Genomic DNA, 130195 nt, shown 5'->3' on the forward strand with positions numbered 1-130195 from the left:
TGTGAGGGGTAAAGCCTGGGCTGGGCACAGAGGATAAGGACATATGAAGATAGGAATGGCCAAGCTCGATCAGACGTACGGTCCATCTAGCCCAGCATCCTGTCTCCACCAGATGAAGAACAGGTCTCATCTAAGTGCTTTCTGTAGATCTTTAACAGTGTGAAGCCACTTGGCCTCCACCCAATCTCTAATATGTGTGTCCTTATCTTGCAGGAATGCATCCAGATCCCTCTTGACCCCAGCTATGCTGTTTGCTGTGACTACATTTGGCGGTGGCAAATTCCAGAGTTCAGCTGCCCGTTGACTAAAGAAATACTTAGGGGTTTTTTATTTTACGTTTGTCTTGAAAGCGCTAGCACGCCGTTTCACTGAATGCCCCGTATCCCAGTACTTTTGGACAGTGTAAACACCGATCCGCTTGTGGTCTCTTCTTTTCCAGTCATGATTTTCGAGGCCTCTATCATGTCTCAGTCTTCCTTTTCTCCAAGCTGAAAAGCTCCAACCTGCCGATGTAACATAGTGCGCTCAGCCGAGCGCACGGCTTTATATGCGATTGGCGCGAGTGTCCATCAGCCCCGATGCAATATGGCGATTGGCGCGCGCAAACCACCGCGAAGCTAACAGTGCTCATCCCATGTAAAGTACATGTAGGTGCGGCTATCAGCTAATCCCCGTGATTCCAAAAATTCCCCGCACGGCCAATACGCCCATTGCAACGCGGCAAATTTTACGCCAGCCCAGGGCTGGCACAAGGGTACACCGCACCCAAGGGCTCATTGGCAAAACATATTTAAAAATCCTGCTTTCTGTGATTCCTCAGGATCCTGGTAGGAAAAGCCACCGAACGCAGATCCTGGTAAAAAAATAAAATAAAATAAATCTTGAAAAAGAACATTTCCAGGCCGTGTATCGTGTGCGTGTATATTGTGCCGGTGGCGGGAGAAAACCGAGCCTCCGTTTCCCTGCCGGGCGCCCAATTTTCCCTAGCGCCTCCTTTTTAGCGTGACCCGCCTCATTTCAGTATCAACGCAGGCATCCAGGAGAGATGGCCGGGCGCCCGTTTTCCACGCATTGCATCGGCCTGCAAGTGTTTTGGGCCTTCCTTGGTATGAGGGGATGTCCTTCTCCGCACCTTCCCGAGCGCCACCACATCCTTTCTGAAGGGTGCGCAGTACCCCCGGGGGGCGGTTCCGTCACAGCTCTGTACAGAGGCACGATCCTAGGGTCGGGCTTGTCATCGACTACCTTAACACCTGCTTGGCTTCTTTGGCTGCTGCCGCCCACTGCACCGGTCCCTGTCACTTTCCAGCGTGGACTCCAGCCAGCGCCTGCTGCTTGCTTTTTTTTTTTTTTTCCCAACGTGCATTCTTAGCAGTGAGGGAGTGAGGGGGTAAAGCCTGGGACAGGCTTTACCCCCTCACTGCTCGTACCCACACGGCTCGTACCCACGCGGCTCCTCAGCCGCGTGGGTACAAGGGGACACGTCTCCCTCAGAGACACGCACAGGATGTGATGTCGCCCTGGACCACGCAGAAGTAAAGGCCAACACGCAGGGGCATTCAACTATTTCACCCTGGAATGTCACTTCATGGGGGGACCACAAGGTGGCAGAGCAGCTCTGGGCCGGTTAGGGGGGGAAAGATTTGCCGCAGAATGGATGCCCCTGAAGGAGTGGAAGTGATCTAAGAAAGCTAGAGTGGTTGAGGGCTTGCCTTTTAAAATTCCATGCATTTTGGGGTTCAAAGCCCCAGCAGAGCACTACATGACTGGGGGGTGGGAGACCGATGAGCACCCACCAGAAGGGAGACTTTGGTGTGATCGTGCCTGATGATCTCAAGGCAGTGAAACAGGGTGATAACAAGGCGAAGACCAGGGTCAAGGGCCGGCTTCTGAGGTGTGTGACCCGTGTGGCTGCACCGGGCTCCATGCACTAGGGGGGGGGGGTACCAGCACCCCTTCCCAATCTGACCGCTGGGCCAAAGACGAGCTGCAGTCCTGCTAGGCCCCGGGTGGCTGCTGGCCACCCTCTCCGCCCTGGAGTGGGAAAGAAGAGACGCTGCCAAGCACCGCCCGTTCCCCCCCGCAACCCCTGGGGCCAAACTCCTGCTACTGGTGCCATCCCCGCCAACAAGAGAGCTGCGGTAGGGGCCCAGCGCGTCTGAATGCCTTCCACAGCTATGCAGGAGAGAGAGAGAGATGCTGGCAGCAGGAAGAGGCATTCAGACGTGGTGGGGTCCCCAGTGCTGCTCGTCTGTCAGTGGGGCTGGGCCAGAAGGTGAAGGACAAGGAGAGGACAGCTCTTGACGGTGTTGCTGGGGGAGGGAAAGGGGGCAGAGATGGACAATAAGAGATGGACGGGTGGAGGCATGAGTGAAGCTGGTATTTTTCACTAGGGGGTGCCACTTTCAGATTTTCACCCAGGTTGCCGGTTAGCCTAGAGCAGAGCTTTCCAAACTGTGTGTGGGGATACGTTAGTGTGTCGCCTGCAGTGTGCAGGTGTCGCGCAAGCCCGGTCAACTCTGATGAGAGTTTGGGCTTTTTTTTTTCTAGAGATTCACTTTTTTTTTTTCAGTTTATGGGTTGCTTATTATTGGGTGATTTTTGCTGTCAATCGCGTTTTTTGGGGGGGCTTGGTGGGTGGAACGAGCCCAGCCATCCTTGCATTGGCTGCTGCTGCCGATGAGGCCTGGCCATGAGGAGTACTGACTGCAAGCAGCAGTGTCTGGTGATCATGGAAGGGAGTGAAGCACTTAACTGGCAACAATCAAAAAGACGAGGTACATGAGTGTGGGGGCCAGACATGTGCTGGGGGGAGAGAGATGAGTGAGTGGGGGGCAAACGTGCTGGGGGACAGACATGTGCTGGGGGGAGAGATATGAGTGAGTGGGGGGCAAACATGCTGGGGGGACAGACATGTGCTTGAGGGGGAGAGATATGAGTGTGTGGGGGCCAGACATGTGCTGGGGGGAGGAGAGAGATGAGTGTGTGGGGGACAGACAATTTGTTTTATTATTGTTTCTCATAAATTATAACAATAACATGAATCTTGGAATATATATTTTTAATATAAATTTAAGGTTTTCATGAGATAACATGTTTCACGACACAACCTATTTATGTATATATTTAAGGAAACATACATAAATTGTTGAAATATGTTTCGTTCGTTTAACCTTTAACCTCTGGTTTACTAGTAGACTGAATTACTGTGTCCCGAAATTATGTTTGTCTAAAAAGTGTGTCACCAACATGAAAAGTTTGGAAAGCTCTGGGGCTGGGGTGCACAGAGGAGAGGCATAACCAGCAGACCCCAGAAGGTGAGGATGTCTCTGTACAGGTTAGTGGCGAGAGATCCGACCTCCGAACGAGTCTACATAGGCTGGAGAGAGTCCAGAGAAATGCTACTAAAATGGAACAAGGTCCTGAGAAAGGAAATCTGTACAGCCTGGAGGACAAGGGAGAGAGATCCCAGCACCTCCGAGGTATAAATAATGCACATGAAACAACCCGTTTTCAGAGGAAAGAGTAGAGCCCAGAGCAGCGAGCTGGGAACCAGGGTTCAAATCCTGCCACCGCTCCTTGTGACCTTGGGCAAGTCACTTTACCCTCCATTGCCTCAAGTACAAACTTAGATTGTAAGCCCTCTGGGGACACGGAAATACCCACAGTACCTGAATGTAAACCACTTTGAAGCGCTGAAAAGTGGAATATAAATCAAGGTCAAGGTATGTGGCTCCAGGGGGCAGACTCAGGAGCAACATCAGAAAACATTTCTAGGGGCGTGCACAGTCACGGATTTAGGATTTTGTCTCCTCCTATTCTCACATAATAACCATGTGAACAGTTCCACAGGGTCATCACCATTCTACGTTAATGTCGGACGCCATCCCCGTACGCTCAGACCTGTTCCGGTCTCCGACTCTCGCTCAGCAGCTAATCTGATGGGACAGGAACTGTAGCAGAAGTCTTCTAGAGCAAGTGGCTGAGCCTTTTAAAAACTATGCTGACAAGAAATGCCGCTCCGCACCTCAACCGCCCAGGAAGCTTAAGTTTGGCTCAGCACTAAAAATCTAGAATTGAAGATGCCATCTCTGAAGTTTGCACCTCGATTTGTGGATCCGTTCCCCCTTTTGCAACAACTGGGCCCTGTGGCATCTAAATTCGGGTGATGGACCCTCATGAAATGGGGACGTGTCCTAAGGTGGGGGTTACACCCATGCTCTCAGCATTTTGCTGAGGTCTCCTTCGGTATATTAGGCCTCCATTTTGCCAGAGTCTCCCCTGGTATTTTCAGCCCCTATGCGCTCTGCGTTTTGTTTAAAGTTTCCTACAGTCAGGGCTGTCCTGTGGGAGGGTGGGGAGGGGGAGAGGGGAGAGGAGGGCAAGCAGGATGACCAGCCCAAGCCCTGCATTTTCGAGGCCTCAGCAATTTGCAGCTGCAGCAAGCAAGTCTGTCCTTTGACACGGGGCCAGTATGTTGCTAACCCAGAGCACCACCGACTGCATCTCCCAGCAGGACTGCAGCTCTGCTCTACCTGTGGCCCCCATCACTTTGTGGCCCCCACCAGCTCAGGGCTCAGCAGAGGAGGAGTCTGCCGCAGGTAAGAAGCAGCGCTCTCTCTTCCTGCCAGGCGTAGGGGAAAACAGTAGCATAGACATGATGGCAGCAAAGGACCAGTTGGTCCAGTCTGCCCAGTGGGCTTCTTATGGTGGTATCTGCCGCACCGTGCAGGTTACCCCCATGTTTCTCCTAAGGCCGCTCCGTGCACTTATCCCCAAAGCTTTCTGATAAAAAAACAAAAAAAATACCGATGATGATAATGCCCAGGCCGATTGGTACCGGGACCCCTAGGGTCAGCCCCATCGCTCTTTGTATTTGGCTGGAGTCTCCTCCAGTATTTTCAGTCCCTGCCTTCTCTGTTGCACCCTCCTCCTGTACTTTTAAACACCCCCCCCCCCCCCCCCCCCGCCCTCTGCATGTTGCCAGGCTCCTGACACAAGAGCCTTCAGTGATGTTTTCAGAGCCGAAAGCTCAGAGAGGGTTAAAGGGTGAGGGCTCCTCCCATAAGCCATTTTTAATGCCTGGGACTTGCACAATGAAGTGAACAAGGGAAGCCTCGGCTGCTTCTGATGTGCGCGCCCATTGCTGCAGACAAGGTTTGCGCTGCGCCCCCCCCCCCCCCCCAAAAAAGGAAGCGGGATTGTGCTCGCCAACTCTCCAGGACCCGCAGCCCCGGGATCCCGGCGGGCAAGACGAGGCAACCGATTTTCCGGCCAAAATTCCGCGGAAGAAAAGAGGAGGAGGAGGGGGATCTCGCTGACCCATCCGAAGCGGTTGCGGAAAGCCGAAGGGCTCGGACGGACCCTGGAGAAGGCGAGAAGATGCCCGGCAAGTTTGCCAAGGCCAGAGCCGGCATCTGCGAGGCCAGCGGAGATTAAAAGCGGCAGCCCGGGCTGCAAGATTTCAGGAGAGGGCAGGAAGACTGGAAGGTAACCAAAGAAGAAGAATAATAAAAAAAAATAATGCACATGCACTGGAAAAATAAAATGCAAGCGACAGCAGTGCCACCCACGTGCCCAGACCAAAAAATCGCTTTTATTTCCTTTTGCAGACGGATGAGGCATTCAGATCGGCTTTTATTTTTATTTTTTTGCAAGCAAAGTTGTTTGCATTTATTTTTGTTCTCGGCCTTGAAATTTTAACCCAGCTGGAAAGAAAATCAAGCCGAGTCGGACATATTTCGTGTTTTGGAGAGATCCCGGGGAGGATCCAGAGGGGATGCAAGGAAGGAAAAGTCTTGCAGGGAGTTGCAAAGACACCGCCTAAAAAGTGGGGCCTTTCACCGAGCTGGGGGCATGAAGCGGAAATGAACAGAGTAAGGCGCCGGCGCCAATTCGCCGGGACCTGGAAGGTGCTAATTGCAGGCGCTGCCTCCCTCCTGCTTAAATAGTTGGGGCCGCGGGCGGAGGAGCTCGGACCGCGACCTCCTCGCTCGGTGGGTGAAGACTTCTGAAACGTGGACGGGATTTGGCACCAACTTAGTGCGAGAGCGGGGGAAGCTGCCGGGAGAGCTCCCAGGCGACTTGGGGTTTTGCTGGGCGCGCAGTCTGAGGCCGGAGGGAGCAGCAGCCTTGCCCTCCCTCCTCTTCTAGAGGCCGCACCACCACGCCCTCCTCCCCCTCCCGATCGCTCGCCCTGGGCGTGCAGGATGCACTCCAAAGAGGATCCGGTCCCCTCCAGCCGAGGGCGGGGCTGGGGCCAAGCCGCCGGCTGGCGAGCGCCTCCGGGCAGGGCTCCGCCGGGCTCCTTCGCTGATCGCGGGATCGGCCCCCCCTGGCAGATCGCTTTGTTTGGATTAGAGAGGAGGAGGGGGCCTGCTTGTCTCTCCTCCCTCTGCAGGGAGAGGAAGGAGGGCGCAGGTTGGGTCTCCTGCAGGGTTGTGGCTTCTCCCCCCGCCCTTTGACATACAAAAGATCCTCCTGCCTAGAGGAAACCGGGGGAGGGAGGGGAGACTGCGGGCAGGCCCGGCCCGGCGAGCTCGAGCACAGGAACTTGCTTCAACTTTGCTGCTCTGCCATCCCCTGCAAAGGGAGTTCGCGGGGCCTTGGAAGGAAAAGGCGCCTTTCTAGATTTTGGCCTGAAGTTGCTATTCTAATCGTGGCCTCTCCCACCCTTCTTTGTATGCTCTCTAAAAGAGGCAGTGGCTTTTTTTTTTGCCATTAGGAAACTGGAAGCAGTTGGGATGGTTCTCATTTTTGCAGGGAGGAGGGGGTGAGAACAGCTTTTTGGGATGAGCTAACTGTTTAATCTTATACTCTTGACTTTTTTTTTTTTCTCCCCCCCCCCAGATCCCACTTTGCAGAGCATCGGAAGCTGTAGAGACTTGAGCCTGAGAAGAACAGATGTTTCCAGCTGTTGCTTAAAGCAGGAGGACTTGAGTTTGGTTTTTTTTTTTTTTTGGTCCAGCTAAGGAGTTGCTTGTGACCGGTAAACCTGTTGGAAATGGCTAGCATGGGTCCCCTGGGCAAATACACCCATGCTGTGGTGAGGGCTGTCCCATCGTCTTTTGGCACAATGCCGGATTCTTTGCCAGAGAAGGGGTGGAGCCAGTAGAGTTGGCCAAGGCTCAACGGCAGTACGGGGTGCTGGCGGGCATCCTGCGGCAGAAGCTGGGCCTGCAGGTGGTGGAGGTGCCGGCGGAGGAGGGGCTGCCTGCTGGGCCACTAGTGGAGGACGTGGCAGTGGTGCACGGGGACACGGCGCTGATCACACGACCCTGGTCACCAGCACGCAGGAAGGAGGTGAGGGGTGAGACACAAGGTGGGCCGCTGGCTTCTTCCTGGTGCTATACGTCTGTGTGATCGTGAGTAGCACACTAGTCTTTTTCCTTCTGGCATGACCTTAGTCGCTTAACCTAGGCATCTGGCATAGCTGTGCTTAGAAGGGGCTCAGACAGCTTTCACAACTAACCAGGTGCACACTGCTTACCCCTGGAAGTACTGGCTCCCTTGCTGGGTGCTTCTAATAACCTGGATTGACTCCTATTGGAGTCAGGATGCTGGACCCAGTGTGGTACGTCTTAATGTCCTTAACCTCTAGTCCAGCTTCTGGGGTGGGTGCTGTGGTGCAGGAGTGTGTGTGAGAGCTGGGGGATCTTGGTACTAGAAAAAGGTGGGTGCAGTATGCTGTGCTCAGCTGGTTAGAGCTCTTTCAAGCTTGTCAAACACCAGACAAGCAGGACAATGAATATGTAATAGAGAACCATTGACTACCAAGAGCATGGCATAAGTCTGTCAAACTTAGCAACCCCAGAGCCAAAAGCTGTACTTGTGGGAACGGCTGCTTGCAGCATGCCATGCCCTGCTTCTGCACTGGTTAATGAGTTAATTCGAGCACTTTTCCAGTTTGCTCTCGTGTTCTGCTATATTATGCACAACTTCATGCTGAATGGCTTCTCTTTGGATGTGTGCAAGAGTATTTGATGCCTTAGGTGAATCTTCAGTCCTGCAAGTCACCTCCTTTCCTATTAATGGTAGCTCCAGCACCCCCTCTATACCTCACACTGACAAGATTTGGAGGTCTCCTCCCTCTCCCAAATTCTGGAACTAGAGGTGACTACCCAGTCTGCCTAATGACAGCACTATCCATGCTTAATGCCAATATACAACATTTCTGGGCTGTGAGTTTCCTGTGACTGCCCAGGTACTGAATACGGTTTCCATTGGTCAAGGGCATTATCAGGCTTCATGTCTGCTGCATGGATCTGAACAAAATGTTGCTTTCTTGCTGTGCTAGGCCATAACTCTTCCTTCAAGGTTGCCCAAGCAGTCCCCCGTATTGTCGAGAGCTGTGACTCCAGACTGCACAGTGCTTGTTTGGCTGTCCTTTTTTTTTTTTTTGCTGGCTGCCATGTGTGAGGGGTGTGGCCTTGACTTCTAGTGCCAGCTTTTCGTTGCCTGACATGGAGCAACAAACTTCCAGATGTGTTGTCTGCCATGGAAGTCCCCTCTGCAGGTTAAAGCACCCTGGCACTGGTGCCACGGTCCCTGCTGGCTCGTGGGATGGGATGCAGGGGCCCTGTTCTATAAGGTAAGACATGTGCAAGGGTCTAGTTTTACAGCCTTACAGAAGGCAGCTAATCGGCATTGCTTGCCCGTCTGTAGAACAGGTGGCATTTTGTAGGCTTTTTCAGCTGCCGTTGGTGTCTTGGCAGAAGCCGCATGGCTTCCTAAGTCCCTCCTATGCTGGGGGAGGGATGAGGTCCTCCATTCAGGAAATCTCCTGCTGCCCCTCCCCTACCAAACGTAAATTGCACCGCCAGGCTTTTTATCTGATTTTTCTCCCCCCTTTGGGGCTTTGAGTTGAAGGAAAACCTGCAATAGTCCCAGGCTGCTACAGAGCACGGTCTTCAACTACTTGTCTGTGGAAACAACTTTTTTCCACATTCATTGTTCATTTTTAAAGCCAAGTCTGTCAGCTGTGTCCTGGTGCTTGTTGGGCTCTGTACTGCATCCCCCAGATGTGTCCCTGATGCTGTACTTACCATCGCCTTGGACTTATTACCACTTCCTACCTATTTGATCTAATCCTTCAGTGCATTACTCTGACCAGACGTGCAAGGTCATCTGAGGCGTCTGCAGAGGGGTCCTGGGCGTCTTGGTGCCTCCCCTCACTTCTAGTAAGTGCTGTGGGGATGACTTGGCACGGGTGTGGAGCGGTAAAGCGAATCCAGTCGTGTCGCTTTCTTCTAATCTCTCTCGTGCCACGAGCTGATAGGGGAGAGCAGGGCGCGTGTGGCAGCTGCCTCCCTGTGGGAAGGCGTCCAAACTCCTTCCTCTGTCTTATGAAGGGGGAGGGGGTGCACTGCACTCCTGTGTGGCTTTTAAAGCAGAACAAAGCTGGTGGTCTCCTGCCGCACCTCCAGCAGTGACCTCTTCAAAGGCTGCCTCAAACAGTGCATCCTTCGAGCCAGCCTCTCTTGGGTCCCCTGGGGGAGGGGGGAATAGTTGCTGCAACTTTGTCCTCGCCAATATCCTGGTGAGAAATGAGTGGAGGACCCTGGAGAGGAAGGGTGACTTCTGTCCTACAAAGCAGTTGGGGAGAGCTGTGTTGATCGTGGCCATGCCAGTCATATGTCTCCCTTGTCCCCAGGGCCTGGGAGTAGCAGGAAGTGAGTGCCTTCTCGTATCTGCTGACACGGGGTGGATCAGCTGCAGGCTTCAGTGCAGGCCTCGCCCTCCTGCCGCTCGGCACCGAACGCCCCACACAGCTCTGCCAGTGCAGCTCGCTCTTTCCCTGCACCACTGCCCTGCTATACCAGACCCTTGATGGCACAAGTTTTTGTCTGCAGAGTAACATACAGAACAATTGGAGGGGTAAGAAATGAACTACAAAAAGGGGTAGATGTTGCAGAAAGTGTAGCCTCAGGGCTGTGTTTGGGTCTGTACCATCCTGGTCAGATCTTTCTGGCCTGGTGATGAGATGCTATGGCTGCTGACTCCTCCTCTCTTGAATTCACAGATTTTTTTTTCCTGCTCATTTAAGACAATTGGGTTTGTGGAGGAAGGGGAGGGCAGTTACTCATGCAAATAGCTGAATATAATAATGGTGGGATAAGTTGCAAATTGCATGGGTGACTTGCCCTATTGTAGGAAAGGGTCTGGAGAGGGGGTTTGATCAATTTCCTCACTGAACCTGGAAAAGCTGCTTTTTCCGGGCAGGGGATGGGCAGAGTTGGCAGCTTTCCAGACTGGTAGCTGTTGCAATGCCAGGAGAGGGCTTTCAATCTGGCAGGGTGCAGCCGGGAGGGGAAGAGGGTGGCTGAGGGTTAACTGTATAAAGATCTCTCCTACTGGGTCACTGCCTGGAAGCAGAACTAGTGCTTCTGTGTGGCTCTGGCTTCATCCCACCTCATGCAGCTTCTTGGTATCTTGACATTTTTAAGTTGAGTACACTTTGGCCTATTTAAGGCAGGGAACTAGACAAAAATCCCCATGCACGCTAGCAGACTACCCTTTTGATCTTTCACTTGTAAGTCAGTGGAAGTGACAGCACAGGCTGATCCCTGCTCATGGGCCCTCTCCTGTCTGTGGCCAGTCGGATACAGAGCTGGAGGGTGGCCAACATGATGCTGTCTTTAAGGGCTCCAGAGTGATCCAGTGAGCCTGATGTGCATGGTAGAAGCTATTACAAACGCTTGCTCGCCCTATATAGACCTGGCTTAATGGGGGACAGTTAGTATGGCTTTAGCAAAGCAGTTTTTAGGATAAAGATTTTAAGGCAAGTTGCTGTGATGCATTTGACAGTCTTTTGAGACTTTGGAAACTAATCCACTAGGACAACTTTTATCCCAGGATTAAACAGGTTAAGACAGGAAATAGGATCGATTAAATGAGGGAGTGCTCCCATGATTGTTTCATAGTCGGGAGGATCTGGAAAAGGGAGCAACAAGTGAGGTGATCAAACTTTGCAGATGACCACTGTGATTGTGAGGATGGGACCAATGGAAGAGTATCTGGTGCCCTAGGTGAATTATCAGTTGTGCAGTTCCAGCACAGTGCTGCCCACCCTCCACCCCCAAAAAAGTCTCCGAGCTCTAGGCAACTGCCTTCATGGCCTGATGGAAGCCCAGGCCCCGTGAAACTGCATGTGAAGAAATGCAGAGCTGATGCACAGGCAGAGACTGCTCCTTAACTACAGGTACACGATGCTGGGTCCCTTCCTAGGAATCGCCACCCAGGAAAAAGCTTGGGAGTCCCTGTGGAAAATGCATAGCCTTAGCTCCGTATACAGCAGTGGCCAGAAGCAAACAGGATGCTAAGCATGATATTAGATAAGGAATGGAGCTAAAATGCTTCACTCCTGGCTGGCCCACTTCATAGAAGGGCAGCCAGTGACACCCTCCTCCCATTAACTGGGGGAGGTGGCTGTGAACCTAAGCTTCCCCAAAACTGTGTGTGGCTATTACACCTAGCGCCTCTCAAACAGCAATGCCTCTTCTGCCCTGTGACAGGTTGATGGGGTGAAGAGTGTCCTGGAGGAGCTCCGGCTGCGGGTGACACAGCTAACAGATGAGGAAGCCACGCTGGACGGGAGCGATGTGTTCTTCACTGGTACGTGGCTCTGTCATTGCTTGTAGGGTGGGAAGGGGCATTGGGACTAGGATTGCCAACTGGCTTTAGACTTTAAGCCAGGTTGATCCTGTCCTGGTTTGACTCCCTTATGGCATCTGGTTTCCTGAGTGAATGCAATGGGATAAAGACAGGACTGGATCAAGCAGTCTCAAATCTGGAGCCAGTTGCTGACTCTGTTGGACCCTTGCTGTATGAATTAATTTTTTTTTAAGAGCTTTAGCAGACCCTGCTGTGCTCTGCATGCATGACGTTGCAGTGTTTACATATCGGGGTGGTGGGACACCTTAGATGCCAGCTATGGTGTGTATAGTCCAATGACTGTCAAACTGGTTTGACTTCATAGCACTGATCTCCAGCTCCCCTGCAGATCAGAGCCCTGAATGCTCACGAGTGTTGCACTAACTTTTTTTCTTTTCTTTTTCTTTCTCATGTGCTTTCCCCTGTCTGCTGCAGGCCGGGAGTTCTTTGTTGGGATCTCAAAGTGGACTAACCACAGAGGGGCAGAGATGGTGGCAGACTCCTTCCGGGTGCGTTAACATTTTAATCGCTTTTGAGTTGGGTGCAGGCCATAAAGAGGGTCTTTTGAAAACCTTTCTTTAAAAGGGCACGAACTACAGCAGGTTGAACATCGCTGTTTTGCAGGTACCCTTTCACTTCAGGGCTTAGGACCAGCTAATGTTTTGCTATGTACAACACTTAGAAGTGACGGCTTCACTTTGTACATCCTGAGAACTAATGTATGTTAAAATGTAAAAGCTCCAGAGGTGCAGTCTCTACCCAGAAATCAGCTGTGGTTGACTGGCTAAAAGCTACTCTACCCAGATAATGCAGAGTGGCAATGACCCCCCAAAGCCTAGGATGTGTCAAATTGTAGCATTGCTACTGACTATTGTGGGGGGGAAGGGCTCTGACCGACCTGCCGATTGGTTACCAGGCTGGAAATATGTGGGGGGGACACCACCCTAAGACAATGTTTGGGTGGTGTCAAACAGATGTTGTAAGGCATCTCCTGGCACCAGAGAGACTGAGGATGCACAGTCGTCCCCCCCCCCCCATCGTCCTCTCCCCAGATGTGGGGGGAGCAGCCGGGCTGGGTAAACTGGTCCTCCTAACTTGCTTTCTCTTTTTTCCAGTCACACACACCTAAGGGGGGGAGGGGGGTGGCTCTCTTCCCATGACTCATCCCTTGAGAGCTCAGCACAGCAGAATAAGGCAGCTGGAAAGAAGAAAGCCCAAGAGCATTCTGGAAAATGGATTAGCGTAATGACTCTGCATGGAAAAGCCGCATGATAGGGTTTTGGTTTTTTTTTTTTTTTTTCCTTTGCTAATCGCAGCATCAGCAGTTCGTGGCATGAGGGCTTGTGATTATCCTAGCATCACCTGGGAACAGAGCACTCTATGTGGAGAAACGGCACCCCTGGCACTCAGTCCTAAAAGGCCCCCTCGCTCACACAACTCTGCCAAGGCACCTCGCTGCTGCCACTGTGCACCCTAGCACAAACTGTCTGCTTGGACTTCTCCAAGACCTCAGCAGGTTCCCACTCCCCTGTGTACTGGTGTCTCGTGGGCGCAGCTTGCCACCCTGCATGATCTCCATCCAGAACATTCACCAAGGGAACCTGGTGCTTCTGACTCTTCTCTCTCTGTGCTGCAAGAACACAGCACGACTTCAGCTGCCGCCCCAGCACCTGTTCTGTGGGTAGCTGCTGTATCTTGTGATGTATTTTTAGTACTGGTTTAAGGTGCCAGACTGACAGAATGGGAAAGAAGTGAGACCCTGGTGCCCCCTTGTCTGTGCCATCTGCTGAAAAACAAGAATTTTGCTTTGCTGCTGCTGCCATCTGCTGGACCAGAATAGAAATGGCATGTTAACTTGGCATCCAGCAGGAAACCCTCAGTCCTGTTTCTACCTGGTTCTCCAGATCAGATCTGAAGCACTAACTGGAATGAGAGCCTGGATCCAGTCAGCCCCATTAGGATATTGTAAATCAGTGCATTAAATACTTGTGTTAATGTAACCTGCAATTCCTAGTGAGCACAACTCTTAATACAGACCAGGGAGGAAGTAAATAGGGGTAACTCCCCCCCTCCCCCCCTTGGCTTAATCTGTCCTTCCTAAGATTGCACCCATTGGGAATGCAGCCCATAAAGTGACTGCTCACTAGGCCTTTACTTGCTGTAGCTCCTGTCCCAGGTCTAGCATGGGAAGAACACCAGTGGCTGAAAGATTCTCAGATTTAATTAGGAAACCTCTTGGCATAACTTGCATGTGTTGCCAAAGCAATACATAATGCAGAACTGTGCTTAACAGGGAAGAAAATACAGCCCTAGCAACCATAACTCTAAAACTGCAGTACAGAATGGCTAATAGCATGGACAATTAGCATGTTTTGTGCTAGGGCCGATGCCCTGTGAACAGCTACTCTGCTTCCCTCCTGGGGGTAGGGGGAAGGAATAGGTGCTTAGCTCTTTGTATTGCTCACTGTATTCCTAAGATTTGTCTATACCTGGTTTCAAAGGGCTCTCTAACTCTACCATCCTATGCAACCACAACACTCCAGGATGGAGTACAGAAATATATAATATATCTTTCACAGCCAGGCCTTGGCTCTGGCACTGAGCATTCACATAACCCAGCCCTTGCAGTGCACTAGGGCTCCTTCGGACCTGATAGCATACTGAAGCTCGCACTCGTGCAACGGGTCTGAAGCTACTTGGAGTGCTTGCATGCAGGACGTCTTAAAGCTATGAGCTGCTTCTAAAATGCTTTCTCGTCTGGCAGGATTTTGCTGTCTCCATTGTGCCAGTGTCTGGCAATGCACACCTGAAGAGCTTTTGCAGCATGGCTGGCCCGGACACCATTGTCATCGGCAGCAGCGAGGCAGCCCGGAGAGCTATGAAGGTATCAGCATGTGGCTCGGGCAGGGGAGGAGAGAGCAAGAAGCAGTAGCTGGCAGTGCTAGACTATTTTTTTGTTCTCATTCTAACAAGATCCTCCAGAATATGGGCTTGGTGGATTCTTGGCTGGATCACTTCCTCCCTCTATTAAACAGGGGGGCATGCACCCTGAGGACTTGATCTTCAGTCCTCTTGTGTATCAGAGATGCCTGCACACTTCCAGTGTTTATAATCTCTGGGGGTAAACTTTATCAAATTTGAACAGTCTCAAACTAATCAGCTGTGGGGGGGGAGGGAACAGCCTCATAGTCAGTTCCTGGAATCTTGTCATGAGTTCAGTCTGGAGTCCTCATGGTGAATGTTGCAAATACAAGGGGGTATATTGACCAAAGGAGTGAAGTCTCTTTCTGCAAGTTAGTAAGTCTTTTTTGGATAGATTTAAGAGCTTGTAAACTGAAGACTTTACAACCAATGCCACTGGTCAGTTCAAGCAGTGTCTGCACGGCAGACAACCACATCCCAGTCTTGGTTGTGAGCTTGAGCCACCCAATGGCTGCTGCTTCTGCTCTGTGCTTTAAGCCTTTTGGGGTCTGCATTGTCTCACTCCTGTTTCACACCTCAGACCATGGAGCAGCTGACGGACCACCACTACGAGACCCTGACGGTGCCAGACGATGCAGCCGCAAACTGCATCTATGTGAAGGTTGGCCCGAAGAGCAGCTTCCTGATCCACCGCAGCGCAGAGGAGTTTCCCGAGAGTGCCCAGGTATGGGACGGGGGGGGGGGGGGGGGGTGGTCAGGAGCCAGCTGGTCACCATTGAGAGCAGTCATGGGCTGTAGGGTGACAATACTGAGTGTCCTTCAGAAGAAGATGCTCTTACTATACTTGGGTCAGCAGAGAACAGCCATTGATCATTGCCACACAATTACATCAATTTTATTTTTTTTTGCAGTGTGCATATAATTAGTTACAATGGCATAGTGATTGGCCACAGAGTACTTGTTGGGTATTTCTTGCTTCCATAGCAGGTTTTTTTTTTCTGACTAGCTGAAGCCTGCAGCCCTGCATAGAGCAAGCTGCAGGAATAAATGCTTGTCATAACCTATGTATGCATCACTGTTGCCAGGTCCTCCCTTAGCTAGTCTCATATTTCAAGTGTTTCAAAATCTGAAGGAATAATGCCCTGACCTCTGAATAGTTGTGGACCTTGGGCTAAGCTCTTACAGGGGGTGGGGGCATGCATGCAATCTCTGCATGCTGCCTGCGTAGAACTGGTGTCTTGTAACGTGACCCAGGAAGGATGAAGGCCCTGTGCTACCCTGTATTTAGTTCCTTGACCACCTGCACCCTTGGGGGTCCTGCCCTTCAGGAGGGAGTAGAACTGTTGTAATCTCATGCTCCAGCCAAGAGATTAGGATGTGGTTCTGGGAGGGCTATAAGGGAGTCTCTCTGCCCTTGTCCTAGGTGAGCTAGCAGTGCACTTTCTGTGCTGTAGCGAGCATGGGATTCTGACTGGACAAGAAATGGATGTCTAGTTAAGCTAGCTGACTGGCCACTGGTGTTTTTCCTCTAGATGGGTCAGTAGCAGACTATGGGGAGTTAAAAGCTTTGGGTGGTCTCTACCTTCCCATGGTAAGGGGTAGAGGGGCTCAGTAAGTGATAGATACAATCTATAAGAAGCTGAGCTTAGCATTGTAGGTCAGGTTCTTTATGGTCCCGAGTTAGTGTCTCTCTGGGTCTGATACTCCTGGATGTGCTTAGGTGTAGCCAAAGGGATTTGACAGGACAGGTATGGTTTAACTCTGACTCTTGAGGACAAACAGGCCTTACCTTGGAGGATTAGCTGAACAGATGTGCAAATGCCTCGTGCATAGCCATTGTGGATATCCCAAAGATGAGGCCTGTTGGCTGGCTCTGGTCCTCAAGAGCCAGCCTAGCCTGAAGTCAGACTGGCTGACAGGGCTTCCTAGAATTGTCCCTGGTCTGTTTCAGAGTCTTGGCATACTTGCTGGAGAAGTGTGGGGGGTTTTATTTATTCTGAACCTGGTGTTTGCTGCGAGAGGCTACATTTTGTAGCGCAGGCCTTTTGAGTGGCACCAGATCTTTGCAAGCCACCCTACTGGCTTCAGGACTACCTTCCGCGTTCTTGCTGGTCTTTGGTAGGTGCATAGCAACATGCAAACTGCATGGGCTTGTTTGCAGAGAAGGGACCATCTGGGGAGAGTGCAGGGTCTTCAGCCAAGCAGGCGAGGGATTGCTTTCTCCTTGGATGTGTAGTCTCCTCCTCCAACCCACTTCCTGGATTAATGGGTAGGTCTAGGAAGCAACTGGACCAGAGGTCTCCCTACACACAGCCCATAAAACTGGAGCAACATGTATCTTTTGGTGTGGGAATCGGTTTACAGCTTATTTTTTTTTGTCTTGCAGACATTCCAGAAACTGACAGACTACACCCTGATCCCAGCTGCCTGCACCGAAGTGGCAAAGCTGGGTGGGGCCCTGTCTTCCTGCTGCCTCTTGATCAATAAGAAGCTGTAGTCATATGAAGGTGTCGCAGGCTTCTCAACTACGCTGTGTCCCTCCCCAGCCCATGCAGTCCGGACTATGCAGCTGAGGGCCGGGGGGCTCACTTTGGCACCTCCTCCCATGCTGTGCTGAAGGCAGGAGGGGTATAAGGGTGACTGGTTTGGTTTTGTACCTGTTTAGGTTATTGGCAATACTTTCATAAAAAAAAAATAAATACAGAAGTACACACACGTTGTTTGGCTGGTCTGTTGCGAGAAGCAGAAGGCATTACTGGGTTCTGGTTTTATTCAGGTGTTAAAAGGCTCCTCTAGGTCAGTCTAATGGTCCAAGCAAACCTGCAGCATAGGCTCAGCTAGCATTTACCATATGGGTAGAGGCAACAGCTCTTCCACTGTACTGAATACCCAACCTAGTCCTCACAGAGGACCTGCGTCTGTTTTCTCTTCCCCCCCCGTTTCAAAGAGGCAGAACAACTACAAAACAAGGAAACTTCTTTTACTGGGCATCTTCCATGCCTACAATGGTTCTCCGGCTTGCTTTTTTTTTTTTTTTAACAGATCATTGGAGCCTTAAGTGGGAGGGCAGGGGCCACTGGGGCAGGAAGCAATTCTCCATGCTGACTCCTCATCTGTCAAACAATGGTGGCATAAACAGTGGGGGAGGGCACCAGACTGGGGGGTTGAGGAGCCTGCCGGGAGGGGGGCAGCTGTTCCAGCTCCACATAATGCACCCCATCAACATCCTGTGGGAGGAAAGGCAAGGCCGTTAGAACATCTGGAACAAAAAACGCAAGCTGGGCAGCCACACCGAGGCTTCTCAAACAAACCCCCCCCCCTTACCGCTTCTGAGGGGGTCCTGCTCACTGCTGCTCGGCCTTGCTGCTTACAGCCCACAGATGGTGGCTCCTGCTCCTCCCCTGGAATAGGAGCACAAACACACACCAGCCCTGTAACCATCTTCAGGTTTGTGGCAGGAATAGAACAGTCACCTCCCTCCCACACACCCTGAGCTTTGGCTGTAGGACATAGGGACCTTTAGAAAGTGTAAAGGCAGGGAGCCACTAGCACTATAGTGCAACTGGACCCCTTTTCCCATCACTTGCAGATTCCCTGCCCAAAGGGCTTGCTCTTTATGGAGTGGTGGTGCACTGCCCTGAAGCTCACTATGTCCTCCCATTGCCCCATGCCTTTCTGCTCACCTAGTATCCCTTCCAGAGCATCTTCACAGGGCTCCTGCTGCCTGAAAAAGAAAGACACAAGCTGGCACAGGGTACAATCTGAGGCTGAAAGTGCCATGCTCTCTGGCACTATCTCAAGCCATGCTGGACCTTCATGCTGGGGTGACAGAGGCCAGGCTCCAAGCCTCATCGACCTCCCAGCAGCTGCTCAGTCTAGAAACCCCTTCAGTTCTCCCTGAACAGCCTCCTCAACTAAACTTGTTTGACATTCGTGGCTTCTTAGCAATAATTGTAGCTCCTGCTTGCACCCCAAAAGGTGGCTACTACCTCCTCGTTCCTATTCCCCCACCCCCCCCCCCCCCCCTGTAAAAGGGTCCTCTGAACTTTCTGGCTTGCATATGGATGGACAGGCCCCTAACTTTGGGGGGGGAGAATAAATTGCTATGCCTCCCCTACTCCCCAAACTTCCTCCTTTGGGGCTGATGTAACCTCATGCACCCAAACTGGGCACCTGTTGTGTGGTCACCCCCCCCATGTGCACCCATCTTCCTGTGCTGGATGTAACAAAGGAGCTGCTGCACTAGGGATAAATTGGGTGTCTGATGTGTGGCGGGATGTGCACTGTGAGTGTCCATTTTGTCCTAACTCACCAGCATGATCTACAGGACTTGGTGCATATGGAGTGTGTGCCCAGACCTTTTTTCAGGATGCTGCATTTTGTACTTAGTATCCTCCCACTAAGGAGGAGATACAACAGCAACCCAGTGTTTTTTAGGTGAGCCCTTGCTGCTCAGCCAGCTCCAGGGCCGGTGTTAAAAATTGTGCGGTCTACACAGTGGTTTGGTTTTTTTTCTTTCTTGCCTCATTTACATGTGCTGAGTGCTGTTAGCTACACCGGGGCTTGGCTGTGTGTTTGGGAGGTGCTGATTTCTCCCCCCACCCCCCTTATTACAGCAGGAGTTAGTCTAGCGCATCCACAATGCCAGACCAACTGCTCATTAACCTGGATGCACAGTATTGTGGCAGCCTGTTTGAGTTTAACAATGATTGAGGCTGGTTCAGGGGCCGTGCTGTATGTAGCCATGGGGAAAGCCAAGGCCGAGCATGTTCCTGTTCACTCTCGGCACAGGAGGAAGGGAGCCCCAGTCATTGTGCAACAACAATGCTTCCTTATCCCAGGAGACCAGTCCAGTTCAATGGGTTTTGTTCCCCTACCAGCAGAGGGAGACAGAGCAAGCGGTTTGCTGAGCTCACCCTAGCTTAAGGACCCAGGCCAGCTGCAGCTCTTCACTATTCTCTGTCTGCTGGAGATGGTACACATGCAAGACTATGTAGCCTAAAAAGGCTTAGAGCATTGTTTTGGGCCTGGCCTCCAGTTCAGCAGGGAGCTGTCCGTGGCCCTGGCTGGTTGGGGAGGGGGAGGTCTGTTAATCAAAGAAATCTGGCTCTCTTCAGCTCCCCCTCCCAATTTAAAAAGAGCAAGAGCTGTGCCTGTCTCCCTGCTGCCTGGAAGGGACTTCTTCTGTAGAAGAGGTGATAAGGTTTCTTTAAAAAGAAGCATGGAGGAGCGCCAAGAGCTCTCACCTATCTTGAGAGGGTCATGAAGCAGTCTCCACCACAGTTCAGCAGTGGTCAGTGGCCAAAGAGAGCAGAGGAGCTCCATGGGAGTGCAGTCTGGCCACAGCCGTGGTTGCCCTGGCAATGGAGCCTGTGGGGCCACCACAGGCCGTCAATGGCAGCAGGGCCTCTCCTGTGCCTGCCCTGGAGGAGCTGAAAGTCAGGGTGGAACGGTTAGAGGGGAGATGCCCCATGGAAGGTAGGGTGGATGGAGAGGGGGGTCTCTGCTAAGCAGGGCTTGAATTTGGTGTCAGGCATCGCTGGCAGAGGGGAGCCAGTGATGATGGGAACTGTGGGATTTTTAATAAGAGAGCAGCTAAGTGGATGATAGCTTCCCCTTGCCTTTTCCCTGTGACTCTAGACCATGAGAAAGCATAAAGGGAGGGGGGTATTCAGACAACCTACAGCCGGGCCTTCTCCCCCTGCCAACAAGCTTGCCCTCATAATGAATTGGACTTTTTGCCTGTTCACCCATGTGTCCCTCCAAGGAGTCCTCTGGCTAAGAAATCAAGATGGGAGCTAGGTTAGGAATAGACTGCAGGATCCTGCACTTCAGGCACAGATTCCTTGCTTTTTAGGCCAGGGGGACAGTGATCCTGAGGGAGGATGATGGTGATGATTTGTTGGGGGTTTGACTGTTTGAGAAAGAGGAACTCCCATCTATGATTATGCAGGCCCTAGCAAAGGATAGGGTGGAGGCAGGAGAGTTGATCCTGGAAGGTTGCCAGCGACCAGCCAAGGCCTTTTCTTTGCATAGAATGATTTGGGTGGAGTGGGATATGCTGGCCAGACTAGCCACTGGCCAATGAAGAATTGGAGAAGCTCGTGGTGATGCAGAAGGCCCAGGATTCCAGTGGAAGGACTCACAGGATAGGAGATGCGAGGTCCCCCTTAGTCTTTTGAAATTTCCATGCTAGTACCATGGGCCACTATCAGTAGTGGTATATGTTCAGAACCTGCCCACATTGGGCCCAGCAGATTCAGAGGAGGTCCATGGGGGATGGTGTGATGGACTAGAAGGCTGAGAGATTGGAGGCCAAGGTGGCCTTTGTAGCAGATGCCCTGTGTATCCTTATTCAGACTGGCAAGAGGTATGTCTGGGGCTGTGTTAGGTGTTTGCTGTGGCTTCGGAGCTGGGCAGCAGATGCGCCGTCTACGATGGGGGGTGAGTAAATTGCCATGTTGTGGGAAGCTTCTGCTCAGGGAAGACCTTGATAAGCTGGTGAAGGATTTGGGAAAGAGAAAGCCCTAAAGGTTGCCAGAAGATAGGCCTGGGGGATAGTTCTCACATGGTGAACTTAATGGACCTAAGTTTAAGGTGATGAGATGGCATTGGCCAGGGAGAGGGTTGTGGGGTTATTGCAGGAGCAGATCCAAGTCCTTTCAAGGAGGAGAAAAGGGGACGATAGGTGTGGGGAGGGCCACCATGAGATGCAGGGGTCTCCCTCTGCTTCATTCGAGAGGGAGTGCTGTCCAACTTTTACAGGAAATGAGCCTGACCTAGTGTAAGAGACAGTGACTTGTTAGAAATGTTTATTTAAAATTTATTATTACCCACTCCAGCTGGAATTACTAGGCAAGGTACAATAAAATGCTCATAAAAAGAAGAAAAATGAAAAGGATAAACACAATTCTGGTCACCGCATCTCAAAAAAGATATAATTGTGATGGAGAAGGTACAGAGAAGGGTGACCAAAATGATAAAGGGGATGGAACAGCTCCCCTATGAGGAAAGGCTGAAGAGGTTAGGGCTGTTCAGCTTGGAGAAGAGACGGCTGAGGGGGGATATGATAGAGATGTTTAAAATCATGAAAGGTCTAGAACGGGTAGATGTGAATCAGTTATTTACTCTTTCGGATAGTAGAAAGACTAGGAGCCATTCCATGAAGTTAGCATGGAGCACATTTAAAACTAATCGGAGAAAGTTCTTTTTTACTCAACGCACAATTAAACTCTGGAATTTGTTGCCAGAGGATGTGGTTAGTGCAGTTAGTATAGCTGTGTTTAAAAAAGGATTGGATAAGTTCTTGGAGGAGAAGTCCACTACCTGCTATTAAGTTCACTTAGAGAATAGCCACTGCCATTAGCAACGGTTACATGGAATAGACTTAGTTTTTGGGTACTTGCCAGGTTCTTATGGCCTGGATTGGCCACCCTTGGTCTGACCCAGTATGGCATTTTCTTATGTTCTTATAACCCAACCACACTGGTGCCTACTGCAGTGCCAGTGTATAGGACCTGCAGTTCTTCGGCCGTACTTGTATTCTACAACCATTTCGTGATTTTTAGCATCCTCCTATGGGAGCTCAAACAAAGTTCAGCTGATAAAGAGCTCCAGCGCCTGCAACTGAAACTAGTCCCCTGTCTTGTAGAAGTCTGCTGTTCTCAAGGAGGGGATGTCTCTGCGATCATAAAAGGCCCAGAGGTGTATACATGCTTTGTGCTGAACATAAGACTGACAGAAGCTTTGTGCATTAAGTGACTTCAAAAGTAAGGTTAAAATTTAACCTGCCAACCAATGCCTTATCCTAAGCATTGGAGAGATGTGTTCTCCTAAGCGTGCAACAGAGGCCTCGCCTGTGGCTGCATTTTGCACTCCTGGCAGTGGGTTTCAAAACAGAGGCTGGCAGCCCATCTACCGCATTCCAACCCTGCGGTCCGGCGCGCACTAATGCCTCTGAACCTGGTCTAAAATCAGCTTTAGCTATCACAGCACGTGGAAGTTAAAGTACACACCCAGCACTGCACCTTTCACCTGTGGGCAGGAAGCCACAAATCACACCCCAATACTTAACTTGCGTGGAGATTGGGCTCATGCCTTCCCCACGTTGCAGAAATGGCTGGCTATCCAAATGTGGGAATCTTGGCAGAAACCAGCAGTTTCAGCTTCCCGACCTTCAGCAGCAGCAGTGCGTTTGCAAATAATCCCTGTTTAATGGCTACACCAAACTCAGTAACCTTTTCCAGTGCAACAGGGGCAGGTGCTGTAACAGGGCCTGAAAATTGTATAGCGGCTGCAGCCAGATAGTACAGAATATCCAAATCAGCAGCACGGGCTCAGCTAGATAGTAACACAGCAGAGCAGATCCCTGACCCTAGCAAAAACCATTTAGAGGATGCTTATCTGATCCTAACCTGCTGCCACCAGGCTGTAAGATGGGAACTAAATCATTTTAAGACATCATCATTTTAAGACATCATCAATCAGCCAGTTATACCAAAAGTGTTTCATGATTGTGGATATTAAATGCGGATGATATGTCCAAAAATACTAAGACATCTCTGTTTGCTATCAAAGCCTCTCGCATAAGTATCGAGGCTTCACGTTAATATAATCTCTATGCTATGGTCAGAATGAAACCCAAACTGATAGTGGTCTAAGACTTCATGTGGACGCCCTTTTGCTTTTCCCCTCTCATTCACCAGCAAAGAGATGGGTGGTAAGGTCTACCCTGGGCACCAGTGGTTCTGGTGCCCAGCGACAAGTGGGTACATGAAAGATATACCAGCCATGTAATGGTTCCCAACAAAGAGGGCATCAGCTGCCATATTCTGGATCTCAGGCTCTTCTAGTTCCCCACTTCTACGTGGAAACCCTACTGTCAATGATCGTGGCGGTGAGGCTCGGAGAGTTTCTTGCCTCCCGCGATCTCAAAGAGGCACACTCACACATTCCCCTAGTTAGATCATTAGAGGCTCCTCAGGCCATGTTCAGTTTTGAGCACTCGTTTGCTTTGGCTATGGCCCAAGGATAGTTTCCAAAGTAATGGTGATTCAGGAAAAGTAAATTAAGGCGAACCAGACATCTACCTCATCTGGGTGATAAACTTTGCAAAGAGCAAGCTGGTGCACCTCACTCCTACTCAGTCCTTGGAATATCTTGGGGCCCTGTTTGACCCACAGAAGGGGAAGGTTGGCCAACCTCACCTCTCAGGTTTAGAGTCTATTGCCAACATCTCCCAGGGCCTGGTATTATTTACAGGGGCTGAGACCCCTGGCAGCAGCCTTGGAGTTGCTCCTGTGGATCAGGATGCATGGGTTTGTTGTAAAGGTCGTTTGTGTCTCATTGGCAAGTTCAGTTGCACAACTCCGAGAGGAGGCTTTTGCTATTGGTCGAGGCCATAGGCAGCTTGGGTTGTTTGGTTTCTGGATCAAAACCTGTCCAAAGAAGTGAATTTGTTATTCTGAGCAGATGGGAAGTGCATGGTGAGGACAGAACTGCCCCGGGTCACTGGAACTTGACAGAAGCAAGGTGATCCATCAGTCATTTAGAGACAAGGGCCAGAAGGAAAGCCTCTCAAGAGTTCTTGCCACTAAAATCAAACTGAGGACCAATTGAATGAACAAGGGATCTGACTTGTTGAAGCTCCCTATACCTCTCCAGTGCATCCACTGTCTTAAAGGTTGGCAAATCCACCGACTGCCCCAATTTTTTTGAAGGTATAAACAAACATGTGGACAAAGGTGAACCAGTAGATGGGGTGTATTTGCATTTTAAGAAGGCGTTCGAGAAAGTCCTGCATGAGAGACTTCTAAGAAAACTAAAAAGTCATGGGATAGGAGGCGATGTCCTTCTGTGGTTTGCAAGTTGGTTAAAAAAGAGTAAACAGTAGGATTAAATGGTCAATTTTCACACTGGAAAAAAAGGTAAACAGTGGAGTGCCTAAGGGATCTGTACTTTTCAATATATTTATAAATGATCTGGAAAGGGATACGATGAGTGAAGTAATCAAATTTGCGGATGACACAAAATTATGCAGAGTAGTTAAATCTCAAGCAGATTGTGATGAATTGCAGGAGGACCTTGTGAGACTGGAAGATTGGGCTCCCAAATGGCAGATCAAATTTAACGTGGACAACTGCAAGGTGTTGCATATAGGGAAAAATAACCCTTTCTGTAGTTACACAATGTTAGGTTCCATATTAGGAGCTACCACCCAAGAAAGAAAGAGAGAGATTTAGGAGTCATAGTGGATAATACATTGAAATAGTCTGCTCAGTGTGCTGTGGCGGTCAAAAAAGAAAATATAATAGTGTTAGGCATTATTAGGAAGGGAATGGCAAATATAACGGAGGATGTCATAATGCCTCTGTATCGCTCCATGGTGAGACTGTACCTTGAATACTGCGTACAATTCTGGTCGCCGCATCTCAATAAGGAGAAAGTGCAGAGAAGGGCGACCAAAATGATAAAGGGCATGGAACGGCTCCCCTATGAGGAAAGGCTAAAGAAGTTAGGGCTGTTCAGCTTAGAGAAGAGACGGCTGAGGGGGGATATGATAGATGTCTACAAAATCATGAAAGGACTTGAACAAGTTAATTTAAATTGGTTATTTACTCTCTCAGATTATGGAGAGCCCCCTGGTCCTATTAAGTTAGCAAGTAGCTCATTTAAAACAAATCAAAGAAAATTCTTTTTCACTCAGCACATAGTTAAGCTTTGGAATTCATTGCCAGAGGATGTGGTTAGAGCAGTTAGTGTTACTGGGTTTAAAAGAGGTTTGGATAAGTTCCTAGAGGAAAAATCCATAAAGTGCTATTATGGTAATTAATAAGAACATAAGAACATAAGAAAATGCCATACTGGGTCAGACCAAGGGTCCATCAAGCCCAGCATCCTGTTTCCAACAGTGGCCAATCCAGGCCATAAGAACCTGGCAAGTACCCAAAAACTAAGTCTATTCCATGTAACCATTGCTTGTGATCTAACGTTTGGGTATTTGCCAGGTACTTGGCCACTGTTGGACACAGGATACTGGGCTTGATGGACCCTTTGTCTGACCCAATACGGCAGGTCTTATGTTCTCTTAGCCATGGCTCAATTAACCTGGAAAGTCTGAAAGTAGCAAGAGGAAACTACAGAACCCAAAGAAAAAGAGCAGTGGACATTGGATGTACTGCTTAGGTTTTGTTTGCCTACCATCAGACACCAGTGAAGTATTTACTTTTTTGAACAGCCACCTTGGTGGACAGTGTGGGGGGGGGGGGGGTTCTGATTGACTGGACCAGGATGTAGGCCTTGAAAAACCTAAAGTGTCACACACACACACACACACACACCCCCGTGCAGGAAGGATCTGGGAGGCCTGGGTCCAGCCTTGGCCCATCACCTTCTCAGGGAGCCCCTGTTCCTAGGTCCAGCTTGGGACAGGGCTTACATCTAAATACGGTCTTCTGTTTTTACTCCTAACCATTCTTGGCTCTCCACTGTTTTGTGGACTAATTTAATAGGAGTTCCACTACATTATTCTCCCTTAGGTTGCTTTTTGATTGCCATTGCATAAATGAGATTGCCTGTGGTGTGCTTGCAAGCTGCTGCTGTGTATAGTTGTAAATGCCATATAAATAAAGTTTCACAAAAGAATGTCCAGCTTTCCTGGAGACTTCTACAACGCCCACTATCAAAGCGAATTGAACCATCCACGTTTTTCACAGAGGGACCAACCCGCTCACAATGGAAGTTGGCTTGACCATACCCCCCCTTGGCTAAACCCAGGACAGGTTCGAAAGCTTTCTTGTCTCCTGGCTCTGTCATTACCTGTCCCGTAATCTCCTCCAGAGGGAACAGATGCAGAGGATGGCCAAGGCTAAGAAGGCCAGGGCTGCCAGGGCCACAAGGATGAGCTGGAACAGGCTGAGAGTTGCAGACGCAGGACCAGCTTCTGGCTCTACAGAGAGAAGGGAAGAAAATGCAACTGAGTTGAGAGAATCGGGCAGGACTACATTCAAAAGGAAGAAGTAGGATCCTGGGGCTCACAATGCAAGCCTAGGAGGCTCAGCCATTGGAGACAAAGTGAACCTGCATGTGGTTGTTTTTTTCCCCCCATTGCATCTACTGAATTTTTCTTAGAGAAACTGGAAGGGCATAGGGACAGACGAGACAACAGCACAGGGTCACCCTGCCCCCTCCCAGTCGCTCGGACAGAGGAAAGGCCCATCATGTTCTTACCTCTCTCTTCGCCAGTCTCCATGCTCTCCTCTGGATCGTAATCAGGCGAGGCCGGTTCCAGGCAGTGCTCGGAATACCAGGCCGGGTTTTCCGTGGACGTACAGCGCCAGGCTCCCAGGAGGCTCTTGCTGCTGAGGGGCACGCTCACAATAGCCCCTGTCCTCATCCGCAGGCCCTCCTGCAGCTGCGCAAGGGGAATGCCATTCACTGTCCAGGTGAAAGAGGTTTCTGGCCTCTCCGGGTTACAGAGTTTACAGTACAGAATCGATGCCGCAGGTCCACTTTCGATGACACTGAGGTTGATATTATTGAAACAGCCTGAGATAGAGAGCAGAGGAGTAGGAGGCGCTGTAGGGAATGGTGCAGGAGTGCTCACAACTCTTGCAGTCCCAACCTCTCCCAGCAGGAGGTACTGTAGGGATCGGTGCACGAGCCCTGGCTGTGGGGTAGCTCACAGCTCCCTTAGTCCCTGTCTCTCCCCGGCCCTGAACTGGAGCAGTGGATCCCAAACCCGTCCTGGGGGACCTCCAGTCAGTCGGGCTTTCTGAGTATCCCCACTGAATATGCATGAGACAGATTTGCATGTATTGCCTCCAGATTCATAGCAGATATTCTGCAAACCCAATTGGCTGGGGGTACCCAGGACAGGTTGGAGAACCACTGCTGTAGGGAACAGTGCAGGTGTAGGCAACTCCAGTCCTCAAGTGCCGCAAACAGGTTGGGTTTTCAGGATGTGCACAAGGAGTAGAAGATTTGCATGCACTGCCTCCATTGTGGATATTCTGAAAATCAGACTTGTCTGTGGGACTGGAGGACAGGAGTTACCTACTTCTGCTTTAAGGCAGAGCTTCCCGGATAGCCACAATGAACATGCATGAGACAGTAAATGCAAATTTATCTCATGCATATTTTGTTGTGGATATGCTGAAAACCTAGGACGCATTTGGGAAGCCTGAGGCACTCATTTTCAACCCAGACCTAGGAACACACCTAGCCAGTCCAGATTTCAGGATATCCAGAATAAATATGCCAGAGACAAATTGATCATGGGTCTCCTGAAACCCCACCTGGCTAGGTGAGTCCCGAGGAGCGAGAGGTCACTGACCTTCCTTGACTTGCAGGTCAGTGGTCCATTTCTTCCCGCTGGCTGCCACGCAGGTGTACGTCCCCGAATCCCCCATCAGCACCCCCTGAAGCCTCAGGTGGTGGCTGCCAACGCCGCCGTGGAGGCGGTTCCGGAAACGTAGCTGAGAGGTGAACCCGGCGGGGCCCATCACCGTGACATGCCTGGCACCGATGCCGGCACAGGTGGGGTATTTCGGCTTCCACTCCCATCTTAGGACTGGACCACTGACTAAACAGTGGAGGGGGACAGTCCTCCCCAGAGCAGGACGCCAGATCTCCACAGCTGCTGAGAGGAGGAGGAGGAAGAAGCATACGTCAGGGTCAGTCTAGGGTATGCCACGCGGGGAGTCAATTCGGATCAGGGCAGGGTAGGATACATGACCGGAGGAGTCGTGGGCCATGGTGGAAGGAAAGCCAGCCTCAGTGCAGGATGTGCCACAGGAGTCGTCATGTAGGGTTAGTGCAGGATAGGGTTTGCCAGACAGAATTAGCCTCTCAGCTTTGGCTGTCTGGAGGGGAATCAGAGGGTACACTGCAGAAGGATGGGGGTCATCACTGAGGAGCACATAGCGTGTACTGGATTTTTTGGGTGCAAGATTGGCCAAGCCCAATGCTTTAATATTACAATGTTATATAGCGCCTTATGCTGAATTACACACAGATACCAGGAGTCCCTTCCCCAGAGAGCTTACAACGTAATTAGATGCAGGAGGCATTGGAAGATACAGTGACTTACCCAAGGTCACAGGACGTGTTAGAGGCAGGACTTGAACCCATTCCTCCCCTTGCTTGGGAAAGCTAACCCACTATCCAACTCCCGCCACGCTCCCAGGCAACCAAGCAGCTCAGAAGCATGCAGAGAAGTGGCCAGCGTGCTCCTTACCATCGGGTGGCCCGCGGTCCAAGGCCGTAGCGGTGATGAGCAGGGGCAGAAGGGCAGGCAGCATGGTGCAACTGCTGCTCAGGAGGGGCAGGCAGCCCAGCGGCGATCCTTCCCTCTGCTCTCTGCCGTGCTGAGTCAGGGGGAGGATGTGAGAGGCAGGCCTCCAGCGCCGATAACACTCCCCGAGCAGAAATAAACTTTGCAGGAAGTTCCTGCCGAATCTCATCCAGCTCCCATCAGGGAGCTGTTGGCCATTCTCTTACGATTGCTGGCACAGGGTAGTAACATGGTAGTATCCAGCTCTCCTTCGGGGCACTCTCACACATAGCCTCTCTCCTGACCCCACTCCCTCTGGCCCTTATCAGAGACCCATCACATATGGCCTCTTTCCTCCTGCCTCCACCACCCGCCCATTATCAGGGTGAAATTGTGTCCAGGTAGAGAATTAAAAAAAAAAAAGAGACATAAGATACACTAAATAAACTTTATATAGAAAATAAAACTTTGGACATGCTCAGTTTAGCCCACAGCTGGCTCCAGCATGGCCACGGGCTCCTCATCTGAAGCTGCATGGGGGGCGATTTCATCTTCTCCTACCCCTCCTTCAGGGTCCAGGACCCTCATCTGAAGTTGCGTGGGGGGCCATTTGGTCTTCTCCTACCCCTCCTTCAGCAAAGGGACTGAGCGGGGCAGGGAATTCATATTCCAGGGTGTCATCCAGGTTATCCTCTCCCAGCCGGTAATGTTTCTCTCTCTTAGTGGAGACCTGAAGGAGGAGCAAAACGTTTCCCTTAGCTCAGAGTCCACCCTGGCAATTTTGGCCCCTGCGCCCTCTGCATTTTGCCAGAGCCTGCCTCGCTACTTCCGGCCCCTGAGCTCTCTCCAGGTTGGGAGTAAAGGGACACAGAGTAGAGCAGGAAGGGGTAAAATTAAGGGACACAGCACCCCCCGTCCCACCTCACTTGGACCTGCAATATCTCGGAAACAATTGAAGGCCGGGCTCCTATCTGCAGGAATTAATCTCATAACCCATCCCAAGGAGGCAACTTTGTTACCTCATCATCAGAGACCTCCGATTCCCAGCCTGCTTCATCTCCACTGAGGGTGACTGTGTGAACGGAAACCTCCTGCAGAGGAGAAAAGGCACCCCAAGACATGTATCAGTAGAATCCCAATTACTGCAGAGAGAAAACAGCATCCAAAGCGCAGGATGTGTTCACTTAGCTGCCATAAGTCAGTGACTGCTCAAATCGGTGCACACAGGCACAGCTTTCCATCCCACAGTAACTTACAGTGTGAAAGAGGCACTGCTATTTTTTTTAAACCGGGAAATGGGCAGAAAGGAGAGCTCTGTTTAAAATCACTAACATACAGTCAAAGAAGATGCTAGAAAAATATTAGAACCTGAGAAAAATAAAGGGAAGACGTTTCTCATTTTCACTTTTTGTTCACAGATACCGCAAGCCAAGCCCATCAAAGATGGAATCCGTGCTGTTCCTCGGGGCCTAGGATCAGCAAAAGCTCCCCTTTGGAAGCTAGTTCATGTCAGACAACTTCCAACTTCCTTCTTGTCACTGTAGCTGGGACAAAACCAAAGCAATGCTGGACTCAGCCGCTGCTGGTGACCCGGAGTCGGCTAAGACAAATCGGTTTTGGAGCAGGGGGACCAGCATGCTCCAGTTCTGGGGCTTTCAGGAGATCCTCAATCGATCTGCATGAGAGAAATGTTCGTGCATCCGGTGGAGGCAGTGCAAGTCTCTCTCACGCATATTCACCATGGATATCCCGAACACCTGACTGGCTATGTGTACCCCAAGGCCTGGGTTGAGAGCCCCTGCTCGCTTTACCCATTGCCTACTGGGATGTGTAGTTTTTCTAAGAGAAACTGGAGCACCAAGTCCAAAAAGTCCCTGCAGATAAAAGCAGGATAGGCTCAGCTTCTGGGAATTACTTGGAGCCTTGGCAACCCAGGTGAACCAAACAAGCTGATGCATGGGAGGTGTAGTTGCACTTTTTCTTTTCAGAGACATTAATGGGAAAGATCAGAACTACATTTCCATGCATGAAATGGGGTGACACCTGGCCTGGATCAGCCCATTTGATTGACCTGGGGTGAGGTGGAAACATTAAGGCCACATGGACACTAGTTTGTTTAGAAATCCATCCCAAAATGTGTTGTGGGGAATCCAAGGAGTCTGTCCCATGACTCTCCTGGAAAACCCCAGTCTACTATCACTGCAAGCTTGTCTGGGTCATGGTTTTCCTTCTCACTACGGGGGAATGAAGAGGAGGGTTGCAGAGAGTTACCACCATCTGTTTCACTCTTTCATCCTTTTCTTGTAGAAGTGCTGCCCTTCACCTAGACCCAATGGCCCCAGATTTTCAGGACAGGTCGATCCAGACCTGGTTTTACCCTTTGCTTCAAGTTCTGATGGGTCCCTATTGATTTCCTCATGCAAAGCAGGACTACAAGTCCAGGCAGGCAGTGAGGTAAACTAGGACCGGATCAGCTAGTCCTGCAGACCTGGAGCCAGTTGGCAACCCTTCTCACATCACATGACTCCAGAGGAGAGAGGCTCCGCATGGAAACGAGAGGTGCAGAAGCCCCTGTTTTGAGGGTCAACCTTTGCGCATTCCTCTAGACCTGGAACCAGGTGCTTGGCCCTCCCCTGCCACCACAGGGATGAGGGTCACAGCAGTCATTGATGCAATGACAGAAAGACTAAATGGGGGAGGGAAGAAGAGAAAAGAAGCCTGAATGGAAATGGTTGATATGTCTTGGCTCCGGGGAGTCAATGGAGGACACAAGTCTGAAGAGCTGAGGTACCTGGTCCATGGCGGTGCCACCTACAGGCAGACAGGACTGGAACCCTTCATGCAGGTCAGCAGAGGAAGAAGGCTTGGGCCCTCTCAGCTATAACCAACTCCCAATCAGGCAGGAGTGAGTGGAGGCAGCTGGGTGGCGAGGGCCGGCTCTCAGCTTCCAACAGCATGGAAGAGGCCACAGAAACGGCAGAGCAAAGAGCATTGAAACGATTACAAAACACAGGCAGAATTAGCAGGAAGAATGAAAGGAGGCAGGGAGAGAAAATTGTTCGGGTGATCACAAGAGAGCGCCAAAAAAATCCAAAGGGGAAACAGGAAAGATAAAAGGGAGGAGAGAGTGGGATTGGTGAAGACAGAAATCCTAAACTGCTGATCATTTCCTGAAGAAGGGGGAATGATGCCGATAAATGGAGACAAATTCTGAGAGGGAGCGAGTAGAACTAGTCCCAGTTGCCTTGGGCACCAGCTGTCTGGTTGAAGAAAACCCCACATTTCCAAGCACACCTTGGTATGTTGCCGTTACTTGTTACATTCCATGAACACCACAAGGCGGCGCTCCGTGCCACAATGCAAGTATTAAGCAGAGCACCAGCAATCACCTGAGAGCATAGCTAGGCTCCTTCATTTTCAGTTTAAAACCGATTTTTCACCCATAAATTTCCAGATTTTTCCAAAGGTGACAGTGGGTTTAAACCGATGTTCACCCTAATGTTAGACTAATTAAAGAGCAGCTCCAGAGTTGCCGATGCAGAGTCTCAAGGCCTCTACCGTGCATGCTGTGTTTCAAGTCCCACCCTCCAGTGCGGCCCACGCCGTGTTTCAAGTCCTGCCTCCTCATCGTGCCTTTGAAGCAGGCCCTGTCCACCAGAAGCACTTCCCGGCAGGCTCCCTGGCGCGGCACAAAAGCAGACGTGCAGTGCTGCTGCCCTAGGGGAGAGAAGCCTGGAGCCAGAGGGGGACATGCTAGGCAGGAGATGGGGATGCTGCTACGTGATGGGTGGGAGAATCTGCTTAATGGCTCATTGCCGTGGCTTCTGTCCACCAAAATAAACTCCGAGATTTACCCGCAATAGTAATGAGCCATTTTTTCCAACTGATTTTCTCCTGATTTTGTTCTTCTCATAATAAACCCTGCTAAATTTCCTGGGAAAACAACAATAGAAGCTGAAAATGAAGGTCCCTAATCATAGCCAATGTACTCCTGGCTTATGAGCGATGTTCATTCCTGTCATGAGAGAGGGCCAGTACGTGGAGGAGTAGCCTACTGGCCAGAGCAGCAAACTAAGAACTAGCAACATGGGGGTCCGAATCCCACTAAAGCTTCTTGTGAGCTTGGCCAAGGCACTTCCGCCCTCGTTGGCTCAGGTACCCTTATAATATAGGAGGTGGTGATAAAGAAAAGACCACATGGTCCCGTCCCCCCTCCCAGTTACTGCTGCCAAGGATCAATCCCAGCAGCCAGGTGCAGAGTCTGGGTGGCCTAGAGAGAAGCAGTAGCAAAAGGAAGACTCCCATCACAGGATTTCTCCCGACTTCAGATGGCAGCTAAATTTATAGTCCCAAGTCACTTCAAAACTAGCCGATAATGTAAAATGGAAAACAATCCTATATATACTTATATATTTTCATCAATACATTGCTTCATACTTGGCTAAGAGTGCAGCGGGCACTAGCCCCTGCTGTAACAAACAGAGAAATGTCAGTTTAAAGAAAAACGTTTTCATTACAAAGCAGCAAAATCATTTGGAGAAAAAAAAAAAAAGGCAGGAAACAGAGCAAAATGGTGCCGGCCGAGAGCAGCATCAGTTTGATGTCACTATGGCACTGGTCTCAAGGCCAGTCAGTGCCGTCTTTAAAAGGACATCAGAGGGGCAGGAGCCAAGTGGGCATCCATCCTGCCTTTTCACTAATCAGGACACCCATGGAGGTCAGGGCAGTCCCAGCAGGGGGGGGGGGGGGGGGCAGAGGGGTTCAGTGAGGTCCCAGGCCCCAGCAACAATTTGTGGAGATGGTCAGACGGCCTCAGGGAGCTCCTGGGTCTGGGCTGGGGAAGTCCTGGGAGCTGGCAACTTTGTTGGGGAGTGTCAGAGGGACCCAGAGAATTCCTGGACCCCAACCACAGTTTGGCGAGGTCAGAGAGACCCAGAGCTCAGGCAGGCCCAGATCAGCAACAGAGTAGTCATTATTATTTTTTTTTTTTTACATGAGCTTTTATTTCTCACATGAAAGGAATGCCAACAACATTTTGGGTTTTTTTTCTTTTTGTTCCATTTTGAAAACTAAATAGAAAACGTGCCTTAGCACCCATGGCAGTGCGGTGGGTGTGGCATGGCTGAACCTCAGGAAGGCTTTGGCCAGTTTCAGGCAGAAGCAAGGTGAATGGCATGGAACAGAGCTATAAACTGAGGACACAGAGGGGTGGTCAATGGACTCCACGCTGTTGCAGCAAACAGTGGGCATAGCCTGGGGCTCGGACTGGTTCAAGAGCTTCCTTCATGACACTGCAGGACTGGAGGGGGGAAAAAATAGGCTCCTTTGCAAAAATCTGATGCAAATAATTCTACTCTCTCTGCCACCACTGGCATTTCATTAAATATATGCATTTATCCCCAATGCACCCACGTTCTTACTCCTATGTTCCCCGCTTATCTGTTTGCATGCAATCTACCTTCTCTCTCTATTGCTTACGCATTCGGTGCTCACATGCTTATAAAGCAATATAACAGCTTAAACAAGCATAGAGAGGGTTCGCTGCCTTCAGGCTTTTTTTAAATTTAAAATTACTTACCTTTCCAAATCTGAGCTCAAGGAGAATTATGAATAGAGGCACAGTTGGTAGGTGCCCTAACAATCTAAGGGACTCGCTCACTAAAGCTTTTCCCCATTTTGGATCTAGGGGGGGGGGGGGGGCTTAGTATATCAAACCTCAAGTTTCTGCCTGATTCAATGGAGAGTGAAGTCACACGGCCATGGTCACAAGAGCCATTAGTAGGAGCAGCAGCTTCTTAACCCTGCATCCCACTGAGCTACCGGCTACTCCTCCCCTCTGTGCGGTATTTCATCTCGCCCCTGTCCCCAGCCTGATCATGAAAGGGACCCAAACTGTTTATCTGCCATAAGCCACTACATTAGTTTGTAAGAGGGTGAGGCTCATGTATCTTCCAGATGGAGTCACAAACTGCACGGGCCACGCAAGCTTCCTTCACTCACACACACACACCCACAGGACAGGTACAGCACAGGTTTAATTAAAAACAAACTTTATTTTCTTAATTATCAACTTTTTCTTTTTTTTGCAATTAAGATATCACAGAAACCTATTCAATGCACATCATCTTCTTTATCAATGGTGTCAGTAGCTTTCACTCAAAGTCCTTCTCTAGTTAAAAGATTTTTCTCAAGATACTTGCTGGGGTTTCTCATCCATGCAGGGTTCTATTATGGAGTCCTCTCTGGCAGTAGGGCATTTCTTATCTGCTTCATGTGGCTGAGATTTACTGGGCAAATAAACAGAAAAGGACCTTGCCTGCAGCAGGGCTCCAGGGAGGATGAGGTGGCGAGAGGGAGAGAGGGGCCGGGCCCCTAATCAGAGATACAGGAACTGCTGGGGGCGCTGCACGATACAGAGGCACAGACAGGGACCATAAGCTTAGCCATGCGCAGGAGCCTGCTTCGCTGTTGCCTAAATGTGAATGCCCTCCTTTAGCCTTACCGCCTCTCTACTTTGCCGGTAACGGCGGCTCACGGGCTGGGTACTTGCTAAGACTTGCTCTACTGCCTTTTTTCCTTAGTGTGTGACAAGTTGTGGGATTAAAGAGGCCATATTTCTGGTCCATGGATGTGCTCCAATCTGAGAATCCCCCTCTGCCTAATCCAAGGAGCACAGTGAGAAAACAAACAAACATGGAAAGTTACATTATACAGGACCAGATGGTGCCAAAATCATCCCTGAGATGTTTCTTCACCTTATAAATGCAATACCCTCATCTTGCACTCTTAATTTGCAACAAAAGAGAGCAAAGGGGTTATGGAAAGACTACATCCCGCGGTTTGTCATTCAGGTCTCGTTTGCAATAAAAAGCAGCTCTGAACAGGGAGGAACAGAAGGGGGGATGCACACCCAGGCATCACCTGACGAGAGCCACAGTGCAGACATGCACACATATGGCATGCTCACCCTGCCCAAGGGTTGATTTAGTCATGGACTCAACCATCACTGGAGGTTTCAACATACAACAGGACATAGCCATGATTTTTGACAGTATGCCAAAAAAAAAGTATCCTCCATATCTTCCCACAGTAACGTGGTGTGTGACCAAAGAGGTGGATAAAGCAATGGTAAAAGCCAGAAAGCTGCTTGGCTGCATAGGGGGAGGAATGGTCAGCAGAAAAGGGGAGGTGACATTGCCCCTGTACAGGTCCCTGGTGAGACCTCACTTGGAATACTGAGTACAATTCTGGAGGCCGCACCTTCAGAAGGATAGAAACAGAATGGAGTCGGTCCAGAGGGCGGCTATTAAAATGGTCAGTGGTCTTCATTTTAAAGCATATGGGGATATATTTAAAGATCTAAACTTGTACACTCTGGAGGATAGGGGAGATATGATAGAGACATTCAAATATCTCTAAGGTTTCCATGCACAGGAGCTGAGCCTTTTTCAATAGAAAGGAGGCTCTAGAATGAAGAGGGGTCATGCAATGAGGTTGAAAGGGGGTAGCCTCAGGAGTAATCTTAGGAAATATTTCTTTTCAGAGAGGATGGTGGATGCATGGAACGGCCTCCAAGTGGAGGTGATGCAGACAAAAGACAGAATCTGAATTCAAGAAAGCATGGGACAAGCACAGGGGATCCCTAAGGAAGTGGTGCTAAATTAATTGGATGGATGGGCAAACTGGATGGGCCATACGGTCTTGTTCTGTTATTAAGTTTCTATGGTAGACCAGCTCAGTCAGTCTGCCAGTTATTCCTGTCCACACTCTAAGGGTACAGCCCAGTTGCCTACTGTAGAGCGTGACCATTTATAAAATGTCTCTCCCTTGTACAGGACAGTTTATCGTCTTATTTGTACTCTACAATCAATCAACAAACACCAACAGATTTCCCAACCCGTGCCATGGCAGTAAAGGTGCCCACGAGATCACATGTACAGTACGTGTTTCTCAGTCTCCTGCTCCTGATGAATTCTGCCTTTGGGGTGGTCATCCCTCCCCACCCCAATGGAATCCTGCCACCACGATCCTACAAGGCCAAAAGTGCATTTTCAAAATTTGTGGAGCACCTTGTCAGGGGGACTGTGAATATAAGACAACTGAAGAACTGAAAGGGGAGTAGAACATTATTTTGGGATATACTGCAGGGATACTAGGAAGATAAGCAGAAACTCAACTGAGGGATAGTAAGGAGAAATTGTATTACATGTTCATTTTCTTTCCATAAACTCTGCTACACCAGTCCAGACAGAAGATGGAGGCAGAGCACACAGTCTTCTCTGAGACCATCATTGTCACCACTTAGGGGTGGTGCAGCGCAGAGAAAAAAAGCTATTCCTATGACAAAGCATAAACATGGAAAAAGTGAGAGAGAAGATCCTTTGAGAGAACACTACCTGTCTGAACCCTGAGGAAAACAGGAACAAAACATATCAGAAGGGTACATAGGAAACAGCAGATAAAGGCTGATAAGAAAAGCTATTCCTCTGTCAAATAAATACTGTAAAAGATCGTCAACAGACAACAACATTATCTGTCTCTTATTATGGCCCAAGAGGGTCAGACTGGTGTAGCTGGAAAGAAAATTAACAGGTCATAACATGTCTCCTTCCATTTCATCCTGCTACACCAGTCCAGACAAGTGGGAAGTACCCAAACCCCCATTTATTTTGTAAGGGAGGAAGTAAGGGCCACTTTGGGAATGCCAGCTCCAAAGGCTGCATCCTCTTTAGCAAGAACATTTATTTTATTTTAGTGGATTAAGCTCATGTCTTTTCATTGCAGCTGAAGGCAAGTTACATCCGGGTAGGGTAGGTATTGTCCCTGTCCCCAGAGGGCTCACATTCTACGGTTGTACTCAAGGCAACAGTGACCATCTTAGAAATGAAGGGTTTGGAGGGGCCCAGGAGAGGTAGTGTGCAGAGGATTCTCTCTTCAGTCCTAGAATCCTTTTTCTTCTTTTTTATTTTAGTTTTTCCCCCCATGATAACACCCAACCATTGGGCTCTACCAAGTCCCTTCTGGGACTGGGAGCTCTCACAGCGGGTTTGCTAACCTGGGTGAATCAGGTGCCTGGCCTTTGACCACTGCCATTGCTAAAATTCCCAAAGAAAATGGGAAGCAGGAGTAGAGAAAGATCCTGCTGCACCTAAGCCATCTGCTGGAGGCAGAGAATACTGGTTTTTCCTCTGGGCTGCACCACATATCACAATGTGCTCTGCCTCCATCTGCTGCTAGGGGGCCATAACCCATTTGTCTAGATTGATGTAGCAAGATGAAATGGAGAAAGCCTTTTTTCTTGCCTCAGGAACCAGGGGAGGTTTTGAAAACTTCTCCATAGCAGTTTGAGCATTTCCTGCTTTTCCTTCAAGTTTGAATGCAGCTAATTAAGTGCAGGATGAAAGCTGGACCAGCTTCTTCATCATTTTTTAAATCACTCCTGCTCAGCGGTGCCCTAGACTTTTTAATGTTTTTTTTTATTTTTAGTGGGTGGCTGTGAGAATCCTCTGGGCTCCCTTAAAGTTCCTGTGATTCTGTGGGGACCCTCCTATAAAAGGAAATGAAAAGGCCCCCCATCATTGGGAGCATGAAAACACATGTCACTAAGTTTTCATCTGTATAAGTCATGGCCAAGCTTCTCCCGCCAGCCAATTCTATTTGTTGAACAGAAACAGCCTCATGGCATTCTGCGATAGTTGCCCAAGGATGCTGACACATTTTGACACTAAGAAAGTCAAATCATGTCCCACTCCCTCCCTCTTATAAACTATAAGGGGTCGCACGGAGTTCTAGTGACTTTCTGAGGGAAATCTGAAAAAGTTTAGACCTCCCTGGTCACATTGTATGTTTCAATGAATCTCTAAGTGAACAGATGACACAACCTCTACATGCTACAAAGTTCAACATGAGATCTTTTTGCTAATTTTAATGCATAATTACTATTTGTAACCTTGAAGTCAGGGCATACTTTAAGATTTCCAGGGTCGGTCACAAAAAATATAGGGGCTAATTCACATACACTGTCGCAATTCAAGCCCCATACAGTGGAGTCTTTGTTGAAGGGGAGGACATCCTCCAAGGCCCAAGACATTAGATTTAAAAGAACCAGAGGGACACTTGACTGGTGTTCCAGTGCAAAGTCTTTACTGAAGCACTTGGGAAATAACAGGAATCTGACACAGAAATACGTTTCCCTTGATAAAGCCACAATCTAAAAATAAACACTTCAATCAGCAATGGTGTGGTGCCCTTATTCCTTTCTGAACACAGGGCCTCTGCCAGCTATTCTGAATGATATTTAGGGACTGTGTAATGGACACTCCCTTGGAAATAGTATCGGACTAATGCTGTAAGCTCTAGCTGCATCCTTTTCTTTGCTTCCACTCCTGTTTCTCTTTTGTACCAGTTACGTGCCTCCTTCACTCTCTGGTGTATACCAGATTGGAACAGACTGAGCAAGCACTCCCATCTCCTCTCTCCTGCTGGATACTCGATGAGTTTCCTCACCTTCTCCAAGACTTTTGGGCTGAAAAAAGAGAGACAGCTGGGAAATAAGTTCCCGAACAATAAAAAAAAAAAGGTGAAAGGAAGGGATGGAAAAACTTCCTTTCGAACTGAAGATACCAAATAAAGAATCTTCATCATCTCAAAAGGGAAATCTCCACAAATCCATGTCTCACTGAACCTGGCCTAGGATTTCTCCAGGAAAAAGGGGTTGAAGCTTCGATGACTGGCGTTCTTACTCAAGTTTTTAACTTGTGCTGATCCAATCACTATTTATGTCCACGAAAAGGAAACTGGAAAAAAAAACAAAACCCACGCCTCTCCTTTAAACTTCCAACACCAAAATCCAGTTCCTCTAGGGGGGGTCTCTGTCTTATATAGACACAGGAAACAACCATTGCAGCAACCTCACATGGGGGTGCTGTGGCATAGATCAGGGGTGGCTAACTCCAGTCCTCAAGAGCCACAACAGGCCAGGTTTTCAGGATAGCCACAATGAATATGCATGAGAGAGATTTGCATGCACTCCCTTTTCATTGTATACAAATCTCTCATATACATATTGGAAATATCCTGAAAACCTGGCCTGTTTGTGGCTCTCGAGGACTGGAGTTGGCCACCCCTGGCATAGATGGTATGCTCCTCTCTCCTCTGAATGCAGAGCCCTTTTACAAAGGCCACACACCTTAGTAGGGATCCCAATGGGGCCCCACATGTTTATTTGCATTTTCTTAAAAAAAAAAAACCGTGAATATGCAATGTGCAAACGTTTGTGCACCCTCTCAAATCAATACTTTGGAACAGCGCCTATGGCTGAAATAACAGCTTCCAAACATTTCCTGTAGCCACCTAAGCGCCTTGCTACTCCTGCTTTTGGGATTTCCACTCTTCCTTGTAGAACTCCTTCTAGCTCAAAAACGTTCTGAAGCCTCCTAGCAAGCACTGCATGTTTGAGCTTTCAGATTTTCAAGAATATTCAAGCCTGGGGACTGTGAAGGTCATTCCAAAACCTTCCTCTTTCTTTCCTTGTAAGTACTTCATGCTTGATTTTGAGCTCTGCTTTGGATTGTTGTCTTGCTGAAATATCCAACCTCTTTTCAGCTTCAATGTCTTCACTGACTGGGGGCCAGTTTCTAGGCTATGTTGATATTTTGTTGAATCCATTCTTCCTTCTATGTGCACAATATTTTCTGTACTGCTGGCTTCCACACAACCCCATAGCACAATAGATCCACCCCCATGCTTAACAGCTGGCAAGGTGTTCTTTTCTTCAAATGCTTCACCATTTTTCTCCAAATATATAATATGTTGTTATGCAGTTTGGTTTTAGTTTCCTCCGTACAAACATTTTGTTCCAAAAAGATTCAGGCTTATCAACGTTTTGTTTTGTCTACTTTACGCAATGACTCTTGTGATGAGGTCATAGAAAAGGGTTTCTTCTGAAAACTCTCCCATGCAGAACGTAGTTGGGTAAGCAAAGCTGTACTGTGGGCCTGTGGACAACTATGCCGATGGCAACCAAACTTTTCAGCAGGTCATTTGCAGTGATCTGTGGGGGTTTTGCTTTACAAATCTTACCAGTTTTCAGGTACTTCTATCAGAGATTTTTCTTGGTCTTCTAGATCTTGCCCTGACCTCAACAGTTGCATGTAATGTCCATTTCTTAACAATGTTTCTGACAGTTGAATTTGCTAGCTAGAAGCATTTAGAAAGCTTTTTATAGCCTTCCCTTGTTTTGTAAGAGTGAATGATTTTCATTTTCAAATGCTGAAACTGCTGCTTAGAGGAACCCATGATTGCTGAAAGTAGAAAGAACAATCAAGAGTCAGATTATTTGTTAAATCATGGGTTTCTTCACCCGATTGAAGGCCTAATGAGTCATTCAACATTTTGGACCTTATTACCAACTTTATAGAAAAAACAAAATAATGAATCAACTGGAAGGGTGTCCAAACTTTGCATATACCATGTTCTAGTTTTTATTATTTTCAATCTGTTAAAATCAGAAAATGAATAGTAATTTTGCATTAAACATTTCAGAAAGATGTCGTGTTTAACTTTGTACAAGCAGTGGAAATCAGTGGGAAAGCCAAACCATGCATGTAATCAAATATCAGAGGTCTGGAAGAAAAACTTCGCTTGTCCAATTTTTTGCAAGATAGAAATGGACTCAACAAAGAACCAATATGTATCTTACAGATGAAACTGTCAGCAAATAAACTGGACAAGGGAAGTTTTCTTCCAAACCTCAGGAGTTCTTTGTGCCATGTAGAGGCTGTGTCAGCAGCTTCTGTTCATGTAGAAATTCACTGACACATACAATGTTACCAGGGGTGCCTAAACATTTGCCCACATTTGTATTTCCCTGGTAAAATGCCCCAACTCTAACCTACCCTGCTCAAATGCAGTTAAAAGTTTCACAGTGCATGTACTTTTAGCCACATTGTAAAGAGGCACCCCTGTGGACATTCAGGTGTGGGGCAGGAACAGTATATGTCCAAATGCCGCCTGCACAAATAAGTGCAAAGTAGGTCAATGCTTCTTGTTTTTGGTGATGCAGCAGTTTCTTCCTGCTTCTTTGAGCTTCCAGCTCAGTCACAACCAGGACTGGGATCCTGGCACCGTGCACCTGCCTGGAGATTTTTCCCTTATTTGATACTCCCTTCCCGTCCCACCATCATACCTAATCCGATCGTTGCAGAGATGACGTTGGGTTGGGGGGGGGGGGTGTCATATCAGGGGGTTCTTCCAAACATGGACCCGAAATCTGGTTTGCAGGCGTCATCCTTGAGCGAGGACCTCGATTCCTTCACCCCCCACCCAGGGGCTAGGAACAATGTTCCCACAGCAGCCCCAGCTGTCCGGGGCAGCAGAAAACGTGACTCGAGGAACTACTGAACAGCCGTCTGCAGCGCTATTAGAGCCACCGGCCCGGCCTACGTGGATGCTTTTCAGTGCACTTACTTTGCACTTGCTGTTTCAAAGAGACATAACGTGAATAATTCCGTTTTTGGAAAATCTGCATAAAGTATGTGCGTTAGAACTGCCTGCATAGGGTTATGTTAAAAAATAGGGGCAAAAATCAGTGTACAAAGAGCAAGCATTTTGTCTTTATTTTCTTTTCCCTGTGAGGCACTCCACTGCGACTTTGCAGGACACCCTCTTACAGGAATCAAAGGACCTCTCCTGCCTCTCTCCGAAACCCTGGCTGGTTTTCGAGTCTTGCGATGCCATGCTAGCACAGATGGCTCCACTAGGCAAGCATGTCATCACCACACGTGGCTCCATCCTCCCCAGACACCGAGGATTTTACAGTCTCTGCAGGCAGCCCGTGAAGACGGGCCTTGGAATTGGATGTAGACAGGGCAGAATCAACTGCCAACAGCAGCAACAAAAATTAAAAAATAAAAAAAAAAAAGGGAAGAGAGTTTTCCAGTGCTTGGGGGTACTCTTTCCTCGGTTTCCCTCAGTCTGCGTTGTCTCCTCGAGGAGAGAGTTTGGTTACAAGCTCCAGGGCATATGAAACTCACTGGAGGGTAATGGAGTGCAATGGGTGGTATCAAAGTTTCTCAAGTGCTTCTGTGCCTGGGGAAAAAAAGAGAAAGCACAAACTTCATTTGACACTCAGGGGTCACAGACTGTCAATTCCCCTAGACCGACCCAGTTTCACAAATTCAAAGCAACCATACATTTTTTCGGTCTTGTAGCTTACTGGGAAGCAAAGATCTTGGAGTAGATATAAATATATTTAGGTTTGATAGCAAAAAAGTACAAAGAAGAAAGCTGAGTTACACATTCTAATTAAGGGCCCCTTCTACAGCTGCAAAATTTACCACAAAAGATGTGCCAACTCCTGCGGACTTCTTCGCTTTTTACCATTTTATAATTGAAGTATGGTATTTTACATTAATAATGGAATACTGCTCAAATTCAGTGACTTTCTTCTGTTGAAAGAAAAACTGTCTTAGAACTCGCCTTGGACAAGCTTGGCATTACTAGAAACGCATTGAGCAGGCAGACCAATTGTGACCATGCTAACGCAGTGCAAAAAATCCTCATGACCTCCACAAAGCTATTAAGGGGTCTGAGAATGCTGGGACACTTAGGTACCTGAAAGGAAGTAGATGAGAGCATAATGGATTTTAATGGGCATGTTCAAGAAAAGTACTTCTCGTTTCATCTTTTGCAAATCCAAGATGGGATGGGAAGATGCCCTTTTTTGGCACCACAAAGTACCTTCCCTGCCCCTACTCGCTCAGCAGCACCGGAATTATGGCCTCTAAATTTATCAACCTTTGTAGTGTCCCCTCTACCACCTCCCGTTTGCTTCTAGAAGAGCAGTGAGACTCCAGAAAGGTTTCACTGAGTGGACGCGAAAATTCTAAGGCATAACCGTTTCTTACAACCTCCAGAACCCACCAGTCTGAAGTAATTTTGGCCCACTCCTCGTAAAAACGGGACAACCTGCCCCCTACAGTTTCCAGCAAGGAGTGTGCGAGCCTGGCTTCATTGGGGGGGCCTTACTTCCTCTGGTCCCCTAACTGGACCCCACTTCTGGAGAACCTGCTGCAACCCTGAAATGTCTAACGAACTGATGATTGCTTGGAACCCAAGGTAGAAGACTCTCTTCTGGACCGAAATCTCCTTGACTCCCGAAGACGGGATTGGGGTGGAAAGACCTCATTACCCTTATCTTCCAGCAACTTACTTCCCCCAGGGACTTCATTAGCTGAGCCAGCTCCTCCCCGAAAAGCAGCTTCCTCTTAAAAGGAAAATTACATAACTGCGTCTTGGACCACATATCCACCGACCAATTGCGCAACCACAGAAGTCTGCATGCAGCCACCACTGAGACCATGCTCTTGGCCGATGTACACACCAAATCACACAAAGCATCCGCCACATAAGCCAGCCCAGCTTCCAGGCGAGCTGCCTGAATGGGGTGAGCACGCTAGATGAGGCCTGCTCCTGAGGCTGCTAAATCCAGCACAAGCAAGCCCACTGCATTATGCTAGCACACACCGCGGCTCACAGACTTAAGGAGGACACCTTAAACATGCGCTTTAATTGGATTTCCAACTTGCAGTCCTGGACCCCATTACTGGAATCGTAGTCTTCTTAGTTACCGCAGAGACTGCTGCATCCACTTTAAGGGTCTTGAGACGGTCCAAATGCCCCTCCAGCAATGGATAAAGCTTAGCCATCGCCCTATCAACCTTCAAGCCTGATTCCGGGAAATCCCACTCCCGGCTAAACAGCTTATGAATCTTTTTAGGTATGGGGAAGGCACTAGGCGGACTCCACAGCCCATCCAGAACCAGATTGACGCTCTCATTATGCGACTTTTCCTGAGTTAGCTTCACCCCCAATTCTTCCAACACCTGAGGAATGAGGGGCCGAAGTTCCTCCTTTTTAAACATATGGACTACCCGAGGGTCATCCCCCTCTGTTCTGGGCCCCCTCAATAATTTCCGAACCATTCTTACTTATATCCGGATCCGGGGTCTGGCCCCCAATCTGGGTCCGCTCTCTGTGGAGGCGCAGCATCCTCCTGCATCTCGTCCGAGTCACCAAGCTCCCTGGGATCACCCTCTGCACATGCACCACACAACCCCAGGTGCCTGGGCCCGTACCCAGAACCTGCTGAAACCAGGCTGGGTCTCTTGGACGGCCCTGGTCTTCTGTCTCTGGATCTCCTCTCGCCTGCACTCTTCCTAGCCAAGAAAGCTTCGGGCATCGCAGGACAAATTCAGGGGAAACCCCCCCCAAGGGCATTCAATCCCCTGATCAAGGAATCCACTCCCTCCTCCTGACCCTTCTCAGGCTCCAGCCCCGCAGGAGAGGGGGAGAGGAGTGACCGGATTCCCAGCCGGCAGGGGTCCCCTGACTGCGATCCCCTGTGGGAGCAGAAGAAGCGGAGACCACTGATCAGGAAACCTTCCTGGCCTTTGAAGCCTTACCGGAAGATCCCTCCCCTCCTACGAAAGCACAACCTGTGCAGAGGGAGTGGGAATTCAAGCGGGTCGACTAGAGCCCGCAGGCTTTACAAGCCTCCATGTGCGGTTTTTCCATTGTCATGAGGCCCTAGTGCACCGCCGCGAGGTAGGCCGCACCTCGCTGCACAAAGACGCGCGACCACGCTGGCACAGACAGCGCATGGGAAAAAAGTCAGTGGCCCGACTGCCGCATGAAAAGCGCGGCACACACCAAACCTTCTCCCACTGGGGAAAAGACTAAATTCACACACAGCCCTCCTCACTACCCCAGCAGCTCCCACTGGTCGACTGCCCCAGCACTGCGCCACAGGCCGATTCTCCTGGCTCCCTCTACTTGCTTTGGCTTTTTTTTTTCCCCCCAACAAACTGAAAAGTAAAAAAGGGATTCTTCCCTGAACAGAGCCAGCAGCAGACAGGAGGTGGCTTCGGGACACCAAGAGTAAAGCCAGTCCCCTTGGCTATCAAGATCCCCGGAGGTCGCAGGCCACAACAGCCAGTAGTATCCAACCCCTTGTTCGCCCGGCTCAACCTGAGGAATGGCCCATAAAGCAACCTAGCACCTCGGGAAGCTGAGTCAAATTGCCAAATCTCAAAGTCTCAACAATCAGTCAGAACTTCAGGTTTGCACCTCCACCATCTGCTGGAGACAGAGAAATCCTGAGGGACTGCAGGCGGCGCTCTCGGTTATGTAGCAGTGCCTCAAAGGTTTTGTTCTCTGCCTCCATCTGCTGGGAAGGATGCATAAACCCACTTGTCTGGACTGGGTATGTTCAGGAAACTATAATTAAATAATATGCTTAAGTCCTTTTGCATATTTCCTGAGAATTGATGTGTTTCAGTTATGATTCTAATATTGGTCAATATTGAAGGATGAGAATGGATTGTGAAGCCCAGGATGTGTTTCTTCCTGTAGCTGATCCTGTCAAACAAAACTAGTTACTTTCTAGCAAAGTCAGCCAATTGTTCTGTGACACCAGCTTTGCACTCTATAGTCACTCTGCAGTTTAATATACGTAAAATATTTCTTAAAAGTGCTTTTATGAAATCTCCATCCAAGCTACAACAGAAATTTAGTACCACATTCTACAATATAGTAAAGAGAAGGAAAAAAAAAAACCCCACAGTAGCCCTAACAATTGCATCACAGGTTTCACAGACCTCATAACTAAAAGTCCACTATTGAGTTAAATATGCAAACAACTGTAACCAAACTTCAGTCAAATGGTGATTGTTTTAGTATTCTTAATCTCTATCCACTTTAATTATCAAGTGCAGATCTGAGCTGGAAGTGACAAAGCAGAGACACGTACACAGGTATCACCTGAAGGAAGTCAGAGAGAGAGGGGGAGGTCACAGAACACAGACACGCATGGACATCAGTTTTCATCATTGACTTTTCACCAGCAGAAGGCAGAACACAGATCTCTCTCACTTTCTTTTCTACATATATTGAAGGTTACATGTTATAAATTCTTCAGTTTCTGCTGGAGCATGTAGTTCTTAAAAGAAGAGCCCTTGCAGCATTGGAGCACTTACCAGAAAGAGAGCAAGCTGCCTTTTCCCTTCTGGGGTCATATCTTCCCCTGCACAGAGACAAGTCAGAAATCAGAGTCTACCTGACCTAGCGGTTCTATGCAGGTTGTTATACTGGGCACTGTGTAAAGGAGACCTGCCACCGGCTTGGACTGTGATGCTGTGTAAAGGAGACCTGCCACTGGCTTGGACTGTGATGCTGTGTAAAGGAGACCTGCTTCCTGCTCAGGTTGTTAACCTGTTTGCTGTGTAAAGGAGACTTGCCACCGGCTTGGACTGTGATGCTGTGTAAAGGAGACCTGCCACCGGCTTGGACTGTGATGCTGTGTAAAGGAGACCTGCCACCGGCTTGGACTGTGATGCTGTGTAAAGGAGACCTGCCACCGGCTTGGACTGTGATGCTGTGTAAAGGAGACCTGCCTCCTGCTCAGGTTGTTAACCTGTTTGCTGTGTAAAGGAGACCTGCCACCGGCTTGGACTGTGATGCTGTATACTGTGTAAAGGAGACCTGCCACCGGCTTGGACTGTGATGCTGTGTAAAGGAGACCTGCTTCCTGTTCAGGTTGTTAGCCTGTTCGCTGTGTAAAGGAGACATGTCTTCTGCACACTTACCAACACTGTAGGGGAAGACTCCGGAATGCTCGGCTCTATAGGACTGCAAGACAGACAAACACCAGTCATCGTCCACCTCGTACTGGCTGTATATAGAAGCTGCAGGAGTGAAAGAGGGAAAAGAGGAGTTGGATCAGGAAGTGGTGGCCACAGCCGCTTCTGCGTACCACAGTCTTAATTACCGGTAACAAGGACAGAACATGCCAATACATCTGGCTCTTATCAAATTTAAAAATGTTAGAGGTCAAAGAAGACCCCAAGATGCTAGTATGTTGTATCTGTGAGGCACAGGGAGATAAAATGGCTTGTCCTGAGGTCACACACAGAAAGTGAGTGATGGAGCAGGGATCTGAGACACAACCAGGAACTTTGCCTACTGAGTCATCCAATTCCTGAGACACAGAGTAACATAGAAGAAAAGACCAATTGGCCTATCCAGTTTGCCCAGTTAGTCCTGTCTGTACTGCAAAGATGTATCCCAGTTGCAGAAGCATGACTGCTTGTAGGATATCGCTCCTTTTCCTCCTCCTTGGTTCTCTACCATCCTGGGTAGATAAGCAAACAAGATCCTGTACGTAATCCAAACCCAGTGCCCTCATGTCTTACCAAGAAACTCCACAATAATCTAAGCAGCTACCAAAACTAGTGTTGCTGTTGCTCAAAGATCCAGCTTGCCAGGTCCCTGCGACCATGCTGGGTAGCTCCCGAGTACCACCAACATGTCAGCACCAATCCGGTTGATTTCTGAGGAATTGTAGCCTACTGGTATCAACCCAGAAATTCTTATGGCCTGCAGCATCATTGGTCATGCTTCCTTTATTTGCTCTCTCTTTCATCCTTGGCACCTCTTCTCCTGCCTCTGCTTCCGAGGGCATAGGTTGCTTGCAGTATTGCAACCTTCTAAGCCTGTTTCTGCCACTCTAAGAAAATGCGAAAGGGAAAATCACGAGCTCCGTCTAGCCTGCTCCACAACCCTGCCAGTGCAATGCCACAGAACCACCTAAGCTGAGCCTCCACAGTCTTCCTTTCACCTTCTTTGCTAGGACAGAGTTGTTCTTGACCCCTAGTGATCTAAAAAAAAAAAAAAAAACAAAAAAAAAAACTTAAAGAAAATACTGCTTACCCTCCTGAACAGGGCTGGCTGCCCCCAGCCACTCCCACACCACTCCCAGCACCTCCTCTGTCATGACCTTTGGGTACCTGGGGTAAGGGTGGAGAGAGACAAGGGTGCACAGTAACAGGAAGGAAACTGGACACATAACTGATGAATGTTTACTATGGCCAGCACAAAAGCCAAGCCTGGAGGACCCGAGCTGAGAACTTTGGGGTTCTCAGAGTGATGGAGCGCTTCCTTCCAGCGGAGGTGGGAAGCCCAGGACTCACCTGTGCTGCAGGAGACGCAGGAGTAGATTGTTCCCTCGATTCGACATGACATCCTCAGGAACTCTAACAAAGAGAAGAGGGTTGGGGCAGAGGGGAGATAAGGGGTATAATAAGCTTACAACCTTGGACTGCTTCAGCTCTCTAAATAGCACCCAGCTATTAATCTGATGGGATCCCTTTTTTAGGTCCAATTAGCTTCATTCGGAAGCAGGGCTGGGATCTGGAGTCATGAGCCTTCATTCGCAATTACATGGGGATTTTTTTCCTACCTATTTTATACCCCCCCCCCATCACAGCATCAGCCCTCAGCAGGGGCCATGCACCAGGGCTCCTTGTGGAACCTTGCAATCATGGGCCCTAATCTGGCCACTAGGTGTCACTACTGCTCAATGACTGGAACTCCCTCTCTTCCTCCAGGGGCTCTGAATGCTGCCATGCTGCCTCCACAGCACTGTCAGTCCCAGCTGACCCAGGAAGCAGAAGATCTGCGCAGAGAAAAACCCAGGCCGGTCCTACTTGATGACATCCTAAGATCATGATCTCCCAATGGCTTGACCAGCTTCTGCTACCGTGAGAGCAGAATCTAAAGCTTTGCTATACAGGTTCTCTTTGCAGTAGCTGAATGAGTATCAGGAAAGAGGTGGGCAAAAAATATGAACTAGCAATGATCTGGATATTTGTTAAGTATAAGAAATAGATTTTGTGGAGAAATAACAATCTTTGTGCCTGCTGAGATTTCTTATTTTATACGGAAACCTTTTCTTTTCCCAGAAAGACCTTTTCCTTGCAAGCCTTGAACTAGCAGGCCAAGTGGCAGCCTAACGTCTGCTGTGCTCTGTAGTCTATAGCAGCCAGTACTAGTTAGCTTGCTGCTATCCCAAATTGAGACTTGGAATGCATACACCTCAAGTTTCCACAAGAAGGTGTAATGGTGCAACTCTGTATTATGCCTAATTAGGAAGCCAGTGGCTTAGGTTATCATTGGTTTTACAGTACCAGCTCTAGTGGGGACAACCCTAGAACCCACAAAAACTGAAAGCAAATCTCTGCCAAAGTCATGTTCTAGCAATACACATCCCTGTGAAGACTGCCTACCCTGAAGCTCCCTACACACTAGCTCATTATAATAAAACTCGTCTAGATAATGTTAACTGTATGAATCCTTGTTATTTTACCTGTTGGCTCTATGCACAACAAAATCCTTTTTTTTTTTCAGTTCACTGTTCTGTTAATAACATTTTGTTGTTAGCTCTGTCTCTTGACTGATTGTTGATCCCAATATTTTTGCTATTAAGCCTGTGGGTGCGTTTCTGAGAACCGTGTTAAGCCTGGGCTTGTGGGATCTCAGTGTCCCTAAAAACCACCAGGGGATTGCTTGCAGGGTAAGGTATTTGCCCAGAGGCAAGTGGTAACTCAGCTAGTGGGCGAGAGGTTGGTACTGTAGGAGCACGTGCACAGGTGCAGGCAGATCCTGAGCAGTGCTTGGCAGGACTCTTCAAGGGTCCACAGGGTTAAGCCTCAGTGGATGTTAGGGTTAGTGCTAAGGTAATGTAACAGATGTTTTATTCTGAGCACACACAGGTATGACACAGATATACATAAAGCACAGAGAGCTGAAGAGTAGATTTTCCTCAGAGCCCCATGCAGGTGTCACAGTGATATGCATAAAGCATGAACAGAGCATGAGTTAAAGAATGGGACTGTAGATTCTACAAAGGTGAGGTCATATTAAAAGATGCACACATCACCAAAACTAGTGTAAAGCCTTCAGAAATTAAACATGTCATGATACACTTGAAATGGACAGGATACACAAGGCAAGACTTACGTTGTGGTAATAATCTCATCCTTGGTCCTTCTAATAAGCAGCACAGGGCCCTGGTATCTAGAAGTGAAGAGAGAAAAAAACAGCAAAATAATTCACATACACGTTGTAACGTGATGTAATACACTGTAAATAAATTGCTGTGTGATATATGACAGGGTTGAATACATTTCAAGGAGAAATGTATTCTTACCTAATCATTTTCTTTCCTTGAATTCAGTCAGACCAGTCCAGATGAATGGGCTACGCCCACCCACCAGCAGACGGGTTCATCGACGTTACCCCTCCATGCTGAACTGAGCCTGCTAGTATTATTTGTAACAAGCTAAGAGCCTCATTCACTAAGATGCAATATTTTTCCTTGAGAGAGAAATACCGAGGGATTCACCAAGCCACCAAAGGCTGGCCAGTGCTATTTTGGAAAATGGCTGCCGCCTGGGCCTGGACCACCAATGCATCTTTAACAAGTGGTTGGGGGGGGGGGGAATCTGAAGAGTGGGGTAGGGTGGGGCTCAGGGGTCCATTAGAGCACCAGGGATCTTTTGTTGTGTAAAGGAGGGGGGTGGGGCAGTCCGCTGAACCACCAGGGCCATTTGTTTCATAAAAGGTGGGGTCTGGGAGTCCCAGCCTCTGGGGGCCAAGTTTTCTAAATGTAGGGGGGGCAGGGTTGGTGGGGTTGGGCTTGCGCCATCATAAAATAAAAGTTTATTATTTTCATTTTTACAACAGGTCAGCTGCAAGGGAGGCAGCATAGTGGGACGGGGGATCTATGCAGACACTACTTTTGGGAGGAGGACGTTCTTGGGGCCAAGCAGCCCCTTTAAGGCTAGGCCGTGGGTTAACATTCCCATGCACCAGTGGGAAATGAGCTACAACTCCTGAGTTGTAGCTCATTTCAATTCAAATAACACAGCTCGACAAGCAGCATTATTTGATTTGCATCAATCAGGGTAGTAATGAGCACGAGAGAGAGTGAGAGAGACAGACTATTTATAAAGCCTTCATAGTAGTCAACTATTTCTATCTCTATAGGAGGGCCAGCTAATAACTCAAGGTGAGGTGTTGGTGGTGGTTTAGGAGCCAGGTTTACATGCAGAGTGAGACGTACGAACTGCTCAGTACACCTCTGTGAAGATTTCACATCATTTGGAGTGAGGAAAGTCTCACAAAGATGAGATTTGTACAATGTTCTCTCGCCCTAGCTTGATGGACTCTATAACAGGGTACCATCAAGCTAGGGCGAGAGAACATTGTACAAATCTCATCTTTGTGAGACTTTCCTCACTCCAAATGATGTGAAATCTTCACAGAGGTGTACTGAGCAGTTCGTACGTCTCACTCTGCATGTAAACCTGGCTCCTAAACCCTAAACCACCACCAACACCTCACCTCAAGTTATTAGCTGGCCCTCGCGCTCTCTCTCTACTCCACTCCTCTCCAAGTCCAGAAACGGCTGAAATACAATTTGCAATATTTATCGCAAATTGTGTTACGGCCGTTTCGGGCATATCGCACAGCTTAACGCCAGAAAAAAAGGTGTAGTTATTTCCAGTGTTACAACTGTGCGACAGTATGCGTTATGCTATCACACAGTGTGACCTGGCCCCTCATTTTACTTTATCTCACCCAAACCCCTCCCCAATCCCGCCCCTTCAAAAAATGTGCATTCGCACCATGCGATAATCATGTTATGGCATTAACACATTATCAAGTGCGTGAAAGCTATATCGCATTTTTGATGAATGACCCTGTGTGATTGCGAGGGAAATACCTACAGTACCTGCATGTAATCCATTTTGAAGCACCTGAAAAGTGGAATATAAGTTTATCAAATAAATACAAGCAATCTGCTAATTGGTGTGCAACTCATCCGGACTGGTCTGCTATTTGAGATCCTGCTAGGTACATGCGACCTGGATTGGCCACTGTTGGAGACAGAATACTGGGTTTAATGATCCCTTACTCAGACCTGAATGGCAGTTCTTGTGCTCTTAATAAGTGGTTAGTAGTATTTGATTAAAGCTTGAATAGAAAAGTTAGCTGTGATGCTACCTGAATATGGTCAGAGAAATGTAGCCAGGAGACTCACCTGCATAGCTGCTCAGCGTTATTTAGATTCAAGTAGTACCGTACTGTCCTGGTCACCAGGCCCCCTGCAATAAAAGGAGGAGGCAGAGCGAAACCATTTACAAAAGGATGAAGTGTGTAAAAATTCAGACAGGACCAGGAAAAGCACAGGATAGGGTGGAGGGCCACTAAGCCCCAAATTCAACACAAACACACACACACAAAGACACACACACAAGGCACCCAGCTCTTCCCAAGTATACACCAACAATACAAATAAAACAAAAACGTCATTAAGTCTGAATAAGGACATCTTACGCCAACTCTCAGGCATGACCTTCAGAGCCAGGGGCACAAGGTCATCAAAGGAAGCATCCAGCACAAGTGCACTGATTTCTGGGTATGACATGGCAGCCCAAGTACCTGTAATACAGACCTAGACAGTCAGTGTGATAAAGACAGGGCCTGAGGCTATCAACCTCCAATCACTCACTGAGACTCCTCCCACAGGCCCAGCCCTCTCTATCCCTCTTAATAATGAGACTCCTCCCACAGGCCCAGCCCTCTCTATCCCTCTCATTAAAGAGAGAGTCCTCCCACAGGCCCAGCCCTCTCTATCCCTCTTAATAATGAGACTCCTCCCACAGGCCCAGCCCTCTCTATCCCTCTCATTAAAGAGAGTCCTCCCACAGGCCCAGCCCTCTCTATCCCTCTTAATAATGAGACTCTTCCCACAGGCCCAGCCCTCTCTATCCCTCTCATTAAAGAGAGAGTCCTCCCACAGGCCCAGCCCTCTCTATCCCTCTTAATAATGAGACTCTTCCCACAGGCCCAGCCCTCTCTATCCCTCTCATTAAAGAGAGAGTCCTCCCACAGGCCCAGCCCTCTCTATCCCTCTTAATAATGAGACTCTTCCCACAGGCCCAGCCCTCTCTATCCCTCTTAATAATGAGACTCTTCCCACAGGCCCAGCCCTCTCTATCCCTCTTAATAATGAGACTCCTCCCACAGGCCCAGCCCTCTCTATCCCTCTCATTAAAGAGAGAGTCCTCCCACAGACCCAGCCCTTTCTATCCCTCTCTTGCTCCCTACTTCTTACAGGCTGGTATAAGCTGCACTCAGCAGAGCGTAGTTTTACCTAAAGTTGTGGCCACGTGTTTTAATACGCACGTTTTACTTCCAATGCATCAAGTTTTGCGCACAAAAATTGTGCATACAGTTAAGTGCCCTCTGATGTAAATTTAATGGTAATGAGGGAATTAGCTATTTCCCAGGGCAGAGAGGTGTGCAGGCTTAACTCATGTGTTCTTTATGCTGGAAATTTTGCTCCTGTTCTGCGGTGGAGTAAACTATCCAGTGCTAGTGTTGGGGCTGTTTGGGATTTTGTGGTGCTGAGACCAGTACTCTGGTTTTATGTGCATAAAGGAGAAATTAGTTCTTATCTGATAATTTCCTTTACTTTAATCCAGTCAGATCAGTCGAAACGAATGGGTCATGCCCACCGGCCAGCAGATGGAGACAGATCAATAGGCTGACTGATGTTACCCTTTATAGCAGGGCTTCCCCAAACCTGTCCTGGGGACCTCACACCCAGTCAGGTTTTCAGGATATCTACAATGACTATGCATGAGATAAATTTGCATATCAGAGAAACTCAGTATATTCAAAGATATTTCAAGCATATTCATTTTGGCTATCCTGAAAACCTGACTGGCTGTGGGATCCCCAGGACAGATTTGGGAAGCCCTGTTTTGTTTTGGTTTTTTTTTTTTTAATCGGCACCCGTGCTGAAGTCAGCCTGCCAGTATTATCTGTAACAGCTAACTGTGGACAAACTGAACACAAACTAATTCCTTAACCAGAATTTGCATTCCAATACTGTTAAACGTTAAGCAATGGCCTTCCAGAAGAATAAGGAAGCACAAAAGTTAACAGAATTTATTTATTTTATTTATTTAGGGCTTTTTTATACCGGCATTCATGATAAAATCACATCATGCTGGTTTACATAAAACAAGGGGAGTGATAACTTTGAACGAAAAACAGGTGTTGAGGGGTAGAAAAGTAAGTTACAATAAAACAAGGGAAATTGGAACTGGGAGAAGAAGAAGAGTAGAAGCAATGATTTAGGCAGTAACAACGAGAGGAATTATTTACATGGTGTTGACAGGAAATTTACAAGTTGATGTTGTTGTTGTCTGTCTGGTGAGAAAGTTAGGAGAGTCAGTTGTGATCAGGAAAGGCTTGCCTAAAAAACCATGTCTTTAGTCTTTTTCTGAATGCGTGAACATAAAGCATAGAACTTGCTCACCCACTCAGGAGTAGAACATATCTTACAGCGGTTCAGAATTAAGAAAGAAGAAACTGAAATTTGGCAGGACAGGGAGGGTTCTGGACTGGTCTGACTGGAATAAAGGAAAGGAAATTATCAGGTAATAACATTTATCCTTCCTCTTCAATCAGCCAGACCAGTCCAGACAAATGGGAACAGCAGAGAGGAAGAGTGGAGGGGACAAAGGAAGGAAAAGGCATAAGGGGAAAAGGGTCCAAAAAGCCCAGATCCTCCTGGAAGCGCCTTGTCCCTACCTGCTCTACCGAGGGAGGAGTGCACAGCTTTCTCTTCAGGAACAGCCCTTCTCAGAAAATTATTATTTTTTTTTTAATTTATATTTTATTACTTTTTCAAATAATTATGTCATAATTATTATTTTTTTTAAGTTAGCTGAAATCCGTGCAAGGGCTCCACTCAACTGAGATAGGGAGAATTTCCTTCGCTGCAGGAGACTAAATCCACTTTCTTGTTCAGCCTACCAGGCTGCAGTCCACAGCAAAGGAAGCTTGCCTACCAGCTGCTGGAGACAGAAAATACTGGCATGTGGCTGTCACGTAAAGGGTGACATCAGTGAGCCTGTTGAACTCTGTCTCCATCTGCTGGTCAGTGGACATAATCCATTCATCTGGACTGGACTGCCTGGATGAAGAGGAAAGTTTATTTGTGTGCATAAATCTTCCTTAAATATTTTTAAAATGATGGTGATCTGGCCCCTGTGATCCTGGTTGAATCTGCCACTTCCAAACCCTCCAATTCCGCCCAGGCCAGAAAGTGACGTGTCTGTTTACTGCATCCTGTAATCCTCTCGGCAGTCAACTCAGGTTTACAGAAAGTCAAAAACCCAGAAGGCAGCAAACCAGCCAACCAACTGGCACAAGCAGGCTGGCTTGCAGGGGGAGGCTGGATCTTGTTCTCTCCCTGGGCAGGGGCTCTGCTGGCAGTTGGCCTTGCCCTGCCATGAAGGCCTGAGGGCTTGGATGGCTGGAGGGCATCGCCATGGTCAGGTCTGCATGGTGACCAGTACTTGTTTGTGTGCATAAGCTCTTCCCTCTCCACCCCGAGGTAAAATGTGTGCTCATCCTATGCAAAAGGACTGATCCGGGTACGTACAGGGAACTCAGGTTTGTGCATTTTTAACTCCTGATGCATTGGCATACCATTTGCTTAACGTATCAGGAGTTAAATTTTGTCTTCCATACAGGTTAAAAAAAACCCTATGTGGACTTCAGCACCCAGTTTTATTGCATACCTTGTTACATCAGGCTCTTAGTAAGAAAACTGCCACTCCCCTCAGACTTAGCCTTCTCTAGTCCTCCCCTCCCTCTTTTTAATGAGACAGCCTCTCTTTTCTTAAGTCACATGGCTTGTGATGAGATACATAGGATTAACCACTTCCCCGCCCTTTTGTACCATCTTCCTCCCATCCCCAGCACATGCTAGACGGACCTGTGAAGCCTCCAATGGACCAGGCATATATTACCACGTCCTCTATCTTGAACCCCAGGTGGTGCAGTGCGTACTGTATGACCACATCCATGGCATTGGCCTCGTTCTGGGGATTAGGCACGCCCTGGGAGCAGAGAAGAGAAATGCACTGATACGCCTGTAAAAATACATAGATCAACCCCTACTCCCCCACCTGTCAAGTGCTCAAACAGGCCGATGCAACACCGCGCGCTCAGGCTAGTGCACAGGTTAACTGGCGTCCATAACCCCTGATGAAATAAGGGGATCAGCGCATCCAAGCCAGTGTGTAGCTAATAGCGCTCATGACATGGAAATGCTCGGTTGATGAGGCTATTAGCTAGTACCCCTACGTAAAAAAAAAGTGCTCAACATGCACATTTTAACCCTGGAGTTGGCATTGTCCTGAGGCGCCCCAAAACCCAAACAGAAAATACAGCTTTTCTGTAGTTCCTCAGGCTTAATATCATCACAATACGAAGTAGGAGGAACCACAGAAAGCAGCAACATGAAGAGTCTTGATGACTGTCAGGATAGGAAAACAGATGCTCCATTTCCCTACCCTGCGCACAGCCACATCTCCTGGGCGCTCAAGGCCACGGATGCGCTGCTGTGCACAATTTCTCCCTAGCCCCTCCTTTTTAGCACCGCGGCTCGGTTGCCTATAGCATCAAGCACCAAGAGAGGGGAATGTGCGTGTGGTATAAAAAAAACTGGACAGCCGGTTTGGCCGCCTGTTTTTTACGCGCACTCGACTGCATCGGCCTCAAAGTGTGCAAAGCTCCCCCTGCAGAAATACAGAGCAAACGACAAGTTTTCAGCCTATTTAGAATCCCTTGGCAGCTCCAGGTCATCAGGGAGCCGACCCTGGTTTTACCTCCCCCGCAGCGGATGCCAGGACTTGGCTCTGAAGATGGGGCTTTGGGAAACAGAAGGAGCAGCTTCTCTGCAGCTTTCCCTCAGCAGAAAGGAACCTCCAGCGTGCATGGGTCAAGAGCTTTCAGGCGCCGACAGCCAAACACAAGAGCGAAACATCCTCTTCGTTTTAAAAGCGATGGGGTACGCCATGTCTGCCTGTGCCAAGTCCTTTCAGATATTTTGGGAGGGATATTTTCAAAGCTATTTGCATGGGTAAAGAGCGATTTGCCTGGGCGAACTGGCTAGTGGGAAAACGCCCCGCCAGCAGGAAGCACAGCCTTCCAGCACACTCATACCTGATGTTCCTGTGGGGGGTTTTTAGGCTCGGGGATCAAGACGACATGCATGCATTCGATTTGCAAACGTACGGGCACCACTTTGCTCCTGGGCTGCAGCCTGCACAGATAGGAGGTGCAAAGTACCCGGACGCTTTCAGTGCCTGCGCTCCATGGCTGTTAAGTTTTCCAAAGGGAAACTCCGCGGGGGGGCGGGGGGGGTGTTCCAGCTGCACCGCATGCAGGCTAAAAGCGTCTGGGCTCCACGCGGATTGTTCAAAACTGCCCTGCATTCACTATCCTAGCAAGAACAAGTGAATTCATGTCATTGCATTTGCTTTAGAAAGGCTGGGGTGGCTGCTCGGGCCAGTGCCTCGCCCTTATGAACACCATGTAAAACAGCGAATAGCTGGGTCCTGAGAGCTGGCCAACTTCCATAGATGCCATGGGGGCAAGATCAAGCCCATAACCTGCTCACCTGCCACCCAGCTTCTGACACTATCCCTCCTTCTCTCACCCCCCCCCCCCCCCAGGAAGATTAACTGGTGAAAAGGCGGCTTTTCTTTTTCAACGTGACTAGTAAGTGCTGCTGGAACGACAGTATTATTCATTATTTGGTTGCTTCTTGGGACTCACCGTGCTGCCAGCAAAGCCGGGGTGGTTCCAGCCCAGGATGGAATATCCCGCTGCAAGACGAAACAGAGGAGAGAGGGGTGAGAGGAGGAGATCTTACTAATACCCTTCAGCCCATGCCCAAAATCCTTCCCATCTCCAAAAACAGAGAGTGAGGGTACCCTCTAGAGGTGTGGCTATACAGCCAATTTCATAAAAGCCCGCATTTCCTTCACAGCAGATTACCTACAGGGAGAAGAAGAAACAGAGAATGCGTGAAGTTACAGTAATCCACAGGTAGAGAGAGACAGAGTGAAGCACGGCAGATAAAGACCAAACTGGCCCATCCAGTCTAGATACAGGAGTATATAAACTCCCAAATGCAACCCAACTCCCGCCTTGGGTCATCCACTTGATCTCTCAACCCTGGCCAACATCCTATCAGATGCAAGAATACTACTGCTGTTTTGGATTGTAACTGCTGCTCCATGCAGGTGCCCCCAGTACACTACTATGGATTCTCTGTGCTTATCCCATTTAGGCCTCCACCACCATCTCCCTCCAGAAGGGCATTCCAGGCATCCCCCACTGTTTCTGTGAAGAAATATTTCCTGCCTTGGAACTTCACATCATGAGCCCTAATTTTACAATTTCCCTTACCAATACTACTTTTCAGGGATTTAAATGCCTGTCACACCCCCGTCTCTCCTTTCCTCCGGGATGTACACATTTAGGTCCGTATGTCTGTTCTCATACAACGTTTGGTTGCCTCTCTGAACTGCCTCTAGCCTTTCTCTATCCCTTTTTAGATATAGCCATCCAGAACTGAACCCACCAATGACCTGATCAGTGGCATTATCACCTCCTATATATACTCATTATGCCTTTCCCTATGCACGCAAGTATCTGCCTGGCTCTGGCCACACCGTATCATGCTATTTCACTACCTTCAACACAGAAATGACGGCAGAAAGGAACCAAATGGTCCACCCAGTCTGCCCAGCAATCTTATGCCAGTATCTGCTGCACTGTGCAGGTTACCCTCGTGCTTATCAGATTCCCAGACCGTAAAAGTCAGGGCCCTCGGATGCTGTTTGAATCCAATTTCCCTTAACCATTGCCATGGAAGCAGAGAGCAATGATGGAGCCGTATCAAAAGTATCAGGCTTAGTGATAAGGGTAGTAAGCACCACATCAGCAAGTTACCCCCATGTTTATTTATTCCCCAAACCGTAAAAGTCGGGGTCCTCACTCACTGGTTGCTGTCTCAATCCAATTCCCCTTTTCCCTCTGCCATAGAAGCAGAGAGCACTGATGGAGTTGCATTAACAGTATCAAGGTTTATCTGTTAAGGGTAGCAACTGCTACACCAGCAAGTTATCCCCAGTTACCCCCATGCACTCTTTTCATTATTTTCAACCTCTAGCCTTTAGGGATCCACAGTGTTTATCCCATGCCGCTTTGAATTCCTTCGCTGTTTTCATCTTCACCACATTCCAGGTATTCACCACCCTCTCCGTGAAGAAATATTTCCTGACATTGGCTCTGAGTCTTCCTCCCTGGAGTTTCTTTTCTTTTCAAATCTAGTGATTTCTTTCCAATGGAAAAGGTTTGACAATTATGCATAATTAAAATCAGGTATCTGAAGGTCTGCATCATATCTCATAGGGAGGAGGAATAGCCTAGAGGTTAAAGCACTGGGCTACGAACCTGGAGACCAGGGCTCGAGTCCTGACTGTCGCTCCTTGTGACCTTGGGCAAGTCACTTTACCCTCCATTGCCTCAGGTACAAAACTTAGATTGTAAGCTCTCTGGGGATAGGGAAAATACCTACAGTACCTGAATGTAAACCGGTGTGATATCTCAGATCGAATGTCGGTATAGAAAAATAAAATAAATAAATAAAATCTCCCCCGCACCTCCTCTCACATTCAGGATCCTTCAGCCTCATGAGGAGCTCTTCCAATGCTGACCCCACACCCTTTTGGTCGCCCTTCTCTGGACCGCCTCCCATCCTGACTCTATCCCTTTTGAGATACGGGCTCCAGTACTGAACGCAGTACTCCAGGTGAGGCCTCACCAAGGACCTGTACAAGGGGATCACCACCTCCTTTTTCTTACTGGTGATTCCTCTCCCTCTGCAGCCCAGCATTCTTCTGGCTTTAGCTATCACCTTGTCACACTGCTTCACCGCCTTCAGATCATCAGACACTATCACCCCAAAGTCCCTCTCCCGCTCCGTGCATATTAGTCTTTCCCCCCCATCACATACATCTCTTTTGGATTGCTGCATCCCAGATGCACGACTCTACATTTCGTGGCATTGAATCCCAGCTGCCAAGTCTTCAACCACTCTTCAAGTTTTCTTAAATCACTTTTCATTCTCTCTACTCCTTCCGGCATGTCCACACTGTTGCAGATCTTGGTATCATCCACAAATAAACTTTACCTTCTATCCCTTCCGCAATGTCGCTCACAAAGATATTGAGCAGAACTGGTCCCAACACTGATCCCTGTGGCACTCCACTTAACACCGTTCTTTCTTCAGAGTAGGTCCCATTTACCATTACTCGCTGTCTCCTGTCAGTCAATCAGTTTACAATCCACACCACTACCTTGGCACCCACTCCCAAGCTTCTCATTTTGTTCACGAGTCTCCTATGTGGGACCGTATCAGAAGCTTTACTAAAATCCAAGTAAATCACATTGAGCACTCTTCCTGATCCAATTCTCTAGTCACCCAATCAAAAAATCAATCAGATTTGTCTGACAGGACCTTCCCCCTGGTGAATCCATGCTGCCTCAGGTCCAGCAACCCACCAGATTTTAGATAGTTCACTATCTTTTACTTCAGCAGCGACTCCATTACTTTTCCCACCACCGAGGTGAGGCTAACCTACGGCCTCCTCTCTGCTCCCACTCTTGTGAAGCGGGACCACCACCACTCTTCTCCAATCACTCGGTACCACTCCCGTTTCCAGGGATCTATTGATCAGGTAATGCAGCGGCCCCTCCAGCACATCTCTGAGCTGGGATGAATCTCATCCTTGTCCACTTTCAGGTTTCCTAGCTCCTCCCATACAGTCTCTTCTGTAAATGGATTTGTCTACTCCACTCCCATCCACAGTCTCATTAACTAGCGAGGGTCCTTCTCCAGGGTCCTCTTTAGTGAACACTGAACTGAAGTATTTGTTTAATATTTCGGCCATTTCTTCATCTATCTCCGCACATTGATCATTGTCACCTTATCACTTCGGACCTTTCTCCTTTCTCTGATGTATCTGAAAAATGTTGGTCACCGCGCTTTACCTCTTTGGCAATCCTTTCTTCTGCCTGACTTTTCGCTTTCTTGATTATTTTCTTCCTCTCCCTCAGTTTCTCCAGATATTCTTCCCTGTGTTCCTCCCTTTGGGATCCTTTATATTTCTTGAACGCTGCTCTTTTTGTCTTTGTCAGCCACCTCCTTTGAGAACCAGATCGGTTCCTTATTTCTCTTGCTTTTGTTTACGTTTCTAACATTTAGATTTGTTGCCTTTGTAATTGCTCCTTTTAGTTTGGCCCACTGTTGTTCCACTGCACCCATTTTCTCCCAGGCGTCTAGTTCTACCTCCAGGTACGTCCCCATTTCCACAAGGTCTGTATTTTTGAAATTTAAAACTCGGGTCTTCGTGTGACCTCTCCATATCCTATTTGCGCTATCAAACCAAACCGTTGGATGATCACTGGTGCTGAGGTGGGCCCCCACCTGGACATTAGAGATATTACCTTGAGAGCATACTCAACACTATCACTCCAAGATAACGCTCTTGTTCACTGCACATCATCTCTTCACCTTCCAACTCATATTTCTGCACTCCAAATGCATGACTCTGAATCTTAACTGCCAAGCATTTTGACCACTTCTCAAGCATTTTTAGATCACTTCTTATTCTGTCTGCTCCCTCAGGGGTGATCATCCTGCTGGCAGATCTTTGTGTGATCTCCAAAAATGCAAACTATTCCTTCTAACCCCTCTGCATTGCACTTCACAAATATGTTGAGCAGAAGCAGCCCTAGGACTGATCCCCAAAGCACTCTACTAATCATCTTTAAGAACAGAAGAATTGCCATACTGGATCAGACCAAGGGTCCATCAAGCCCAGCATCCTGTTTCCAACAGAGGCCAAACCAGGCCACAAGAACCTTGCAAGATCCCAAGCAGTAAACAGATCCCATATAGCTAACGCTCAGTAAGAAGTAGCGGCTTTCCCCAAGTCCACCTGGTCAACAACAGTTCTCCTCCAGGAACTTGTCCAAACATTTTTAAACCCAGCTACACGAACAGCTTTCACCATATCCTCTGGCAATGAATTCCAGAGCTTAATTGTGTGTTGAGTAAAAAAAAATGTTCTCCCATTTCTTTTAAAGGTGCTACTAGCTAACTTCACGGAGTGCCCCCTAGTCTTTGTAATTCTTGAACGAGTAAATAACCAATTCACATTTACTCATTCTAATCCACTCATGATTTTATAGACCTGTCATATCCCTCCCTCAGCCGTCTCTTCGCCAAGCTGAACAGCTCTAACCTCTTTAGCTTTTCCTCATATGTGAGCCATTCTATCCCCTTTATCATTTTGGTCGCCCTCTTCTGTATCTTTTCCAGTGGATTTTGTCCACCTTTGGTTTTGCTAGTTCCTTCCAAACCGTCTCTTTGTAAATGGTGTGGTATCTACCCCACTCCCATATGGTAACTTCCAACCAATAATGATCCATTTCTACTCTTTTCTGGAGCAAACATTAAACAGAAGTATTTATTTAGCATTTCAGCTTTTTTCTCCTGCTCTCAGTCTACAATTTCACCTTTGGTCTTTCTTGTTTTGCAGATATACCTTTTGGCTATTTTATTTTCCATATATACTTTTGCCATCCTGACTTTTCAGCTTTACCAGATATTCTTCCCTTTGTTCTTGTTTCTAAGGTCCTTTCTATGTTCTGAATGCCAAATTTTTGGTAAAACAACAGGTATGGGGACAAAAAAAGGAGACAGCAATCCAGAAGAAAAGAGGCAAAGTGTCACAGCTCACCAGCTTCTTTCCTCTCTCCGTGCGCTCTTTCCGCCGGTCCACGAACATGGTGTCGATCTCGTTCCCATCACAGGCCACCAGCTTTGCCCGCTTCCCGTTATACTGCAGACACATCGCCGTGAAGTGGGAGATAAGCAAGAGAAGGAAAGTGACTACTGAGGTCCATGTGCGCCCACCAGGCCAGAGGCTATTGCTAGCCATTCCCAGCCCACTAACACACCCAACGTCTAAAGGCAAGGGAAGTACTGGCCCATGGGAGGTTTGTCACAATGTGGGGCTCAAAGCAGAGAAGAGTCTGTCTCCCCCTTGCCCCTGGCTCACCTCCTCCACCAGCCGGGCCTGGCCTTGCAACAGCATGGGCATCACCACCTTCTGCAGCAGGTAGACAGAGCCAGGGTACACCATCCGACGCCCGAAGGAGTGCGCCAGTAAGTAACTGCAAGAGAAGGGCAAGGGTCATAGGACCCAGCAAAGACCAGCCATCAACAATACAGGGAGAAGCCCCTTTCTTGCTCCTACCTATTTGGCTCTCATCTAAAAGTCATTCTGCCCCCATCTGTCTCTCATCAGAATCTCTCCTCATGCTTTTCCCAATCAGGCTCACGTCAAGACAATATCATGCACAGCCTTCATTTGGCTCTCATCAGGGTTTCTTCACTGGGGAGCCACCATGCCCACGCTTCTCTGCTTACAAGGGAGAGAGAGTGCACGCACCTGATGATCTGGCAGGGAAGCTTTTGCATGCGATGTAGGATTCCATCTGCTGCTCCTCTTGGGCGCGGTTCAGGCTTCAGTAGCGAGACTCCCGCAAAAGACCGGGCCCCCTGCCGCTCCTTGCTGGGGGGAAAGACGACGAAAGAAGGAATATTAGCATTGCACGTGCAGCAATGACCCAAAACAGCCGTGTGACATAGGGGAGAGCAGCCGTGTCACTGCCTAAGGCTGGCTTGTGGAGTCATAGCACAGATATATCCTCACAACCTTGAAAACCAACTATGTCCGCTCTTCTCAGCAACTCCTATATCTGGTTATTGCCTCTCCTGCCCCCTTTTTCCCCTCAGCAGTTCCTGAACCTGCATTATTGTCCCTGCTTTATTTATTACACCCTGAAATTACTACTTACCTGATACATTTCCTTTCCTTTAATACAGTCAGACCAATCCAGAGCAACAGGCTCTGCACACCAACCAGCAGATGGAGAAAGAGATCAACAGGCTCCCTTTTTGTTTATTTTTTTTATTATATCCCGTGGACTTCCAGAACAAGGAAGCAACAATAGAGGAAGAGCTGTCAACAATAACTAAAAATAAATACTCACCACACCGAAGGAAATTAGCTGAAGACGCCCATCAACTTCACTAACACCGGCATTCACAGCATCTGCAAAGACTAGAAGACATGAAGACCGAGAAAAAAAATATACCAGCAGCACAAGAAGGATCATGGACTGATTTGACTGTATTAATGGAAAGGAAATTTATCAGGTAAGTCGTAATTTCACCTTCCTCTTCATCCAGTCAGTCCAGTCCATACTAACAGGATGTACCCAAGCTACTCTCTACTAAGGCGGGATGCTACCCAAGCCCCATGCAACACCTCTGAGGCAAAGGAGGCCCCCTCTTGAACCCTGACATCCAGACGGCAGTGTCTACCGAAGGCCTGCAAGGAAGACCAAGTTACTGCTTTACAAATCTCCAAGGAGACATCAACTGCAACTCTGCCTGCGCTCTCATGGAATGAGCAGTACCAGAAACCACATAAGCTGCTGTAATCACTTCTTTAATCCAGCATGCTACCATAGCCCTAGAGGCTGCCTCACATTTGTGCATCCCACCAGAGAGCACAAAACCATGATTTGAACTCTCAAAAACATTGGTAAACTTGAGGTATCTCAACAGTTGTCTCCTCACATCCAAAAGGCGAAGAACTGTGAAATCCTCAGCATCCACTTGACTGTTAAAGGAAAATAAGGACTGATTTGGGTGAAAGTCCAACACCACCTTTGGCAGAAAGGAAGTTATTGTTCGAATTTGAAGCCTATCCTATGTAATCAACAAGAAAGACCATCTTCATGATAAGCAGCCATAAGGAAATATCCCAAAAAGGGGAGAACTCTGACCCTGCTAAGTACAAAAGAACCAAGATCAGATCCCAAAGCGGAACCAGAACCTATAGCAGAGGTCTAATGTGCTCAAAGAATGAGACATCAGATGAGAAAATAGGGGCCTACCTTGAATCCGACCTCTATAGCAAGACAGAACCATCACCTGGACTTTTAAGGAATTAAGAGCCATGCTCTTAGAAAGGCTTTCCTGCAGAAAATCCAGAATCACCAGAACCAACAAGTGCCCAAACCTGAACACCACTCCTCAAAAATTCTCCAAATCCATACATAAACAAAGGAAACGGAGAAATTCCTAGCCCTCAGGAGTGTTGCCACCACTACCAAAGAATAACCTTTCATTACCAAACGCGACTTCTAAAGGGCCAAACTGAAAGATAGAATTGATCCGGATCCTCGTGAGCCACTGGATCCGGAGCCAGCAATGCTCTTGAGACAGGCGTCAAAGAGGACTGTTGCATAGTAGGTGCCAGAGATCCATGTACCACAGCCACAGAGACCAATTCAGAACCACTAAAATAACTACAATCTTTTGAAGCACTCTGCCTATCATAGGTGAAGGAGAAAACAAATATAACCTGCCCTCAGTCAGCCACTCCTGCATCAAAGAAAAAACCTGAGCGCCTTGGCATCGCTGCTGGTCGTCATCAGATCCAATACCGGCAGTCCCCACCTGTCAACAATCAGAGCGAAAGTCCTTGATGACAGACTCCACTCCAGTGGATCTAATATACTGCGACTGAGGTAGTCTGCCTGTACATTGTCTGTGCCCACTATGGGAGACGCTGACAAGGCTCACAAGTTCAGTTCCGCCTAAGGGAGAAGTAGATCCATCTCAGACAACACCTGAGGAATTCTGGTTCCACCTTGATGATTTATGTACACTACTACTGTGGCATTATTAAGACATCATTTGCATAATATCTAGGACCCACTGTTGCATTGCAATTTGGGGCCACCTCTGACCATGTGGTCTACTAACCGAGGCACAAACTTGAGGAGCGCAAGCTGAATCGCCCTGGCCTCCAGACTGTTGATGGACCAGGCACACCTCCTTGGAGATCCACTGTCCCTGACCCACCTGCTCCTGACACTGTGCCCCCCAACCCAACAGGCTTGTATCTGTCATCATGATGATCCAGACTGGCGGTACTAAATCCACTCTCCTGTCTGTCTATGGTCTATCCACTGTGAGCTCTGCTTGGCCAACTCTGACAGCAGCAACCTCACCGAGTAGTCTTGGGACTGGGGACTGCATCTGAAAAGCAAGGCCCTCTGAAGAGGACACCTGTGCGCTCTTGTCCATGGCACTAGGTCCAAGAGTCTGCACATAGGACCATATGGTTGGATTCCTGGTTGTCCCCAATTTCTGGATCTAGTTACACAACGTTTGCACTTGCTGCTCCGATAGGCACACACAGCTTACCTGCATATCAAACTAAGCCCCCTGAACAACGAGGTTCTGAGACGGCTGAAAATTACTCTTAGGAAAATTGACAATCAAGTCCTGCAACAGTTGGATCATGTGCTGTGAAGCTGTGATGCTCTCAATAGGTTCTGGCTCTTATCAGCCAACCGTCCAGATAAGGTTGCACCAGGATACTGGCGCTGCATTGCCACAATCAGATTATCTTGGGGCAGTTGCCAACCTAAAGGGCAGAGCCTGAAACTGAAAATACCATCCCAACACTGCAAATTGAAGAAAATGCAGATGATCCTTCCGGATTGGAATGTGCAAATATGCCTTTGTCAAGTCTGAGGACATCAGAAATCCTTCTGCACCACCAGAATCACCAACTGCAAGGTTTCCATCCAGAAGTGAGTTATCCTCAGGAAGTCGTTAACCACTTCAGGTCCAGAATGGAGCAAAAACAAAACCCAAAATATTTTTCTTTGGGACCACAAAGTAAATGGAATACTGCCCTTGTCCTTCCTATCCTTTCGGCACCGGAATGAAGGCCTTCAAGTTGAAAAGTCTGTGGAGAGTAAACTCCACTGCCTCACTTTTCCATGCAGAATGACACGGGGAAACCATAAAAGGGTTGGGACGCACGAATTCCAGGGCATAACCATTTTGCACAACATCTAGGACCCACTGTTGCATTGTAATTTGGGGCCACTTCTGATAAAAGAGACAGACGACCACTGATCTCCAGGACTGGAGGAGGGGCTACCAAGCACTCAGTGTGCTGCTCTAGAGGAACCAGGCCCCATGGAACCGTCCTTCCCTCCCTCATTGGGACGAAAGGCCTGGATCCTGGAATACACCCACATCTGCTGCCCTGATGAACTGTGTCCTTGGCAGATCCTCCTGAAGTCTTGAAAGTGACCATGAGAGGAGAAAGTTTGAAATGAAATCTTAGTCCTATCCTCACGGAGTCTCAGTGCCTTCCAGTCCCCCCATGCCTTGCCTATCTTCTCTAAGCCGCTCCTTAAAGGGTAACTTTATCAAGTTGAGCTTAGAAATAGCACTCACTGATCAATGGTGCATCCAAAGCCGCCACCGAGCTACCACTGTGGAGACTACCCCTCTGGCGAAGCAAGTTGTACCCGGCATCAGCCAGAAAAGTAGCCCCCTGCTACTTTTGATGGGGAATCCTCCTCAACTACTCTTGCACAAGACACAACCCAGACCTTGCCACAATACAAAAGCAGGCAGAGATCTGCAGAGCTAGGCCGACAGCCTCAAAGGCCTCTATCTTTCAATACCGGGCATCCTTGAGAGCAGTACCACCCTCGATCGGAATAGTGTTTCTCTTAGTCAGCGAGCACACCAAGGCATCTAACTCAGGGAAAGCGGTACTTTTCGTTCACTTGAGGGTCCAGTGGATACATCATGGCATGGGAGCGAACCCCTCCCCCCCTTAACGTTAGCCTCTGGGGTTCCCCATTCCAGATCAATCAATCCTGCACTGCCTGGTGCAATGGGAAAAAAATGCAACAATTTCCATAAACTGACCATGATGGGGTAACTCCTTGGGAGCAGCGGAATCATCCTTTTTGTCCTCCACAATCTAACATTTAGTAACATACGGTAGTAATGACAGTAGACGACGACCAAATGGTCCATCCAGCCTGCCCAGTAATCTTATGGTAGAAACGCCGCGCCATGCAGGTTTCCCCCATGATTCTGTTAAGGGTAGTAGGCAGGGACTAAGAAATCAGGGATGTCAATTCATCCCTATGAAAAGGCCGCAGCATAGTCCTCCCCTTCTTCCAAGCCGTCGTCATCGTTATCCAGAGGAAACTTTGCATAATTGTTCAGGGAATGCTCTGAACCCAAGAGATCCTCCTCAGGCATGATCTTTTCCACTGCCGCACTGGCCCACTTCCTCCTTTGTGGGTGTAAGAGGGCTGAAGGGACTGGCTGAGCTGGAGCAGTTCACACTACAGCCTGCCCTACGAAAAACTCTGCAGGTCCTTAAAAAATTCCACCAGGGCAAAGTGGATATGTCCAGCAAGGGGGAAGCAGCCACTGCTGTGCTAGCCCTTGGGGTTAAGGCCTCCTGGCATTGCTGCCTCTTTGGGCTCAAGGGAGGGGTTGTCTCTTGCTCAGGACCCTGCGGCTGCAAAATGACCACTGCAGCCTCCAGGGACACTAGGGATCCCCCACTTAACATGGTCCGCTGATCCGGACCCCCTGAAGTCATAAAATTATGTGTAGCCATCCTCCCCCCCCTCCCCAACACAGGCTGCAGAACACGCCCTGCACATCCTGATGCTGTCCCTAGCCTGCACCGAACCTGAGGTTACAGGCTGTGCAAAGAGCGGCTCTTCTCCTGCTCTGAGCTGCTACGCCATTCTGCCTCGTTTCCCACAGTGCACAAAAACCATGCAGTCAGCTGCCCAGCTCCCTGCTCTGCTGGGGAGTCAGTGACTAACTTCAAAAACACAGGTCCTCCAAGCTCCAACACCCCAATACCGTAGACTGCCACCGCTGAAAAGGACCTCTGGAACGCTCCCGTGCACAGTTTTGTTTTTGTATTTTTTTCCATTTTATTGCTCCCAGCACAACCTCCATCTTAAAGCCAAAGGGAGCTGAGGGGAAAACAGAAGAGAGGCAAACAGGAGAAGCTCACCCTTAGGAAGGCAGAGAACAATGGGCATGGGGGGAGGGGGAGAAGGAGAGCGCCTTACCTTTCTGGAAGGCCCCCCTCCTGCCAGCGCTGCACAGCTCAAAGAGGGGGGGGAGCAGCTCTGAACTTCCCTTCTGCCAGATTATAACAGTAATTGGCACTGATCCAGTGGACTGAGGGAGGGAGAGATAGTCTATCACCTCAGGAGCTCCAATGGTCTATTCCACTTCAGCCTACAAGCATGGGATGTGTGTCCACCATCTGCTGGAGAGCGAGAATACTGGTAGGCTGGTGTCAGCACAGATGTATATAAGGAATGACGTCAGTGAGTCTGTTGATCGGCATGCATAACCTGTTGGTATGGACTAGTTTGACTGGATGAAGAGAATATTAAATTTGTGTTTCCATTTCATCCTGCTATACCAGTCCAGTCAAGACGAGTAGGTTATTTCCTCCAACCAGCAGATGGAGACAGAGAATGGTTTTCCTTGGCGCAGCAAAGGAACAAACTCCGTATTCTCTGCTGCAGCAGATGGTAGGATATACTGGTGATGCAGCAAGATTTTCACTAGGCCTGTTTCCCCTTTTTTCATAGAGTTCGGCCACAGCAGTAGTTAAGGGCCTGACACCTGATACGCCCAGTGCAGCAAGCCCACGGTGAGAGTTCTCTGTCCCAGAGGGGACTTGGTAGAGCCCAGAAGGACTTAAAATATTAAGCCATGCTGCAAAGTGTAGGATGGGAGAGACCTTGGAATCACTGGTTTTGGCTGCCATTTTGGATTCAACTTGGTGACTCTCCTGGCCCTCCAAGCTCCACAAGAATGATTCAGTGGGGTTTGGCTCTTTTGGGGATTCCCAAGTGCTGGCCCCTGTAGGAGTTAAATTAAATCCGCCTCTCAGTGTGTGCACTCTCCAGGTGCTTTTTCTCGTGAATGTTTGAGATTTCTGCACCAGGTCTCTGTGCGATTCAGAAGCTTGGTGGGAGGGGGACATCTGCAAATCTAAGGCTTCACTACAAGCCTCAGCCAGGGATTAAGTGCCTAAAAAGAAAAATCCTTCAAAGGCTCCCTTCTTTACTGAGAAGATACTCTAGGAAAGCTAGATATGCTTCCTTGGAAGAGAGAGAGGTGCCCTTGGGAAAAGGTGGATGACACAGCTGTTTGTCTTTTTCACAGGGATGAGATTGGGGCAATGTGAAGTTAGCACAGAGCTGGGATAGTCATTCATGAGCATTTGGCATGAGGCCTAGACAGCGAGGCTTAGTTAGGTTATGTTAAGGATTGTCAGCCTGTTCCCTGTTTTGAGCCACTATTCAGGAAGACTTTTGGATGAGCTCATGACAGTTATCTCTTCCCTCAAAGGGACAACATTATGCCCAGCAGCTTCAAGGGTATTTGGCATGGAAAGTGGAGATTTAATAACCACCTGCAAAAAGATATTTCCTCCAACATACTAACGAGCTGCATGACTAACTCAAGGACAGTGTATTCCTGAGCAAGAGAGATGGTCTCCCATATATGCCTGCAAAGACAGCTCTCCCCCATTTCCTGAAGGAGATAACCAGCTGCTGACACAGCTCAGCCAAGCATGGATCAAAGAATTTCTAAAGCTATTTGGAAAGATCAGAGGAAAAACTCCAGCTTCGGACAATGTGCCGCCTGTATAACAAAGGACTGTGATAGTGTGTGAAAGCAACACACAGTACAGTGGCATCAGACAGCAACAGCACCAACAGCAATCAACCACTACCTGAAAATGGCATCCTGCTTCCTTCGCTTCTAACCAAAGTGGGAACAAACTGGCTTGAGTGAGAGAGAACTCCTGTTCATTTAGGCAGCTAGGCATGGAAATATGTTTCTGTGCAAAGCTGGTCCAGCATAGGTTCTAATTTTGTGCTTTGCATATACCAGGGTTATAATAATTATTATAGTTCCTCTGGTTGGTCCCTTCTGCATCTATATTTCACATATGTATTATATTATATATATCACATAAATGTATAATATCCAAGTTCTGAATTTCCTGTTCTCTGTAAGACTCAAGTCAGTCATTTCAATAGTTGTATGTAAACCGAAGTGCTTAGTGATTTTGTCTCTAGAACCTCGGAATTGCTGTTTTCAAAGTTCAGGGGACTCATGACTGGGATCCTATTAAGAGGCTTTCAAAGTCTTCTAAGGTCTTTCCTCTTCTCTCAAAGGAGATGGTACTTTCTGAAGGGGATTCCCCTTAAGAGCAGTCTCAAGGGAGTGAAAAATTGTATCCCAAGAAGCAGTCCAGTATTTATTTCCATTGCCTCAAGTAGGCACTCTGGTCTCAGCAGTAACTAGAATCACTTCCCTGCAGAAGGCGAAACTTTGTAATAGGCCCTAAGAATAGAAGATGGAGCTGCCATTAAAGCACATTTACTTTCCCAGGCCTTTCTGTTCAAAGTTCTATTTGTGGAAGTTTGGTAGCATGGATGCTCCTACCATGGATTTAGCAGCGTCTGGAAACTAAAGAAGCAATGAATGAATCAGCTGCTGTCCCTTGTGATCTCCTCAGAATCTCTTTTAGGTTGGTGGCTTCATCCATAGCGGCTGGACAACTTCTCTGGCTCCATGACTGGGCAACGGATTTGTGGTCTAAGTCTTGTTGGGGGCAAGCTTCCCTTTGAGGGAAAACTATTATTTGGAGGAGATTTGGAGCAACTAGTTAAAAGTCTTGGACATCCACAGCCACAGAAGCTCTCTGAAGACAGAAATCGGTCCTTCTATGGAGCCGACAAGTGCTGCTGTCAAGTTTTGGACTTCTGATTGGCCTAGAAAGCAGTCGTTTTCTTATCACTTCAGATTCAAGAAGGACCAGCCTGACTCAACTAGCTCTTCACAATGAAGCATGGCAGATTCACTCCTTGGTACCTCTCCGGTTGGCATGTCATCCACTTCGGTTATACTCTGGAACTCGCTATGCCAATTCCCGACACTTTCATAGTATCTCTGTGTCTCAACCACCAGAGGTTGATATTCAGGATACTCTCTCAAGGCTCCAGCTGTTGCAGGCTGAGTCTCTGGTTCCTCGCTCAGGCCAGGGTTGTGGTTGTTATTCCAAAGTTAAAAAACCAAACACGAGATCTACTGGCTTCTTCTTGATAAGAGTGTATTCATCGGTCTCTGGATTCTTCACTTCAGGATGGAATCTTTTGTTGTTCCATTCTAGTGATGGTGCAGCAAGATGAGTTTCTTTCATCCCTGGTCTTTTCGGCAGCTTATTTTCACATTCCCATTAGGACATATCAAAGGTATCTTAGCTTCAGCTGGATGATTTTCAGCTCACAGCTTCTCTGGCCATGGCTTCACAAACTTTTTCCAGAGTGATGGCAGCTTGTTGCAGCCTCTCTGAAGTGAGAGGGCATTATGGTTCTTCCTTATCTAGACGCTTGGCTGATCAGGGTCAAGTCTTATCACAACGGCCTTCAAGTGTTCCATAGAATTGTTTGAGTTTTTAGAAAGCCTGTGCTGTGTGGGCAATTTTGCAAAGGGGAAACTTCTTCTTACTTAGTTCTTGGAATACCAGGAAGCTTGGTTTGATTGCAAGATAGGTTAGGTATTCCTTATGGTGGAGTAACCCAAACTGTTCTCCAAGTTCAGCCTTGGGAGCCCCATAAGCTTGGGATTATCTCAGCTGCTGGGTTTTCATGGTGACCACTTTGGATCTAGTTCCATGAGTCAGGTCTCACACGAGACCATTCCAATCCTCCCTTCTGTCTCAGTGGCTGCCCCATTCTCAGGATTTTGTTTTGTTGCCCCTTTTCTGTGTCGGTTAGGAGTGGTTTCATTTTGATTGACAATCCTTCAGAACCTAGTGAAGGACTTATAAGTCCATCTTATCCAGCTAAGTTCTTTCTGAATACTGGGCTCATGTTTATTTACCCTGCTTTCCTATTTCTGCCCCCCTCTCTCTCTCTCTTTTCAGCAGTTTCTGCTTCTTGTCCGTCCTGCCCCCTCTCCCCCCTCAATGGTTCCTTTAACTATTTCTCCTGCTTTCCTCCTCCTGCCCCTCTCTCTCTCTCCTCAGCAGTTTCTGTATATGGCTATTGCCCCTCTTTATCCCATCTGCCCTTGTCTCTCTCATGTTATCACTCACCTACTGCTTGTCTCATCCCATCGGAAGTCAACAGGCCAACTCTTAAAGTCAAAATTATAACGAGACAACTTCCTCTGTAATGGGGGAAGAAACAATTCACCAATAAAGATCATCATGAACATAAAGTGATATGACATAACTCATGTACTGGAGACAGCGAGAGGACAGGCATTTTATCTTTAATATAAAGTGACAGGGTGTAATTCATGAATGGGGGGCAGTGAGGGGACGGGTGGTTTATCCTTAATATAAAGTAATAGGGATGTAACTTGTTTATGGGTGACAGCGAGGGGGTGGGCTTTTATCTTTAATATAAAGCGATAGGGTGTAACTCATGTACAGGAGACTGCAAGGGGATGTACATTTTATCCTTAATATAAAGTGACTGGGGTAACCAGGGCCGGCCTTTGGATAGCGCAAGCTACTGCCTGGAGCGCCATAAGACAAGGGGCACCTCAGGCACTCCCAGCATTGCCCAGTGAGACTGTCAGCTGGGGGGCTGGGAAGCAGCGGTAATCAGGAACCCAGTATAAGATAAGGCTTGAGGAGGCTAAGCCTTCACAAAGCCTGTTGGGTTGGGTATTCCTCTATGGCCCCCCCCTGCTATGCATGTGGCTGGCAGGAGGAGCGGTGCTTAATATAGCACATCAGTTCAAACTGTGAGACTGGCCTCTCTCATGGAATCCATAAGGGACCCAAAAAACTGAAAATAGAGCCATGGGGGAAGGGGGAAAATGGAAAATACTTGGAATAAAGGGCATGGAGCAGGAGACCTAATTTGCATGGGGTAATGGGGGGGGAGATAGTGGCAGGGAAAGAGACTATATCTGGGGTGGTGGGATGATGAAGGGAGGACAAGGAGAGAGAGACCTATATATAGGGTGGTGGGGAACAGGGAGAGGGAGACAAGGCTTGGTATGGGTGCATGAATTGGGAGAGAGGATCTAGGATAGAGGGACAGGATGGAAAAGAAAGGACCACAACTAGAGGGAGGGAGACCAGGACTGGTAGAACAGAGAGGGTGAGAGGACCACATTTAGGTGGAAGGAAGATTTAGAGTGTGAAAGGGATCATGGAGTGAGATCAGACTAAATCTGGGGAGGAAGGGAAGCAAAGGGAGAGAGAAGGGACATGGGGATGGAGGGAGATGGAGGAAACTGGAGAGAGTATTGGAGATGAGAGAATGAAGACGGAGACAGAATCTGAGATGGGAGAGGAAAGGGACTGGAACCAGCAAAGAGGATGAGTGACAGGGAAGGAGTTTGACTTGATGAAGGGATGAAAGGCAGACAAAAGTAGATGAGGGCTGGGATGGGAAGAGTACAGAGGGTGGAAATGAGGGACTAGACTGTAGGTGAAAAACAAAGGGGAAATAGGACACAGAACGAATGAGAATGGGAGAAATACAGATGAGGTGAGGGGACAAAGAAAGACTAGGAAAGAGGGATGAGATTGGGAGATAGAAGCTGGTAGGTAAAAATAGGGAGATTGTGAGGACTGAGAAGGACAATGGGGGTAAGAGAGACAGATAGGGTGAAGAGATGCGAGGGAGCGGGCAAAATAATGATGGGGAGAAATGGCAAGGAGAAACAGGAAGCCTGGAAAGGGGATGGCTGGAGAGAGAGAGAGTCAACTTGGGGATGGTGGGGAATGAGTGAATCAGAAAGGAGGGAGTAGTTGGGTGAGGACAATGGAACCAGGTATCTAGAGATCAGTGAGGGGGGTGGAGAGTTGAGAGGAGGTAATGAAAGAGAGAGTTAGAGAGGTAAAAAGTGAGGGCAGTAAGAATTGGAGAGGGAGAAGGCGAGGATGAAATCTAGCTTTGAGGGAATAGAAAGGCAGAGAAATGAGATGAAAGGAAAAGATCAACATCCGAGACATGTAGGGGAAGAAGTAAAGAAAACAGAAAAGAAATGAAAATGTAAAGGAGACTGTAGAAAAGGAAAATGGAGAAGAGGAAGGCACTGAAAGCAGAAAAAAATAAAATAAAAAGACTAGGACCAAACTGATTAGAAAAAAATGAAATGCCCAGCCAACAAAGGTAGAAAGCATTTTAAGTTTAGTGACTGGAATAGCTCAGCTTTGGGAAATGTGCATCTCTGCATTTCTCTCTCTCTAGTGTTACACTGCATTTAGAGTCTGGCTTCTTGGTGTTTCCAGTTGTGTTTTTGTTTCATATTTCTATTTTGTGATCCTTAATACTATATTAGATGAAGGTCTGTCTGTATTCTGCATGAGTGACGGAGGTGAGATGTTTTACCAGTGTTTGGTTTCAATGTAGGGATCTGTAGCAGTCTGATTTATTCTGTTTTCCCAGTAGGAAGTGTATTGGTGTTCTAGGACCCAATGTCATATTTGCAGTGCTGCCTTTCATAGACAGGATTTTTGCTGTTCCTCCTGGGAATTAGTGCTTTTTTGATATGGTAAGTTTGCTATACAGGTTTGAAATTTGTTTTTATTTGGTTTTGTACTATTTCCAAAGTGCCCGATAGAGAATCGTTTGTGTTCATTTAACTAAGGTGACTCCAGAATTTATACACTCTGTACCATTAATAGGTGAATTTTCAAAGGAGTTACGCATGTAAATGTAACATACTATCATAGCAATTTTCAAAAAAACATTTACTCGCATTAAGTCACTTAATGCAGGTAAAACCTACTGACAATTCAATGGTATATATTGTAGCAATTTTCAAAAGTCTACTTACACGGGTAAAGTGCTTTTACATATGTAAAACCCAGTTTTAAAGCATGTAAATACTTTAGAAAATCAGGCCCTACGAGTATGCCTGGAGGGAGGAGAGAATATCTGGGGAAGAGAGAGAATGATGGGAGGGAGAAGGGAATGCTTGGAGGGATAGAATGGATTAAGAAGGAAGAAGGAGAGAATGCATGGAAAGAGAGAGAGTGAAGAGAATGGATAGAAGGCAGAATGTACAGAGGAGAGAAGGGTGCCATTGATAATTTTCACTCAGAGCACCTTTTACCCTAGAGCTGGCCCTGGGTATAACGTATATGGGGAAAAACAAAACAAAACAGAAGCAAGACAGACCAGTCGCCTCAGCTTGAAGATATTTATTTGCACATATATTTAAAATTCAAACAGAGCCCAATTCTGGAGGTAATGCGCATCTAGACTTAAGAATCTAGATTGTTAACCCGTTTGATTCAACTTCTATCTGAAGAGTTATTAGAAAAGGTTTAAGATGCATGGAATGGACTCTCAGAGGAGGTAATGGAGATAAAGAGCTGGATTAGGCCCAACAAGAGTAAAATAATTCAAGAAAGCCTGTGCCCCTCACACAGCCACTGTGCGAAACTCGGCCAGAGTTGGGCTCTGTTTGAATTTTAAATATATATACCAATAAAATATCTTCATGCTAAGGCGACTGGTCTGTCTTGCCTTCTGGCTTTGACAGACCGTCTTCCGGTCTGCTTTGTGGGACCCTAACTTACATGGGAGGCAGCAAGGGGAGCGAGCGTTTTATCCTTAATATAAAGTGATACGGTGTAGCTGGTGTGGGTGCGAGAGTTTGATTCCTAATATAAAGTGCTAAGATATAACTTCTGCACAGAGAAAGCGTGAGAGGGTGGGCATTTTATCCTTAATATAAAGTGAAACGGTGTATCTCGTGAATGGGAGACAGTGAGGGGAGCGGGTGTGCTATCTGTAAATGGGATGTACACACCTTATTCTCTGCAGAACTGTTTCTTTTGGTTTCTTCTAAAATGCTGATGAACTGAACGTACTGGGGGTTTGTCCATCTGCCTAGACCTTGAGTGGGGAGGTGGGACAGAGAGAGAGAGAGATTGAGAGTGGAAATGAGGGTCACATTGTGGACAAATCGGAGACTGTCTGGTACCAGTAAATGAGTTCTGGAGGAAGGTGTCTGCCTAGCAATTCTTTGCTCCTCACTTCCATATTACAGTTGGGAGAGGTCCATGACCCATAAGATGTAAGACTGGCAACCAGGAAATAAACAACTGAAATCGACTTTACTACTTCTGAATAGTTAGTGTAGTTGAACTTCACATCTGACCTTAAGTGACAACCTGACCTTCTGTGTACTCTTAATACTTCCGATGCCTGTCAAAATCTTTAATCCTCTCCCCTGGGAGTGGCCATGAGCAGCACAGTGTCACTGCAATCTCACATGCTCATGGTTTCTGATTGCTTCGCAACAACAAAAAAAAAAAAAATGGCAACAAAATCTCACTCTATCAATACCAAAAAAATATATAAACCTTTGTCTCTCTTTGGGTCATACATTTTCTGATTGCTCTGTACAGTGGGGAAGACATTCTGATCACAAACGTGGCTAGGGTGAGATACCACAGTGAGACTACACTGATTGTGACAGCACACAGGCGGGCAGGGTAATCACAGGAGGCACAGATTAAAGCAAGATGGGTTCCACATCATCAGACAGTTTCACCCCCCCCCCCCCCATGCACCCAGGACCTGTAGTTCTAATGTCTCTAAGAAAGCAGAGTTGCTTACCTGCAACAGGTGTTCTCCGCGGAAAGCAGAACAAACAGCCAGACAAGATGGGTGACGTCATCTGACGGCACCGAGTCAGGAGCTCTCTCTCATAGCTCAGAAAGTTTTAAATAGCACTTTCGCAGCTTGCACGGGGGTTCTCGGGCTGCGTCGCCATATCCCCTTCCCTCAGTCCATTTCCTAGCTAACTTCAACTTCCCGGGAGGGATTGTGTGGCTCTGTTTCTGCCGTCCATGGGGGAACATCTGTTACAGGTAAGCAACTTTGCTTTCTCCATGGACAAGTAGCACAATACAGCCACATAAGATGGGACTCCCCAGCTGAGGGCTGCAATTGAATATTTGCATCACTGATGCGTTACTGCGACTCGTCATCAATTAGCAGGAAGTTGTAAATCTATCTGAAAATGTTCCGGAGCACAGATTGGCCATAGATGCTGTCTGTGCAAGATTCCTTGGTAAACATGTGTATTGTTGACCACGTAGCTCCTTTGTAAATATCTCGGACCGAAGCCGAAGTAACTTGTGCTTTCGTTTCGGCTCCTGCTCTCACTTGATGAGCCTTTATCACTTGTAACATTTTGCAGTCTACTGCTGTCTAACAACGGGATAGATGCCAAGTCAGCCATCTGGATAAAAGTTTGCTTTTTAATGGAGGTCCCTTTTTTATCCATATCAGAGGATATAAATAGTTGCAATGAGTTAGTCCTGTCTAGATAGATTCTAGAAGAGCACTACTATCCTATCATATGTGATGCCTGCTCTGATGGCACTGGATGCAGTTTTGGGGAAAAAGTAGGCGAGGTTATAGTTTGGTTTAGATGAACCTGCGATACCTTTCTCGGTAGAGTACTTAGCACGACTATTTTTTTAATATCTGAGTATATGAAGAGTACATAACCAGAGCTTGTAGGTCACTTACTCTTCAGGCTGAAGTTAATGCAATTAAAAGACGTATTTTCTGTGAAACAAATCTTATTTCTGCTGTAGTCCTAGGGTCATATGGTGCTCTCATTAACTGCTGTAGTACTCTATTCAAATCCCATTGAGGGTGAGTGCCTTTATTAGTGGTTTTAAATTATGAGGCCCTTTTAGAAATGTTTGATATCAATGGTTCTAGTGAGACTGTTAACCTCTTACTTCTACTACTACATAACATTTCTATAGCGCTACACGACATACGCAGCGCTGTGCAAACACACACAAACGACAGTCCCTGCTCCATGGCGCTTACAATCTAACAAGACAAACAGACAAGAGACTTGGGGCATTTCATAAAGTAAACAATGATTAAAAACGAAAAGAAAAAAGTTAATGAGGCTAAAAGCAGACAATTTGGTTACAATTTAAAAGCAGCCTCAAACAGGTGGATTTAAACACAGCAAGAGGCGGCGCATGCCGCAGCAGTTCAGGAAGACCTTTCCAAGCACTCGGCGTCAGGAATTAGCGTAGGGTAGAGGATAGGGGCTTGTCTGATGAGCAGAGTGAATGAGGCGGGCTGTAGAGAGAGATAAGCGAGGTAAGGAAGTGCTGTAGAATGAAGGCATTTGTAGGGGAGAGCAGATAGGGAGCCAATGCAGTGACTCTGGCGAAAGATACGTTGCACAGCTGAATTTAGGATAGATGCCGCGGCGGCACGCAGCTGTACTCTTACAGAGTTAGGCTTCAACCCTGTATTAACTAGTTGCAGCAGATAATTAAGTAAACTCGAGACAGAACAGCTGAAAGGGGTCTGTTTGTTGTACATGAAACCAATGCATAAATCTCTTCCGTGTACAGTTAGAAGATTCTCTGCTTTTCTTGCTGCCAATAGGATTTCTTTCATGTTCTGTGGAAGGTGAAGTCTTTGAATCAATTCTTCAATATCCAAACCATTAATACTAGTGCTGAGAGATTGGGATGCAAGAATGATCTTTGGAACTGGCTCAGTAGGGTTGGAAACCATGGCAAATCTGATTGGCAGTGCTTTTGTTAGTCTGCGTAGCCAAGGGAACCAACTTTGACATGGCCAGTGTCGTGCTAGTAGAACAATCTTTCCCTTATCTCTCCTTGATTTTAAGATCATTTTTGCTATTAGAGGGATTGGTGGAAAAGCATACAGCAGGCCTTCCTTCCATGGCATTAGGAATGCATCTATCACTATCACCTCGCTGTATTGTCTTGTGGAACAACAACAACAACAAGGTACCTTGTGACTGAATGGTGATGCAAAGAGGTCCATGATCATAAGAACATAAATATAAGGACATGCCATACTGGGTCAGACCAAAGGATCCATCAAGCCCAGCATCCTGTATCCAACAGTGGCCAATCCAAGTCAAGTACCTGGCAAGTACCTAAACATTAAATAGATCTCAAGCTACTATTGCTCATTAATTAATAGTTTATGGATCTTTACTCTAGGAACTTATCCAAACATTTTTAAAACCCAGTTATACTAACTGCAGTAATCACATCCTCTGGCAATGAATTCCAGAGCTTAATTATGCATTGAGTGAAAGAATTTTCTCCAATTTGTTTTAAATGAGCTACTTGCTAACTTCATGGAGTGCCCCCCTAGTCCTTTTATTGTCAGAGAGTAAATAACTGATTCACATTTACCTGTTCTAGACCTCTCATGATTTTAAACACCTCTATCACATCCCCTCTCAGCCGTCTCTTCTCCAAGCTGAACAGCCCTAACCTCTTTAGCCTTTCCTCATAGGGGAGCTGTTCCATCCCTTTGTCATTTTGGTTGCCCTTCTTTGTACTTTCTCAAGTGCAATTATATCTTTTTTTAGATGCAGCGACCAGAATCTCACCATGGAGCAATACAGAGGCATTATGACATCCACTGTTTTATTCGCCATTCCCTTCCTAATAATTCCTAATATTGTTTGCTTTTTTGACCACCACAGCACACTGAGCCGACGATTTCAATGTGTTATCCACTATCACGTCTGGATCTCCTTGGGTGGAAGCTCCTAATATGGAACCTAACATCGTGTAACTACAGCAAGGGTTATTTTTCCCTATATGCAACACCTTGCACTTATCCACATTAAATTTCATCTGCCATTTGGATGCCCAATCTTCCAGTCTCACAAGGTCCTCCTGTAATGTATCACAATCCGCTTGTGATTTAACTACTCTGCATAATTTTGTGTCATCTGCAAATCTGATCACCTCACTCGTTGCACCCCTTTCCAGCTCATTTATATATACATTAAAAAAGCACCAGTCCAAGTACTGAAGCACTCCACTGTTTACTGTATCTAACATTCTTGGATCTTTTTTTTTAGGGTTGTTAGAATAATCCTTAGTCTTTTTAGCTCTCTTCATTGCTGATTTCATTTTCATATTTTAGTTTGGTTTTCCAACGAAGCGTTATGCATAGGCACTGCCTTGGGGGTTGAATGAACACCTTGGAGTTCTGTTGTATGTGTATTATCCTCTTACAGACTAACTGGTATTGCTTGTCATTTTTTGAAGGAATGCTGGATACTTTGTATATTCAGGTGAAGTAGAAGCTCTATGTGGTTCTGGAGACAGGTTCTGGAGCCAGTCACCTGACCTGGAGACAGGTCAGGTGACTGGCTCTGCAAATCGTTAGATAATATTTCAATGCATGACACAGAATCAGACATTGGTTTTCCTCATTTTTCAAAATAGGACGAAGGAAGATTTGCTTGGAGTGCTTCTCTCAACTTTTCCTGGAATGATGGTTCCATCTTTGGTTTTTCCTTTCTGTGTGTTTTTATAAAAATCTGTCCAGAGCTTTGGTACAAACGAATGACATGCTGGTAAAGTTGGAAAGGGCAAAATGGGTTCTTTATTTTAGGTTTTGTTTTTTTAAACTTGCTACAGGCAGCCCCTCAGCCTCCAAAATTGGTGCTGATTGTAGATTGCTTCCTAATGGATTGTCACGCTAGATGCCACTGTTGCTTCAATGTTTCGACGTGGACACTTCTGCACCGATTTCTCAGTGTCATGATTGTTTGGCACCAGTGGTTGTGCGTCATATTTTGGCGTTGTCATTTCTGCGTCATGGTGCTTCAGTGCTACAAAATGTGCACCATGTCTTGATGCTGAGCACTGTGACCTTAGATGATTTGGCGCGGTTTCCTCTGTGCAGGACTCTGATGAGGTATTTGAAGAAAAACCTGGACTCTTTTTTTTTTTTTAAAACTACGATATTTTGATCTACCTCACTGTTGAGTTTGAAAGCTCATATGTGAGTCTGAAGTCTCTAAAAGCCAGGGCCTGCGGGGACATTCTGCCACAGGAGCCACAATTTGTACTTTACGATCCAGTCCGAGGCATTTTAGGATCAGGTCGTGTAGATCCACAATTGCCATCTTGTGTCTGCAATTTTGACAAGATTTGAAAGGGCTTTTGCCTTTTTTGTCTGAAGATGATTTAATCAAAGACATTTTTTTAAGAATCTTATCGCATTTGCTCTGTTTCACATATAAATGCAATGATGAGAGAGAGAGAGAACGAAATTTGTGTAGCAGACAAAAATAGACTGAAGGAAGGGCGCACAGCAATGGCAGCATAGAAACTCCTGCACATGCTCAGTAGGTGCTATTAAACTTTCTGAGCTATGAGAATGAACACTGCTGACTCGGAGCTGTTGGATGACATCACCCATCTTGTGTGGCTGTATTGTGCTGCTTGTTCAGAGAAAAAAGCAGGAACTTCAAGACCCAGCATGCGCTGGGAGCCAGCCTGTCTATGATTACTTATAACCATATATATGATCCAGAAGGCAACCAATGACACTTAGGTGACAGGGTTAAGGCAAACACAACACAGAGTTATCCTGTGGGATTCACTGACACAGGGCACTGTGGAGGCAAAGACTGCAATTGGGTTCAAAGAAGGATTAGAAGAGTTTCTGGGAGATCAGTCAGGGTCTTCACCCCAGGCTCAGTGCATCCCCAAATCATGGTGGCAAGAAGCTAAAAAGGGTCTGATAGGGAAAGGGCAATGCCACATTTGCCCTATGTCTATACATTCCCTTGGAGCCCTCACTTTTAGAGACAGGATGTAGAATGAGACAGACCTTATTGTCTATTATGCTCTATTTCAGACATAAATGACCCTTTCTCAGACAAGAGGACCAGAGAGGGTCTCACGTTTCTTGATAGTCATGTGGACATTATGGAACGTCACACAGTGGGACATTTTAGTCTTCAGCAGAAAAAAGGCGAGGGGGAGCAGGGATGGTGTCTTACCTCGTAAGCAGGCCACCCCAGCTAGTAGCAGCAGGAACGTTGCCGTGTACTGGGAGAAGAGAACCAGCCGGGGAACACTCAGGTAACCTGGAAAGATAGAATATGATAACAGATAGAGATAATGTTCAGACCCAGTTTCTACCGCATTTCCCCTCCCTCCACCAATACAGCTGACCATACTTGATCTCTAGGTTTATCCCAACCTGTCCTAAGCCTTACCCCTCACTTCCCCACCACTGAGGATCCTATGTGATCCTTTTGTGAAACCGCAAAAAACTAAATCAGTTCTTTGCCTCTGGCTTTACTGAAGAGGATCGGGAGTCATACGCACACCAGAAAGGTTTTTTTGATGGTGATGATTCTGAGTGACTAAACAAAATCACTGTAAAACTGGAGGATGTAATAAATCAGATCGACAAATAACAAATCACTTGGATCGGGTGGTATTCACTCCACCCGAAGGATTTGTAACCTATCATTTAAAACAGCCATAGTAGCTGAACACTGGAGGGTGGCCAATGTGATGCCAGTTTTTAAAAAGGCTCCAGAGATGATCCAGGAAACTATAGCCCGGTGAGCCTGATATCAGTGCTGGGCAAAATGGCAGAAGCTATTCTTACAATAAAATTACTGACCATGTGGTCAGACATGGTTTAATGAGGGAGAGTCAACACGGTTTTTGCAAAGGGATGCTTTGCCTTACCAATTTACTAGAATTATTTGAAGGTGTAAACAAACATGGAAAAACGTGATCCAATTGATACAGTGTATTTGGATTTTCAAAACATATATGACAAAGCCCTTATCGGGATATTCCTCTGAAATGGGAAGGTCATGGGATAAGAGGCAGTGTCCTATTGTGGATTGGTAACTGGATAAAAGACAGGAAACAGAGAATAAGACTAAATGGTCAGTTTTCTAAATGGCTAAAGGTTATTAGTGGAGCGCCCCAGGGTACTGTAATGGGACCTGTGCTATTTAGCATATTCATACACGATCTGGAGAAAGGAACGAGTACGGGGACCAAATTTGTAGACACAAAATTGTTTTGAGTCGTTAAAACAGCAACTGATTGTGAGACTGGACATCTGAATGGCAGATGCAATTTAATGTGGACAAGTGCAAAGTAATGCATGTAGTAATCCCAACTCCAGGTACTCGATGCTGGATTCTGTGTTAGGAGTCACCGCCCAGGGCAAGGACCTCGGAGTCCTTGTGGACAATACCTTGAAAGTTTCAGCTCAGTGTGCAGTGGCAGTCAGAATGGCAAATAAAATGCTAAGAATTATCTGGAAAGGAAGAGAGAAAAAAACTGAGGCTATCATAACGCCTTTGTATAGATCCATAGTGCGACTGCATCTTGAATATTGTGTGCAGTTCTGTTCATCCCAGCTCAAAAAAAAGACTTGGCGGTCCATATTCAGACACAATCTGGAGAGCAGTTAGCCAGATAAACTTATCTGGCTAACTTTACAGGCATATTCAATAATGCAGCCACTATCTTAAATCTAGCCGGCTAATGTTTGGACAAGTCTACGAGCCGCCCAAACTTAGCCAGCTAAGTTATCTGGCTAACTCTGAATATCGGAATCAATCAGTTAACTTGGCCAGCTATCTCAATTCCTCCCAGTTATGCCCCTGGAATGCTGTTCTAGCCAGCTAAGTGCCCAAATATTTATTTAGTCAGTTAACTTCTGAGTTAGCTGACAAAATGCTTCTGAATATGGAAGAGCAACAAAAATAATAAAGGGGATAGAAAAGCTCCTTTATGGAGAAAGATTAAGGCTCTTAGCTTGCAGAAAAGATGACAGAGGGGATATGATTGAGATTTATAAGATCATGAGTAGGGTGGAATGGGTAAATAGGGAATGGTTATTTACCCTTTGAAACAACACTAGGACTAGGGAAGACTCCATGAAACTAGGAACCGGCAAATTTAAAACAAATCGTAGGAAGTATTTGTTCACTCAGTGCACAATCAGGCTATGGAATCTGTTGCAGAGGATGTGGTCAAGGCAACTAACATAGTGGGGTTCAAAAGAGGGTTGGAAAAGCTCCTGAAAGAAAAAGTAGATAACAGTTATTAACCAGGTAGGCTCGAGAAAGCCAGCGCTTATCCCTGGGAGTGAAATAGCTCAATTATTTGGGATCTGCAGGGTACTTGTAACCTAGACTGGTCACTGTCAGAGCCAGGATGCTGGGCTTGTGGGAGACTGTTCCACGCTTCCTTTTCACAGTGCAACTGATCAAGATCAAGTCCGTCCTTTAATCCCTACTATTCTCAGGGATAGACTACTGTAACTCTCTAACAGGCCTACCCGTCCATTACAGATCATACAAAACTCAGCAGCAAGGCTCCTTACTAGCACTCCCATGCGAGACCACATCTCTCTTCACTGGCTCCCTATCTCCTACCGAATACAATATAAGCTGGCTATGATCATCCACTCCTCGATTCATAACCAACTCCCCATGGCTTTCCTTTACAATAAAAATCCAAACCTCTGCCCGACAGCTCAGATAGTCTAACCAGATGCTCCGCCTACAAAACACAAACATCACAGGGAAACCAGAGAACGCACATTCTTCTCTGCTGGGCCACTCCTATGGAACAGCCTACCAAAGGCAGTAGGATGTCTACGAGAAAAAAAATCTCTTCAAGAAAGCCCTAAAAATTGTCCTAGCCAAGATGACAACGGACTACCCTCAACCGGTCCCCTGCAGGAAATGATCCCTAGTCTCGTACTCCCCTCTCCTATGACTCCTCCCTAAGATTTTGCCTCCCTCTCGCCTGGCTATAGATTTCTCTTATTGCACCCCGCTCTGAACGTAGGAAGGGTGGGTAATAAGCGCTGAGGGAACACTGACAGGGGACTTTTAAATAAGGAAATTGAGAAAAATAGCCAAGAAGTCTTTTAAGACCCCAGCTGTGTGGCAGTTGTATTCATTCCTGCTTTGACCATGAGCTTAATTAGTCCACATCTGAACAAATAAGGCGGCCTTGCTTAAAAACACAAAGCTTGCCAAATTCAACTCAGAGTAAAAGCAGGAATGCCTCAAACTGCGAAGCAAGGGGAGCCTTAAATTCTTCCTTCTTGATGTCTTTTGCTGCTGGTACAAGAAGTGGTGTGGTTCGGTAGGCAGACAGATGCATAGACTGCAAAATCAGCAGTCAGAGGCACAGAGGAAGAAATCTTTATTTCAGTTGGATAACCATGACCTCCGATTCTGTGAATGTGTACAAAAGCATGCCCAGAAGATGGACCTGTGTGGGACGGACTGAGTATCTTCAAGCACCGGTTCCTTCTGCAGGGCAGTTCAGGGGTAGCTGTACGGTTAAGACCCTACATTCTTATGTTAGCTTGCTCGCTCGTGGTCGGACCATGCTGGTGAGTGAGAGGGATTGTACCTTTTCTGTAGAGGTAGAAGGCAGCCAGAGGGGAGGTGTAATAGGAGATGGACCACAGGACCGAAACCTGCAAGACAAAGAGACAGAGATTGTTCAGAGACGTGAGAGGGCAGGCAGAGGTGTAGCATGCAGATCCAATCTGGGGACCCAAGGTGAGAACTAGACGGAGTGAGGCTTCATGAGACAGCGATGAAAAGAAAGATAAGATGGAAGGGTATATTAATGTTTGGGAGTAATTTTATACATTTTAGGACCTCAATCCAAAAAATTTCAGGAAGGAGACAGTAAGAAAACAGGTGGCACTGTGAGCCAGCAAAGAGGAAGTGGCCCTCCTGCAGTGCATGAAATGTTACAGGTGCCCTAACCCTAGGCATCTCACACAGCTGCTAAGCAAGTGCAATGGCTTGAATACTAGCCTAGAGGTAGGGCAGGTCTCTGGTGAACGCAAGCCTGAGATTGGGAGAGGGAGGGCAGCGTCAGGGTGTGACCACAGATTCCCAGCAGTGATTCACAAGCTGGGACGTCAGTGCTCCATCATGGGGCCTGGACACCTCAGGGAAATGGGCATAGCATTACAGAGCCTTTCGCCTCTAGGCCACCGGTTCAGATCCCAGCTATAAGGCCCCTATGAAATGAGATGCTGCTCACGGGAGCCATGGCAAAAGCGTTCACTCCATAGCTCCTATGAATCTGTGAATTTTGCTGCACATCTTGTCACTGTTTCGTGACAAGGACACTAAGAGAGATATCCCTGAGTACACAACAGCAGCTGTCTCTAGGGTTCAGTACAGAAAGAGATCCTCTGTCTCAAAGCTCTCTGCAAACAAGTAGAATCTTTTCTTCCCAGGGGGGGGCAGAGAGAAAGTCAGTAGCAGGTAAGAGCTGCAGGGACTCCCTGTAGTGGCGACAGTCTTGTTTACCATCTCACTACTGCTCTGTCATGGTGTATGTGAGACCTTAGGGCAAGCCACTTTATCTCTCTGTGCCTCAGTTCTAATCCCCAACTCTGTCATGTTATCCCCTCCGTGCGCTTCAGCACATCTGGAACCGGGTAACACCTGACTGGACCATACCTACACTTTTATCATCGTATCTCCCTCCCTCCTTTTGTACCCAAATTACTTGAATGTGCTGTTCACCTTCACTGTCCTAACTTTCTTTCATCTCCAGCCATCTGGTTTTTGCCTTCTACGATCCACAGAAACAACCCTTGCCAAAGCCTCTGTTGACGGCTAAAGCCAAAGGCCTTTATTCAAGCCTTATCCTCCTTGACCTATCTGCTCCTTTTGACACTGTTAATCAACACCTACTCCTTGATACTCTGTCCTGTCCCATCACACTTTCAGTGGATCCTCTGGTGGATCCTCCTCTACCACTATCCCACTATCAACTGGTGTGTCTCAGGGCTCTCTTCTGGGCTTGTTCTCTTCTCTTCTCTCTCTGTACTCATTCTCTTGGTGCTCCCATTTCCTTCCATGGCTTTCAGTACCATCTTTATCCTGACGACTCCCAGCTCCACCTCTACACACCAGAACTATTTTATCAGCAATCCAGTCCCATATCTCAGCCTGCTTTTCTGACCCTGCTGCCTGGATGTTCCACCGCCACCTTAATCTCAAAGTGGTCAAGACATAACTCCTTGTCTTGTTCCATAAACTCATGTCCCCTCTTCCTATTTCTGTAGATAACACTTGTCTTCTTCCAGTCCCCTCAGCCCATAACTTTGGGTCATCTTAAACTCCCTTCTCCACATATATCTAATCATTGCTAAAATGTGTTTTTTTTTTCTCTACCATCACCAAAATCCACCTCTTCCTTTCTGAACACACTTCCAGAACCTTTAAGAACATAAGAATACTCTCTCACCTCCCGCTTAGACTACTGCAACTGGCTCCTCACAGGTCGCTCAGTGAACCATCTGTCTCCATTATAATCTATCAGCTGCATGACTTATCTTTCCACAACACTGGCTTTCTATTCATTTCCACATACAGTATAGAATTCAAGCTCCTTTAACTCAAGCGTAACAGCCTTCATTCTGCAGCCCCTCACTACCTCTTTCTACACCCCTCCTCGTGAACTCCGCTCATCGGGCACGTCTCCCTTCTCGAAGTCCTTCTCCTCCTCCATCACCAACTCCTAACTCCAGGCCTTCCAGCTGGCTGCACCCTATGCTTGGTATGTCACACTTCCTCTATGGCTTGATTCAAATCCAGTCTAAAAGCACAGAGGATCTCGGAGGGAAAGGAAGGGACTCTAAAGCTGAGCAGGTGTGATGGGCCATATAGTCTTTCTCTGCACATTCTACGGAAAACCCCCTTTTTAAGGCTGCTTTTAAAGTTTAACTCCCGATTCTCCTGCTCACAGCCTTGCTGGTTTTAACCATTTTCTTAATAAATGAAATTCCTGAAGACTCTCTTGTTCTGTATGTTTGTCTTGATTAATTTGGAAGTTGTATGGCGCTGGGGCTCTTTCATGTGTATTTGTACAATGCTGTGTATGTCAAATAGCACTATACAGATGATATCTTACTTATGCCTCTATTCCTTTCTTTTATGCATATTACGTTTGCATCTCCCAGTTTGCTGCTCCCTGATTTTGTAACTGATCTCTCTCTATGTTGTGCTCCCTTGTTTCAATGTAAACTGGCATGATGTCCCTGACAAATGTCGGTAAAGAAAAGCCTTAAATAAATAAATAAATACAAAATCCCCTACCTATACTGTAACTCAAATCTCTCTCTACTAAAAGGGAACAGAGAGATGGCTATCTCTGGCTTGGGAGGAAGGGAAAGGTGCCAGCCGGAGACCTACCCAGGCAAGAGACTGTCTGTGTACTTACCCAGGCCAGGATACTGTCCGTGTATTTCTCCAGGCTCCGAGGCTGGTAGAACGACTCCTGAAGATGAGAGCGAGAAAACACTGATTCCTGGAGCAAGTCACCACCATGGGAAGGCACTCTGGGACCTTTCACTGCTTCGTATCCCGTACTGTCTCCATTTATCATTACCATCTGCTGTTACATGTTATCTCCTGCTATTGTAATGTGTTATCTTACACAAAGTGTGGTGCCACTGCCTCTGGGTTGTTTTTGCTACTACAGATTAATATGACTACCACTCGAAGTCCCATCTCCTGTGTTATTACTATAAGGCAGGGCTTCCCAAACCTTTAGCTAATGTGACTAACATTTGAAAATTCACATGACCCAGAGGACAATCAAAACAAGATTAGTAGGGGTGCTGACCCCATCCAATAATTCTCTGCTCTCACCCTCTCACCCTCACCCTCTGACATCCAGCCAGGCGCTCAGGTCACGGCGTGCGTTCATGCACCCTCGCCGGCGGGGGCTACCGGAAGCCACCTCGCGATCCGCCCCGGGCTGCTCTCGCTCTTGCCGCCGGCTGCCCCCGGGAGGATGGGAGAGAGGACTGGGGCTGCCCCGGAGACCGGCACCCATGGACGCAGCCAGGGCAGGTGAGCGGGGGCTAGGGGATGGGATTAGTCGCGATCTGAAGAGTGGCTTTTCCGGCGCGTTGGATTTTAGGTTGGGCAGGCAAGAGTTTAGGTTATGCTTGGAAACAACAGGTCCTTCCTTCCTGCTCCGGAGCTGTCAGCGTGCCCGCACGGGAGACCGGCACCATGGACGCGACCAGGGCAGGTGAGCGGGGGCTGGGGGAAAGTTTGCCCGATCCTGGATCTTGTCCCGGGAGGTGAGGGGGTTGTTTGCCCGTGAAATTTCGTCTCTCTGACCTGACACTCCACACTAACGCAGGGGTAAGGGTAGGCAGTAAATTAACAGGTTAAACACGCGGCAAAACTGCAGGTTAAAAAAGCGATAATCGGGGCGCACGTTACTGTATGGGAGGGAATAGCTAATCCGATTGTTTACATCTCATATACATGCTGCGGGCGGAAAGGGTTTCCCGTTGATTTAAAGAAGCGGTAAGGATGGGTTAAAAGGGATAGTGAATCGTGGGTTGGACTAACGCGGCCAAATTGTGAGTAGAAAGCGGTTAGAAGCAGGGTAACCGCGGCCGCACTTTACTGTATCGGCCTGTAACTAACCTAGCCCTCAAACCCTTCCTGCATCTGATTCCTCCCTTCAAACAGCCCTTTCTCTAAACATCCCTCTGGCCAGGGTCAGTGGTAAAGTTTCCTTAAGAACATAAGAACATGCCATACTGGGTCAGACCAAGGGTCCATCAAGCCCAGCATCCTGTTTCCAACAGTGGCCAATCCAAGCCAAGAGGAGAGGGCAGGTTGATGGCAGGGACAACATTTTTGTCTTGGGTAGGTTAAGTGGTGGGTGAGGGGAGCCAGGGCAATCTCCACTGGCCCCGGACACACTCAGTCCTCCCTATGCTTCATGACTGGTCCTAAGCCTGAATGTGATCTGCAAGCAGCAAGAGCATTAGCAACGAAAGTCAGTGCAGGGCTTTCAGTTACCACAGCAACTCATATGACAGTGAGACCACTGCAGGGCCTGTGACCCCCATTGCTGACGCCATCTGAGGCACTTGTCCCAACCCACAGTTTTGGAAGCCTTGCTATGGGTTGTTTTCCTCCCACCTTACTGTAGTATTAAAGCCCCATCTCCTGTTATTATTATTATAGCGTGTTATCACCTTACAGCCCCACCGGTCTTCAGTTACGGTACTAACTTGTGTACTGTAATCCCCATCCCATGCCTGTCATTACTGTAGTGCTGCCTCCTTCTATCTCTTGGGTGCTATCCCGCCACTTTTTATCAGAGCACGTCTTCTGCTCTTGGTCCTATAATGTGATCCCCATCTTTAGTGTTAGCTCTATGTTTTAATTATGAACATTACCTAATACCAAACCACTCCCGTGAGCTGCAAGCACGAAACAGTGAAGGAAAACAAATCAACAACTATCAGTAGTTGTCACCCCTCCCATCCCCCTTCCTCGCTCCTTTGCCCTCATGGTGACCTGTTTAGATCCCGTTATCACCCCTTCACGCTATGGATTCTGGGTACCCGCTGACGTCACTCTTACCCAGGAAGCGGCGGTGGGCTCAACAGGAGAAGGCTGGGGTCCAGTGGCTTGCGGCGCAGGAGAAGGAAGAGACAGGGGCGGCGGGGAAGGGTCCCGGTACACCCGGTACAGGCGAGGACCGAGCACGCAGAGCGCCAGGCGGTGCAGTAGTGCCCCCGCCATCGCCCCGCACTAACCCCGGCGCGCACACCGCACGCCTCCGTGGGTTGCCTCGCTGTGCCTGACGGCGCGAGCCCGCGCGGCACGTGACTACTGACGGCGCGCGCGACCGCTTACAAGACCCTCTGGCGCTGAGGCACAGGACTCAAGCTGAGCGTGAGGAGAGGGGCGGAGATGTGGTAGAATGACGTCATGCCGTTCAGCGGCGGAGCCTCGCGCGCCTCATTTCGTTGGGCTGCTTTTGGGACGGCGGGAAAGATTTATAATAATAGTTTTTACATGTACAGTCTTCGGAGTTAAAGATATTTACAACATGCATATTATATTTACATGCAGTGCTGTAAAACCCTGCAAAGAAAGTACAAAAGACCCCTGGAATTAGTATTAGGTCTATTGTAATGTGTGTTGGGTATGGGCTTGGCCCTCAAAAGCCCACGAGTAAAATTAATTACAATTTCAGTACAGTAAATCTCCCATACTAAAATTGCAATAACTGCCAGCAATCAAACACTAACAACCATATTTATGAAAAGGCAATACTAACGTTTCTACAGCAATCCCTAAAATGCCAGTACATCTACTATTAGGAAAACAAAAAAAGCCAAGCTGCTTTAGATCCTTGCACAGAATTTATATACTAGCAGATTACGTCAACTCTGTTCACACATGCAAAATACAAACAGATCCTCACCAAATGCAGAATCAAGTGATCATAAAGTAGTAATGCAGACAAAAACTGAACTGTAAACCGCAACAAGCCAGACTGTATGCAGTGCAACAATGGAAAAACCAGAATCATTACAATTCCTCATAAAACATCAAACGAGAGGAGAGTGAAGTCTACGTGTTTGAACTTCTATGTTCCTTATTCTGTGTTGTCTTGCCTTGACCTTGTCTGGTCCTGTCCTGTCTTTGTTTGGTCTTGCTGTGCCCAGCCCAGTCCTGTTTCTGGTAATCACTCCTATCTTGTCAGTGCCTTGTCTTGCCCCAGCCTGTATCTAGTTCCACTCCCTGTTCAGTATACTGCCTTGCCTATGTCTCTCCCTTTCCAAGCTCAGTACTTTGCCTTGTTGCTATCTGCCCTCAGCCCCAGTCCTTGTTCTGTGTCCAGCCACAGTAACCAATCCAACCCTGCTCCAGTCTGTTGCTGTCCACAGTTCAAGCCTGGATAACTCTACCTGTATTTTGTGTCTAAGCTTCCAGCCAGTGCCTCTGTCCAGCCTTGCTCCAGTCTACCCAGCTTATCCAGCCTGCTCATCCTGTCCAACCTTCTCCTAATAGTACTAACATACAATCTGGAACTAAAAGAAAATCTAAGGAAAATTATAATAGAGCTACAACCACTACTACTGGAGGATGAATTACTGAAAAAATATTGCCTGGCCCGGCTTTCCGACAGCCACCTAATCTGAAATAAAACTTAAGGAACAAGCACCAAACAGAAACTCATATGGAATTATTATATTTCTGTGTTTTGTTTTATTCATGTGTTATTGATATGTTGTTTGGTTTCTTATATGGGTATTTTGCATCATACTGTAATCCACCCAGAACAGAAGCGCCAGTAATTAAGTGGAATAAACATTTCTATAATAATTATAGAAGAAAATGACACCAAACCCTGAAAGACAGCACCATGCAAGTTGCACCAGCACATAACCACAGGATCCCATTGCTACCCACATGGGAAAGGCATGCAGACAGAGTAAGAGATTGAGATTCATGGCTGCTCTCTGAATATTGCCTACATGACCCAAGGCAAAAACTGCGAAGAAGGATGCTGCATCGGTGAAAGGAGTCAAACATGAAGGATGGGAAGCAATCCTTATAGACATAACAGGAAACAGAATGGAGAAAGCCAGAATGACAGCTCAGTAGCAGGCCGATACAGTACAGTGCGCTCCGGCAGAGTGTACTGTTAACCCGCGTTTGGACGCATGTTTTCGACACGCTAGCTTTACCCCTTATTCAGTAAGGGGTAATAATGCGTCGAAAATGCGCGTCCAACCCCCCCCCCCCTGAAACTAATAGCGCCCGCAACATGCAAATGCATGTTGCGGGCGCTATTAGTCATTCCCGCGCAATTCATTAAGTAAAATGTGCAGCTAAGCCGCACATTTTACTTTCAGAAGTTAGCACCTACCCAAAGGTAGGCGTTAATTTCTGCCGGCACCGGGAAAGTGCACAGAAAAGCAGTGAAAACTGCTTTTCTGTGCACCCTCCGACTTAATATCATGGCAATATTAAGTCGGAAGTCCCAAAGTAAAATATAATTTAAAAAATTTAATCGGCCCGAGGCTCAAAAACCGGACGCTCAATTTTGCCGGCGTCCGGGTTCTCAAACCCGCTGACAGCCACGGGTTCGGAAACCGGATGCCGGCAACATTGAGCGTCGGCTGTCAAACTTGCTGACAGCCGCTGCTCCTGTCAAAAAAGAGGCGCTAGGGATGCGCTAGTGTCCCTAGCGCCTCTTTTTACCGCGGGCCCTCATTTAAATACTGAATCGCGCGCACAAGAGAGTGGCCTGTGCGTGCGCCGGGAGAGCAGGCACTTGCCCGCTCTCCCGCGACTTTTACTGAATCGGCCTGTATGTGAGCCCTTCTCAAACCTTAATGGTCTCACAGTCAGGGTGCACAAAGGGAACTTTAGGAGTACACGAGACTGGAAACCATTTGACATGAAGGTAAACACAAAAGGACTTAATAAGGAGATGGGCTTTCTCACCCATAATCAGATATAGGCCCTTTCAAAACTGTCTCACCTCTGGCATTCTCCCCTCTTTTCTTTATTGAATTGTAATGACACACGCAGGCAGCCTAAGACGTAGATGACTGTCCTGTTTAAACCCAATGTAACTGTGCTGTTTCTTTACCAACCTGATGAAGAAAGGATAACTCTTGAAAACTTGTCACAGATTATTACATTAGTCCACTCAAAAGGTATCACCTCCAAGCTGTTTATTGACCATACATGCCATGTCTCCAAGTGGACTAACACAGAAACCACAATTCTTCACACGTGCACACCAGCGGGCTGCTCCAATATGACTGCGTAAAACACGTGCGTGCATCCATCTCTCCCGGGCACGCGATGCAATAGGCAAATGAGCTGCCGCGCTAAAAGGAATGCGCGATGGGTAATTTGTGCATCCCTAGCTCTGCATCGGGCGCCCAGGAGATGTTGCTGTGCGCCCACAACAGCCTGGCCAGAGCTCCCTTCCGACTCCCCCCCCGCAGTTCCTGATTGGTTCTTTTCACTGACACTGTCACTTTAAAAATACCTCCAGGGTATGAGGTGCATGCCAGCAGCTCCGTTTGAAAACAGCAGGCTCACTGCGACCTGACGGCCCTTATTTATTCTTGATGCAAGAGTGCCCTCTTGTGGCTGCTTATGTCCTTACCTGTTCTCTCTTACAGGCTGATGCGATATTCTCTCTTACAGGCAGATGCGCATTCTAGAAGCGCTAGACCCATCAGAACAGCCTGACAAGTGTTAAGCCCAACACTTAATATTAATTTATTCACTCCTTCAATCAGGCCAGAACTTGGGGATGCTGTTTTCTGTGATTCCTCCTACTGTATCGTGACGATACTAATAGGAGGAATCACAGAAAGCAGGGTTTTTTGTTTTTTTTTCCTGAGCCTCGAGCCTCCTGGGCAGACGTTAAAACAGGCGCTTGGCTGTGCGGCAATTTTTGGCATCGCAGAGTAATAGCTGATAGCCTCATCTACATGGAATTTACATGTGATGAGTGCTATTAGCTACGCGCTCAACTGGATACGCATTTTGGATGCACATGCACTGATCCTTGTACTGCATCGGGCATAAGTCTAGCGTGTCCAGAATGCGCATCCAACCGTGTGCTAAGCAGCACGCTGACCTGAGCGCTCAATATCACATCAGCCTGTAAGATAGAACAGGTAAGAACATAAGTAGCCAGAAGAGGGCACTCTTGCATCAAGAACAAATAAGGGCCGTCAGATCGCAGTGAGCCAATGCACCATCAGCCCGCTGTCTTCAAACGGAGCTGCTGGCATGCACCTCGGACCCTGGAGGTATTTTTAAACTTATGTTCCCAATGCATTGAGGGATCAAAAGTTCCTGCAGCTTCAGTTTTGAAATTGGTACTCCAGATTACATTCGGGCCGATACAGAACCCGCCATTGGACGCGCGTTTTCCCTTACCCCTTATTCAGTAAGGGGCCGAAAACGCGCATCCAACCCGCCGAACCTAATAGCGCCCTCAACATGCAAATGCATGTTGATGGCCCTATTAGGTATGTGCGCGGGATACAGAAAGTAAAATGTGCAGCCAAGCCACACATTTTACTTTCCGACTTAATATCATGGCAATATTAAGTCGGAGGTCCCAAAGGGTAAAAAAAGTAAAAAAAAAATAAAAAATTTGAAGTTGGCCTGCGGCTGTCGGGTCGAAAACCGGACGCTCAATTTTGCCGGCGTCCGGTTTCCAAGCCCGTGGCTGTCAGCGGGCTCGAGAACGGACGCCGGCAAAATTGAGTGTCCGGCTCTCCCGCGGACTTTACTGAATCGGCCCGATTGTAAGGACAGAAGTAGAAGATGTCTGCCATTCTGCCCATCAGTACTTGCCTATTGCACTGAGACAGATCCTACTCGATCTGGGGTCTTCTCCCTCCCTGCCCCTGCTACTAAAGCTGAGGCGTACTACGGTAGGTACTTAAAAGATTCAGAAATATTTTGATAATTAAATTCAATAACCATGATCAGCTCCCTTAAGAACGATCCTATCAGGGGTGTTACTAGTCATGGTCACACAGGGCGCATGCATGCCCCAAATCTATTGGCTAGAGCCTGAAACTGAAACAGCAATTCTAGTTACCTTTTTGCAGTGAACAGGAAAGGGGGGAGAACTGGAAAAGGGAGCAGAGCAATTATTTACTTCCCTGCAGTGTCTGCTCCATACTCCAACCCCTTCCCTTCCTCTCCCCACCGGAAGGGGAGGGGGTGAGACTGCGCAGACACTGCAAGCAGCCTGTGGGGAGAAACAGGAGCAGAGGGGCTGGATAAGGGAGCAGAGCAATTGGTTTTCAGTTCCGCTGTCTCCTGTGCTGTAGGCTTATTCTGTCCCACCCTGTCCCCTTGTTTCAACAGGAAGAGAGGACTGGACCAGATACAGTTTCAGCCACAGCCTGTGATCCAAGGACTCAGGATTCGGCTGAGCGCAGAGCGGGGAGGAAGAAAGAGGCATTCTAGAGAGAGCACAATTAGGGAGCTTTCACTGATTGTTGGGGAGAGAAAGGAGGGAAATGCTGAAAGCTGGGTGATGAGAGAGGATAAAAGCTGAGACAGGTGAAAAGGAGGCTGAATGCTGGGGAGGCATGAGAAGGGGAGATGAATGCGGTATCCTCCCCATATCCCTGGGATCAGCAATTCCAACTCGGCCTGCCTGAAGTGATGCGAGAACCAGGGTATGGGGGTGCATGAGACTCATGTGGGAGCAGGGGATGTGTGTGAGGGAGGGCAGGAACACAATCCATAGGGAAGGGGTGCAAAAAAAAATGGTGGTACTTGTGTGGAAGAGAGAGCTGCAGGGGGAGGGTCTGTGGGAAAGAGAGCCAGAGGTGGTGATGCTGAGTGTGTGAGAGAGAGCCATAAGTGTGATGGGGTGGGGGCAGGTAAGAGGTGGGATTGATTTTATGATAGGTGGAAATAAGTCATTTTAAATAATAAATAGAGTGGGGGCAGGTGAGCGAGAGCCATATCCAGAGATTGGGAGGAAGAAGGGTTTAAGCACCTTGCTATCTGTGAGGCATGCCATACGAGGGCAATCCAGCCATCACTCTCTCTATGCCTGTGTCAGTGCCATTTAGATGCTGAAAGAGATTTGGCTACTACAGATTTTGCCAACTTTGGGACATCCCCTCAGCCTACGGTGGCTCTGGAGGGGAGTGGGGTGAGAAACGACACAGCGGACAGTTCCCCTCCCCCCTTGTTCCCGATGGCAGAGGCATCTCTGAGAGAGAAGTTGGAGAGAGCAAGGTTAGGCCTATGAGCTCCGGTATAGATCCATCCTCCTGGGTGGAATTTTTCCAGGGCCTGCAGGCTTTTCTGCAGGGGCACCAAGTGGAGGCGAAACAACCTACTAAGAAGGGATCGCGTGCTCGGGTCTCCCGCTTGTCAGCCACTGCAGGCAAATGCCACAGGGAAGCCCCTTCAGCACGCGTTGCTCTCCCGGTGGAGTCTGCAGTTGCAGGAGTACACAGTGAGACTTCACTTACCATTGGAGGTAAGCGTCCAGTTGCAGTGGTGGTTACAAGCAGATCATCTCAGGAAGGGGGTTTCCTTGGAGACACTGGACTGGTTAGCGCTCATGACAGATGCAGGCCTTCTGGACTGGGGTGCTCACTGTCAAGAGTTGGTGGCGCAAGGTCAGTAGAATGTAGAATGTCGAGGATTGGCAGTGGACCATCCATCGGTTGGAAGCGCGTGCAGTTCAACTGGCATGTTGCACAATGCCATGACAATGGCCTAAATCAATCAACAAGGTGGAACCCAAAGCCAACAGGTGTCGGTGGAGGTAGATGTGCGCATGGTGTGGGCAGAACAACATCTCCAGGAGATATCTACCTCCCACATAGCCAGAAAGGACAATGTAAGGTCCGACTTCTTCAGCAGGCAGGTCTTGGACCCAGGAGCATGGGAGTTTGCAGACAAGGCCTATCAACTCTTAGTGATGTGCTGGGGTCACCATATCTGGATTTACTGGCGAGCTCCAACAATGCAAAGGTACCATGGTTCTTCAATTGCAGAAGGGATCTGAGAGTGCTGGGCATCAACTACTACAACAGGGAATACATATAATGTGTTCTAATGTGTGGTAGCACTTATGAGTATAATAACGTCGTAATGGTTATAACATTTTAGCTAATGCAAGAGTTTCAAGAGTTTTTTTGATTATTTTTTAAATGTTTTAATCCTATACTTCAATAATAGTGCTTTGGCACTGGCTTATGTGATGCTTCTCGATGTGCATTCTCCTTGTTGGTCAACCCAACTCACTCATGTCACAATCGAAAAGCAATGCTGTACTTATCTTGATAGCTCTAGTGGACCATTGTCCATCTTGCTAGTGTGAACCTCCTACGTGAGTCGCCCCGACTGGCCAACATCGACCGTGGTTCGACGTAAGTTGTCTGCTTCAGGGACTTAGGAGAGCATTAGACAAATTTGAAGATTATTTGAATGCGACAAAGGACGCCTTGTGTGCCCATGGCTGACAAGGCTCCTGCCTTAAGCTCCCTTTTTGTTTGTCCTATGTATGCTCGAATTGGGCCACTGTTTTCTCTTCTACCACCTTTGTTGGAAGTCTGGTCCAGGTGTCCAACCGCTTCTCAATAAAAAAAATATTTTCTTACATTCCTTTTGAGCCTCCAGCGTTATATGCCAATCACTTGTCTGTAAGCTTTTCATTCTATGGAAAATACTTCCTTCTTGTACTTCAGTGCAGTTCTGAAGACTGTATTTCAGAAAGGAAATAAGGATGCTAGAGGCAGTTTAGAGAAAGGCAGCCATGTGAGAGGAGGCTGAAGGACCCTACAAGAGATGAGAGATGGGGGGGGGGGGGGGATGTGATACAGACATTTAAATACCTGACAGGTTTTTATAAACAAGAAGCAAACTTTTTTCAGTAGAAAGGAAATGATAAAACTAGAGGTCATAATGTGATGCTCCAAGGAGGTAGACTCAGAAACAATGTCAAGAACTTTTTTTTTTTGGACACGGTGGTGGACAGGGGTGAATGGGCCCAAGGTTAATATGGATGGGCACTGTGGCCAGCCCTCCACCCCATCCTATGTGGGTCTTCATGGCAGTAGCTACAAAATCCTTTTAATTTCTTGCAACACTCTGTATCTCCTGTTTCTTCAGTCTCTCCCTGGTCTGTCTCTGCATTTCTCATTCTCTCTCTGTGGTTAAGGCAAGTACATTATACATGTGTAATCTCTCAGGCTGCTGAAAAGCATTTATTTAAATAGGCTTCCATCAAGCCCAGGCAGTCGTGAACTTTGAAGGGGCTGAGAGGAGGGGGGTAAATAATTACCTGCCAAAAGCAAAGACTTTGAGGTCCTCAAACCTTTCCAGGTGTAGCCCAAGTGATGTTTCCCTTTCAAGTTAGCCTCATTCAAGGTGCAGGGGATCATGGCCTGGCAGTGATTCAGTGCCTCCAGGCCCTCTAACTCCTGCACCTTTAAGAGGCTGACTCAGATGGCACACGACTCTACTGCTTTGGATGGGAGCCTGAGGCAAAAGTGAGGGGACACAGCCTTGGGGCTCTTTTCTCAAGTGGTTGGCATAGGTGACAGCATTAACTGACTGTAAAGGAGGCCCAGTCCTCCTTTGTCAGCCTACAGCAAAACGTCAGACTGTGCTTCTGCTGTGGTTCCCCACTGAGCTGATTTTAATTACATGGAAAATATACGTTCAGGCTGCATTCCACATCGGAGAGTCAGTGAACACATTTTCACAATAAGCTGTGTTGATCAGTAAAACTAAAACCTCTAAATTCCATAACATATTCCTTGGCACAGACTAGGCCAGCCTCTCCTTTCTCCCAAGGAATCCTCAGGGTATTTCCAATGTTGGACTGAGTCTCTGTCCTCATCCCCGTGAGCTGACACTCCCTTTTAAACCTGCAGAAATCTTCTTTGCCCCAACTAATTGCTTGGGGTGAAACTGCTGCTTCCCTCTGTGCCCCTGCTAGGGAAAAAGAGTCCTTTACTCACACCTCTGGGAGAGGATCCAGGAGAAGGGAGATTTCATTCATTTCCCTAGAAACGAGGAGCTGCATGCGTGTCATCTACTTCATACTATATCCTGGCTCTGGATTTCTCCTCACTGTAATGGCTTCTTCCTCTCTCTAAGACTACAAGGCAAAGATGGACTCTGAACTCCTAGAGAATGCCCAGACGTACTCTGGACCATAGCACTAGGGGGGGGTCTCACCTACGAGGGCCACTGAGTCATGCGAAGGCGGGGGCTGCTGCGGGGCCTGGGAGCACACGCTGGCACGCAGGCCCCCACTTGTGGCCCCAGCTGTAGGTTTTGTGACTCCAGTTGGGGTCCCAACCCCCCGTTTGGGCAGTTGTACTAGAGACTACGTAGTTTTGTGTGCGGGGCTCGGTGGAGACCACCCAAGGAGTGGGTAGCCCACAGTGCCCCTCCTACAGAAAAGGGCTTTGCAGGCGTCATGGCGGCGTTTCTCTTGCTGGGGGAAATAGCCAGGTGACCCAACCTGGGTCAGTGGAGGAGGAGGAAGGGCACAGGGATCCCACTGCTGTGGAGGACCTATTCCATGGAGGCGTGAGTGGGAGAATCTGGGAACATCTGTGCAAGGGGTAAGAGAGATTGGTTCTGTGAGGATGAATGCAATTACATCTGGAAGGAAAAGGGGTCAATAGCTGTGTTAGCCAAGGTTTGAGTGAGAAATACTCTCTGGAAATTGGATGTTCCCAACTCCTGATCCAATCAGGGCCTTTTAAGAACCTCTCGTAGTGGTGTAGCTTGACTGCTGGCAACCCCACAAATAAAGGTTGGTTTGTTTGGACCGTATCTTGGCATGAGAACCTGTCTTTCTACAGTTGTGGGAGTTTCTGGGGGTGAAAGTTGGAGGGTCAGCCAGGCTTGCTTTCCTGAGCAGTTCAGATCAAAGAAATCTCCACCCTTCCCCCTGGGGCTATGTCCTGCTCAGCCAAGAACCCTTCCCCGACAGACAGGCCCTGTGCTCCTTAAACGGACTCTCGCACCTTTTTATGTGCTCCAGAACTACACTGTTGGCTTCCCCCCTGCTAATCAGCTTCTAGCCCGCTTTCCCGAATAATATGTAAACATCAAGTAACAATCCTAGACAGCACTAAAAAGCAAAGCAGAATAAACCGTGGAAACATCAGAGGTGACCCCAGGCCTCTTCCCTGGTCGGTGGCTGCTAGTTCTTCACCTCCCAAACGGTGTTTGGCCCTTGGGTTTCTGCATTCCTAACGCATGATTTTGTCTTTTATTTATTTATTGTTTTTAGATTAAAGGGCAATTGTTAAGCCCATCCCCGTCTATAGAGGATTAAGACTTTGACTTGGCTGCAGCTATCTGCTTTTCTCTGTGTAACATCCCTTGTTTTATTTTCTCACTAGGAACTGCTTTCGCATGGCAGCTTAGTCAGAGAGGAGAAGGTGGAGGGTGGGTGGCCTAGTGAGTAAGAGGGAGGAGGCTTGCCCCACAAACTGTGTGGGATGCTGGGGGGGCGAGTCGTTTTCCAATGCCTCTATGGGCCTCAGTTTTGCCCCCCCCCCCTGTCACGCATCCCCCTCCCTGTGCTTCAGTGTAGATCCCCATGGCCTGATCTTGGGCAAGGTGCTGGAGCTTGCGGGCCCAGGCCGAGATGAGAGCGCGTGTGGGGGCGACCACAGAGTCCCTGAGAGGGAGTGCGGATCAGGCGCATGGCAGGTGGGGGTAGTCACTGAGTCGCTCCTTCCCTCAGCTTGTTTGCTTTGCACTCGTTTTTTTTTTCCAACCGAACACTGCACCAGCCAGAGACCTACCCCTCATTCATAGGAGCCTGGCTTACAGCAGGGCCTCCCCAAACTTTAGCAAACCAACCATTTGAGGACATGAAAGGTCACCAGACCCCCTGCAGGGGTGCAACCTCCCTCCGCAGCCCTCCCCCACCCCCAGCTGATCCTCTCACCTCTAAGCCCTTCTTATAAGTGCATTTGAACCCCTCACCCCATTCCCATCCCCTTACTCCCACTTCCTAACCTTACCTCCCCTCCTTCAGTCCTCTCCCATAGCCCCCTCTTGATCCTCTGTCATTCCCCCTTCCTCACCCTCCTCCGCCAATCCTTCTCCAGCTACTCCCACCCTTAAACCTCTCCAGCAGCTGATCCCTTGCTTCCAACCTTCCCCGGGCCAGGGTCAGCAAGATTTGCCTTTGGGCTCCGGGCAGGAGGTGGTTGATACCTGCTGGGATGAGAGGACAGGCTGATAACAATGTTTAGGGTTGGGTAAGGAGAGAAGCCGGCTGCACCAGCCTATGCACACGCAGCTCTCCCCTCCCTCCATGCCTGGGCCCGGGCAGGGATCTGTAAGTGGCAGCAGCACTGCAGACCTGGCGACCTGTGACGGAGACGCACCCTGAGATTGCATGGATGAGCAGGGCAGGGCAATATGCACCCATGCTCCTTCTCCCCCCCCCCCCCCTCTATCCCCCTCATGCTCACTCACCCCTCCCCCCCTTCCTCCTTTCATCTCATGCCCGCTCACAAATTCTCCCTGCAGGGCGCACTCCGCCTCACGGCCTGTTCGGCAGGAGTGGCACGCGCCCATGCTCCTCCTTCCTGCCCAACGCACCAGGGCTGCTGCTTCCACACTTGTGCAGCCAGTACGAGTGTGGGGGGGGGGGGGGGGTGTCCCACTTCTTTTCTGCCTGCGCGGGACACGGCCCTTTCCTTGCTGTACATGGAGATTTCCGAAGTGGGCCCAGGGAGCCGGGCATCCTCAATTCTGGAGAGTTCCCGACCTTTAGTGATGAAAGTCAGGATGAGGGCTGCTGTGGGAGCCCTCGCCAGCTCCCACAGCAGCCCTCGCCCTCCTGCCCCAGCACAGAAATGTGTGTGAGGCTGGGGACACTGCAGGCCCTGCCTGTGCTTGCTGCCTCCGCTCCCATTCTGCCTTCCGCTACTACGGCTGCTGGCACCTGCCAAGTGCTGCCATTTGAGACACTTATGGCGGCCCCTGAAGGCTTTGTGACCCCATTTAGGAAGTCCTGTGTGACAAAGAAACAGCCCTTGCTCCTTCACAGGAATGGCTCAGGGTATGACAATACCCTCAGGGCCTATGATTAAGAACATCAATTGCGGCCATACTGGACCAGACCAAGGATCCATCAAGCCCAGCGTCCTGTTTTTAATCCAGGTTACAAGTAGCTGGAAAGTACCTAAACATGAAGTAGATCCTATACAACTAAGAAATAGCCACTGCTCTTACTGGCATGAAGTCAACTTGATTAATAGCAGGTAATGGAAATCTCCTCCAGGAACTTATCCAAACCTTTTTTTAAATCCAGCTACACTAGCTGCCCTAACCACATCCTCTGACAATGAATTCCAGAGTTTAATTGTGCATGGAATGAAAAATAGAAACATAGAAATGACGGCAGAAGAAGACCAAACGGCCCATCCAGTCTGCCCAGCAAGCTTTCGCACTTTTTTTTTCTCTCACATACTTATCTGTTTCTCTTGGCTCTTAGTAACCTTTTTTATTCTATTTCCCTTCCACCCCCACCATTAATGTAGAGAGCAGTGCTGGAACTGCATCTACGTGAAATATCAAGCTTAATTAGTTAGGGGTAATAACCACTGCAATAAGCAAGCTACACCCATGCTTATCTGTTTATCCAGACTATCGGGCCGATTGTGCTACTTGCTAACTTTGTGTGCCCCCCAGTCCTATTATTTCAGTAAATAACCAATTCACATTTACCCATTCTAGACCTCTCATGATCTTAAACACCTCTATCATATCCCCCCCTCAGCCGTCTCTTCTCCAAGCTGAAAAGTCCTAACCTCTTTAGTCTTTCCTCATAGGGGAGCTGTTCCATTCCCTTTATCATTTTGGTTGCCCTTCTCTGTACCTTCTCCATCGCAATTATATCTTTTTTGAGATGCGGCGACCAGAAATGTACACCGTATTCAAGGTGCGGTCTTACCATGGAGTGATACAGAGGCATTATGACATTTTCCGTTTTATTAACCATTCCCTTCCTCATAACTCCTAACAGTGCTTGCTGTTTTGACTGCCGCAGCACACAGCTGATTTCAATGCATTCTCCACGTTGATGCCCAGAGCCTTTTTGGGGGTGGTAGCTCCCAATGTGGAGCCTACCATTGTTAACTACAGCATGGGTTCATTTTTCTCTATATGCATCACCTTACATTTGTCCACGTTACATTTCATCTGGGCATCCAAAGGGCAATCTGCCAGTCACAGAGGTCCTCTTGCACTTTCACAATCCACCTGCAATTTAATTACTTTGAATAGTTGTGTCATCTGCAAATTTGATTACCTCACTTGTCATATCCCATTCTAGATCATTTATAAATATATTTTAAAAAAGATTGATATTGTAAATCTTCTATATTTGTCAGTATACCATCATCAGCGCCGACGAGACATCGATCCAGAACAGGTGCTACAGGAGCAGTTTTATTTCAGATTAAAGAAGCTAAAACCAAACCGTAAGATGAACCTCACAATATATTTGGGAAAATATACAGACAAGCTCAAATCTCTATAGCATTCTCATAACTTGGAAGCGCTGAGACAGTAGCACAGGGGATTACATCTCAACTAAAAGGTCCCATTTAAAGAATCCACACTGACAGTGAGGGAGGCGCTACCGCCACATGACTCTCCAGGAGCTCTTAGGGGTCTCCTTCACCGACTCACAGCCTACCCTCTGTAGGAAAAACAAGACACAAGGACTGTGTGTTAAAGTTAGAGATTTCCCCTTCCAAGGCCACGGCTATGGCACAGGAGTTTGAAAGATAGCTTCAAGATTGTACATTTGGCTGTGTTTCAGGCCACATGAGGTTCCCTGTAGGTCAAGGCCATGGATGAGTGCTAGACGTTTAAGGCATGGATTAACATTTTTGAGCTCTGGCCTAATACAGCAGCCAGACTGCACTTCAGAGGTCATTTTACAAAGGAGTTACACATGTAAAGGTAATTTACTATTGTAGTAATTGTAAAAGCCATTTATGTGCATAAAGTGTACTTACATGTGAATAGCCTATGGACAAGTCAACTGCAGAGAGTGTAGCCATTTTTAAAAGCCCATTTACATGTGTCAAATCCAATTTTAAGCATGTAAATACTTTTTTAAAAAGAGGCCCTTAGGGAACTATTTACTAAACCTTTTTCCCTATAGACAGACAAGAGGCCTAGCTACTAAACGTTTACTGCCATTAAGTTGCTGAAGCATGCCCAACCAGTCAAGAAAGTTAGCAAAGATACAGATAATCCTAGAGCTCCCTTTTAGCTGAAGGATATGTTCTTGAAGTCAGCAACTTATTTCTTTAATTTTAGCATTTTAATTTGTCCAGGCAGGTGACATGAGGACAGTTAGACCCATGTTAATCTTCCCAATGCTGACGGCAGCCATTTTGGGTAGTGGCACAAGATATCCACTCCCTACCAACAGCAAAAAAGGTCTTATTTTATATCTGGGGTGGGTGGGGGAGAGCAACTACAGGAGCTGGACCAGAAACATGCACAAGAGTACAGCCAGGCCTGCGAGCAGAGAGATTCTGATCGCTCCCACTCCAGAATTGCAGAAGTCTTCATCACAGCAGACAGTTGAGGTGACATAGGAGAGAGACTCAAAGCTGGTAGTGTCATTCACAGTGCATTTACTACCTTCGATGCAGTCCCTCCTGGTGATGAGATTAAATTTTCCTACTGGAAAGAGAATTAAAAAAAACAAGTAGTTAATGACATCACCAAGAGGAGCTTTTTAAACAGTGTTACTGCAGAGTAATAATGGCTCAGGATTCGGAAGCTCAGTAGTGGTCTTTTGAATAGATGCCAAAGAGATACATCTCGTCTCTCAGCCAGGGGAGGTGCTGCAGAATTCCATTGGTAAACGGGAGGAAACTAGGAAGATACTAGGGACAGTCCACAATGGTTTCCTGATGAAGGAAGGAGCGAGGCAGTGTATGATGGCTCCTAATGGGAGCAGAAGAGCAAGCAGCAATGAACAAGATGTTATGCTCAGGGCCAGATTTAGGTAGAGGACGTCGGGCAAAGGGTTTCCTTCCTCCCTTTGCAAGCAGAGAAGAGCAGGGGGTGGGGGCGTGCACGTTTCTCGGGCACCTCAGAATCTGGTGCTTCAGGCACGTGCCTGTGCTACCTGCGCCTAAAATCGGGTCCGGGTCGTGCTACTTACTAGCTGTGCCTGTGATGGTGGCACAGACCTCGCCAGGGTTACAGGTTGTCGTCTGGGTGTAGCATGGGATTTTCCCCAGCTGGAATTTGCATTTCACGCACTTCCGCTGCTCGTTTCCTTCTCCTGCCAGAGACAAAGAAAAGTGATCGCATCAGAGCGGTAGGAGGCTCCAGGAGTCCTGCAGTCTCTGACTGGTTCCAGGGCCCCTTCCTGGGGCTCTAGACCTGAGCAGGCTTTGCCATCATTTTGCACAATGGAGGATATGGGCAGTCCATTTTATCCTCTTCCACCCCGTCTCCTAGAATACCTTAAACCTATGGGAGCAATGTTGGAAAAGCCCGCAGAGCTCTTTACTTTCCTTCCCTGTAAATCCCACCTCTTCTTCAAACCTTCTGGAGGTATCCCAGAGCACCCCTCCCCCCAAAAGGGAAGGTGCAGGGTCTGCCCGATTCACTGCAGCCACCCATTGGGTGACATTCTTAATGACGTTTGGCCTGGTAGCAGTGAAGTCTATTCAGGGTGAGCAGAAGAATCTTAAAATAAAAGCAAGATTGTTTAAGGCCTCCAGAAAGGTTACACGGCACGTTACCTGCTTCATTTTGTCATGCAATTTCCAAATGAGTCTCCTTTGTCCTGAGACGCTGAACACCTCCTCCCCCCCCAGGCCCGGAACATTTTCCCTTCAGTGCTGGGTGCAGACAGGCAGGGACCTGCTCACAAAAGCTCACACAAGCAGCCAGAAACTGCCCCCGGCTTTCTGGGGATTTGTGTTTAAACCACCCACCCCTATTTAGATCCCTGGTCTTTGCACCAGTTTTTCAAGAAGGACAAAGCATGCTGTGTACTTTTTGCTTTGATAAATGCCCAAAAGCAGAGGTGGGGGGAGAGCACCCAGAGAGACTTGTGCCTGCTTTTTCTGGGAATACATCTTTTTCTGATCAAAAACTGTGCAAGTAGTTTTCTCCCCTGACCTAAGCCCACCTCAGGAATGCCTCTCCTACAGTGTGGGTAAGAATAGGCACCTATGGAGCTGTGTAGATACTTTTTGCCTGCATGCAGGGTGGGGGCATTCTCAGACATTTCCACAGTTAAAAAAATATATATTTTACTTGCAGGAAAACCATTGACAATTGCCCTCTTAAGAACATAAGAAAATGCCATACTGGGTCAGACCAAGGGTCCATCAAGCCCAGCATCCTGTTTCCAACAGTGGCCAATCCAGGCCATAAGAACCTGGCAAGTACCCAAAAACTAAGTCTATTCCATGTAACCATTGCTAATGGCAGTGGCTGTTCTCTAAGTGAACTTAATAGCAGGTAATGGACTTCTCCTCCAAGAACTTATCCAATCCTTTTTTAAACACAGCTATACTAACTGCACTAACCACATCCTCTGGCAACAAATTCCAGAGTTTAATTGTGCGTTGAGTGAAAAAGAACTTTCTCCGATTAGTCTTAAATGTGCCCCATGCTAACTTCATGGAGTGCCCCCTAGTCTTTCTACTATCCGAATGAGTAAATAATCGATTCACATCTACCCGTTCTAGACCTCTCATGATTTTAAACACCTCTATCATATCCCCCCTCAGCCATCTCTTCTCCAAGCTGAACAGTCCTGACCTCTTCAGCCTTTCCTCATAGGGGAGCTGTTCCATCCCCTTTACCATTTTTTGAGATGCGGCGACCAGAATTGTACACAGTATTCCAAGTGCGGTCTCACCATGGAGCGATACAGAGGCATTATGACATTTTCTGTCCTATTCTTTAAGTTCAGTTCCATGGAAGCACCAAGTGCCAAGCACACAAGGACTGAGAGGGGACTCCTGGCCGGATGGTGTCAGATCCAGGAGCACCCTTGCAAGGTAACTGGGCATATGGAGGTCCATATTCAGAAGCATTTAGCTGGATCTCTCAAATGCTGGCTAAATGAATATTTGGGCACTAAATTCTAGCCAGATAACTTTATCCAGTGAAAATTTGGCCAGATAAGCCAGGGGTGTCTGGGGGGCATAACTAAGAGATGGGATCTTCTTGGTACTGTTATTATCTGGCATGGCAGTGAACCCTGCATCATAGGAGAGCTGTCTCCACCCACAGGGAGGAGCCCTGTGGGGACTTACCACGATAGGCGTGGCCTCAGCTGAGACAGACATAGAAGCAATGAGACTTCATTATACAGGAATGTAGAGATACCTACAGAGTGGGAAAGGTAGACATAGTCCAGAGTACTAGAGAGACTCAGTGATGATATCCCCAGTAGTGGCCCGCAGCACGGGGTACGCCGAGAATCAACACCGACGTAGGAAGAGAAGCACAGGAGGGCAGCTGAGCTGAAGAGATGAAAGTACTCACTCTGAAGCGTAGACGATGATTTGCTGAGGCGAGCACGGTAGTGGCTCGAGGCACGGGGTATACTGGAGGTTCCGTCAGCAAGATGGTGGTAAAGCGTGCAACATACTCACAAGGCTGAATCGAGGCGGAGACCCAAACAAGAGTAGATGAATTCTCCGGGCTGAAAGGCCCTCAGAGGAGAGGATAGCCAAAACACGACAAGGCCCCCCGAGGAGCGAGTACCTCAAGCGTTCAAGTCCCAGAGTACAGGAACAGTTCAGGTTCGGATAGCGAAGCATCTCCAAGTGGAGTGGAATTCAGCAGGAAGGAAGTCCTTGCTAACTCGTAGGAAGCATAGGCCAGATAGCTTAAACACACTGGTGGGTGACGTCATGCGGAGGGGACGCCCCCGAGGTTCGCGCCATGACGTGCATAAGAGAGGGCCTGGTGCGCGCCCTAGGTAATCCCCACTTCAAGATGGAGGACGGGATCGCCCACGCCATCCCGGGGACGCCGAGGAAGGCGGCGTTTGCAGAAAGAGGCCGCCATTCTTCCAACAATCTCTGGTGTAGGGAAAAGAGTGGTGAGCAACAGAGGTCGCAGCCGTGTGCGACCGACAGGCGCAACAGGTACTTGCCAGGTTCTTGTGGCCTGGATTGGCCACTGTTGGAAACAGGATGCTGGGCTTGATGGACCCTTGGTCTGACCCAGCATGGCAATTTCTTATGTTCTTAGAGGAGCTGAATTAGCTTGCTAACGCCGATATTCAGTTAGCTGGATAAGTTATCTGGCTAAATCTGGTAATCCCAAAACCTGTCCTAAAGTTAGCCAGATAAAACTTAATCCAGCAGCTAATTTGCTGCTGGCTGAATATGGACCGCTTGATTTTTTAGAGAAAAGCCAGGTAGGATGGAAGCGCTTGTGCTCTGTTCCTCTAATCCTGCTTGAGAGGCAGTATCTCTGAACTGCACAAAGCCAGACTAGTGGGACATGAACTTAGCCAAGATGCAGTCACTAAGAACTAGAATCACTGAATGAGCCGAGCTGGCTGGAAACCCTTCCCAGCAAGGAAGAAACGCTGGGTCCCCCCAGAAGGATGTGGTCAGGAGGGGAAAAGACCCCAGCGGCAGAATTTGGTCCCCCAAGAGGGTGAGGAGCCAGCAATAGAACAGAGGAAGCTGCAGCAGCTGTCGGGATGTCAGGGATCCCCTGCCCCATTACTGGCAGTACCCACTGGCTCAGTTGTCCTTCACATGGGTGAGACAGGGTACAGGGGGAGGGTAACTATTGGCTCAAACAGAATGCATGAGGTTCTCTTTTCTATACGGTGATACCATGTGGGGACTGATAGCTGAATATGGATTTGTTGTCTTGACTATGAAAATTTTCAAAGCAGGTTTCACATTAGAAATTTAGCTTACAAACAGGTCATTTGTAGCTTCCCATTACAGAGGGGTCAATTATGCTGTTTGATGGCTCCTAGAAATGTTATGTAGTCTAATAAGACTCATGCATGCTTGTAAAGATTACCAGTCCTGTTTACAGTCCCTTCTGTTTCAGATTTCCTGGTGTGAAGGAGCTAACACTTTCCTCCCCACGTAGCGGCACCCACGGCCCTGGCAGGGTCTGCCTGAGAGGGGCTCCTGGATCCAGGAACACTCTCCCAAGGTCATGCGGCACAGGGGTGTTACACATGTAGTGTGAATACAGCATGGATAACGTCTGCAAAGTGACTTTCAGGCTTAAGCTGCCAAGGCCAAGTTTCCTCTCAGCTACTGTTGGTGCCAAATTCCTTGTCTGTACAGCTGGCTCCACCCTGAAACGGAGGCCTCCATTCCCCATTGTCTGACCAGAAGGCCTCTGCTCAGTCTGCTAGGATTATGGTCTCCTGTGGGTTTCTCAGGGCAAGGGGGAGGATTCCAGGGCCTTGGTTAGGCCCTCGGTGAATGACAGAAAGTGGAAGCTTCAGGAGTTATGGCAGGAAAGCCATGTACATGGCTGTAAAGGGGGAAAAAAAAAAGCTTTCCACTGCTCCTCTTAACCTGCCTATAGAGAAATGTGTCAAATCCACCCTTGTATGGGATCAGAGGCAAGCGAGAAATATGCAAGGTAATAAGACCCTAAAACTGGCAAGACAGGGGAGGCAAAGCTGGGGGCCACAAACAAACAGATACAAGAACGTCTGAGGGGAGAGCGGAAGAGCAGGGGAAAAGCTCGAGACAAGCAGGCAGGGGCAATAAACAGACACCTGGGAAATCCTTGGGTGACACCAGGCAGCTCCAGTATTTCATTACTTTGGTTTTTTTAGTGCCTCTTCCAAAAATCATGCCCAAAGAGACAATGCAAACAATGCATACACGAGCCCTGCACCATTGCCTGGCTAAGTTGTATCCCAGGCGGCCGTGGGAGAGGGAAGCACATGTCCTATTCTTCCCTCTAATAACATGGCATTGTGGCCAGGCTGCACAAGAGCAGTCATGGAGGAGCTTGCATGTAATGATAGCCATGGTGGTGGCCTTCCTGATGGCCTGGTAAGGGCTAACCAATATGAACACATTTTGCATCAATTATGGGTCTCCAAAGAAACATGGGAAATGTCCAGGTGCTGGCCAAGTCATGGGCCTGCCTGGGCGGGAAGGAAGCCGTGTAAGCAGCTGAATAGGTTGGGTCTGGACATAAGGAGGGAGAGAAGTATGTGTGTGAGAGTTCATGTGTTTAGGTGAGAGTGTGTGTGAGAGTTCATGTGTTTAGGTGAGAGTGTGTGTGAGAGTTCATGTGTTTAGGTGAGAGTGTGTGTGAGAGTGTGTGCATATGAGGTGAGTCAGGATGGAGGGGGTGGGAAAGAGGAAGTTTGTGCACATAGCACACTGCCTCCCTACAAGAGATGCCATCTCAGGAATGACCAGATACCAAAAGCTCCTAAGGATGGAGACAAGCCTTCCCCCCAACCCCCTCCCCCCCAAAAAAAAATTGGATTAGGAGCCAGGAAGCCCCTAGAAAGGGCATTTGGAAATATAGCAGCATATATTTTAAAGATTAGGAGGCTGATTTTCTTCCCTCACTTCTCCAACCACTCCTGAAGTTTGTGGTCAGCTCAGATGTGCCTTGTGACTGCCCTCACTTGCCTGTTAGCAATAACCACAGAGATTCCACGGCCCAAGGATGGAAAATTACACAGCTGCCATAGCCAGGCGTGTCTCCTCGCTGAAGACAGCTTAAAAATAGACACACATGAGGCCTTTGCCAACTGTTGAATCATTGCTCATGGTGCCTGGTAGCTTAGGAAGCATCTGCAAGCCAAGCAGAGCAAAAATGTTAGCCTATGACAGGGGAACTGCTTAACAATGCCCAGCAATTCATTTATGTAACGTTCAAGCAGCACGGTCTGAATTATCAGGAAGGCTGCTGTGGCAGTAATTTTGTTATGGGTTTGACAGTTGCTTGGTTTTGCTTGTAATATTACTACCCTTAACATATGGCATGGGGGTAACCTGCATGGCATGGCAGTTGCTGCCATGGGAAGCCTTGCTGGGCAGACTGGATGGACCATTTGGTCTTTCTGCCGACAATACTATGTATGTTATGTATGGAGGAACCTTACATGCTATTTTGTGGTAGTCCAATGAGAAGCCTCAAAAGAATTGGGTGGATGGGCAGACTAGATGGGCCACCAGCTCTGCGGTCATGTATAGAAGCACACTTGTGATCTAATGAGACTGTCCTGGCCGTACACTGCCACAGCCATCACCCAGGACCTCAGTGTAGCCATGAACCTCCTGGTTAGTCTCCAGTGTCACTGGGTCAGGGAAGGGCTTGGTGCTGCCTGCTATTGGACACTGATTTCTAGCTTCAACTCCAGAGATGCAATGGGGCAAAACCAGGCCTGCTCAGCCCATCCCTGCTCCCACTTCATGTACGTAGGCTTTGAGATGCAAGGCGAGGGGGCAGTGTCCTATTGTGGGGTAACTGGTTATTTTATTTATGAACATTTGATATTCTGCCTTTTGCCAAGAATGACCTCCAGGTGGATTACAGTCAAATTTGAAAAGCTTACAGTTATAATACAACATTAGTCACAAGGACACTTACATTCATAACTGGATCAAGAAAGGGAGGAAGGATGCGAGATAAGAGTTGGTGTCTATAGTAGAATCAGGGGATCAATTGCAAGAGCAGGAAAGTAGAAGTGATAGAGTAAAGATGCATTAGACAAGCTGGCACCTGGTGCAAAAGTAAAGCAAGCCTGGCATAGATTCATAAAGGAGGGCTTTCCCACCTTTGAAAAAGGTGGTTTCGATCAAGTTGAATGGCTAGGCTTTGCGCCAACTCCTTAGGATGCAAGGTGGTAGAGATTGTAGGGGGATGACCTTTGACTTTCAGAGGAATTCAATTTTGCAGGGTTTTGTTGGGAGTTTCTGGTTACTGAGCATTTATGCTACTGCAGTGAGACAGAAGGGTGGGACTAAATGGTCAGTTTTCCAAACGAAGGAAGGTCATTGGGAAATCATCATGGGGGATCGGTACTGGGACCTGTTCTGTAACACATTCATAAGCGACCTGGAAAAGGCAACAAAGTGAGGTGATCAAATCTGCAGATGCCACAAAAGTTGTTCAAAGTAATTAAAACAGAAGCAGATTGCAAGCTGAGACGAGGAGCCTGAAAAGGCAGATGAAAGTTAATGTGGAAAAGTGCAAAGTGATGCACAACTACGGGTACAAGAGGCTGGGTTCTGTATTGGGCGTTACAACCCAGGAACAGAACCTTGGGAATCTTTGTGGACAACACCTTGAAATCCTCAGTTCAGTCCACAGCGACGATCAATAAAAGCAAATAGAATGTTAGAATGGAGAAAGCAAGAGAATATGTTGCCTCTATTGAGCCATGGTGTGACCGCACCTTGAGTACTGTGTGTGGTCCTGGTCACCTCATCTCAAAAAAGTGATGCAAAGGTGGGTGGCAAGTGACAAAGGGGATGGACTAGCTTTCCTATGATGAGAGGCTATGCAGGTTAGGCCCTTCAGCTTGGAAAAGAAATAGGATAGAAGTTTATAAAGTCATGAGAGAGGTGGAACAGGTAAAGGATGCTTACTTACCCCCTCAAATAGTATTAACAAGGGGACACGCCATGACATGGACAGTCATAGGAAGCACTTTCACTCAGCACACAATCAAGCTGTGGCATCTGTTGCCAGAGGATGTGGTCAAGGCTTCTAGCATAATGAGGTTTGGACAAGTTCCCGGAGGAAAGGTTGATAACATTAGCCAGGCAGACTAAAGAAAGCTATTGCTATCCCTGGGAGTGAGTAACAGGAATTAGGTCTTTATGGGATCTGCCAGGTATTTGTAACCTGGACTGGCCACAGTCAGAGACAGGATGCTAGGCCTGCTACACCTTGGTCTAACCCAGCATAGTTATGATGTTCTTATTTCTTAGAGATTAAGGCCAGAGGTGTTGCTAGCCATGGGCACACAGGACTTATGCCCCAAATCTACTGGTTCAACATTTGGTTGGTTGGCAAGCAACTTTAAAACAGCAGACTAGGATATATAAGAGATGTAACCAAATTTGTGGGGGCCCCCAACAGATTGAATGGATGGAAGGGGGATTGCAGCTCAGTTTGCACACCCCTGGTCTAAGGTGTACTGTAGTTAGTAGATTAGGAAAAACAAAATGTGAGATTTTGTCTCAGCTCTGCCAGGCTCCAGGTCACATGATGTACCTCAAGGGTAGGCTGTGGTTTTGGGAGCTGTTGAAGCATGCCACCTGACAGAAGATTCACTAACGCTGCACAGGCACCGCTTTCTGGCTCACCCCTCCCTTTCTATGACAGTAACTTGCCTCCGCTTGCCAGGGCCCCAGGCCAGCACATTCATAGACCGTGTGCCACACAGAATGCTGCTTTTATGGTTCCTGAAGGCTCTGCTGACCTATTCCAGGGAAGGGGGGAAACCAGAAGTGATCCATTGTGCCAGCTCCCTCCAGGGCTTAAGGAAAAGACAATTAAACCCTGGCCCAGAGTGAGGCTGGAGAGAGCCCGGCTCAGAGCAGCCCAGCTCCAGATGGAATCCTGCTTCCCCCCCTGGAGCCAGAGCTAGACTGGTGCAAGGGTACTGGGCAAGCAAGAGTGAGGCTGGAGAGAGCCCGGCTCAGAGCAGCCCAGCTCCAGATGGAATCCTGCTTCCCCCCCTGGAGCCAGAGCTAGACTGGTGCAAGGGTACTGGGCAACGAAGAGTGAGGCTGGAGAGAGCCCGGCTCAGAGCAGCCCAGCTCCAGATGGAATCCTGCTTCCCCCCCTGGAGCCAGAGCTAGACTGGTGCAAGGGTACTGGGCAAGCAAGAGTGAGGCTGGAGAGAGCCCGGCTCAGAGCAGCCCAGCTCCAGATGGAATCCTGCTTCCCCCCTGGAGCCAGAGCTAGACTGGTGCAAGGGTACTGGGCAACGAAGAGTGAGGCTGGAGAGAGCCCAGCTCAGAGCAGCCCAGCTCCAGATGGAATCCTGCTTCCCCCCCCGGAGCCAGAGCTAGACTGGTGCAAGGGTACTGGGCAAGCAAGAGTGAGGCTGGAGAGAGCCCGGCTCAGAGCAGCCCAGCTCCAGATGGAATCCTGCTTCCCCCCTGGAGCCAGAGCTAGACTGGTGCAAGGGTACTGGGCAACGAAGAGTGAGGCTGGAGAGAGCCCGGCTCAGAGCAGCCCAGCTCCAGATGGAATCCTGCTTCCCCCCCCTGGAGCCAGAGCTAGACTGGTGCAAGGGTACTGGGCAACGAAGAGTGAGGCTGGAGAGAGCCCGGCTCAGAGCAGCCCAGCTCCAGATGGAATCCTGCTTCCCCCCCTGGAGCCAGAGCTAGACTGGTGCAAGGGTACTGGGCAACCAAGAGTGAGGCTGGAGAGAGCCCGGCTCAGAGCAGCCCAGCTCCAGATGGAATCCTGCTTCCCCCCCTGGAGCCAGAGCTAGACTGGTGCAAGGGCACTGGGCAATCAAGGCAATGCCAGAACACCCCCACAGCCCCATCCTCTCCACACGCAGTTAAGTTATGCATTTATATTAAGGTTTTACATGAAAATGGACAATATCACGACATGTGTATTAGAATTACTTTTTTGCAGGGTTTTCTGACTGGTGCCACAGCAGTGCATGTAAACAAGACAACTGGAACTCATGATCTTAGGTCTGTTGTTGTAGATGTTGGGAATAGGTTTGCCCTCAGAAAGCCATAAGTTAAATTGCAAAGACAGCAAAACCTCAAATACCAAAACATCACTAACTGCCAGCCCTGAAACAGTAACAACCCTACCTATGAAAAGGCAACACTGCAAAACCCAATGCATCTATTAGGTAAACAGAACAAGCCAGGCTTCTGAAGATCCCTGCAAAGAAACTGCCCAGTAACAAAATACCTCACCTCAGTCACATATGCAGAACACAAGCGACTCAAATGCAGTATGAAGAGAACATAAGAAATAAAAAGAAATGTGCAGTCAAACTAAACTGGAAAAATGCAACAAGCCGGATTCTGTATGGAGAGCAACAACAGAAAAAAAAAGTGACTACTGCTCATAAAATATTGAATAAAATAAGGTAAAACCAAATCAATAGATACTAATACAAAGAACAAATACTTCAAAACAAGTTTCCCCAAACACCAATAAAATATTTCAAAAGAGTAGATAAAAATAAAATTGGGTGTTTGCTTTCCATACCTGGGAACTTAATACTGAGATTGGAATGGATTAGCAAGGGAAGAATGGTGCAAGCACATACACAAGCTGCCTCACGTGGAGCTGCTCCTCGTTCTTCAGCCCGGTAGGCCGGGGTCCCAGCAGCACCTCTTCAGCCGCCTCTGGCCTGGCCTCCGGTAGCGGCCCACAGTGTCAGCCACTGCCAACCTGGGCTCCACCGGTGGCCCACAGTACCTTCTCCTTTGGGCCATTCTCTCTGCACCCAGTGTGGAGACATTGCATAGCCGAAGAAATACATGACCAACCGCATCAGCGCACCAGGGGATGCCCGATGGGCCTCAAACAGGGACGGATTGGCCTACGAAAATAATTCTCATGCATATTCAGTGTGGCTACCCTGAAACCTTTGTGGCACTCCAGGCTGGGAGTTGCCTAATCCTCTGCTCTAAGAGCAACGGCATTTACAGAGCCACAAATGCAACAAGGGGAAGAGAACTGGCCCATCCTGTCCCTGACAGGAACCTCCTCAGTCACCTTGTCCCCACAGACTAGAACATCCTCACCAAGACAGGTTTTGGAAGCTCCTGGACAAAAAGCAGCGGGGGCTAGGATGGTTCAGAATAGGCAGCGGCTGTAACAGTCGGGAGCCACTTTAACACCTCGCAGTCATTCACGCTCTAAGCCATCCTCGCATCTGCCTCCCCATCAACCATGAAGCACTTTGGGACCCTGGCTACGTGGTCACCCAGAAATAGCTTTATAAAGGGACAGGAGCAGCGTTATTCAGAGTCCTTACAGTCCATGGAGACCCTATATGTAGGGGGATCTCAGAAACATCAAGTTCAGCAGGGCGGAGGGAGGCAGGGCTACGGCAGCTTGAGTTTGAGACCCAACCGGGGAACCAGCAGTTTGTTTGTACTTCGCAAGTTGTAATGTAAAAGCCAAAACATTTTCCCCACCCCAAATACCTTGCTTTTAGCCGGGTGTCTGGTTATCAAGACAGAGTGCTTTAAGCCAATGTAGTGTTAGTGACAGAGCCGGGGATTAGAAATGACACAGGATAAGGTGACTCAGCCTGAGATGTGACACAGACTCCATGGCAGAACTGGGGCTTAGCACGGAGAGAAGCAAATAGTGTGACTCACCCGTGGCCAGAGCTATGCACACCATGCCCAGGGACACCTGCCCTAGAGGGAGTTCCTGCTGCGCGAGGACTAGACAAAAAAAGGCTGCTTTCATGGTGGCCCTCTGGCTCTGGATTTTGGAGGAAACCCCCTTCTCCTCCTGTATTCACTTCCAAGTGTTACCTCTTCCTTACCCCCATGGTCACAGCATCAGTGGCAATGGGGAGTCTTGAAATCATCTCTCAGCTATTTCTTTTACAGCCTAGTCCAGTCACTAGCCCTCTCCTAATCCCCTGATGCCAGGGTTTCACAATGATTTTTAGTTCTTGGACCCTCTCATGCAGCCCTTCTAACCCCATGCAACAGATTCAAGTCCCCTACGAAACATTACAGCTTCTGAAACACACGCATGACAATACTCACCAGAAAAAATACACAATTCAGTTGTACTGCAACAGCAGCAAAGCCATAAGATGCCCAATATTTTTTCCCTGAGGGGAAGGGGCTATGAAATGCTTTGATAGGTGCCCCTGTTTAGCTATGCTTGCTGTTATGAAGCGGAGTAAAAAGGATGTAAAGCTCAGAGCCCCATGCAGACATCATTAAGCATGACTACAGCCAGACAGCTGAAGAGCAGATCTTCAGAGCCTCATGCGGGCGTCATTAAGCATGACTACAGCACAGACAGATGAAGAGCAGATCTTCAGAGCCTCATGCGGGCGTCATTAAGCATGACTACAGCACAGACAGATGAAGAGCAGATCTTCAGAGCCTCATGCGGGCGTCATTAAGCATGACTACAGCACAGACAGATGAAGAGCAGATCTTCAGAGCCTCATGCGGGCGTCATTAAGCATGACTACAGCACAGACAGATGAAGAGCAGATCTTCAGAGCAGATCTTCAGAGCCTCATGCAGGCGTCATTAAGCATGACTACAGCACAGACAGCTGTGGCCATGAATTAGTAAGTGCCTCTTTTAATCCAAAGCCATGAAATAAGTTTGTTAAAAAAAAAAAAAAAAGAAACCACAGAATACAACCAGCAGTAGCAGGAGCTCACTTTAATATAAGTATCCAAGGAATATTCTGGATCAATAGGAAAACCCTGAATTATAGGGGGGAAATTATTTCCTCAGCATTTAAATCCATAGCTCATCTGTTTGTGTAGGTGGAACCTCCTCCTCTAGGCACCAAATGCTTAGATCTGTTACTTATTCCTTTAGGAGCCTGGAGCTCCAGCCACAGCTTCACAAACTTTGAAGAAAAGAAGTGATCTTCCCAGAGAGAAAACCAAACAGTTTACAATCCAAGAGGCACACCCTGCTCTCCTGGGAAAAAATACCCTGCACAACCTTCTTTTCAACTAGATTCAGAAAGCTGTCAGGTTTTGTAAGATTTTCTCCTGGCTTGGGTATTCCTTGTAACTTATGGTTGCTGTGAAGGAAACAAGACATATTTGGCAAACATTTCTGGTTGATTTTCTTACCAAAATTAACACACAGGAGAGGGACCAAAGCCAACAGAATAAGCTTGCTCATGGCTTCCTTTCAGCTGTTCTTTTCCCAGACAGAGTTAACCGGTGGGGCAGCCTTGCTCTGCTTCTTAATCCAGGGAACACTTCTGATACCTGATGCAAAAAGATTGCAGCCCTCCAAGCTGCTATATACCCAGCATTCAGGGAGGACTGGCTCTTCCCTATTGGATTGCCGGGAAGCCTCCCAGAATCAACTCCACCTTGTTTTCAGGGGGCATCAGGAGGGAGGCTCACAGGGAGAGAGGGCTGAGCGCCCACAGCAGCAGGCAAACTGATGTGGAAAATGCATGTCAGCAGGACCAGTCATGGCAGGGAACTTTAGCAAAAAAAAAAAAACAAAAAACAAACCAACATCCAAACCCTATATGGTTAGGACCTTGAAAAAAATGGAGGGGAAAAGCTTTGTTGCTTACATAAGTATGTTTCTGTGGCTTCCATCCTAAAATGTTGGTAACTTGCATCCGTTTCCAGTCTTTGATTTTGGACTGAGCGCACCACTCTAAGGGTTGTTCTTCAAGAAAAACAAAATTGCTAATGCACTGAAGGACAGATGGCATTTTTTCTCTCTCTCTCTCTCTCTCATTTTTTTTTAATGTGGCTGCTTTAATGATTGGGTGATGGCTGGCAGCTTGATCAGAGAAATTGGCGACAGGTTAAAAACCTGCAGGTGATACTGTGTTTACATTTACATACATTAAAATGTATGGATCACGTAACACAAAAGGCCTAGGCGATGAACAGGGAAGCATACATGGTCATAAAAAAATTAAAAACAGACCATTATAAAATAACCAAAACAGATATCTTAATCATAAAAATAACAGATAAACATAATAATGAAATAGACAGTCATAATAAAACAAATCATCAGTAATATTAAAATAAATCTGTTTCTAAAAATAGGCTAAATTAAAAAGAAAGCCCCCACACTTCTTTAATCATGATGGCCACTTTCAGTGTTGCTGACTCTTCTGTGATGCCTCTTTACTGATGGAGGAAACACTGATAAAATGTTTATTTGGGGACCTTTGCCCATCCAGTTTATTGTAGCATCCACTGTAAAAGTTCACTCCTGCACCTTGGGCCCTGGAGGTCTACTGTGTGAGGACTTAGCCCTGGGACTGAGTGTGAGCCCTGCCTTCTTAGAAGACGTGCTCTGTAAGTCTTCCCGTGCACCATGCCACCAGGACCGCAGCAGAAGAGCCAGATTTGTGTCTCTTGGTCTTTGAAACAAGAATTGGCACATCCAGGCAATCAGTATCATAGGCTTTGTTACATGCCTTAAGACCATTATTAATATGACATGCAATTGTTTTTAGCAGAAAAACATCCTGGTTATTTGCTTCTCCCATTCTATCTAGAATTCCGTCAGATGCATTTCCAGTGTCTCAAAATAACAGTCAGGAAAGTGTTTGTTCTGCCATTTTTAATGACCTCACCAAGTGTTAGAGGCAAGCAAGCTGAGCCATATCCAGCCAGGATTACCTGACATAGACGTAGACAAAACCAAGCCGACGTGCCATAAACACTCTGCTTCAAATCTCCTTAAGCTCAGGACATCCTCTGTGTCCTCTGAATGAATGAATGAAGCCACGGCGGCTGCAGCCCCTTCATCTGGGATCTAAGAATTGTTCATTCCAACAGGTTTGGCCAGGGGCCCCCTAATATTCTGTACAAAAACCGCTTGCGTGATTAGCCTATGAAAAATCATGGGCAACCCCTGTCTGAGGGGAGGGGTTCCAATCCCTGCCTGGGTTACTGGGTTCAGATGGTGCAGCCCTGGGTGGATCACTCACTGGTTGGGGTTGACTAAAAGCACTTGGGGGATAGGCAGGGCTCCGCCCTAAGGCTCAGACTTAAGGATTTCCCAAACAGATGGCCGGCTATTAGTCTCTCATTTCTCTGGTGGAAATAACTTTTAACTTTTGTGGTGGTTTCACGAGGTCTCTTTATTTACAGGCGCAAAAGCAGTGGCAGGATCCAAGCCACCAGGCAGTTCAGAGGGAATGAGAAGTCCATCTTCTCATTAGAGATCCCAGCGGCATTTGTTGCTGGCTGTGATTCCATTCGGAGCCCCTGGAAATCTTGGCAGGACCTAACAGGAACCGCTGCAGGGGAGAGACCTCATTCTGCATGGACGCAGTGTTATTCATCAGCACCGTGCACAGGGCTGCCGTGTCTGGATATTCATTATGCAATGCCCCAGATGTCCGTTAATCTCTGGCTTTTCCCTCACATTTTTTACTACCTGTGTTTATCTCCACTTTTCTTGAATTCTGTTACTGTTTTTTGTCTCCACCACCTCCCCCGCGAGACCATTCCAGGCATGATTAAATATTTTCTGATATTACTCCTGAGTCTGCTGTCCCCTACCTTAGACTCTCATAACATAAGAACACAAAAACATGAGAATGGAAGAAATGCCCTGCTGGATCAGACCAAGGTCCATTGAGCCCAGCATCCTGTCTCCGACAGTGGCCACTTCGGGCCACAAATACCCTGCAGATTCCAAAAACATCTACTTCTTGTCACCCAATCCCAGTGGTCGCAATAGCTTTCCCTAATCTATCCAGCTAATAATGTTTTAAAGACTTTTCCTGCAGGAACTTGTCCCAACCTCTATTAAACTCTGCTCTGCTATGAACATAAGAACATACTGGGTCAGATCAAGAGTCCATCAAGCCCAGTATCCTGTGTCCAACAGTGGCCAAACCAAGTCACAAGTACCTGGCAAGTACCCAAACATTAAATAGATCTCAAACTACTATTCTTTATTGATTAATAGCAATTTATAGACTTCTGCTCTAGGAACTTATCCAAACCTATTTTAAACCCAGTTACACTAACTGCCATAACCACATCCTCTGGCAATGAATTCCAGAGCTTAATTATTTATTGAGTGAAAAAGAATTTTCTTTGATTAGTTTTAAATGTGCTACTTGCTAACTTCATGGAGTGACCCCCTAGTCCTTCTATTATCTGAGAGAGTAAATAACCAATTTACCTTAACTTGTTCAAGTCTTTTCATAATTTTAAAGACCTCTATCATATCCCCCCGCAACCATCTCTTCTCCAAACTGAACAGCCCTAACCTCTTCAGCCTTTCCTCATAGGGGAGCTGTTCCATCCCCTTTATCATTTTGGTCGCCCTTCTCTGTACCTTCTCCATCGCAATTATATCTTTTTTGAGATGTGGCGACCAGAATTGTACACAGTATTCAAGGTGTGGTCTCACCATGGAGCGATACAGAGGCATTATGATATTTTCCGTTTTATTCACCATTCCCTTTCTAATAATTCCTAACATTCTGCTTGCTTTTTTGACTGAATAATTTTATGTCATCCGCAAATTTAATAATTTTATGTCATCTGCAAATTTAATAATTTGCAGATGATACAAAATTATTCAGGGTAGTTAAACCACAAGCAGATTGTGATACATTACAGGAGGCCCTTGCAAGACTGGAAGATTGGGCATCCAAATGGCAGATGAAATTTAATGTGAATAAGTGCAAGGTGATGCATATAGGGAAAAATAACTCATGCTGTAGTTACATGATGTTAGGTTCCATATTAGGTGCTACCACCCAAGAAAGAGATCTAGGCGTCATCGTGGATAACACATTGAAATCGTCAGCTCAGTGTGCTGCAGCAGTCCGCCTCACTCATGATTTTATAAACTTCTATTGTGTCCTCTCTCCGCCATATGTTTTCCAAGCTGAAGAGCCCTTACCTGCCTTGCCTCTGCTCATAAGGGAACCATCTGCTGTGTCTTTGTTGAGACGGAGGCGACCACAACTGCACAATACTCAAGGTGTTGTTAACATCTTACAGAAACATTGGAAGGTTATAGGTCTGCTTATTTCTTTTTCCTGTCAATATTTAAGAACTGCTTATACTAGAGGTAACAATTTATGCTGCCTGCCCTGATTCCGTCATGCTCTCTTCACCGCCCTAGGGACCCTCCTGCCAGAACCCAAGGGCTCAACCTGCGGAGGAGGTGGCTGGTAAAGGTGAAGCTCCAGTCTGTCCCACTACAGGGCGTGTTCACCAGTGGTCAGCGTAGGCCTCGTGGGTTTGCCCACGAGGCTGCATCAACTAGGCCGCAAGCACCAAGAGCTCACACACCCGCTACCCTTCACATGTGGCTTGCTGTTGATAACAGTACCTAAGAAATGCCAGAGCCTGGAGATGAGGAATTTTACTTTTCTTTTCTGTACTGTTGGTCAAAAGGGTTTTTAAAAAAGTTTTTTTTTTTTTATGTGTATGTCTTAGTCCTTGTTCTCCTCCCCTTATTGGGAGTGGTGTACTTCCCTGGGGATTACTGAAGGGTTGGTGTCACCAAGCTGTGCTTAAGGGGTGTCCCTGCTCTGAAGGATGAAATCCCCCCCAGGAGACTGAACCTAGGATAAGCAGTTGGGCATTGAAAGGAGACAGAAGTGCAGTAAGGTAGTGGAGCAGCTCTGGCAAGACTCCAGGTGTTTAGACAGAGGGTGTGGCAGGATTCTCTTTACACTTTCCCTTAGGCTACAGTCTGCACGGAAGGCAGTGCTGCAGACTGGAAAGCAAACCTGGGCGGCTGGACCAGAACCCCAGACCGCACTGCGCAGCCACACCGAGAACCAACTGAAATGGACACCGCTCCTTTTCTGAAAGGGGACATTTATGGCCAGCGCGGGTTGATGGGTCCTCTGTTAAAACAAACTACTTGGGTTTTCAGGGACATATGTGAGCTGATTTAAAAAAAATGTGACGTGCAGTGTTTGTGATAAAGAAAATTAAAAGGATATTCCCTGTATGCAAGGGGCGTGAGTGGGGGGGAGGGCGTACTCTCTGCCGGGGTAGAAGGTGAAGCTACGTTTGCTTAAGGGATGATGCCTGGTTTAAAAATAGACTATCAACCTGCTTTAGTCAAAAGGAAACAAACTAAGGGGGTGACGCAGGGGCTGTTGCCAGAAGGGGACATGGAGCCCAGAGCCCAAGCCCCTGAAAGAGTCAGGACCACGCATGAAAGATTCTGGGGGCGTTGCGATAAACTGCGCCCAGCAAAGTGAATGGGGTTTACACACGGTCAGGCGTGCAAGACTAGTGCCCAATGCAGCAGGGAGATTAGCGCATCCAAAACGCGCACCCTAACACACGTGCACCAGATAGCGCCCAACGCATGCAGATTTCATATAGATGAGGATGTTAGCTATTACCGCTCGATGCAGGGGCACCTAACACACACTTTTTAATGGGGGTGGAGGGCGAATTTAACTCCAGCCCCAGAGGTGGAGTAAAGTCCACTCGCAGTCAAGGGCTCATGAGAAAGATTACAAAATATGGTCCTCTGTGTTGTGAGAAATGTGTCGTCCTCCTTAGCATCATTCCGGCTCTTGCATTTACTGCTTGCGATGGCGAATAATAAATATATATTGATTTGATAAAAAAAAGAAGCGCATGTTTCTTTAGACGCCCGTAGCAATGGACGCCCGACATAATAAACAGCAGCTTGCAAACAAAGAACCTCAGCAAAATAACTAAAGCAAGCTCGGTCAAAACGGACGCTCATATTGAATGCTCGTTGCGGTTGTGGGCGCCCGATGCAATAGCCTCTTTTGAGTGCCAGACGCCTATTCTCCCATAGGGGGCCCTTTTTTACACTGCCTCTCGTTTACATATTGCATCGGGGCACGCAGAGACGTGGCTGCACGTGCGTTAGAAAAACGGACACCCAACACGAGCACAATCTTATTGCATCGACCCCTGAGTGGGGCAGGGCGAAGCCATGGTAATAGTGACCCTGGGGGTGCAATGTGGGAAGCAACAGGGCATGCCACAGGAGCCTGTCCTTTTGCCAAGACTGAGGCAGGAGCCTGGGTGGCCAGGGAGTACTAGGTTGCAGGTTACTTTACTTGTGGCCAGAGCAGCCATGTTGGGGAGCATTGTCCTTAAGAAGAAGAGATACATAGAAGGTGGGATAAGCCCAGAGCTGTAGAACCTGAGGCGTAGATGAGCAGTTTTGTAAAAAGAGAAGCCATAAATATACCACAACGAAAAGAGAAAAGGCATGACATTTTAGAAGATGGTCCCTACTGCTTGATTTGGGGTGAGAAAGACCAGAAAGGACCCACTAGAAGGTGGGTAGGGGAGAAGAAGTCCCCAAGGTACCTGCGCATACAAGTAGGGAGGGTCCAGATATCATCTGGTTTGCTCATTTTGTACAGAGAATGGGCACGAGGAGGAGTTTTGCCCAGGTGCTAGAGAAGGGACTGAAGGGAGGAAGGGTCCCGTGGAAAGGTCTTTCTAAAAATCATTTTTAAATGAGAATTCTTCCACTTGACTAGTTTCATACTTTTCTGTTTCAGATCCTTTTGTTAGAGTTGAACGCATTCAAAGGCGTAGCAACGACAAGGAGATGTGAAGAGGGTGCTGGTTCTGCACACCCTCAGGCACGGGCCGGGCAATGATTCCATTTAATCAGCCGCAACTTATAGCCCACCCAAAACCCCCAAACATAGGCAGAGAAATGAGTGGGGATCAAAGAAGAAAGAAGCCAGAGTTTGGAAGAATCCACAAAAAGAGGCAAGAAAAGCTCCGAGTTCTGTGGATACAGATCCCAGATTTTCAAAAAAGATTTTCGCTTAAAAGATCAATTTTCTCAATATGAAATGCTATAGCGCACAGATGATGTAGAGCTCTCTTCAACTGGGTGAGGGTGGGTATTTCAGATAAATAGTTTAATATTTTTAAATGTGATTTTTTTTCCCCCAAAAAACTCTTTAATGAATGTTGGTTATTTTGAGCTGTTTCCCCTTTTGATGTAATTGAAATGTGTGTATGTGTATTTATTTTTAAGGTTTTTGTATCTACTTTGACCATTCTTGTACATGTGGTTTTGTATTAATTTGGGGTTTGTCTGTTTTCTGAATTAATTACTGTGCATAGGACAAATTGATTGGTCAATTAAATCATTGTGTGTTAATATTAAAAAAGAGTTGGTAGGTATTTTACTTTCGTGTAAGGTAACCATCCCCTGTTATTTCTATTCCTTTTTATGATACCTTTATAATTTCCTCTTTTTTGCTTTTCCAGTTAGGAGAAACCCATTTTGATTCTTTTGCTGTAAGTATTTTGGCTGCTATGACCATCGCTTACCTTGGGTATTTCTCAGAGTCAGAGTAGCAGTTATATTCAGTAGAGGGAGGCCCTGCCCCAGAGAGCTTATAGTCTAGCTGGGTATCAGAGGAACGGCCAGATAAAGTGACTTGTCCAAGGTTACAGAGAGCATCAGTGGCAGAGGTCCTAATTCATGAATCAAACCAGTAGTCCTCACCCTATTTTAAATCATTTGGTCTCCCCCCTTGCTGGTTTTTACTGTACACGTCAAGGTGATTCGCAGACCTAGAGTTGCCAGCCTTATCCAGGTCAGCCCAAACAGGCTGGTCTAGTTCTAGTTTTGTCCCATGACCTGAAATCAGGTCTATAACTCCATGAGGGCTGTGGGGCAAACACAAGACTGAAGCAGCCTCTTTGGGATGATTCTGGCTGAGGCTGGCAACCCTACTCTGATCTTCAACGGGAGAGATATGAGGGTGATGGGGTGGGTATGAAAGTGATGCACCTCTCTGCTCCCAATATATATGCATATATGTATATAAGTCCAGGGTGGATTTTCAATTCCAACATTTGGTGATGCTGTCTTTGAAGCTAGCCTGTTTTCTTTAAGTACCATTTTTTTTTTTTTTACTTTTTGTTAGGCAGTGCCATATGAGAGCTTGGCAATGTCAGCACATGAGCTGCTTTGCTAGTCCTTAGGTTAAACATTTTTGGGGGGGGTAATGGGTGCAGCTTTTACTGAATTCTGTAATCTAATATTTTGAAGCTGTTATTATTTGGAACATGTTTTGTGAACCGTGTATGTCTATGTGTATGTCTATGTGCACCGTGAGGTAATTGAGTGATTGAGCACCTTGGCATGGATGTCTAATTAGTTGTGTGTTTTGTCTGGTCTACACACTTGTATACATTGTTGCCAGTTAAGAAACAATTGTGTCACTTTTCAAATAGCAACATTGTTCTCTTTCATGCTGCAAACAGCAACATTGTATTTACCCAGGCTCATAGTCTTTACCAGCACATTGTATTTAATGGATAGAGCAGGTACTATTATTGATCTACATATTTAAGGGTTTTTCAGTGAATGTCAAAAAATCTTTTTGTTAAGTTACAGTTTGCTCATGATCCACTATTTCTTGCCTGTATAAGCTTTGTCTAATGCATGTATGTATATTAAACAATTTTGGTATGTACTATTTGGAGCCTGATGTTTTTAATTACGTTAGTAATTAATAAAGGTTTTTTCAATTATTTTTTTTATAATCTGTCATTAGTGCTCTTCTCCCATGAGTTGGGGTTTATAGATAAAGTGCTCAAAACACCACACCAAAACATATATATATATATATGTCTATATATTCCCAACAGAAACCATCTGGTGGGCTAAGCATAATATATATATATATATATATATATATATATATATATATATATATAATTTATATACATATATGCATATAATCTGGTGGGCTAAGCATAATTTATATATATATAATTTATATACATATATGCATATCATTCAAAGATTCATAGGATGGGTGAGAGTGACTGGAAAGGAAGAGCACTCAAAATCTTCTGGCACAAAATTTTGCTTTGGGGAAGGGGAAGATGAGAGGTTTAAAAACTGAAATCGGAAACAAAGATCAAGGTGGATTTAGCAAATATGTTTTGTGGTTTTGACCTTACTGAATTAGCAAAGCCAAAAGAATGAACAGTCAGTCGCAGGGCTGGCTGCTGTACAATTGTAAATGGGGTTCAGAATGTTTTGAATTAATTGAGGATCTGCAGATATAGAAGTGACCCCGATGCTTTCTTTTCTTTGACTTTTTTCTCACTGTCCACAGCGGTGCAGCTCAGTGAGAGGCACTGACATTCATAGTGAGCATCCAACAATCTCGCTTTATTTTAAACAATTTTACATTTACAGTGAAGAGAGCATGATCTTTGAGGATTTGTTTACAAATGACATTTTTGAACGGAATGGTAACGATTGACAGACACCAATTCAGCTCCGGTAGTTGAATTGACTTTTAAACATCATTGCTCTCGAGGAGTTAATCAGTGCCCACTGGTGCAATGCAGAAAGCCCAGGACATTCGCTGCAGAGGATGCCACCAAACCTTCCAGCAGAGATGCTCCATCAGATTCTGGGTGTCATAATCCTCTCTGCTCTTCAGGGAGCTGGTTCCTCCCTAATATCATCATTGGAAACAGCTGTTGCCATACACATCCAGCCAAGAGCAACTCCCCTGCCCACCTAGAGGTACATCACAGAATACACCTGGCCAAACCATTACTGTCTTAAGCACAGGGAGGTCGATATTCAATGCCATTTGTCCTGCTTTGTTCGGACTCGGACAGATAAATGGTGGGATTTGAAAATTCTGCCATGCTGAAGGCCTCTCGAGTTATCCAGTTAAGTAGCTGGCCAGCTAAAACTTAGCCCGATAACCCAGAAGTGTTTGAGGGGTGCTACCACTTATCCAGCTAAAATAGCTGGCCAACTGTAGGATTGCCTGAAGGCAGGCCTAAAAGTAGCCAGATAAACTTATGCGGCTAACTTTCCGATAACTGCATACGTTCAGTGGCATGCTTGCGCTACTGCTTATCTGGGATAAGTTAGCCGAATAAGTTTATCCAGCTGACTTAGGGGGCTGCTTACTAAGTTGTGGTATTTGTCTGCGGCCCACTGTAATGTTTCCCTTCCATGTAAAAATACTAGGGGGTCTTCCCCCTGATATGTTTTCCTGTGGAAAATTCCACAGGAAAACATATTGCAGTGAAAATGAGCTCAAATCGTGCGATGGTGACCGCCTTTGCCTGGGGCCACCATCTTCTTAACAGGCCATGCCATGCCTAAGGTCACCTCCACCACCAAGTGCCAGACTCCCTGAGGGCCTTGAGAGACCCTGAAGTAAAAATAGTAAAACATAAAAGTAAAAGTTGCAGGGCGATGTCCCCCCCCCCCTATCCAACCCCTCCCCCCCAACCATACCTGATAGTCTAGTGGGGCCCAGAGCTTCCCTTAGGCTCCAGGCCAGCTGCCACTATTTTCCAAAATGGCGCCACCTGACCGTTGCTGCTATCATGTGATGGGACAAAGGCCGGGCAGCACCATTTTGGATTTAGCAATTGGCAGGCCTGAAGCCTTAGGGGGCACTCCAGGCCCCACTAGACTACCAGATATGGGCAGTGAGGGTGGGTAGGGGGTTGACAGCCTTTTACAGGGGGCAGTTTGGAATGGGGGGTTTGGGTAGAGAAAGTAGGGCATCGCTGCATGATTTTTACTTTTTTTTTTTTTTTTACTTTTTTCACTTCAGGGCTGCTTCTAGAGGTGGTGGGGTCTCTCAGGACCCTCGCAGAGTCTGGCATGTGGTGGGAGAGAGGGTGTTTAGGGCCAGTA

At 47.7% G+C, this 130195-nt stretch overlaps 4 protein-coding genes across 7 annotated transcripts; 1 reads left to right on the top strand and 3 right to left on the bottom strand.

Annotated features, from left to right (window-relative positions):
• The first annotated feature begins 5177 nt into the window (after nucleotides 1-5177).
• DDAH2 (dimethylarginine dimethylaminohydrolase 2) lies at nucleotides 5178-17292 on the top strand. Its single transcript, XM_029584895.1, is given in 8 exon segments — nucleotides 5178-5490; nucleotides 6850-7102; nucleotides 7105-7302; nucleotides 11514-11613; nucleotides 12088-12161; nucleotides 14417-14536; nucleotides 15155-15298; nucleotides 16961-17292. Coding segments are annotated over 7 exon segments (846 nt in total). The 5' UTR covers nucleotides 5178-5490; nucleotides 6850-7003; the 3' UTR covers nucleotides 17072-17292.
• A 291-nt stretch (nucleotides 17293-17583) lies between these two features.
• On the bottom strand, nucleotides 17584-28917 carry LOC115080725. 3 transcript variants are annotated; one of them, XM_029585099.1, is made up of 7 exons: nucleotides 28811-28917; nucleotides 27908-28210; nucleotides 26803-27120; nucleotides 26392-26521; nucleotides 18258-18298; nucleotides 17899-17975; nucleotides 17584-17801 (listed from the first exon to the last, which is right to left on the bottom strand). In XM_029585099.1, exons 1-7 carry the CDS (start codon nucleotides 28872-28874, stop codon nucleotides 17691-17693), a joined length of 1044 nt encoding a protein of 347 aa, XP_029440959.1. In that variant the 5' UTR covers nucleotides 28875-28917; the 3' UTR covers nucleotides 17584-17690. The 3 variants fall into 3 exon arrangements, with proteins under 3 accessions (XP_029440959.1, XP_029440958.1, XP_029440960.1); XM_029585098.1 differs by having other exon boundaries at nucleotides 27908-28213; nucleotides 28811-28916; XM_029585100.1 differs by lacking the exon at nucleotides 27908-28210 and having other exon boundaries at nucleotides 28811-28916.
• A 12373-nt stretch (nucleotides 28918-41290) lies between these two features.
• On the bottom strand, nucleotides 41291-92215 carry ABHD16A (abhydrolase domain containing 16A). Of its 2 annotated transcripts, XM_029584389.1 has the most exons (20): nucleotides 91896-92213; nucleotides 89719-89775; nucleotides 86878-86944; nucleotides 83469-83555; nucleotides 77439-77524; nucleotides 73750-73823; nucleotides 64144-64266; nucleotides 63751-63865; nucleotides 63430-63531; nucleotides 58549-58612; nucleotides 58391-58440; nucleotides 56544-56667; nucleotides 53084-53188; nucleotides 52788-52851; nucleotides 50702-50758; nucleotides 48874-48936; nucleotides 48614-48690; nucleotides 47491-47589; nucleotides 46882-46928; nucleotides 41291-42934 (listed from the first exon to the last, which is right to left on the bottom strand). In XM_029584389.1, exons 1-20 carry the CDS (start codon nucleotides 92055-92057, stop codon nucleotides 42851-42853), a joined length of 1707 nt encoding a protein of 568 aa, XP_029440249.1. In that variant the 5' UTR covers nucleotides 92058-92213; the 3' UTR covers nucleotides 41291-42850. The 2 variants fall into 2 exon arrangements, with proteins under 2 accessions (XP_029440249.1, XP_029440251.1); XM_029584391.1 differs by lacking the exon at nucleotides 53084-53188 and having other exon boundaries at nucleotides 91896-92215.
• A 13042-nt stretch (nucleotides 92216-105257) lies between these two features.
• Nucleotides 105258-119808, bottom strand: LOC115080956 (sperm acrosome membrane-associated protein 4-like). The gene is made up of 3 exons (XM_029585442.1): nucleotides 119644-119808; nucleotides 107026-107148; nucleotides 105258-106538 (listed from the first exon to the last, which is right to left on the bottom strand). The coding sequence occupies exons 1-3, from the start codon at nucleotides 119693-119695 to the stop codon at nucleotides 106327-106329; spliced, it is 387 nt and encodes a 128-aa protein (XP_029441302.1). The 5' UTR covers nucleotides 119696-119808; the 3' UTR covers nucleotides 105258-106326.
• Between the last annotated feature and the right edge of the window lie 10387 nt (nucleotides 119809-130195).

Source organism: Rhinatrema bivittatum, chromosome 19, assembly GCF_901001135.1.
Source record: "Rhinatrema bivittatum chromosome 19, aRhiBiv1.1, whole genome shotgun sequence".
Taxonomy (NCBI): Eukaryota; Metazoa; Chordata; class Amphibia; order Gymnophiona; family Rhinatrematidae; genus Rhinatrema; species Rhinatrema bivittatum.

Coding starts and splice junctions, on each gene's coding strand:
- ABHD16A (XM_029584389.1), bottom strand. CDS start 92,057: ATGGCGGGGGCACTACTGCACCGCCTGGCGCTCTGCGTGCTCGGTCCT. Junction 63,866..64,143: donor CTTCCCTGCCAGATCATCAG/GTGCGTGCACTC, acceptor CTTCTCTTGCAG/TTACTTACTGGCGCACTCCT. Junction 48,691..48,873: donor CTGCGTCTCCTGCAGCACAG/GTGAGTCCTGGG, acceptor CCCTTACCCCAG/GTACCCAAAGGTCATGACAG.
- LOC115080725 (XM_029585098.1), bottom strand. CDS start 28,874: ATGCTGCCTGCCCTTCTGCCCCTGCTCATCACCGCTACGGCCTTGGAC. Junction 27,121..27,907: donor TGACCTGCAAGTCAAGGAAG/GTCAGTGACCTC, acceptor TCTCTATCTCAG/GCTGTTTCAATAATATCAAC. Junction 17,976..18,257: donor TGCTCTGGAAGGGATACTAG/GTGAGCAGAAAG, acceptor CTCCTATTCCAG/GGGAGGAGCAGGAGCCACCA.
- LOC115080956 (XM_029585442.1), bottom strand. CDS start 119,695: ATGAGCAAGCTTATTCTGTTGGCTTTGGTCCCTCTCCTGTGTGTTAAT. Junction 107,149..119,643: donor TCTCCTGTGTGTTAATTTTG/GTAAGAAAATCA, acceptor TGTCTCTGGCAG/GAGAAGGAAACGAGCAGCGG. Junction 106,539..107,025: donor CACCATCACAGGCACAGCTA/GTAAGTAGCACG, acceptor TTCTCTTTCCAG/TAGGAAAATTTAATCTCATC.